The 144,179-nt window shown below is 38.7% G+C and overlaps 1 long non-coding RNA gene and 1 pseudogene across 1 annotated transcript; both read right to left on the bottom strand.

Moving 5' to 3' along the window:
- Positions 1 to 39,071: 39,071 nt before the first annotated feature.
- LOC143304419 (uncharacterized) lies at positions 39,072 to 112,786 on the bottom strand. The gene is made up of 4 exons (XR_013061110.1): positions 111,936 to 112,786; positions 111,546 to 111,578; positions 111,034 to 111,161; positions 39,072 to 40,464 (listed from the first exon to the last, which is right to left on the bottom strand). It is a non-coding gene; the product is annotated as an uncharacterized LOC143304419 (long non-coding RNA).
- Positions 112,787 to 118,859: 6,073 nt separating this feature from the next.
- Positions 118,860 to 124,644, bottom strand: LOC143304404 (uncharacterized; annotated as a pseudogene).
- Positions 124,645 to 144,179: the final 19,535 nt, after the last annotated feature.

Below are 144,179 nucleotides of genomic sequence, written 5' to 3'. Positions count from 1 at the left end.
GGGTTCGACGCTGGAGGAGCTGAGGAATAAGCTCGCGCGAATGAACCTCCCTATATCGGGTGCGAGGTCAGTGCTGATTGCAAGGCTGAATCGGGCGTGTAGGGCTGGACAATCGTATCGTAAGGGATCGACGGGCGGTGAAGAGCTAACCGGTCAACGAGATTTAGAAAATGTACAGAGAGCTGAGCGCGATTGTAACGAAGGTGAAGATGTTGAGAAAATGAATACGAAGGAGTTGAAGGAGCGCCTCGCTAGTTTGGGTTTAAAAACGACGGGAAGAAAAGTAGAATTACGCGCACGGCTACGAGCGGCCATGGATGGTAATGACATATCGTCGGAAGAAGAAAGCGACGACGAAAGTGAGGATGAAGATGACAGAAAAAACGCCAGAGGATACAAGAGAGGTACGCGAAGGGTGTATCAGGACCGTGATGAATATTGTCGAAGGGCATGCGTTGGTTCGACACTGAGTTTTAGAGACGTCGAAGATGCATTAGAGTCGTTTAGTGGCGACAAAAGTGAAAATGTCGAACGATGGTTCGAGTCGTTCGAGGAAGTCGCTGATACGTGCATGTGGTCGGATGGGCAGAAGGCAGTCTACGCGAGGAAGCTGCTGAAAGGATCAGCGAAAATATCTGCGAGCTTCGAGTGTCATGCCAGGACTTGGCATGAGTTGAAGAGGGGGCTAGTGAAAGAATTTTCGAGGAAAGTCAACAGTAGGCAAGTTCATCAGAAACTTGAAGAAACAAAAAAGGAGAGTGATGAAGCATGTTTGGCTTACATGTACCGCATGCTCGAAATAGCCAGCCATGTGGACATGGAGGAGGAAGCAAAGGTGGAATACATAGTGGATGGAATAATAGACGACGAGAACAATAAGGCTGTATTGTACGGCGCTACGTCAATCAAAGAGTTGAGGAAGAGGTTAGTGATGTACGAAGAGCAGAAGAGTCGCAGAGCAAAGTCGATCGTGAAGCCGGCTAAAACCCAGAAGAACGGGAAGCCCAGTCAATCTGTAGATGCAATGAAGAAAAGAAGATGCTTCATTTGCGGTAGTGAGGATCATCTAAGTGTTAAGTGTCCGGAGAGGGGAGAAGGTGATAGGTGTTTCAAGTGCAGCGGATTTGGACATATTGCAGCGAGGTGTACGACACGACCGAAAGAGACTTGCGTAGTGTCAAGATCCGAAAAGGGGAAGTATGTGGAAGAAGTGGCGATAGATGATTGTAGGTTTGTGGCATTAGTGGATACGGGTAGTGATCTCACGTTCATTCGATCAGACGAGTATGCGAGGTTAGGGTCACCACCGCTAGGTAAATGCAAGCTTAAGTTCGACGGTGTTGGTTCCGCTGGCAATGAGACCTGGAGTGAATTCACTAAGGTAATAACGGTTGATAGGTGTAAACTGCCAATCACTTTGCACGTTGTCTCAAACAAAATATTGACGAAGCACGGCCTGTTGTTAGGCACTGATTTTCTGGATCAGGTAGAGTTACGGGTTAAACGAGGCGAAGTGACTTTCTTGCGGCTTGACGAACAGACTAACAAAGACGTGTCGGATGTGTTTGGAGTTAACGTGGTAGAACAGACCGACGAAACAGACCTAACACATGTACAGGAACCGCATTATCGTGAAGCGATTCGAGATATCGTTAGGGGGTATAGGCCGGAGAAGAAGCGAGACGTCGGAATAACCGCAAAAGTAGTTTTGGAAAGCGACAAGCCGGTAGCGCGAAGACCGCGAAGACTGGCGCCGTCGGAAAGAAAGGAAGAAGATGATTTGATGGAAGCGTGGACAAACGAGGGTGTCATCAAATCGTCAGACTCGGAGTGTGCGAGTCCGATAGGTGTAGTTAGAAAGAAAGATTTGTGTGTGCGTGTAGCTAGATGGGCCTTGTTACTAGGCGAGTTTAAGTATCAGGTGTGTCATCGGCCGGGGAAAAGTATGCAGCATGTTGATGCTCCGAGTAGGAACCCCCTGCCGAGCACTATGTATGTAACGGAGAGTGAAGACGGGCTGATTGCACGGTTGAGAAGGGCACAGAACAAGGACTTTGAAGTCCGTAGGATTTTGGACGCCGCAACGTGCAGTCAGGCCGATGGGCAGGTAGTAAGAAACAATATTTTGTATAAGGAGTGTGAGTACGATGTGCTAATAGTAGTATCGAAGGCGATGCGGGCTCAGGTAGTCAGGCAAGCGCACGAGCGTGGGCATTTCGAGGTTACCAAAACAGAAGCTATGGTCAAGAAGGACTTCTGGTTCAAGGGGTTACGCGAAAAGGTCGAACACGTGGTATCCAACTGCCTTGACTGTAGCCTAACCCAACGAAACATAGGTAAGCTAGAAGGGAACCTGCGAAATTACAAGAAAAGAAGAAAGCGTGCGAAGCAGTACCGAAGAAAGGACCCACACACACCTCGATTTTATGAAACCTTGGGTCATAAACGCCGAAAGTGACGCATCTGATGACAGCGAGATAGAAGGCAACATCTGAGGGCAGATGTTATTGCAGGATGGCCGAATGTAGTATCGTGGACGAAAGGCCTGGGAAATATCGGACGAACTATGAACAATGTCGCGAGAGCCGAGGCACCGTCGGGCCCATCAATGTGTCATCGGTCTTTTCAAGTGCATAGTTTCGCGGAAAAGACCTACGTGACCCTGGCTACGAGCGTCTGCAGAACACGTGTGCGGTGGGCCTAGGAAAAGGACAACAGAATGGGACAACGGCCAGAGAGTGTTAGTCGAGAAACAGTGTGCGAGTCGAGAAACAGTGTGCGAGTCGAGAAACAGAGCGCGAGTCGAGCGGAGACGGAGGTTGCGAGTGGCGTTGCCGAGAGAGTGTGGATTGCGCTGTTTTCTGTACGTTTGGTATGAATAGTTCAAGTTAAGCCACAATCGTCTTTTCTGTCTGATTAACATCTCTATTGTCCACTTTTTGTAAACATATTACATCACGATATTACATCAATGTTAAAGCTACTTCGCTGTAATAAATAGAAAATGCGACTTGCCATGTTTCTCCTCCGTAGAGCATAATCGTATATGGTAATATCGTAAATGAAAGCAAAAATAAAAATATGAGCCGCCCGAAGGGCAAAATGATTATCTCCGTTTGACGAACTTTTTTTAAATCTTGGCATCGATAAAGTCCAGCGGTAATTTTAGCATCGGTAAAATTCATCAATGTACAAACGTGTCATAAAATTTTAGCGTTCTTATAATAGTTTATCGACTCTCTACAACTTTGATTTCTATAACTTCTCGTTCAAATGATACGAGTTTAACTTTCATTGTCTACCATGCTATGTGTTGAAAGAGAATCAGTGGCAGACTATACTCTGCACATTTACCCTGACATTTGTCAGTCTGTGTTTTCGTTACTTAGTTATTTATCGTTAATTTTACGCGATTCTACTCGATTTTACGGTTACGTGTTTTTCCTTTTGTATCGTTAAAAGTATATCTTACCAAGCAATTTTCATATAAAACACAAGCAATAATTAAGTATTTGAACGATCGAAAATTGAAGTAAATCTTATTCGACTATCAGAAAAGTACAAATAGACACGATAATTTCCCTCGAAAACAGCTATAATATATATAAAATATAAAACTTTATGAATATCGATAATTGCGTGAAATTGATTACAACGTGTTCGCATCTAGCATAATATTTACATAACGACTTGATCGATTTACGGGTTACTATACTTATACCGTGAAAGTTGCGGTTGGAAAATTACCGCTTGGAAAGCAACCAACTCGCATATACCATACGCGATATACGTGTGTAGGTGTTAACAACGCATTAAATGAGTTAGGAACATTTCTCTGTACCTGTCAAATTATATCGCGACTAGTTACAATAATTATTGATTGCGCGAACATTATCCGAATAGAAGAATTTCAAGTATAATTTAAATGTCTTCGAGTCAGATTTGTTTAAGTTAGGCATTTCAGACTTTTACACGAAGTGTCCCTAGCTTTAATTAAAAATATCTCACGAATTGTCCATTTTTTATAACATTTTACCTCAACATCTTTCGACGTGGAACGTTCCAAAGAATCCACATATGTAAAAAAATATATATCGTTTCGTTAAAAAGAACAAAGTTCGTCTTCGTATGTCGTCTATTCCTCTGATAAAAAAGCTAATCACGTCAAATTATGTTCTCCCTCGGAACGATCCAAATTTTATTTGAAATATATCTCGTTAAGTCATTGTTTGCGCGATAACCAAAGTGGCTGCAATTACGTGACCCACCCTGTATACGATATATACGATGGGTTCGTTCGTAGTTGCATCTGATTATTGTCAACAGCACAATAGCAATGTCGTCTTTGGTCTCGTTTTGATCAGGAAAATCGCATCGATGCGTTATTGGAATCTTTGTTCACGGAAGATTTCAAATAAAGAAGTTTCGTCGTTGCATTAATGTCGTTGTCTCGCTGATACGAAAGCGAGAGCGAAAGCGAAAGCGGAAGCGGACCCCACTGTGGGGTTACTGGGTAACTGGAAATACTTTTGAAAGAAATTTCTTTGACGAGTATGCGATGATTATTACTACGATCATCGAACGATATTATACATACTTGTACGAAAGAATATGAAAACTTAGATTTCGAAAATTCAGAACGATGATTAAATTCTCGATAATTTACGGTTCGGTGCGCGTTTACGTGCACGCTACTGTTCTTTCTGACCTACTAAACAAGAAACTTGATAATTTATTAGAACGTTTCGATTATTAGCACTGTTATTTGAAAAATGAAAAGGAATAGAGCGAAGACGGTTGAATAAAACATTAGAAAAATAATTTCACGAAATTGTAGTTTGTCACGATGAGGTAAAATTAAATAAACTGCAATAGCGGAGATGTTAGAGAGCCGCGTTGACTCGGTCGACTGGGGTTCGGATTCGTGGCCAAAGGGCTCACGGCACGGTTCAAGTTCCGGTTGATCATCGGCCGGCATTTCTGCAACTCGATTTATTCGCAATTACGTTGTACTTATTTCAGCGTGGTTCTGGTGGTTCGGAACCCATCTAAAGCTGTAGCTCCCACATGTTTAACCATTTACAAGCTCGTCTTTACTCGCTCCACGTGTGAACGTTTACATTCATACTGGCATACTTAAAGAGACTAAAACCTCCGGCAAAAATGAAAGTATGGACGTACAAGTTGCAAAAAGTAGTTACAAATAATCCTGACAGTCGATGCGACTTTAGATAATATAAAAGAAACTAAGATATTCGCGATACCGACGATGACGTCTTTGTCAATTTATATTCTATACGGTTAATGAATTGAATATCAATAAATTCCACCACTGACGAATCGGTGGTACTTTACGATCGCTCGATCAACCAGAAGAGAAAGTAAAATTTTGTTCCGTGTTCTATGACACGTAGTTGACTCGAACCAAACGTTGTTGGAACAAACAAGTAATAATTATTTATCGCCATTCGAATTACAATTATATTACTTGCTTTTGATGCTACGCACAATTACCCATCGACGATGAGAAGGCGATGTTTAATTCTCCCTGTTCCTTACAAACCAAACTAAATCTACGCGAACCGTGCAAGATCGAGCTGCGAAACTAACATTGAATCAGGAAACAGCCAAAGGGAGTCTCGTCAAAAAGTTCGATCTCGCATTCGACGATTACGCCAGTTTATTTCTTATCATACAAGTCGTACAGTTTCACGAAAAGCAGTTTGAGCGATGTACACGACATGACGTGAACGATTTCACGAGGAAGATAAAGTTCTATAAGTAGTTGGTCCGTCGTAGCCAGCACGCAGACGATCTCGTAGCTCGAATATGGCTCGCATTTCCGAAGGGGGAACCGACTAAAAGGAGGAGAGAATGAAAGAGAGAGAGAGAGAGAAAGAGAGAGAAAGAGCAGAAGACTCGTAGAATTATATTGCCGTAGATAGGATGCAAGAGACCGCCGCATCTCGAGAATACCAATTTGATTTCGCTAGAAACGCCGGAAACGCAGCCGAAAGCTCGTAAAGTATACAAGCAACGTGGTCAACGAACCTTACGTCTTGCCGCTGCAGACTACCGGAAGTACTGTCCGTTACGAAAGGGTCGAGTCGGAGGCGAAGGTACTTAAGGAACGAACGATGACGCATCCCGAGTCCTTTTTCAGGCACTGATGTGGTCGTAAGAAGGATCATGCACGTTGCTCGACTTTTTGTCCCGACTCGAGCATTTTACTAGAATTCGCTAATGAATGCTGACCTTATTACCAACTTATACAAGGTTCCCTTTGTCTACCAAGTAATAGTTTGGTCGATTTTGGAATTCAGCAACTTTTGTGCTCGTTGGTTCGATTAGTTGTAATTTGAGAGTAATTAATACAGAGTTAGTTTAGTTCCGAACTTACAAGTTTGATTATTATTGGCAAATGTTACAACATCGAATTGCTTGCGCGAGAGCCTTTCAGAAGTCAGACTATAAATTAACTTTACTTTTTGTTAATTTCGTTACACGAAAAAAGCCAATCGACGCTTATTATAGTACGAGGTGTGGAGAAACAAACGACTCGATTCCGCAAGTCCATTTATTGCACAGAAATGACACAAACAATAACAAATTTTAAGGTATAAGTTTGAACGAATAGAATCGTTCAAAATGGTCCCTGAACGGCTCATATTATAGCGATATAATGGATTTTGTAATACATAGGCTTTCGAGAATAGAAACTTTGTTTCAGAATAAATATATCTTCGTAATTGCGTAACGCTTGCTTTAGTGAATTTTTCATCGGCATATGTTTGAAACGAAATTGATATAAGAACGAATAGCTCGTCGAGTTCTTTACGTTAAACGGAAAATAAGCGTGCATGTATATTTCTGTTCGGCAACCAACCTCGGCCCCTGTTCCTCGAGAAACACGTACAACCGCAATTTCTCTCGAGCTTCGTTAACAAACGTTGAGTCGTAGTATTTGTCGAGGAGCAAATCACTCGAAATTTTTCATTTCCGTAACATTCGTATTTTTGGCTCGTAAGATGCGTGGCAAATAAATATCCTGAATTGAGTTTACCTAATCGAATCGCATCCGCCCTGGTTATGCGATCGTTCGTAAGTCTAAAAACAAATATCAAGTAATTTGGTTAAATTTCTCTCGCGTCTCGTCGTTCGTTTGAAGATAAAAATAAGAACGTTGTCGGCAAATGTTTGACCAAAAATCGTGTTACGCGTGTACGGGTCGTTAACTTTATTCGCTTTAAATATCTTGCTCTCTAGCCATAACAAAATCATTAGCGTTGCATCGTAGCCCCCTTTATGGGATAGAATTCTGCAAAATGAAAACAACCATTTAGTCAAACAATGTTCAAACGTTGATACGTCCAAGATCCTCGTTACCTATCGAGTCGTCTATTAATCCGACGGTGTTATACCCTGAGCTTCGTAAACGATAAATGTCAAATGTTCTCTCTATGTTCAGCTATAACGTTATGACATCATTCGTTACATACGGTGTACCTTAAGAACGGAAATTTCTATCTGTATAAATAACGCCGAAACGGCGCGAGCGGAGAATTTAGACGAATGATCCGAAGGAGCCATGCAAACCGGAACTTTTCGTCGCCTCCATTTTCCACCGAGAGTTCGATTTAAATCCTTCCTTAGTATACTTAAAACCACATTCGTAACGTTTCGCTGAAACTCGTTACACGCGATAGACAGAAGTAAGTCATTTACATTAGTGAAACAGAAAATCGGTTTCCACTTTAACGGGATTGATTTGCAGTTTGATGTTGGTCGAGCATTTTTAAATCGTTTCGTTTAACGCTACGAATTTAGATGTTTGCACGTTTTAAATACAAGAATTTGGTATATTCAATTTTTCCAGTCATCTTAATTTATGTGCTTCGATGATCGATCTCCGTGTTTTTCTATTTATATGAACGTCTGTTTTCACATTCGGTTAGTAGTTACTTAGAAAGATTGAAATTCGAGAAACTATAGCGTTCTCTTTATAATAAATATATGTATACAATTGCAATTGTCATTCGCAAAGTACTTTATATTTTCATTGAACAACGAAGTATCTATGTTCTACTACCTCCGTTCGTTTTTTTTTCTTTTCTTTGGTATTTTGAACATCGCATAATGTATGCCAGGTATGTAAATATGAAACCGGAATTTGTGTATAGAAAATACACGTTTATTGTATGAAAAATAATTAAAAATATTTTACTCGAAGTATTGCCCATCGCTAGCGATACATTTTTCCCACCTGTCTGGCAATTGGTGGATGCCACGCCAAAAAAACTGTCGCCCTTTTGAGGCAAACCAGTCATCCAGCCATTTTCGTATATTTTCGTAAGAAGCGAAGTGCTGGTCAGAAAGTGCGTGTCCCATCGATGCAAATAAATAGTAATCGGACGGAGCCAAGGTTGGTGAGTAAGCCGCGTGCGAAAGTATTTCCCAACTGAACGCTTCGATCGTTTCCTTGACCGGTTTTGCTGTATGTGATGGTGCATTATCACGAATGCAAAATTACTTTGTGTTGCCTTTTTTGATATTCTGGTCGTTTTTCACGCAAAGCTTCATTCAAATCGATCATTTGTTGTCGGTAGCGCTCGGTATTAACGGTTTCGCCAGGTTTTAACAGCTCATAATAGATCACACCCTTTTGAGCCCACCAAACACAGAGCATTGTCTTACGCCCATAGCGATTTGGTCTTGTAGTCGATGTCGGTGGTTCGCCTGGAGCTACCCATGATCTTTTACGCTTAGGATTCTCAAAATATATCCTTCGATATAGATCGCGACGTTGCGTCGCCTCGCGTGGTTTGTGTTTTAGAAACGCAGTCGCGCACGAGCGTCATGGCACCATTTAGCGTTGCGTGAAATGGTCGACTAAAATTGTGTCTTACGTTTCTTTCTTATCTACGTTAACATAATAATACAAACGCGATTAAAAGTAATCGATTTCTATCGAAATTATTACATTTTTATGACCAATTTCAACGGAAGAATCAACGGAAACTTAAAAATGAAAAAACTCACGATTCAATTAGGAATGGGAGGAAGTTAGCCGGTCGAAGTGAACAAAATATCGATTATGATTCGATAATTCTTTACGATCTGCCAATAGTAAGAATGGTACGTGTTTATGCCAGCAGAATTAACTGAATCGCGTTTAATTAAGGTGCGTCTCCCAACAACGTCGATAACTCGATGACTCGACGGAAAATGTTTTCAAATTCCAATTATTGGATCTCGTTGAAGTTCTGTTTACGAGCACACGCTTAACATTATGTACTCGAATTCGTGTATAATCTGCGACTTCATAGACATATCCAACCCCCGTGATTGTAATTTCCCGTAAATGCTCTTAAACCACTTAATTTGTGGCTTTTCACTTTTCGAATAGCAGTTGTAACATAGAAACGTTATTGTATTATTTTAGACAGTTTGTTCTCTATTGCGATAACTAGCGTCTATGTTATTTAAGCTGCTTTCGAACGAATTAAACTTTGAACGAATTCTCGAAATAAATCTCTATTTAGGTTCCGTTTCTCTAGGTGTATTTAGAAAAAATATAAATTTAGATAAACATCGATACGATACATTAAAAGTTCCATTGTATTTTTTACCAACACCGTTATATCTATAAACTATAGATCCATAGATAACGTCACAGTTACTTCAAAATTATAGGTAAATATTTCTACACCTGCACTCTAATCTAATCTAATAATCGAATCTAATACGTCGAGAATCCTATGTTATATCTTTTCCGTCGCTAATATATCGATTTCATTAGCGGTAATTTGAGAAGAACGTGATTCTAGAACGTGTCCCTGGATACGTTTTCGGTCGAAGGAGCTTCCGGTAGACTCGCGGTCTAGTCAGGCGAAAAAATTTGCAGCACCAAAGAAAAGTAAATATTTTGCTTGTTGGCTGCACTTTGGCGCTGGTCGGCAAAGAAACGGCGAAAAAGAAGAGAGGGGCGGGGAATGGGAACGCTAAAAAGGCTACGCGCGAGCGCATGCAGCTGCAAAAGCGTAACCGTTGGCTCGCAGTAAATCAACCTGTTAAGAAAATGTGATCTGTTTGTAAAAAAGGGCAAGATACGGGAAGACCATTCACAACGGGGACCGACACCCCGTTGAAGTTATATTCCGGCTGTGAAGGGTTGAATCGTCCGTACGCGTACCTGTATTTTCGATTCACCCCTTTGTGCTACGATTACCAACATGCAATCACGCTTATTTCCACGCTTATGTGCACACGAGCTTTACTATTGGCTCGGGCAATATTTTCGTTTACGGCGCGTTCATTCGCCTTCAAAGGCGAAGGATAATGGAATTGCTGTTTCGTCGGGTAAACATTTATCCGGCGGGATATCTCTTGGTCCTGTAATTTTTACAGCGACGTGCCTCTGACTTTGCCTATGGCACGCAACTGCCACGCTTGCCAACTCTTTCTGTTTTCCTCCGGAAATATCGCGGCTTTCTTACCTCCGGAGTAATGTTTGTTCGAGAATGAGCCGTTTCTATGGTAATTTTGCGAATATCAAATAGTCACAATTTTTTAGAAGCGGCTTAGTAACGAGTACTGTATATTCCGTGTCACGCGAGTACTTACAATCATTTAAGTATAATTTTTACAAATCCTGTTAAGTAAATATAATTATCGTTGATCGACAGATAAACAAAGAATCGAAATAAACGATAGCGTCGCACGTAAACTATTTTTTGGCTAAAACTTCGCACTACACGTTTATTGGGAATTTTACATATCGTTTCGATATATTTTGTAGCAAATGCCTATGAAAATACGTAGAATATAAAGAAAGACGTTAAACGGTAATCTGCAGCGTATATGTTCCTTGCCTTGCATTTGTAAGGTTTACAACGATCGAAATCAGAATACTTTTTAAATGAATTACCTTCAGACTCAAATACGTAATACGCACGAGCGGAAAGTTGGCTAACGAAACAGTCAACGAGAGACGTACCGTATTTGTTCCTGTTCCGTGATCTATAGATTCAGACGATCGGCGGACGATTCTGTTATACATACTATAAACCAAATAGATCCGAATTTAGCAAATTTTCGAACCTCGGTGATCAAGTACTCGCTTTAATAGTTTTTTTTAAGAAAAAAAAAAAGAAACGCATCGATCGATATTAGTATACAAACATTAGTATATAAACATAGATCGTTTTTAAATTAAGCTGCATGTATATCTCTTCGCGTACATCTCGTACACAGCTTAATTTAAACAAAGAAGAAAAATAGAGGTCACCTTTAAACGTTTCCACTGCCATAGCAACCGCATAATACCATAATACCGTACGATGCACTACTCGAAACCGCTCAATTTTGCCTCATAAAATTTTCCACCATCTATCATTTTGAAGCTATGGTTTGGCCCAGTTGTGAGAAACGCTGTATATTCGACTGCATTGAAAGGGAATTATTTATTTTAAATTTCTGCTGAATAATGGAATGCTGAATTCATTATCTGGACGATTATTGCTCTTAGTCCGACATTAATTGCAGCAATTGAATGGAACATTCGTAAATGGTCAATAAAGAAAGGTATCGTTCATCGATAAAACAGTATTAGCCCTCGTGTATCGACAAAGAGTCTGCAGACACTATTGGTCTTTAACTGAAACGTTTTGTTCCATCTGTTTCATTCAGTGGACACAGTATCGTTCAATTATCATTTCTGCTAGTACTTAACAAAATCGTTCAACACGATCATTGTTAATCGAACGTTCTCATCGTTTATTGTACGTTAATTGCTAAATAATTTTCATGCGAAATTAATTTTTATCGTGTGAATTATTACAAAAAGCCATAAAAAATTTTGCGATCCATTTAATAAATTTTCCATTTATTAGGATTTAGCGAATAAATATCTTGACTTTAAAAAATTTTTAATTATATGGATATATGAAACAGGTTACGCTTATTGATAACATTTATCCTGAAACGACATCTAATTACACAACGAATTAATAAAAAGTGGGTGATATTCATGTCGGAACGCAAGTAACTTTATTAAAAAGAATCGATAGTTTCAAGTTAGCTTCGAATAAATCGCTAATAACGTCTAATAATAATAAGATTTTTAATAAATGAAACATTTCCTTTTAGCATTGGATAAATGTGCGAGATTCGCAACGGTAATCTTAAACGTGACGAATGATACTAAACGTTCAAATAGACTATTTCGTGTCGAATATTGCGCGAATACTTTATCCCGAATATCTTTAAATACGTGTTGAAAGTTTCATCGATCGAACGAAGCAAACAAGGCGAACAAAGCAAACAAGGCGAACAAAGCAAATCGATTTTAATTTTTCATTTCATTTGTTTATATCCGTCGAAGAGCAAATTTTATTTCTATAACCAAAGTTTATATAATAGTTCGCTAATTCTTCGTGCCGACTAGAATTTCTCGTTCGTATAATAGGAGTTTGCGTTCAGATAAGTAGATTCAATTGGCAGAAGCGCAGTTAATCAAGCATTAATTAGAATTTCCTAATAAATAGAGATTAGATAAATGAAATTCTATCGTATCTCTGATGCTTTTCCTCGGTATGTTCGTTTATTATGATTCTACGTGAAGTACTTGAAATATTCATTTACGAAATTATCGTTTAAGAATTACTTTTTATTAAACCTATTGGAAATAAAACCTATTTAAAACCTTAAAAAATTGTTACGTATCTTCAAAGATAAACCGAATATAAGGATCACCGAACGATGCAAATCGTTTCTTACGCAAACGTTAATGCCAATTTTTTCTTAAAAGCGTTACATGTATATGCCATCCTCTCTACTGTATCTTAAATAATACATCTCCACCCATTGTGTCGACATTTTGTGCTTCTACATGAAATATTTAACGCTTCGATACAGGGCTCCTATTTCGTTCGATTTATGTACATTTACTTGATAACGCTTGTAATAACACGTGTCATTCGCTTAATTCGTTTCTTGACTCGTCGATGTAAAATTGAAATATCGATGTATTCGAAGTGTCGTTTCATTTTGAGAGTGAATTTGTCGTTGATTCGCTATTCGTAAAACCTGTCATTCTCGATATATACGTAAAATTTTTATAGTAACAAGCATTAAAGGTTCAAGATATCCGATAGTTGTCGCGCATATGGCGAAAATCTGTTTTGCGCGATAGCATACCTGGACGAAGAGCTATTAAACTAGCGAAACAAACATTCGGTTTCTCGTCGCTCGACTTCAACAGTGTGTGCGTTATTTGCAGGGGCGAAGCCCGCGTTGGAAAGAGGCTGCAGCAAGTGGCGAGCATTAAAAATAACAATGACGCATAGTTGTAGACGGTGGAGGACGGTGGAGGACGGTTGTCTCCGTAAATTACAGAAATTCGCAAGAGAAGCCGTAAATACTTGGTTATCATACTTGGCGGAAGCATGCAGGGGTATTATACCTACATTCGCGTACATCGTGGCCAGAGATGGCGCCAAGCGTGGATATGGCTTCACCGTTTCCATTCATCGGCCTGGATATCAAATGCAATAGTTCATGCCGCGCTTCCGACTAGGTGGTCGACCAGTCCTCGACCTCTACCTCCTAATCCAGCCACCCACCGTTTCACACCGGTCTCTGGCAGATTTACAGGCGGAGAGGTTTGATATCTGCATCCAAGAGTCCTGGACTAGTTCCACCTGTCTTGGATCTCTGTATACTTTCCGTCAACTTGCGTTTCCGTGAGGGCACCGTTCGAGATGAATCAGCCTCCACTAATCGGACGGATCTTTCGCTCCGTGTTTTCGCTTCTACAACGTAGCGTGGTACGTTTGACAAACGATGTCCTGTTCGACCTTGTCGAAGCGCGGTATCTCGACGCGTAAATAAACAAACGAGTAACGATACAGTACAACGGTACAGTTTTGAGATTACTCGTTCGAGGACAGGTTGTAACACCGAGTTATTTAATATTTCTTACTATTACTAGAAACGTACAGGTGCCGCTGGTGAAATTAATGCGTTATTAATAGTTATTTTATCGAATTTATGTGATAATATTCTCTCGTCCATATGTTTATGATACCGCTTTAATCCCAGTTCTCTATTATAGTTCTAGCAATAGCAGCGGTTTCGATAATACGCTTCCACCAGTGTTCAATTCGCTTATTATACGAATTTTCATACAAGTAAATATATTGTAAGGTGAACGCTGCTCGAAATTAATTTTACAATTGTACAACGTACGTACGACGAAGAAGAAAGAATAAAAAGAGAAAATTCTCTGTCAGAACATAGTTGGGACATACAGGACAAGTTTCTGAACTTTCGTGACGTTTACAACTTTAAGAGAATGACGTACCTTCGTTACCAGATTATAACTTAGACATTGTCTAACATCTGTTTTAATATAGATATTCAATACGTGTAGATGCCATGGTTGCATAAATTCGATTTTGCACTTAATTAATCCTTGAGAGAAACATTAATCCTTAACCTATAGAGATTCGTATTTTTAATATCGTCACGGACAATTGCGATCCTTCAAATTCCTTCATATTCTATTTATCGAATCACCGTGTCATAAAAGTTAATTGAACTGTATGATTTGCGGAGTTTATTTGTTTACCATAGAAGACACACAAATACCGAAGCTTATAATATTCTCGATTACATCGTGGCAGTGAAATAAGAATTCTGTTCACGAATGATCTCACGGATTTTTCGTAATTTTCGTTTACATCGTTACATTTGTAAAATAATTAAATATAAAATAATTTTCTCTATAATATAATACGATACGTAACATCTGTCAAGCATTGGGAAATAAATATCGTTAACACTCGACCATTTCTTGGCTTATTACACCGATGAAATATAGGGGCAATGTGTGCTTGTTATACCCCGGGACAGCCTCCGTACAGGTTCGCAACGTAAGATACCAGGTAGAATAAAATTTGTTATAGATTCGTGGTAAACGTAGCGAATAACGAGCGCTGTAATACAATGTCAATGATCGACTGTGTAGGCACTAAAATTAACCGAGATGCGCCGTTCGTTCGTATCGAAGATCTTTAATTCTGCCAGTTACATCGTTTACCATTTCAACTACTCATTTCCACGGGACACAGAAGCGTGTCGTAGCCGACGACTTCCACTCCGCGAGTCTTTCGAGCTTTCTCGGCGTCCGGAACACAGATCGCGAGACATTCGCCTCAATTTCCACTTCTCAATTTCCGTTTCTCGTTCGAACTTCTTGATTGGTCACTTGGCCGTCGATAGATAAGTAACAGCGGTGGAAGACAAGGGCCAACTTCGATCGACGGCCAGATCACAGCTTCGAATTTCTGCGCCTTCGTGATTATGCCCTTTCCCTTAACCCTCCAACATCATCAAACTAGCTTCGACCAGTAAAACTAATTTTTTGAAAACGTGGCCGACTAGTTTTAGAACTGTGGCTTCGATCGCTTCAACGCGAGTCGTATCTTTTGTTCGAAGGGAATTCGACAAATTCGTGTACCAGGGAATGAGAAATATAAAATATAGATCGAGAATGTGACGTACGTTACCGTGAGTAACCTTAAAGGCACCTCGAGTTTTCGCGTAGAATCACCCCCTTTCCGCTTGTACCACCAGTTACCAACCGCCCTGTACACTGCGTCTCGTTACTTCTCGTAAGGATTCGAACCTTCTACGACTACTTCGGTAAATGAAAAACGATACTTCCAATAACTAATTGTTTCGTTGTAAAACAGTAAAAGTTGATAAAATAATTTCAATCTCGAAGCGACTTTAGAGAGATTATTATCGTACAGTGAACTAGAAAATTATTCGCAAATTCAGGATTTTACAAAAGGTATCGTTCTAGCAAAATTAATATTCGATAGAACAGCCTTTTCGCTTTGTAACTCCAGCATAGTTTTAGTGTAATTCGTTGCTTCGTAAGTACAAATCATCGTTTTCTTTATGATATCTATGCAGGTTTCCTTTACGATTCGGTTTGTTCGGAATCTTAATTATCTCTTTCTAAATAACAACTATTAAAAAGTCCTTTGTGTCGTTTTGTTACTTAAACAATTTCTAATATATCTTCGAAAATAATTCTGCGCAAATAATTTTGTAACTCAATGTACGTATATCGCGCTGCATATCGCTATATACTGTCATAGTCATTATTCTTATCGCGTCGTAATTTTCGCTGTACGACGATTTGTTCCTTTCGTATTCTCGAGTATCGTTTCGAGTGCGAGCTATTCGTTTACATGTCCGTTCGATATGAGTAAGAAAATCGAGTTGACGTTTAAGAATGAAACGTCCTGTGCATCGAAACAGCAGTTTGAGTGGCAGAAACGAATTTTGAATCGAAGCTTTCATCAGACTAGTAAACGTTTCACTTCGTTCCGTCTGTATTGAAATAAAGATAGCAAAACCCTAACCGCCGAGCGAGCTGTCCCAGCCTTCCCGCCCTCAACTTTTCCAGGGTCGATTCGCGTTCACGGGAACCACTCTTAAGTTGTTCGATAACTATACCGAGCTACTTTGAAACTTGCCGCTGCCGTAACTTCATTAACGACAGGTAAATGCTTCGTATTGCTTGGTTACATTTTCAAATATTAAAAGGAAAACGGAGGGAAAAGGGGGGAAGAAAATATGAAATTTCTCTTCCTTAGATCCTGCGGAGATTAAAATACGTGTTTTTAATCTGTACGGTCTCTATCGGTTGAATTGACTTTAGTTCATGGAATCGATAATGGTCAAAATAACGCTGATGATAGAATAAAATTTCTGCCGGTAAGGGAAAGGCGAAGAAGGAAGTATCCGTTCTAACCTACGTGTAATTTCGCGTACTTTGAGAACTATACGTTGTAATTTAAATCAATCATTAGATCTCTCCAATAGTATATTCTAAATAAACAGATCTATATACTTCGATGGAAAGGATTGTAAATATGGTAGGAATATTAAAATACGATTCAGAGTAATCGGGAATAATTTGAAACAATTGAAACGATAGGACCATCGTCGTACAATTAAAATGTAACAACTTTGAATTTTATAGTCGAGTAAGAAAGATCGAGACAACGCTTATTTTCGCCATGTTAAGATTATGTTAAGATTTTATGATAATTCATCAAACGAAGCGTTATTGGTTCACTCGTGCAACGATACAAGGAAAATAATCCGAACGAACGTTGCTTCGGAAAGAATCGATTTTCCATGAAATTTACAGTTTCTAGAATTATTTCGTATTTCACGCGTTGATATGTTATAATGTCGATATGTTCGCTATGTCTGTGATAAACGTAGTATCTCTTACGTTACGCACGATCAGTTCGATCGCATAAACAGAATCACTAGAGATCGTAAAACACGAATGAAAATTTGAAGAGCAGTAAAAGGAAGAGTGGTGGCATTCGAAATGTTTGTCGTGCAATTAATCAGAATGGATAATACGCGAGATCCACTGTAACTTGTCATAATGACGAGCATATTAAGTTAATTATGGTCTTCAAAGTAATCTACGGCTGGCAGAGCATTAACCACGATCCCGGGGGAATCTCCCGAAATGTCAGTACGAAATGTCATACAAGTGTGGCGTTGGTAATCCTCGTCACCGCTTATCCTTTGCCTCTTCAACAAACCCCGAGTCAAAGGTTCCTTTACGTATTCCCGTTCCAGTTATGCACAAAACGATGAAGATCAAATAGAGACGATGTACCGATTCATGATCCGAACGCACGACATTTACGTTGCGCGAATCGCCGTCGAAATCGTAAGGCATTTAGAATATAAGCTGATTAAACGTATATTATAAAATTGTGATCGCTAAGTAGGTCGCCGAATAAAAGCAGCGAAATTTAACGTTTTATCGATGAATTTCGTTAGATCGATGAATTTATTAAAACGTGGTTACAGAATTTATATCTTATTTCTATCTTTATATCGTAATTATCATAGTTGTCGTAATTTTACTACCGTTAAATTCGTCTAGGTTCGATAACTATTCGGGAATTGGAAAAATTACCGATAAAATGTACAGCTTCGTTAGAATCTCCATTTAGATTCGCCATCTGCTGGTAGATTCGGCACCAAAGTTTCCTTCCCATTCTCTCGCTCCAATTGTACACGAAGGAATAGAGATCGAACTTGGTCCGTTACATAAATACTAGCATACTGAAACGTAGAATTCTAGAGGACTACGTTTCAAACAAATTTATTATTCGCGGCTGAAGATCTCCGTACCAAATGATGAACGAACGTTTACTTTGAAATTCATTTCTCGGGACGTGGTTCAAATCAAATATATTTTATGCGTGCAGCACGCTAGATATTCCAACGTACGTGGTACACAATAAATGAAGGTAATTCTTCTCCGAAAGCTAAATAAAAGAGGCAGAGAGGCAAAAATTTTCTGCGCGAACCGTTGTCTCGAAGAAGATCAATTTTTAAGATTTATAGAAGACGCCGTATTCTATCTTTAACTTTGCAGACTGTTTTTAAGCTAAGTGTACGATAGAATATCGAGTACGATAGCAACGATATTGGTTTATAAACTCCCGTCAATTTTAGCATAAGCCTTTTCGAATCTTTTCGAACTGTTTGGTAAAATTAAAAGAAAGAAAAAAAGGAAAAATAAAGAAAATTACAAAATTTACGTAGAAACATATTTACCGTATAAAAATTTACCTTACGCTTAAACAAATGTAGATATATTTAAAATATATTCAAAAAGAACGTATAAGCAAAAGCTCTTTTATTATTACCGTCTTACTATGCGTTATTATGCATAAAACAATGTACCTATATCGAGCAAAGTAATTTTTCTTCCCTCGAGACATTCGCGTTTTACTTTAAAAAAATTTCCCGTTGGTTTACTCTTTGTTCGGAAATCTGTTAAAACGTATCTTTTACGGTGTTTCTGTATTTAATTCGATCCGTAGTTGCGAATACTTTACTTTTAACACAAGATACATTTCCTGGTCTTTGCGATTGTCGGTAATCACATTTACGATCGATGATGAAACGTTCCCAGGAATGCACACTAAAAATCCAAGTAAGTAAGAAAGTGATTCAAGTGCATCGTACGAGCCAATATTCTGTCCAGTTTGTACCGTCTTATGTGCGGTAATGTGCACGGTCTTGGATCTACGGCTTAACTGCTACACGTAGAAGGAAAGTCGTAAAAAATGTTATCTCGGTAAACGAGATAGTAAAGCACTACCGTCGTGTATTTAATGTTTTTGTTATTTTACATCATCTTTATGTCCCCTCTCCCCTTAACTTTACGTCGCGTAATTGCTTCGTTTCTTTGAATAGAAAGAACAGAGAGCAAGTAATTTTCGATCGAACCGAACGAAATGACGAAACGGTCACCAGGCTCCAACACGCGACGAGACAATAAGCAAGCTGCTTCGAGTTTTGTATTAAATTTATTATCACTTTAGTGTACCATTTTTTATCATTATTATTTATCGTTATTCCCGATAACAGATTGTAATTTAACAGCGTATGACATTAGAAACAAAAATTTTGTCCTATAAAAATGAAATGTAGGGCCTGATAGTTTTTGCGATCATCGTACGCCACTTTTGTACCTTAGAAGTCGACGAGCTATGACTTCTATTACGAAAGTATGCATTCTGGACGAGCAAGAAATACGAAGTTGCTTTAGGACGCGGCCATAGATCACGGTTTGTTTGTTGTGGCGTAGTGTGGTGTCGATCGGTTTTGTCGCTGTACATGCAGCTAGGCCGTAGCTTGTACAACGAAAAACCAGTACAAAAGACAGGGTTAAATCGCAAAGATCGATAAAATTGTGAGTATACTATTGTTACTGGTATTAGATCGACGAGAGAGAGATATAGTTGAAGCGCGTTCGTCTTGATTAAATTAATAATCTTCCGTCGCGATGCGCGTACAGGTATGTGTCTGTAGGCATTGGCGTTTTACACCGTATTCGTTAAGTGGTCGCAACGATATAATATTATTTTATCTCTTTATTTGGTACTAAACTGCATCCTTGTTCAGAAGAAAAATTTGCCCCATTCTGGAGAGTTTAATTAACTCGCTTTTATTTCATGTAATAAAATACGCAGACAAGTACATATACTTCTCTTGATGAGATTATCATATTAGAGTTATTTTTCAGCCTCCTAGTGTAAAAATTTTACATCAGGTTGCTTATTTAGTTCGTATTTACTACGTACCGCTAAATATCTCTGCCAACGTAGAAATGTCGTTTAACCGTTCGTACCGTTTACGTTATTTACTATTATTTGTATATAAGCACGTATATACATATATCAGTGTAACGACATTTACGTATTTTGATTTTACTAAATTTTTCTAAATTCTATATTTTACGTAATTGCTTAGCTTTATATGCATTTTCATACAGTGCTCCGCCCCAAGGAACAAAAACGCCAGGTTTTCCATAGGTAGCTTTATAACGCTCTCGTGTGTAACGCACTAGAAGATGCTAGCTGCGAGTATACTCATCGCCTGTAACAATGCCCTTTTTATTTCCTTTATTCATCGCGTTCTCGATAAATTTATCGCGAATAAGTTACTCCGGGTTAACTCGGACGAGAACAAAGTGCAGTATAATTGCCTAACACATGGCAAACGCGTTCAGTGGATAGAAACTCGTTACGTACACGAAACATCGTGAAATCTTATCGGTACCGTAACGAGACACGATCGTCTTGATTATATTGGCAAAGTTTGAAACGAATCTGAAAATATATATTATACAAGTTATAAAATATTCATCGGAAGCATACACTTGGCAAGATCGCCAAATCATTTCAACGGACGATTATTTATTACTTATTGTCACTGACCATCGATCGTTTGCAGACACGTGTCACAGACAGTGCGCATTTGTCTTTCGTGGAAAATCTGTAGACAACGCGAGACAAAATCCGATTCCACACTCCGCGGATGAAAACCTAATTCTGCGCTGACGGAAAATTGTCCGTAGACGTATATCCGCAGTTAATGGAAAGACATCCAAGGATGGAAAATAAGAGACAACGTCTGGGGATATATGTTGGAAGAACGTAGCGATCGGACAACACACGCAGTTCGATTTAATCTTTAATCGTTTTTACGCTGACAGATTCCTTTTGCTGTGATTTTCTCTTCTTTTGCCGACCTTTCTTTCCTTTCGGCAACGATTCTCGCGTTTCTTTTCATTTTTGGGTCAATTTTTTCTAATAAAATTTCAAAATCACTTTTCACCATCCTTACAAAATTCCTAAATCCTCTTCCAGATTTATCTTAAGACTGTCTTCTAGATTTATTTCTCGTGGCATCACGGCGCACTTCCACGAGTATATACTAGACTAAACGACATTGTTTTCAGATAACCTGCGTACGTTGTCTATCGACTGTCGGCGTACAACAATATACGTAGACTGTCTGCTGATAATGTCCGTCGGCGTGGACGAGGCTCGAGGCTTTAGGTTACGGTTATACTCGATGCGTATTATCTTGGAAATTACAGCCGCACCATTGTAACGCGTATAGGTAAAAGTTGTTCGGAGTGTTAGCGACGATATGTTCAAAGTTATTGAAATCGTCGAACTGTTCTCCACTATCTGTATAATTATTGCCGAACAAATAATTACTGCTGACGAATAGCGTACTAAAATATAAGAATAACGAGTTCGTGCAACCGATATCATATATCATATCGTATTATATCATACCTTAGTACGCAGCCATAGAATGACTGTTAAGTATTTAATCTTGTTACGGGTTTTCGTTGCAAATAAATAACGTAAAAATAACTTGTACGGTCTCATACATTTTATGCCGCGATGCGCACACGCATCTTCATCTCCTAAAAACTCAGGGTAAAAAGAAAAATAGAAGAAGAAGGAAAGAACGAATTAAATAATCAAACGGAAGACGATAAAGATTTCTCGGAACGTTGTCCTATTATTGCCACGCCGTTTTTAATACAAATATTGTTATTAAACGCTGTAAAACGAATGATATTGTCATTAGCATAGCAGAAAGAAAGTGAAACTATTCGATCTTTTACCTACTTTATACGCTTCTTTCTTTATTCGCTTTCGATAAACACCTCTTCGATAAATATTCGCGTTATTCCGCTTATACGCCATTCTAGAAAGGATAAGGATCAGCTGATTTCTCCGCTAATGTTCGATCTAAATGCATATTTGTCCCACGAGACTCGAAACAAAATTCCATTGTATTCGTAATTACCGCTACTACAGAATACTACAGAATATATCCTTTTTCTGTATTTCTACGATAACTACGGTTTGGCGAACCACGCTGTACGACGACGAACGAACAAAGCGAAACGATTTTCGTCGTTTCTTCCTCTTCCCTTAATTTGCCTTTTTGCGAAAAGGGAGTAAAAAGGCAGAAAAGGGATAGAAATTGAACGATAGAAGGAATGCAACGATTTAGCTGGTTGATTCGAAGTTTTAAACGTTTTAAATTTATACGTGGTATTTTTATTCGACTAGAACTATTCCAGTAGAACTATTTCAGGGTCATTTTCCTTGTCGCTTAAACACTTTACATTTTTTAAATAATTATCTAAAAATCTAATTGCTCTAGAAGCGATTTTTATTACGATATCGTACGAATCATACGTACTTGCACAACAGCGATCCCCTAATTGTTCCGAGCAATGTGTACGCTATACTTTTTGTTGGGTAAAATTGCTCAGGACGTTCTTCTTTGTCTTTATAGCAGCTGCGCTCTGGAAAAGTTCGTCGCACATTGACTCGTTAGTTCCCTCTTCCTTCTTTCTTCTCTTTTTTCTTCTTTCTTATCGTCGTTTAATCGAAAGAAAGATTATAAATAATTTCTGTAAAAGTCGTTTTCAACGCTAGATTTGTCCCGATCCAGTTAACTACCGGTTACTCGAATACTTTCAAAAATTTCTATTTCTATGGGACGCGATCGCTTCGCAAAAACGCAGAATGCGAGATTTCCCAAGTTTCCATCAATTATTACACGAGTTTTAATTACACTAAGCGAATCGTGACACTGAGGTTCCAAGTATCTTTCGCTCGATATTCGCCAGGACGACTTTTACAGCGACGGGTAAAGGCGATATTCTGCGAGTATTAGACGTTTCAAATATTTACTTTTCTGGCCGCCAGTGGAGCGTGTCACGATTACGGTATTAATCTTCCGTTTATCGCGTGGCACGTCAAAGCGTTCAACGAATTCTCGGTAATTTTTTTGTTTCGCCTGGCTGCGCCTCAATCGCTTGGAAATTAGCGAGTTGAATTACGCGTTCACGAGGCGAACCTCTCGACGTTACGTAAAACTCGCGTTAGTCCGATGGAGCTTACTCGTCCCAAAGAAACTCGCTGCGGAGAACTTTCGAGTTCGTTAGCAACCGACTAGCCGGCATCCCGGTTACATTCTAGCAGTTTGCATAGTTTATGTCTTAACATCCCGTTAACGACCATATTATTGATACATTTTTTCTCATTTCTCGATGAAATAGTTTAAAACGCGAGAAAGTTTCGACCTCACTGTTGATGCTCGTACTTCTGAGAATCCATGTTTCACGTTGAAGTAAAAATTTACACAATTCTACGCCAACTATAGATACTCGTTCGGTTTTCTCGGAGAATGAATCTCGCGAAGAAAGACAGATACATGTACCACCAGTTGATTATACAGAATGACACATTGAAACATTCTATTAAGATCTATTTGCAAGTGTTCTTCCTTTTATAAGGAATAACAAACTTGCTACTTGATCGAATAATATATTCAAAAGATAATAATTATTCAGTCTGCCCTAGTAGATTATACAGAAATAGTTAATCGATCCGAAATACACGGTAGATCCAATAATATTTAAGTAGTAACGATAAGTAAACTGTACGACAAATACAAAGTGAAGGAACATTTTTTCTTATATAATCGACGAGATCTTTATTAGGATATTGAACGTATAAACTGTTTATACGTAGAGATCTAATCTAAGATCTTTACTTCGTTTTTCTTCGAATGTTTCATATTTACATACGAACGGAGATAGAAATAGAAAGTGTTCTGGTGATCGGCGTCACGCTTGATCCGTTAATTGTCTTTCAAACCGGGTGAAAAATTTAAGTTAATCTTCGGCTCGACGGGACCTTTCTGCCGTTTTTACCGTAACCGAATCGATTTTGCAAAACGGAAATCTTGAATCAACGAGCTCCGAGAGTGGAGACGCGTTGGATAACAAGCAGTGTTTTCTTCGATGCTTCGGGTACGTGTATGTATTGTGGCGGAGTAAGTACCGGTATTGCCAGACCAAGGAGACTTTGTTCCTACTGCGAGGTATAACGGGCAACCGGTTGGTCATAGGTTCTGCCAGGGTTTACGTTTCCGCCAGAGAGGTATCGTCGTGCTTTGAATTTTAATTGCCAAGCGTAGGGCTGTCTGTGGATCCGCACGTTCGGCGAACAGAGAGCGTTAACTACGATCTTGCTTAATTCAGGAACGTTCAGCGATTCTATTCCGTAGAAGTTGGTTCCTTGGTCGTCGTTTGCTTATCGTTTGCTAATCGTTCACCGTTCCAAGTTGTTTTGTCCCGAGACTTTCCAACGGATTCCGTTCGCTCCAACGATGCTTTCTTCCGATCATGACTATCAAGCGGATAGAAGCAATTTTTTGTTATTCTCTCTCTCTTCGGAACCCTCTCAAGTACTGATTTTTCTAATTTATGTTTTTAATATTTACTTATATTTATCTGTATTTATTCGTAGGGTATCCATTATCTATTCAGCATATTTAGCTATGATACTTTTTAAGTTATTTCAGTTGGTTTTGCGTGATTTTTGGCAGCGATTAATACAAAGATAAATAACCTATGGACGAGTATTCGACGATTGTTGGATTCATGGTAGTTATCTGTAACTCGTTTTAAAGTTTTATCCTATTTACATTTATTGTTATATGCGACGTAAATGATGAAACTGAAACGATCTACACGAAACGCTTGACCGTTATCGCAATACATCGGAGGATTTAGAGATTAAACAAGAATTTAGTTGATTTACCGCTATTTATCGTTCTTATATCGTTTCCATTATTTTATTTTTCTAATAAAGTCTAAAGAGCGAGTGTTTTTAATTGTTTCTCGTGTAACCTGCTTTAACCTGGATTAACCTTGAAGAAATTTTACCATTAAAACGACGTTTAAACTGGTGGAAAATTTATAGTTGTGGTCAATGGAAATATATCGAGCGAAACGACTAAAAATCAGTCTAATGGGAGAATCGATATTTATAACCGTAATCTAACGGTAGAAAAGTGATGTATCACTTTGTAAGTGTCATAGTTATTTTTCTCTGATATTTTGGTTACGAATCGAGCGGAAAGAAAATAAGTTGAAAAGCTTTGGTAAAATAATCGAGGCTATATTTAAAAGTTGTGCGTGCGTTTGCGATCGAAAGGAATTTGATATTTAAGATACTTCGCTTGAAATTCAACCAACTCGATAGCGACAATTTCGCGAAAACGAACGTTTCAGTAGGGAATAAATTTTCAATTATTGAAAATTAAAGTTTCAATTTAAATTCCCAAATACAATTGGCTTGTTTTTCTATTTTTATTCGGTCGAATCACTACCGTATATGCGGTCAAATTGTCAGAAGGAGTCACATTTCCTTTTACAATTGTGCGTAACGTTTGTGCAACGGTGGTAGTGTGCGGATTTTTTTTCGATGTTTGGTTAATTCGATTGTAATCGATTGAGAACTAGATTTGTACCGTAGATTCTATCGTCGGTTTACGACGCATCAGATTGCCCCAAATCAATCCCTATTTGCAAACATCGTCTTCGTTCTAGCTCACCCTGAAGGCCATTCGATTCATTGGTTTTCGGGCCACGGATTAATCCTGGCTCTCTGTAAGCAGTGATGCATCTGTTAATCCGAGACCCTCTCACTCAATTCAATCATTTCTCTAGCTCGATCCTATCGTGCCGTTATATAATGACACTCCTCCGCCTCTGCTGGATTAAACGCACAAACTGTTAAACCGGATAACCGTTTAAAATAGTTTCCGGTCAACTTGAACGCATATATCCCGATTTCGATTATAGCGTCCGTATTTGATGGAAACGGCGCACTAACGAAATAACCGACTTTCATTTTAATTGCGTTTTCGATTTTCATTTAACAATCGTTGTATTTCTGAGTTATCCTGCCTCTGTGTACATATTTATACACCTATCGTATTCTTTTCTCTGATTTTCCGTATATCAAACGTTTGAAAATAACGGGTGTATAAATAGGAGAATATCAGATTCAATTTCATCGAATTTTTAGTCATGTACCGATCGAGATAAAAATTTCGCAAGCCTGTAATCGTTAACCACCTATTTTCTAAGAGAAGCACAGCTGCAGACTCTGTTGTCGAAAGAAGACCTTGCTGTACGAAGGCGAATTAGAGAGTTTCCGGAATGACGATAACAATAACAAACAGAGCAACTCTTAGCGTACGAAAGTACACGTCACACGATGTTTGATCGCGTACGATGAAGTAAACACGCCAATTATCGTATTTCGTACATTTTGTTTTCCCACGTAATAAACATTTTCAGTACAAAATGGCATGGAAACGATTTATCGAGTGAAATGTTTTTTCGATTTGACAAAAGAGTAATCGAATTGTAGAGTTTTCATTGTCGACGGATGATATTTCCGCTGTCATTATATAGTAGTATAAAGAATTGGGAAAAATATGATTTTCGTTGATTTTCGTTGATTTCCGACGTTGGTTTTTCTGTCACTTGGTGGCTGAAACGAAGTGAATTTAATACGAAATAGTCGAAGAAGAAAATAAGCGATGGATAGATTCAAAGATATAGATATAAATCTTTACTTGATATTAGTTAATATTAGTTACTTGTAATGTTCAAAACACATATTTAATAATAATGTCAAATGCAAAGACAGTTTCGGTATGCGACTGATCGACGACCTATGGAATTTTGAAATTGTTCTTCTACAAAAGACGGGAAAGGAGACTTATCGTGTGTTTCTTACCTAGATAGTCGTTAAATCTGTAGGTATACGTACTAGGTTTTGATTTGGTATTCGTTAGTTTAAATTTCTACAATTCAAAAGGAAAGCAAAAATAAATTGTTGGAAGAAACAGTTCGATAAATACATTTATACGCTATGCAAACGTTATTGGAGCGGAATCTCTGACGACATTTACCATGTTAAATGTTTCGAAATTGAAAATGTCGGATTACGATTGAACGCGTGCCGATATTTTCCAATTTTCACACGGACGCGACTTTAAACGGACATAGTTTTTAAATTTCAGATAAAAATAGAGAACGAAATCGTGCTTGCTTGCGAACGTACACCTACAAGGAAACAAGATGCGTTAAAGTTTATTTGGACACAGCAGCTTCTTCTGCTTTTTGATTTACAGAATTCACATTTATTTGAGACAATTACGACGTTCGAATTTTCTAAATCCGACGTAGTATGAAATAACTTATTCGAATGCAAAAACGAATAACACCGAAATCGATTTCCAAATCGTTCTTCGATATATTTCGAATAATTTGAAGACTATTTGGAGAAGGACGATTACACAGCCTGCTACGAGGTTCCATCGTACACCGTGTTTCGTCGATAAATGACTGCTTATGAGCGAACCATTCGGGAACCTAGTGTTAGAGAAAAAGAGTAGTTTGGTCTGTATGCATCGAAGCTCTTTCGTTAGATGAAATAAAAATTTTTTCCATTTCAAACGCATGAATTGCGCTCGAACCACTGTGTGAATGCATTTTCACGTGATTGGGGAGAAAAATGTAGGTAGAATCCAATCTGAAACGTATTCAGCTGCATCGAAGAGTGAAAAGCTAAAAAATCACGCACCATTGACACCGAGAACATTTAAAAGCAATTATTTCTCGAATAGAGAAATTACGATGAAATAATTTGTAAAAAATGACACCCTGTCACACGAATATGTATATCGTCGTTCTCCAAATAGCGAGTCACCAAAGAGTCGAAATATTATAATTTCAGTTGAAATACTTTCGATACCGTTGATTCTGTCGGCAAATGTTCCAGTCGAATAAAAGTTGAATGGCTCGAGGGCGGGGAGGAGGGGCTGGAGTCATATTTCGATGTTGTTAGTTTTTCTGTAAGGGAGCACGTAAAGATCGCTCTTTGTCTTTTTTTAATGGAATAATATATTTTTTAATACGTCGGTCGATGCAACTTGACATCCTTTATAAAACGAAGAAGAGAATTTTAGGTCCGCGCTATTATTTGTTTCGTTCCGAAGATGATGTACAGCGATCGTTTATGAAAATCCATAAATATTAATATCGTGGATATGGGAATGTACGATTTAAAGTTTAAATACGGTTAACGCGATGTTAACTAGTTAAAATGTTATCATATTTCCAATACTTTAGTTTTTCATTTGCGTTATCGATTAGAGGCGACTGTGATCGATGTTTAATTGAAATCGCTAACATTTTCACCACGTATTGCACCTATATGTATATATGGACGAAATGATACCAGAGAGGCGTTGTTATCTGTAGATCGTGATGCTGCCAGATTTCCGGCATTATCCGGCAACCGTTATCCGTCATCTTAATGCATAACCGGAAGACCGAGGGATGCACCGGCGCGGCTTATAAACGGCGCGATTATTCCTAGCTTCCAACCTAGCTTCTCCACCCCTTTACGATGTCTCATCCCTTAGCCACGATAACCTATTCCTCTCGTCCAGAAGAATGTAACGCCGTTTGCAGGTTAGACTGCCGACCTTTCTAAATACATTCGTTTGAATTTCATGGAACACGACCCGATCGGACGAATACCCTTCGATATCTTTCCCTCTTACTATAATCTACCAAATGAAACCGACGTGCAATGACGTACGTCAAGTGGAATTAATCATTCGATGAACAAAAATCAACGATACTTTCTAGTCTAGTTTCGGAAAAGCTAACGTATATGAAACGAGTTTATTGGCGCGCTCGAATATTACGATAGAAGCTGAACTCGCTAGATGGAATAGTTTATTACGAGTTATTCGATTCAAATGCAACTATCGTTTGCGATCTGTATTGACAATTAAGCAAGTATCAGCAGCCACTGTGCAAGCACATCGAGACAGTTTCTCAAATATTCACGATAATGCAAAGATCGTACGTGATAAAACGCGATAGATAATGATGCGGAAGAGAAGGAAAATGTCGGAACTGTAGTGGAAACTTATTCGTCGCGTTCTGTGTCAGATTTTCACTTTCTTTCGATTACCGAGATACGCTATTTACACGGAAAACGCCTAAACTATTTCGAAATTGTACAAAATGGGATAAAATTGCTTTCCTATTTTTAATAATATATCGAAAAATTTATTCGAAGAGACGCGCAACGACTTCTATATACTATAGTGCTGTACGAAGGAAGATACTACATCGTTTGGAAGAATAGAAGCTGTTTTCAAAAAGCGAATTTGTGCGAGACTCGTTTCGTACCATGAATTTAACGTGTCTGCTTTAAACGTGAAAACGCGATGATGGAGCTTTCGTACAATATGCGAAACTAGTTGAAACAGCTGGAGATCGTATTAGTCGGCTTTATAGCATCTGGTGTAAAAGGCAAGTTAGTTAGTAGTGGTTGGGCTCTTACTTTGCGCGACCAAGCAAAAAAAAAAAGAAACGCGATAAAAAAAGAGGTATTCAACGGGTCAAACATTTCTTGGAACGGAGTTTTCCTTAAATTAACTGAACCTCTTTTACAGCATGCCCGGCGTGTCTGACGCTTTATAGCGTTACCAAAGGAAGCCAAGCATTTGTAATTTTCCATCCAGACTCTCCTTTCGCCGAACGAGATTCATCGCGAGGAAACTTTTTCTTGTCCCCTTTAAAATAAAGCCAATTAACGTTTTACATTGAAAGTCGATGTGATTTTTAAAAAGAAACGTTCCGACTCTTTATGAAACGTAATTGTTTCTGGAAGCGACTCCATCGGTGTCGACCGGGGAAAGGAATCGGCCAAGAGCCAAGACAAGAAATCGAGAAGACTTGGAGGTAACGGATCCTCGCCATTTCCTTCATATTTCATCTCGCTCGAATCGAAGTCCGTTACTTAAAACTGGCTACTGATATTTTCAAACGTAGTCGGCACTCGTCTGGCCAGCGGATGGTCGAGATAGGTACGAGATAGGATATTACTAAAAGTACTCGGAAGCAAAAAGCAATCTAGAGCATAGACATCCAGAAAGGTTGTTTAACCCGTTGACCTCGTTAAACGGCCACGAAAAAGTTAAGTGAATTTCTCCCTGTTTCTTCGTCGCTTTTTCCACCTTCTCCCCTCCCTTCTTTCCATTTCTTTCTCCTCTCTTGTCCTTCTATCTCCGACTATCTTTCAAGCTTCAAGGGTCTGCCTCTCGCCCACCAAAGCGAAGCAGTTAGTTAATTAATTAACAAAATTACGCGGACGAATAAAAACGAATACTCGTCGTTGTCGTCGTCGCCGTCGGTTGGAAAATTGCAGGTAGGCAGGCAGACGTCGATCTCGCTCGGTCTATATCGTATGGAATTTCGAGGGCCGATCGAATCGACTCGAACGAGCCGAAGTGGCTCGAACGAAAATGTTCGTCGGCAGTAACGGCTGCTAATTATAAGATGGGATACGAAAGGGCAAGAATACCGTCTCGATGGAAGCCGATAAGATTCGAGTGTTTGCCGTTTCGGGAACACAACTAGTCGATCTTAGTTAATCCGAGCCTGGCTGAGACTGCCAATCCGGATTAACGACCATCTATAAATTACGGATCTTCGAATATCTTTGGCAATGATAGGTTGGCGCCGCCATTAACGCGAACGGGCCGACAGTTCAACTCGACGGAGTTGCGGTTCCCGCTTAATTTCCATGGCCGCTTGAAACTTGGATTGCTCTTTGCTAGATTACGGAAGTTTAGCTGCATTGTTGCACCGTTCCTTCTTATTTTAGCTCGCGCTACAAATTTTCCGTCGAACAATACGGTATGTATAAGTTAGACACTGGCAGAAATTTAATTTTCCTAAGTAGTCGATCGAAATTCATGAAACGGCTAAAGTTTCTTTTATTATCTAAAAGAACCATGGGTTGATAACCATTACCAAAATGAAAAAACAAATGTAAAAAATTTAGATTTTTTTATTCTTAAATGGATGGTTATCAAGCTAGTTGGGTCCGTTTTGACCGTAGTGACAGTTTTTAGCCTCGTTGACAATTTTTCAAGTGGCAGTTGGTCGATAAAAGGCATTATCAGCGCCGAAACTACGCTGCCATTTAAGGTAATTTAAAACGATTTAGATATCCGTTTTCTCGAAGGACATACGCGGAGACAAAACGGCCAGCCAAAAATTTCGCGGCAATTTTTGTCGTACTTATTCGTGAGTCGTTCGCCCAAGCTTGCTATAAGATGCGCGTGCATGCAACGAGAAACAAAGCAGCATTCCGAACAAATTTTAGTAAATTTTAGTATCGATTTGCTATCAAATTCAAAAGATCGAAAAGTTGTAACGTTATGTTATAGAAAATTACGTAAATTTCCCTTCTGTTGATAATCGATATTGTTGTGAATGTGCTAGCGCTTAAAAAAACAAATTTCATCATCGACACTTTAATAACTAACATTACGATACACGCTAGAGAATAAATTTGATAAATTTCTCAAAACAATCTTCAAAACGATTGTCTTGTTTAGTACAAATTCGTTATAAAGTAATATGAGAATGCGTAGAATCAATCGTATTTAGAGACTCACTTTGTATTCTGCTAAATCTTGAACCACGCAAGATAAAATTGCTTCCCTTCCAACCGGTGCAGTTACATTGGTAATTGGTTCCTTGAAATTCGGATGTAAAAAATAAGAACATTCAAAGGATTAACGTTTCGATAAAGCAACGATTGGAATAAAATATAGATCAAAATCAACAGAAATTACTGATATATCGATACATTCTCATTCTAATAAGCTACGTATTTGTCGCATTTTGCGGCAAATTAATTATATTTTCGACTAAAAACTAAATAGATATTTAGCTGGAAAATTTGTATACAAATTGGGTTATTTAAAAATAAGGCATTTAAAAATAAGGTAATTTAAAAATAAAAAAAAATAAGGCATCTTTTATCCAAGGAAATGTAGTATGAAAACAACTGCAAAATCTTACTTACGTGTACCTGAGTTTCAAGAACAAAGCTCTTTTTCGTAAAATTTCATCTTCTGAAAATAGTAAAACCCGCTCATCTTATGAAATATTTCAGCGTTTGCGTAATTTGCATATTAGTCGAACATGACATTTTATAAAATAACTAGCGCGATAGAGAAACAGCTGTTTAATGAATTTGGCTAGTTATCAAGGTACATTAAGGGATGAATGAAAATTCCGTAAAGTAAAAGCCGCTTGCAATCGTTACTCGATATTTAAGGGGTTTCGTGTAAAATCGTGTTATACTTTCCATTTTAAATATTTATCGAGTAAATATAAGATCATCCTACGTACAGAACTTCTTCCACAAAGAAAATAAAAACGACGAAGATAAAATTGGATCGCGAGGCTTCCAGTTTTGGTGCAGAAATTCTATTCAATTTACGCAGAATCTTCATCTGGTTACGACTCCTTATTTGACACCCACAAGGTTTTCTTTAGCAAAATAAGAAAACGAATCTTCGACGTTCCACTCAACGTCTGCACTTTGATATCTGTTACGACCGTTCGCGGAGAGACGCGGTCGCGAGGAAAACGCGTCAGCGAGAGGCGTAAATTCTCGCTACGATTCGGTGAATCGACGCCGCGAAGTAGTCGTTCCCCTGTTTCGGTTAAGATAACAGAGGTGGTTGAATGAATATGACACAGTATAGTAAGTTATATTTCACCGTTTATTCCACAACTTATAACGAGGATAGTTACACTGGTGCGTATGTACGAGATGAGTGAGTGACTGATCTGCGGGAGTGTATACCCGCTCGAAGGATGTTGACCGTTCGAAGGATGTAGAATCAGTACTGTACTGGGAGACGATGATGTGTCGGAGGAAAGCTAAGGATGGGTGTGTCTAGCGCACGGGACCATCGGATTTGTTGGAGCCGATGTTATTTAGGAGAGTGAGGGAATAGGCTTCGTTTTTAATTGGTTAAACGAAGGGTCTTAACTGCCCTCGAGAGCAAGTGATTAATGGGGGGAAAGTTGCCACGTGCGTGACAAAAAAAACAACTTTCCCTTGTCCTGCCGTGATAGACAATAGTGTTTAGAAATTCCTCGGAAACAGATGTTTGTTTGAAGGACCTTAGCAGGCAAGTGACTCGGGTTTATGACGGATGCTTAAGGCTATTGAGGGGTACGCCGTACGGAAGAGCGGACATCTGGTGTCCGTCTGGCCCGCGGTGTGTGACCTGGGCCAGGCAGAGAGTCGCCCGGCGTAACAATATCTACAAAAGAAAAACAAAAAAGAAAATGTGTCGATAGTAGAGTTCGACTGTATGTCTACCATTTTCTAATATCTATGTTATAATTATAACTTATAATTCGTTCGACGATATAGGTGTAATATTCGTGGGCATTCGAATCGCCTCGAATCGTATGAAAAAAGAAATCAAAGTTACGACCTGCTATCTTCATTTATGTGAAGTGAAGTCACTGAAAAAAATAAAATTATATACGCGATCGAATAAAGGAACGTCATGGATGTGATGGAGAAAATGTATGGATCAGAAATAAGCCGGTCATCGCTGCTCGGTTAGTTTGCCATTCGATACCTACCTAAACATGCAAAGCTTTTCAGTTATGTTAGGGAAGTGATACATTTACACTGTACATGAGAGTGTGTGTGTAAGGGTTAGAGGGCGTCAAGGACTCAGTGGAGACAAAAGACTGTTGCCAGATGTTAGAAGAATCTAGGCTAGTCGGTTGGCAACCAGCGTGCGTGCAAGACGTTCTTAGAGAGGAATATAGGTGTACAACTGTTGTATGGGAAATATAGTCAATAATTTGTATTCCCAAATCCTCGAATTTCCTTAACATGGTAGCAGAGCGTGGTTACTAGCTTTGCAAGATATTTAGTGCGTGGTTACTATCTTGCGAGTGAGTTTTCAGTAAAGAAAAAAAACTTTCAGAAAAAAAATATACTTCGAGCACGTAGGAACGCTTGAGTAAGAAAAGAAAAAAAAAGGAATCAATTAAAATGGAGAGATCGGAAATCATGATACCTATATTCGATGGTGAGGATTATGGAATGTGGAAGCAAAGAATCACGATGTTTCTCAAATATAAGGAATGCGAGGTTGTTACAACTAGAATGAAGAACGAAAGAGACGATGAAGACTGGGACAAAAAGGATTTGAAGGCGATTAATATAATTTATAGTGCAATATCGAACAGACAATTGGAGTATGTTAGGGAAGGAAAAACGGCGTATGATATAATAAAAAGGTTCGATGAAATGTACTTGAAAGAGTCGACGGCACTGCAGATCGTATGCAGAAGGAGATTGGAAAACATAAGACTGGAGAACTACAGTGATTCAGCATCATTCTTTAACGATTTCGAAAAATTAATCAATGAATTAAAAAGTGCGGGCGCACAAGTAAGTGAGAGGGAAAAGCTGAATTACATGCTGAATACGTTACCCGAAGAATACAGCTACATAGCGGACATAATAGACGCATTGAAAGAAGAGGATCAAACGGTAGCGTATGTAAAAAATAAAATAGAGGTAGCAGAGAAGAAAAATAAATCCAATCGAGGAGAAAGGCAAACCAACGCCTTTTCTGCAAAAAAGGAAGGATGCTTCAGATGTGGAAGATTAGGACACTTTGCGAGAGAGTGTCAAAATGGCGTCCAAGCGGAAAGCAGTAACGGCTATTGGCATGGGCCAACACGTGGTCGAAACAGAGGAAGAGGGAACAAAGGCAATACGAGCAGAGGACGTGGAAACTTTCATCGTCGATCAACAACCGGCACGGGCGAGCATGGAAACTCAAGAGCAGGCATATGGATAGCAACGGCGCACGCAGCAAACAGCAGTGAGACGAATGAGATAAGTAAGAACGAAATAGTGTGGCTATTAGATAGCGGTTGTACTGATCACATAATTAATAATATAAATTATTTCGATAAATCTATCGACCTAAAAGAACCGGTAAATATATATTTAGGCGATAATAGACCGATAAAAGCGACAAAAGTTGGGAATGTTATAAGTTATTTTGAAGCATTCGGAAAACAAAATGAAATAAATATGAGGAAAGTATTTTACGCGAAAGAAATGTCCGCAAATTTGATTAGTTTAGGTAAACTAACAGACAATAAGAATACGGTTATTTCCAAAGGAAATATTGCGAAAGTAATAGATGAGGATAATAAACTTACAGCTGTAGCGTTCAAAGAAAATGGGACATATAGAATAAAAAGTATATTGAAAGGGAAGAAGCACTTAGTAAACAGCGCCGAACGTAGTGATATGAGTAAAAAGGAAAGATGGCATAGGATGCTAGGACACGTAAATTTTAAATATTTAGAGATTTTGGGTAAAGAGCAGCTAGTGACTGGCATACCGAATGAATTTGAAAAGGAACTTTTGAAATGTAGGGTGTGTATAGAAAGCAAAATGCATAACTTACCTTTCAAAAATAATCGAACTAACGCTAGGGAAATAATGGAAATTATTCATACGGACGTATGTGGTCCTTTTAAGACCACCGGATTCAATGGAGAAAAATATTTCATTTCATTTATCGATGATTATAGTAAAATAGCTAGGATCTATTGTATAAAATCAAAAGATGAGGTCTTTGATTCTTTCGTACAGTTCGTAAATGAAGCCGAAAATTTAACGGGCAAGAGGTTAAAAATATTAAGATGCGATAATGGTAAAAAATATTTAAATAATCGAATTTATAAGTTTGCTAGGGATAAAGGTATAAGAATAAATAATTGCCCAACATACGGACATGAATTAAACGGGACAGCGGAAAGGTATAATAGAACAGTGATGGACATGGCGCGTTGCTTGTTAGCGGAAGCGAAAGTACATAAAAGGTACTGGCCGGAAATAGTTTGTACAGCGGCATACTTGAAAAATCGAATATTAGCGAATACTATAGAAAGAAAGACACCTTTTGAAATATTCTTCGGGAGAAAACCAAGTGTTAAAAATCTACATCTATATGGAAGTAAAGTTTTTGTAAGAAGGCCAGAACAAAAAAGAGTTTCCAAATGGGACAAGAAGGCAGATATGGGAATTCTATTAGGATATAGTGAAGTAGGATACAGAGTCTTATTAGGTGGAAAAATAACAATAGCTAGACATGTAGAGGTCATTGAGACAGACACTAAATGTATCGGTTTTGAGGAAAATTCATTAGAGGCAGATAGAAATGATAGCGAAGATAACTATTCATTGGATGGTATGGATAAGGAAGAGTTAGAAGGTAGGAAAGATGAAAATAATAGTAGTATTGAAAGCTCAAACACTCCTAGGAGATCTACAGGTATTAAGAAAACTCCAGTAAGGTATCCAGAAAAGGAAAATATTTGCGAGATTCATGCAAATTATTGTAAAGTAGATATCCCTCGTACATTTGAGGAGGCGATTGGTTGCGAAAATAATGAAGTTTGGAAACAGGCTATGGATAAGGAAATAGAATGTCTCTATAAGAATAAAACTTGGAAATTGGTAGAAAGGGTAAAAGGCAAAGAAGTATTAGATGTAAAATGGGTTTACACGAAAAAATCAGAGGACAGGTATAAGGCTAGATTAGTGGTAAGGGGATTTCAACAAAGAAACGTAGCCGATGACATATATTCTCCAGTGGCGAGTAATCAGACCTTTAAGATATTGCTATCATATTGTTGTCAAAATGGATTAATAATTGAGCAAATGGATGTAGAAACTGCCTTTTTAAATGGTGAAGTAACCTCGGAGGTATATGTAAATCAACCAAAGGGATATGCGGACGGAACGAATAGAGTTTGTAAATTATCGAAAGCGCTTTATGGGTTAAAAGAAAGTCCGAGGGACTGGTATGAGTGTTTTGATAAGTATGTGACGAGATTAGGTTTTAAAAAGAACAATATAGAGCTGTGCCTATATACTTATGGAGAGGGAGAAAATGTTGTTTATTTGTTAATATACGTAGACGATTTGTTGATTTGTAGTAAAAACAAAGGGAAGATACAAAGTGTAAAAAAAATTATTAACTGATAAATTTGAAATGAAAGATTTAGGTGAAGTAAAAGAATATCTTGGAATAAATATAGAGTATGATTATTTAAAAAAATGAAATGAGATTAAGCCAAAAGAAATACATAGAATCATTAGCAAACAAATATAAATTACATAACAGCAAATTGTACTGTACACCTATGGAGACCAACTTAAAAATTGAAAAAGCTGAGATAAATAGAGAGGACATTGGTTACAAGAATTTAATTGGCGCATTGCTGTATATTAGTGTAAATACCAGACCCGATATAAGTTATAGTGTGAATTATCTGAGTAGATTTCAAGATTGTTGTAACGAGAAACATTTTAAATATGCCTTGCGAATATTGAAATATTTGTACCGGACTAGAGATTTAGGGCTACATTATAAAAGAAATGAAAAATGCAAAACGACAGATTGTTACGTGGACGCTGATTGGGCAGGAGATCATATAGATAGGAAATCGACTTCTGGGTATGTAATTAGATTGTATGGAAATGTAATTGGATGGAAGTCTAAAAAACAAAGGTGTGTGACAAAAGCCTCGACGTATGCAGAGTATGTAGCTCTATCGGAAGCGGTGAGCGAAGTAATGACTATCAGAGAACTAATGAAAATCTTCGATGTAAATGTAGACGATAACCCTGTAAAAATCTATGAGGATAACTCTGGAGTAATGAGTATAGCAAAATACTATACTCTTTTACAAAAAATTCTAAACACATCGAAGTTCATTACCACTACGTTCACGAGTACGTAAAGGAAAATAAGATAAACATAATAAAAGTAAGTACAGAAGAAAACACTGCGGATATTTTTACGAAGGCACTGTGTAGAGAGAAATTTGAAAGGTTTAGGTCATGGATGAATGTAAAATAAGAGAAATGTAAAGAAAGCGATAAATGTAAAATATTTTGTTAATTCGACAAGTATGTAAATAAAATTAAGTGTACAGTATAAATGTAAGGAGGCGTGTTAGGGAAGTGATACATTTACACTGTACATGAGAGTGTGTGTGTAAGGGTTAGAGGGCGTCAAGGACTCAGTGGAGACAAAAGACTGTTGCCAGATGTTAGAAGAATCTAGGCTAGTCGGTTGGCAACCAGCGTGCGTGCAAGACGTTCTTAGAGAGGAATATAGGTGTATAACTATTATATGGAAATATAGAAAATAATTTGTATTCCCAAATCCTCGAATTTCCTTAACAAGTTAAGTACTTTTTTTTTTCGTGGAGGAAACCTTCATAGGCGCCCCGCGCCCTCCGGGGAGAGGGCGCTGGGTAGTGCCGGATTCGTACCGGCTAAAACCTCCACGGTGGCCTGTCCTGACGCCTGAGTCGAGATGCACCCGGGATCTCTCCCGAATTACTACCGGTTACCCCCGGGCGACTATCTCTCCTTTTTTTTGTCGAAGGGAGGCGTCCTGCTCTTCTTGGACCGCTGGGGGGGGACCACGCCCCCTAGCGCCTCGCTCCTGCTGCGTCATCCTGGGGACCCCGTCCCCTGACGCCTCTTCCTGGTTCTTTCGCGCTCCTATGGTGGCCGCGGCGGCGCCGGTGGCGGCGTCGCGCCCCTGCGGCGCGTTGTGTTCCTCGGGCGCTGCGATTTCCTGGACGGATCGCGAGCTCGCTCCCGGTTTCTTTCCGCCCGCTCCTTCGCCAGCATGACCTGCTCGCAGTAGGTGCGGATGGCGGCGAACTCCTGGCGCCCTCTGAGCATGGCCGCGACGACCGCTTCGGGGGCTAAGCTCTCGCCGATTTCGAGCCATAGGACGCGTCGTGGTTCCGCCCATGCCGGACAGAACTCCAGCGTGTGTTGCGCCGTGTCCTCCTCTTCCTTGCAGTGGTGACAGACGGATGTCGCCTCTCGCCGAATCCTTAGCAGGTACTCGCCGAACACTCCGTGGCCGGTGAGCACCTGCGTCATCCTGAAGGTCAGCGGCGCTCCGCCTCGATCCCTCCAGGCCTCCCAGTTGGGAAGCACGGCGCGAACGGCCCGGTGCGGCCGCACGGCGTCCTCCTGGATCAGCTGCGAGCGCCATCGTTCCCACGTCTCCTTCTTCGCCTCCTCCCGGATGTTCGGGGCCGGCTGGCTGGCGGTCGATGGCGTCGGGCCCCTCTGGTGTTCGTACACGCGTTCGAGCGCCAGGGCTTACAGCTCGAACGGGGGGATGCCGCCAGCACGGTCGCCGACGCGTACGACGTCGTCCTGTAGCCTCTCGCTATGCGGATAGCGGTCGTCCTCTGCAGTCTCCGCAGCAAGGTCAGGCTGCGGCGACTGGCCGTCAAGCTTCTGGCCCAGACGGGTGCCCCGTAGAGGACTCGGGACCGAACCACTCCCTCGTAGAGTCGGCGGATTCTCGATCCTGCTCCGCCGATGTTCGGTAGGAGGTCGCACAGGGCGTTGGCTGCGGCCGTCGCCTTCGGGACCAGTTGCTCGAAGTGCGGTCCGAAGGTCCATCTGCTGTCGATCGTGAGACCCAGGTACTTCATCTGGCGTTTCACCGGGACCTCTTCTCCGCGGATGTTCGCCGACAGTCCGGGAGGAGGTGTTCCTCTTCGTCGCTGGTCGAAGAACCACAGTGCCTCGGATTTGGCCGGCGACACCGTCAGGCCGAGCCTTCGAATGGCGCGCACCGCGCACCGCGCACGCCACGGCGTCCTCCGTGCGATTCGCCGTGTCGTGCCACCACCGTCCCCCGGCCAGGACCAGGGTGTCGTCGGCGTAGCACACCATGCCTGCTCCCGGGGGCATCGGACATCGGAGGACGGAGTCGTAGGCCGTGATCCAGAGTATCGGTCCCAACACCGACCCCTGCGGAACGCCGCGCTCGATCCCTCTTCTTTCCTCCCCGTTCTTCCCGGCGTAAACGATGTATCTGTCTGTCAGGTACGCTCGGATGATCCCTACCAGGTACGCCGGGACCTCGAAGTGTCACAGGGCTTCCACGATCCTGGCCCAGGGGATCGAGTTGAAGGCGTTGGTGACGTCGAGTGATACCGCTACTGCCACCCCTTCTCGAGAGACCTTGTCCTCGGCCATGGTCTTCACCTTCTTCACCGCGTCCACGGTCGAGCGGCCGCGGCGGAATCCGTATTGGCTGTCGTGCCATCCGGGCGCCCTCTCGGTCATGTGAGCCTCCAGCCGGGCGGCGATGATCCGTTCGAGCATCTTTCCCACCTCGTTTCAGTTAAGTACTGCTTGGAAATCGATGGTTGTCGTCGATCTATGCGAGCATGCAACAGACGTGAAATATAATGCAAAAAAAAATCAGTGAGCAACCTTCGGTCAAAATAGAATCGTCAAAGATGCAATAAGCTTTCATAAAGTTAATGCGACTACCCGTTCTAAAGTTACTGCTGGATTGTTTCCAGAGAATATGAAATAGGACAGTCTGTCATGTTCTTCCGTCAATTAATCTTAAAGCCTTCATTAGAATTTCATGGAAACACAAATATCAGGCCGTGCGTCTACAACCTAGTTGTACAATTTGCAAATTACGTTCCACGGTATGATATTAACGATTTTTGTGGCATCAATCATATTACGGTTAGATTTAGTTTAAACCTAAGACTATATATATGTTTTAATTATAAACTCGTCAATAATACATTTCGCTACATCGCGTTCCAGCTTGAGGAAAGAAAAGGGTGAAATATCGTAATAAATTTTTGTATTCGATACTCTAACTTTAATTACAAGGAACACTCGGATCAATTAATTAAATACAACTACTATAAAATTGACATATTTTCTTCCAAATATCTACCTAGATAAAAATCGATCAAGGATCTAACTAAACTAACGACGCGTTTATCAATAAATATCGCATTGACGGTACATACTGATCCTTTTGGTTGAGAAATTGATCAAACTTGAAATATCAACGGTAGGTATATCGTAGCGACGATCCGAGGACGCCCTTAGATATCATAATATTTTTACTTATTCTTTTACGCGTTTTCTTCTTCTTACTAAGGATAAAATATCACATTTACATTGGCAAGGATCAAATTGACGTCAATTTCTTTTTCGTTGATTCGATGATCGTGAAAATTTTTACTTGACATACAGTACACTAATGATGTTGAAATTTTTCTTTAAATCGAACAACGCGCTAAAATTGGGCAAAATCGATTGAAATCCCTGTACGAAGCGAACGCTATAAAGTTCATAGAAAGTTAATAAGGGTTTGGAATAACGCTAACAAAATGGACTGTGAACTCGAGCACGCCCTACGCGATTCATTCGTATCGTGCATTAGGAGGAAATATCGTCGATCAAAGGTCATTCACTCCGTAGGCGGATACACGGTCAGATACACGGAGATTATTTGCGAAGGGCATAAAACAGCGAAGGGCGTCGTTAAGGGCATCGAAAGGAGAGCAACCACAACCATAGAACGCATAACGTAGATGGCATAGTAATGGGAACATAGGGGAACCATAATTCCATTGTACGTGCCTATCCATCCAAGCTGCTTGCGGGGGGTAACTCTCGCGGGAAATTCGAGCGTATTAAAAGTCTCGATCTAGGCCGGTTTGATAGATCGGCTGTCTCGAAATGGTTACCGACGCCAGTGTCACAGACGAAATTCGAGCAACTGTATATAACAAACCGAAATTCCGAACGCCTTATCGCGTGTAACCGTCCGGTCAGCATCTGTTCTCAGCCGCCTGAGTGGCATTCGATCACTCCAGCCGTTCTCCGAATTTTACACTAAGTATAAACAAAACCTTCTCCCACTCCAACGAATGGAAGAATATAAATGCTCCCTTCAAAATCATCCAGTCAGTCTAATAAAAAAATTCTTAACTAATCCAAGTATCGAAAGTGTATCATCGCGAACCGAAAAAATTGTATAAATTGAGTAAAAAATAAAAAGAACTTAATCTCCTTTTCGGAAATTAACAAGTTCCTTATTTTTACCTTAATTTTACACGACATTTTTGGCGATCCGTGCCAGGATCTATTCACTTCAGTGCAAACGAAATTACGATTTCGGCGTACGCGCATCATTGAAGATCGAAGGATCAACGGACCCAGTGCGAATCTTTGCTACTACGAGGCCCTGCAGCAACTTTCAACGTTCCATTACGGTGAAACTAGACGAGAGGACTACGGTCAGCGCAGAGCAAGCCTACGAATAAGATTCGGAATCTAAAACCAACCAGAGAGGAAACATCCCTGAGACTCCTCAACGGCCATAACTACTACGGTAAGCTGAAAAATCTGGATTCATTTTCACGATACCGTGTGAGAAAACCCAGTTTCTCAAGCGCTTCGAGTCCAAATAGCAACAGTAGTTCAGACTCAATAAGCTCAATTAGAATCATGCCCACATCACGAAAAGACAAAGTCGAAACTATTGAAACCGTTTCTACAAACGGAGGTACGGACAATTCGATTCGTGCCATACTCGACGTAATTCAAAAACAAATTGAAATTCTTGCGCAACGTGTAGAAGAGACACAACGGACGGCCGACAGTGAAAATAAGAAGCGTGCAGCGGAAATAGAACTATTAGGCAAAAATATCTCTAAAATAAAAATAGGACGCGACGCTACTACAGAACTAGGCTCCCTTATTACTATGGACGAATCTGTTGCCGCGAGAGATAGAACTTCCCCACCATGCGTTCCAATTCGAACAGAAGAAGACAACCATCCCTCTTACGAAGACCGTCCACCGCAATTCGCCTCTCCGAGCTTACGGGCCAAAGACGCGATAGTATGTATTCCGCAATTAAACGGCGAAGACAATATCGGAGTAGAAGAATTCATACGCGAAGTACGCGAATTACGAGCCATGTGTAGCGAACCCACGTTACTATTAAAAATGATTAAAATCGGGAAAATCACGGGTAAAGCCGCAATGGCCATCTGCAATATATCGATATACGAATACGGACACCTGTACGATGCCCTAAGACGAAACGTAGCCACCCAAGACTCTGTTAGAGAACATCAAGACCAGCTACGCGAAACGAGACAGCGTCACGACGAAAGTGTGCAAAGTTATATCATCAGGTTCCGCAGAGCACTCAATAAGTTACAATACAGTATAACGAACGAATACCGTGACGAAATTACTAGACGAGCTATGAACGACAGGATTTTAAAAGACTCCGTGATCGATTTTATCCGAGGCCTGAAAGGCGAAATAGGACAATTACTACTCGCCAATCCACCATACAATATCCTTGAAGCCGAAAAGAAAGCCACCGACATCGAGCGATTCTTCAGGGAAGATCGAAATCGACGACTAAAACCAATAGAACGATTACGACTTCCTGAGCAGCAACGACTAACAACCAATAATCCTAATCCGATCACTAAAAAACCAACTCCAACACCCAATCCAATGCCAAGAAGCTTCCGACAAACCGAACAAATACCACTTGCCCAAAGGACACAATTAAAATGCTTCAAATGCAACCAAATCGGACATGTCTCCAGTCAATGTAAAAATTTTCGAACACCCAGCCAATTTCCGAGACCACCAGCAGTCCACAATCTCGAGACACACAAGGAAGAAATAGAGGAACCAATAGACCAGACCTACGAATTAACGCCACAACAGGAAGACTACCCACAGTACTTTTACGATCCGACGGACAGCGACATAAATTCCTCATTGACAGCGGAGCAGGAATTAATATACTCAAGCGAAGATGCGTATTACGACCAAGAATAACAAAAGAACGGAAATTCTCGATGGGACACTCTAAATTTAAAACCAACGAACACGCTTTGATAAAACTATTTGGCAAAACTCTAGAATTATTTGTGGTAGAAGACAACTTTCCAATTATAGAAGACGGCATACTCGGTTTGCCAGCCCTATCTAAATTCAAATTTGAACTCTCGAATCAACAATTAAAACTTGACAATAATATACTTTTATTGCAACAGGAAAACGACGTACCTCCAAAACAAGCAGTGTCAAAAACAGTCTACCTGGAAGGAAAACCGACAACGATATGCTTTATCAATGGTGGTGAGTGCCCAGCCAAAATGACTAATTTTATCGAAAATTCAAATACGTATGATCAAGTCTCCACGTTTAAAGATTTAGTTAGACTTTCGCATATAGAGAAAACCCTCCGTGAACCAATCGAAAAGATATTGCTGTTCTACCTTGACGTATTCAATCTAGAGACCGACTTATTACCATGCACTAATCTTGCTAAACACACAATAACGTTAAAAGAAAATAAAATCATTAACACAAAATCTTACCGACCGCCTGAATGCCATAAAGAAGAAATCAAACGACAAATGGACGAAATGCTACAAAAGAACATTATAGAACCATCTGATTCTCCTTACAATTCACCAGTCTGGGTAGTACCAAAAAAGGCAGACGCCTCAGGGAAACAGAAATGGCGAATTGTAATAGACTTCAGAAAAATAAACGAACTAACTGACCAGGACGCATATCCATTACCTGACATAGACGACATACTATCTCAACTAGGCAACGCAAAATTCTTCTCAGCCCTCGATTTATCCTCCGGATTTCACCAAATCCCAATGGACATAGACTCTAAAAAGTACACAGCATTCTCCACACCACAAGGACACTATCATTACAATAGGATGCCATTCGGTTTAAAGAATGCACCTGCAACATTTCAACGCATGATGGATACCGCGCTAAGAGGACTCATAAATAAACATTGCTTCGTATATTTAGACGACATTATAATATTCGGACAGTCGATTGAAGAGCACAATAGCAACCTCGCGATAGTATTGCAACGCCTACGCGAACTCGGACTCAAAATACAGCCGGACAAGTGCGAATTTCTCAAACCAGAATTAGAATATCTTGGACATATAGTAACCGCCGAAGGTGTAAAGCCAAATCCCAAAAAATTAGAAGCCGTTAGCAATTTCAAACAGCCACGTAATCCCACAGACATCAAATCGTTCTTAGGACTAGCAGGTTATTACCGTAAGTTCATCAGAAACTTTTCTAAGATCGCGAAACCATTGACCGAACTTACAAAAAAGGAGACACCATTTCATTGGACAGATAAAACCCAGGAAGCATTCCAGACATTAAAAGACAAACTCTGTTCATCACCCGTACTAAAATTCCCAGACTTTGCGAAACCATTCACATTAACGACTGACGCCAGTAACGAAGGTATAGGTGCAATCTTATCACAGGACGGACATCCATGTTGTTATATCTCGCGAACTCTAAACCCACCGGAACGAAATTATTCCACTACAGAAAAAGAACTTTTAGCAATAGTATGGGCCGTGAAACGCCTCCGACAATATCTGTTAGGACGGAAATTCCTCATCCGAACCGATCACCAAGCACTAAAATGGTTACAGAATTGCAAAGACCCCTCATCACGCTTGATGAGATGGCGATTAAAACTAAAAGAATACGAATACGACATAGGATACACGAAAGGAAAAGATAATACTGCAGCCGACGCACTATCTAGAATACATGTTCTGACCAGACGACGCGAAAATTTGAACATAGAACTCGATAAAAAATATCACGATTGGGAAAAATCTACCGACGCGTTACCCAAAATTCTCAATATGACTCCGAACCGTAAATCTTTCTATCAATTATCCAAAACAGAGCTAGGAAAGTACGACAGAATCGAATGGTTAACTAAATTAAACGAAATTATTCATATAAACGAAAAGATAGGTATAGGCGACGACAGTTTCACAGAGACCGAAAAGAACGCGATCAAACAAATTTTACTATTCCTGAACGACACCGTAAAAGAATTAAATTTTGCATGGGAACCAATTCAAACATATAGCGACGAAGAAATAGACGAATTATTGAAAGAAAATCACGATTTAGTAGGACACCCCGGTATACAAAAGACATACGATCGCATTCGTGAACGGCACAGAGTACCAGATTTGATGAAACGTATACAACAACATATAGAATCATGCGACACCTGTCAAACATCTAAAACTACACGTATCAGACCGCGCGAAGAACCTTGTATCACCGACACACCCCTCGAACCAAACGATAAAATTGCTATGGACTTATTAGGCCCACTGAAAAAGACGAAAAAAGGCAATCAGTACATTCTATCCATACATGACGAATTGACAAAATACTTAATACTCGTACCACTAAAAACTCAGCAAACGGAAACAATTTGGAACGCACTCTTGAATCATTACATTTACATCTTTTCCGCTCCAAAAAAGATATTAACTGACCGCGGACAGAATTTTATATCTAGTTTAATGCAACAGTACGAAGACGCGTTTAAAATCAAACATATCAAAACGACATCCTTGCACCCACAAAGTAACGGATCTTTAGAACGGACACACGCAGTAATAACAGACATGTTAAAATCGATACAGCGAAATTCGGATGAAGAATGGGACGATCAACTTAACTTTGTATGCCTTGCATATAACACAATGATACACGACTCTACTGGTTACACGCCATTCGAACTCACATTCGGACACCAAGCCAATCTTCCCTCCACAATATCCAAGAATCCCCAACGCACATACGCAGACGAAGTCACGTTCCGCAAAAAGGAATGGGACTCTAGACTCCGACACGCTCGCGAAACATTGATCAAAAGTAAACAGCGATATCAGCGCGATCAAAAACGTAAAATTATAAAACCTCAATCAGTTTTCAAAGAAGGAGACTCTGTTTTAATACATAACGATCATAAAAGGCATAAACTTGATGTGGAATGGTTAGGACCGTACACGATTGATAAAGTATGTACTCCATACTATCTGATTCAAGACAAAAAGATACACGGTAATCGTTTAAAACCTTACTTTCCAGGTCGACGCTCCTCTTTGCCGGAATAGTATCCGCGCAAATAAATATTACACCATTAGAAGGAAACTCTGTATTCGTAGAAAACATAGGAAAAGGATATTTATACAGCGACACTGCCAATGTAATAGTAGGATTAGACACTAGCGACATATACGAACAGATAAGCGCAATAGAATCATATAAATTAACAATAGACTCACGTGCAATCAGCAAACAATACGTCGAAGAGTTAGGCGGATTACAAAATCGCATCAATAACCTAAAACAACTCGCAAAACACTTGAAAGCGTTAACACATACCCGGAGCACACGAGGTTTGCTTAACATCATAGGTTCCGTATCGAAAAGTCTGTTCGGGACTCTCGACGATGATGATCTTACGCTCATAAACAAAAATATGGACAAACTATTCGATGATAATAATAAAATCAAGACCATAATAGCTAATCAAACAGCACTTATTAGAAAAATTGTAAACTCAGAAAACCTAAACCACTTAGAGAGATCATATAGTGATATATTAAAATTACAACAGCAGGCAAATATCGATAGATCTATGCTTAAGATGATCATGAAAGTCGACACCGCGATGCAAACTTTACACTTCCAATTAGATGAAATACTTAACGTCATGATATTAGGCAAACAAGGAATAATTAGTCCACAAATACTTGACCCCAATGAATTCATAGAAAATTACGCCAAGGCAATAGGTAGCCAGATGTACAACACCGCGATTTCTGCCAAAACCGAACATTTTCAATTCATACTCGACATCAGTGATCTTAAAATCTTCACAATAGATGACAAAATATTTTTCAAAATCATAGTACCTTTAGTCTCTAACACAGAATGGAACATATTACAGATATATCCTATCCCGAGTAAAAGAAATGGAGTATTTTTGGCTCCAGTAGTCGAACATCAGATATATTTAATCTCAGGTCTTTCATTTATAAACGCTGATATCGAGTATTTCAACAAACTTTGTAAGAATCGAGCCGGAACCACTATATGCAAACAAACACTACCAATCCATGACAGAAATTCAAAAACCGATTGTCGCAGCGAAATAATAAATTTCAAACCACACATTGAACATTGTCAAATAACTGTACTTAAGATTCAAGACATTAGCTTTATACCGCTCAAAACTAGCAACTGTTACATTGCGATACCAGCAAATCCGATAGAAATAGACACAATTTGCCAAACGAAACATACCTTACAAAAACTTGACAAGCCTTCCATCATAAGAGCTAACACTTCTTGCGATATATTGTACAAAGACGAACACATGCGTATAGGCGAAACAAAAAACGAAGTCATATACGAAATCAAAACAAAAACCCTAGCGCTCAAAACAAACGATAGTTTCACTCATCTATTAGATAAACTCGAGCGAGCACCGAGAATAATAGATAATTTACAAGGCTATAAAACAACGATCGATAAAATAGGCGACGAGATAGAAACTCTTAATTTCGAACACAGAATTAAAAATATACAGTATTGGGGACTAACCACGCTCCAGATATTAGGGTACATAGCATTAGGCATACTAGGTATATATGGATTAAACAAAATAGGGGTATTCAAATGCATCAGGAAATGTATACAGAACAAATTATGTATCAATTTATTTTGTTGCCGAAATGAAACTGTAATCAACAGCCACAATGCGACAGCCCCACCAGTACCACTCACCCTGGGCTCAACACCCAACATCTATATTCCAACCAACACATACCACTCAGATGGAGAGGAGGAATCAGCTGTAATTTTCAAGCCACGTCAAGTCCGATTCCACAAAAGTCTTCTGAAGAAAACTTGAGGGATCAAGTTCAATCTAAGAAGGGGGGAATGTCACAGACGAAATTCGAGCAACTGTATATAACAAACCGAAATTCCGAACGCCTTATCGCGTGTGACCGTCCGGTCAGCATCTGTTCTCAGTCGCCTGAGTGGCATTCGATCACTCCAGCCGTTCTCCGAATTTTACACTAAGTATAAACAAAACCTTCTCCCACTCCAACGAATGGAAGAATATAAATGCTCCCTTCAAAATCATCCAGTCAGTCTAATAAAAAAATTCTTAACTAATCCAAGTATCGAAAGTGTATCATCGCGAACCGAAAAAATTGTATAAATTGAGTAAAAAATAAAAAGAACTTAATCTTCTTTTCGGAAATTAACAAGTTCCTTATTTTTACCTTAATTTTACACGACACCAGCGTCGTTTTAGACCGCATCCCCTAAAGAATTCGTTCATGTAGTTGGAAATCGGCTCTTTTTCTTGCTTTTCACTTATTTTTATCAATCAGGTTATTTCCTTTACAGAGACTACTTGGAATTCTGCTTTTTCTACCAGATGGAGCATGAAACACGAGTAAACGTCGAGTAATCACGTAGAATAGAGTAGACTTTACGAGTTTGCTGGTGATTCAGAAAAGTAATTTGTCAAGAACAACGTCTCGAGTTCGTTTCATACACTTTCGTTCACGAGTCGATCGATACATCGAAACATACGTTAGATAAAACAGGATAGTAATAAAATATCGCAAACGATTAATACGATTTTTCCCTATTTTCCTTACAATACAGACAATTGATAAGTATCGATATCATTTCGTACGTAAAATACACGTGAAATATACTAAAATGTGTTTATCCTAGGTGCGCTGAGAAGAAGTCTCCAATGACATATGGACAGTAGTGTAAAAAATATCAGTGATATTACCTTTAACGGTATGCGGATACTTTCTCGTAACATGACAAAGTCGTATCTCTCGAAACGATAAGAAATACAGGAAAATTTTATTTAATAAAATTCGATGGTTTCGAAGTGGCGCATCGTGTGGTATGAAAGTAGGAGGAGCGTTGTAAACATTTCACTTGTATCATTTTGCGTTCCAAACGTTCTTTTTCGTCTGTATAAATAAAAAGGTACCGAGAATCTTTTGTTAATATTTAACACGCATATATTTAACAAAAAATGTCAATGTCAATTAAGTTTTGTTTTATAAAAAAATGTCTTATTCGAAAAGTTGGATATTACTGTATTGATAAATTCAACAAAAAGATCTCGCTGGTTTTCTATAAAATAGCGAATATGACCACATCGATACGAACGAACTACCGCTACGTGTCACGCGTGTGAAGTAATTTAACATATTTTCGGTGCCGGTGATGTACAGACTTTGTTAACTGACAAGTGAATAAGTGTTCTAGTTAAAGTGCAGAAAATGTAATAAACTAGCTTCGTATATCTCACGGGAGAAACGTTTTTGCCTATATCAGAGCGAAACAATGAAAGCTTTTAACGCGTCAAAATATGCAAAATTATTGTTAAAGATACGATATCTCGTTCAAAACACACAATATTTTGTACAATAAATTTCAATTTTACACGTCACTTTATTTAAAACCAAAGAATTTCCAAAAATTAATTTTAGATTATGTTTGGCTATGCAATTTGCGATATGAAAGACATAAAGCAGAAATATATAACATAAATGACTTTTACTAAATATTTTAACAAATTTTATTTTAAAAATTACTCGATTCGTTCGTTTCTAGAACAAGAATATTTAATATAATATCGCGCAATGAAGTTTACATTCTCAATACCAATATAAATAGTTGTTGTAACATTTCTGTAATATCGTGATGTAATATGTTCACAAAGAGTGGACAATAGAGATGTTAATCAGACAGAAAAGACGATTGTGGCTTAACTTGAACTATTCATACCAAACGTACAGAAAACAGCGCAATCCACACTCTCTCGGCAACGCCACTCGCAACCTCCGTCTCCGCTCGACTCGCGCTCTGTTTCTCGACTCGCACACTGTTTCTCGACTAACACTCTCTGGCCGTTGTCCCATTCTGTTGTCCTTTTCCTAGGCCCACCGCACACGTGTTCCGCAGACGCTCGTGGCCAGGGTCACGTAGGTCTTTTCCACGAAACTATGCACTTGAAAAGACCGATGACACATTGATGGGCCCGACGGCGCCTCGGCTCTCGCGACACTGTTCATAGTTCGTCCGATATTTCCCAGGCCTTTCGTCCACGATACTACATTTCTGATATATATTTCATTGTAATTTAATAAAACATATATCGATTATGTTTATAATAACAGCCAGTTGTCATTTTTTATAGAATTTTCGTTCTCATTGAGCGAAATATCAATGAAACGCTTGTACGTTTATTGAGCGCGGAAAGAAAAAGCGGAACAAGGCGACGGTAGTGACTAATGATAAAAGTGCTATTTAAATCGCCGTCAATGCTATGAATCGTTTACATTACTTTCGAGGCGTGTATTTCGTTTTCTAATTTGTATTACATTTAAAGCGTTAATCGAATAAAAGCGGTGCAGCGTGTTCGTTGCAAATGACGTTTCTTCTCCTTCGTCGTTCTCTTCTGCAAAGTCATCAACGGTTGCTTGTTCGTACGAAAAGATTTACGTAATTTGCACACACGTTGATGCTCCCTTTGCAATTACGGAAGATGTGGTTTTCCATCCGTGTTTACGTCTCTATACATATTTCTATGTACACGTATACAGAAGAGTCGATGAATTTTTTAAGATCTAAGATTCACGGTACGTACACGGCAATCACATCTTAACATACACGAGCTGAAACAGAAAGCATCAGATTTCACGGAAACAAGGTGTTATTAACCCCTTCGGACTCTTTCGAAAGTTTCCGCAAACAGTTCACGTAACGTTAATTGCGTCAGAAACATTTCCATTGCCGATTGTGTTTAGTCAATGGCTTTTCGCTTAATTGGAAAACGTACTTCCGAGTGAAGCAATTAATGCCCGTAAATGGGAAAAGTAATCGACCGAGCGAAGGTCGACGTTAAATATTCGTCACTTATTCAATCCCATTGGCTTTCGCATTCTTGCTCGTTCTTTCCCGTTCTTGCCCGTTTTTCCCCTTCTTTCTCCTCGGTGCAATGAACTTTGCCATGTAAATCGAGAGAAACAGATATGAAATAGAAATAAACTCGCCCTTTTGTCAAAAGTATATGGAAAGATTTATGGTCGAAGGTGATTTATCTCGAGATGTACTTTAGGTGGATGGTTTTATTTTTGGTAAATTATTTTCAAGTCCATGAATCAAAGAACGATTCCATGAATCGAATAACAGAGAAAAAAAGCGACGATGAATGTTTCGTTTAATACCTAGCGTGAAAAAGAACGTGTGGTGAATTATTAATAAAACTAATCGCATAAATTACTTCGCGCCCAAAAATAAAAAATCGAACGTTAACGGTCTGACAATTTGATAAAACGTTTTCTATTCGATTTTTCACGATTAACAGTAAAAATAGCAAAAGCTAACGGAGTAAGATTAACGGAAAGAATTTCAGTTTTTTCCTAGTTAAATTAATTTGTAGAAAATTAACTTATATTTGTATTATCGATAATTATTTCATAATCACTCGATGAAATATTTAAATATTATTATCTGTATCTGATTTGAAATTTGATCGATTTTGTTTAGGGGAATTCCATACGTTAAGAAAATTAATTACAATTGCTCCAATAAGGTTGAAAAGCACGTGAAACTAAACGACAGCCTAAATTCTTGCGAAACGTTTAATAGATGTTCGTACGAATCGGTAAATATGTTGGATCTCGCGCTAACGAGCGAAATAAACCAAGAGAAGATAAGGAGAAAGCTCGGAAATTTTAGGGAAGGGAATGCAAGAAAATCAGATTTGCGTGCTTCCGCGAGATTATTTTCGTGGGAATGGGTAGAAATCAGCGGAGTGCCGACGTCGACGTCGACGTCGCGCTTCCTTCCCCTTTATAATGCCGCAAAATAATAAGAATTTCGTCTGCTTAGTCCCGTGGGTGCTTACATTCCTATTTATGACGACAGTATCTCGGCCTCTTTATGCCAGCTACTAGCAAATATGCACGGCTCGATCCCCGAGTTGTCGAGTATTTTCTTCTTCGGACTTCCTTGTCCAACCTTGCGGCAGAGCAACGATAATGGAGACAAAGTTACGCATTCTCCAGTCGATTCGCCCATTCTCGTCTTTTTCATTTTCCGCTTAGCAATGATAGAGGCGCAAACTGCGTAATCACTGTTGGAATACAACGATATCAGTCGCATGCGGATAGAGTGTCTGATCGTACAGATTCTTCCATTCGTTGCCCAGCGCCATCCCCACCAGCGTGCGTTCGTGAGATGCACCACGGCAGTTAGCACGCTTTTTCAAAAGGACGCCGGAAGAAGCGTGAGGATATGGATGGAACATTCTAGACGGGCACGTCGAGAAGCTACTAGAAGGTTCTGTGCCACATGTGACGCCACACAGACACCCACACAGGTCACACTCATTACTGCATAGAGAGTGGGGCTCTAAACCTTTTCAAGGGCCATGGGTCACTAAGCCAGTCTGTGAATAACTAGCCAACTGTCTACATTCCAGAACGCACATTTATAACTCTCGAAATAATTGTTTAATAAATATCACATTGTATTATTTCAACATAAACATTGTGTCTTCCACAGAATATTAATCCTAATTCCAAGATTAAATTCTAACAATCACTCGGGCCGATTTCCTCGGCAAATCACCGTAAAGTACCGAGTCTTTTAAACTTTCAACGGCCTTTAAGGTATTTCGAAAGCTATCCATATACATTTCGCACGCGTTGCTACATCATACACAGTTACGATATATCGCGCGCTCGCTTCGCAAATATTCATTTCTTTCGAAAAGGAAAACGGTCGTCGAGTTTTCGTTCTTCCGTTCTGAATTTATTTACGACATTATCGCGTATTCGATGGATATAGTATAAATATCATTAGTAGTAGGAGTATACTTTTACCATCGCGTATATAAATTTCCTTCAAGACTCGTAAGGTTGAATAACGTATACGTATAGTTGAAGAACTGAATGGTAAATATTGGATATTCCAAAGGCGAAGAAGCTTTCCACCAGAGAAAAAAATAAACTACATTTCCCTTAATATCAACACTTTCGTCATTTATCATTTTTAATATCATGTTCTTTCAATCGCGATCGTGTTTTGTTCGCACGCTACTTTCAACTCGTTCGATTTTATCCAATGTGTACTTCGATAAATTCCCTGTTACATCTCGTTGTCACGTGACTTGAACAGCGTTTAAAGCTTCGTTTGGTTGGCCGTATCGCAACAACAGCGTCCCTTTCATCCTCGCATTTATCTTCCTTGCTCGTAAGTTCGCCGGCGAGCTGCGCGCCTCGCCGCGTCGTCTCTCTTCACATTTCCATTACGATAAGGACCTTAGTAGCTGCGAGGACATGGCATATAGCATAATAACTAGCCATGAACAGCACAACACGCGGCCGCTTTATTTCACCGTTCCTGCAGCCTGAAATATCTCGACCCCCTGAAATCACTTCACACTCGCTTCCAGTAACTCGCGTCCCTCCGGCTTCTCTCTTCACCGGCGGTTCTCCATCCGCCTCTCTCCTATCCGTAGCGGGCTTAATGCGCGTAACGATAACTCATTCGAAACTCGTTCCGTCCGGAGAATGGCTCGCCGGATCGTACAGCCAAACATGAAAATAGAATCTCTGCTCGATTTGTTGTCAACGCGATACCCAGGACACGTGCGTGTTACCGTAAGGTAACGATCGGCGTGAGTTACGCGGCTAGCAACGGACTTACCAGCAAACTTTCACTTACCAGCTTAACAACGACAATCGTTTACACGCTGAAATATCCGCTTCAAATTTTATAAATATACGCTATATCTCAATCTCGATTAATATATGACGCTAGATGCCTTGGTAGTACGGTAAACACGAAAGCGTAAGATCGGCGTGGGACGAGCGTTTTCTTTCTCTTTTCGTATCACGTTCGCTTAACGTATGACACGCGTACTCTATCTTTGTGTTTCTATGTTTACAAACGAGCCACGTAACGATTAATCGATGTGATAGCTCGCAGTAAATACAAAATGCAACTTCTGTTTAATGATAGAAGCGGAAACGAAGCGATTCAGAATCTGATCGAATTCACCGAAGAAAGTAAAATACACGATTGACAAAGTAACACAACGCTCTTAATTAAAACGCGCGGTTGACACGCCGGTAACTTTCGTTTTAAATATAATACGTACCTTCGATTACATCGGGGCAATTATAACTTGTAAATAGTTTATGTTAGATTCTTCGTGAAAGTATTTTAAGATCTCGGCATAGATTCCATTAATGTATTTCCATTCCAGCTTAATAGTTAAGTAGAAGGTTAACGGGTCCTCGAGCCAATTGTGCTCTTCCGAGGGGAAAAGAACTAATACGGAGAAAAATAACGTGGAAGGAGATAACGCGTGGAATTAAAAATTTCTCTCTGTTGTTTCAAAAATTGGGAAATCTTCTAAAGAAACGCTGTGTCGGAAGGGACTCAAAGGTGGTGACTAGGTTAAGTGAAACACTTTGAAGCAAACCGTTTACCTTAGACTAGACCTGGCCAAACTGTGGTCTCCAAAACGATTTTTAGAAACTGGTATGCGAGCAAAATACGAATTTACAAAAATTCAACGATAATACCAAAAATAGATACCTTATTAGCGTAAATTAACTGAATATTATGATTATATCTTAAATATCGTTTTATTCGAAGCGAGACTAACGGGAAATCAGAAATTTTCTTCGATGATCCTCGTATTAAGTATAAATATTATTAATTTTTGAACAGAGAAGAAACGTTCCGTGGAAAAGAATGCCGTTGCCAAATATTTCGCCTTCTTTTTATTTTCAAGCTACGCAAATCGTAATTATGTGTTATTTCGCTTTTCGCGTTAAAAACAAAAATTAAAATCAAAAGAGATAGGATAGGCATGTTACGTGGGATAAAAAATTACTTAAACCATAAGCAACGAGAGAATTTCGTTTGATTTTAAGGAACATTATACGCACTGTTACGAGGCCAGATATATATTAGTCCAAATACGATTGTATTGTACAATTACTAGTAGGTTGAATACATTAGATAAGTAAAAAGAACGACAAGTAAAGAATGCGTAAAATTAAATCATGGAAATTCATCTAATTTTTAACATTGTTCCCTTCGTCCCTCCGCTATATGACACGAGGAATTCGTGTAAAAATTCGTCTTGCGGGATAGAATTACATCGATTTGAGTGCGTTTTGCCCCGATCCTTTTGGCAATCGTCGGGCACACATAGGTACAAGATTTCTTTCTGCCGTTAAGTACGTGAGCAGACGGAACACGCGGAACGCTACACGTGACACGTTATGTTCTCCCGCGTTTCTTCAGCGCACATTCGTACAATACGTTATATGTTCCTCGCTGGCAAATCCTGCTCGGTCGAACGATTTTCATATCGAGGGAAATCGTTTCTTTCACGAATTCCTTTCCGGCTGATGCACCTTTTACAGCTTAAGGGACGACGCGGTGCAGTTAAAGTTCACGACTGAAGCAACTATTCGAGGGTGGCTTCTGCGTGAAACCGAAATCATTAACGGTTAATCGGGCAATATTTCTCTGGACGGTGATTTTCCATCGATCGCGTTCAATTTCGTCGCAACCGATAGAATTCTTTCCTCTTTTACCACTCTTCTTCCGCTTCCCCCAAGGACAGCCCCCTCCCCCCGCCCTCTTTACTCTCTTTCAGAGTGATACACGAAGCGATTTTGGGAAGGGAGACGTGACAAAAAGTTTTAGCTCTGAAAACTGATGCTATATGTATCGGTGAAATTGGATACCGTTATAGTTTTCAATCGAATTAATCACGAGTTAATTTTGGCCATACTATATTTTCCATACATCGGTTGGTATTCTTATATTCACACAAGAGTTCTCTGCATTCGTATCTTTTAGCTGGAAAGCATTAATTCTCGGTATTACGAAATCATAATTTGCGTTCGAAAAAGATATTTCGATTGTAAGTTTTAAAAACCTATCGTACGAAAGACAAAGAAATCGTAAATAGGGCAAGCACGATAAAGTACGAGGCACGTGACATTAGGAGGATATAGATCATCGTTTTGCTAGTTTCGAAATTTGTTGAAAAATACGGAGTTGCTAAATCACGAAATCGTGAACTGTATTTATGAATTTTGATGTCACAGTTGCGTACTATTTGTCAGATTCGGTTCACTTTTGTCGTCGTTAATATTATTTCAGTACAGAAGATTTCGTTCATTCAATTTTTGTGTTTATGCGACTATTGATTTGCATTTTGTATTTGGCAAGATAAATGTTAAGACCGAATTGCTCGGATAAAATAAACAGAGGCGAAGACTTTATTGTATACGCAAACAGCATTTAATTCCAGACTGAACAAACGCTAGATACGAATATACACGTATAAATGTGAAAACACGATAAGAAAATAATGTCACTGAAGAAAAAACGTTAAGTATGATAAGAATCAATGTCTAGTTATATGTATAGGTAATTTTGACTTGAGAACTAGGCGAGATTACGCGGTGGAGTTTTGGTCTTGTAGAAATAGGTAATGGAATAGGGATATGGTATATGTATATACATGCATGCCTAGGTAGATATTACATGATCAATACAGCAGAGTGGGAACTAGTAGTAAGAGGAAAATCATGTAAGACATAGCACATTTCAGAAAAAAAGAGACGAAAATGTAAGAACCGAAGAATGTGTAACGTGATTTTAAAAATTAGAATCCGTAATAACTTACTATTGATCATCGAATGTACAATAATTATTGGCAAGATCAGGACGGTACTATTACTTTCGCTAAGAAAGAAACCAACATCTCCTAGAACATATAAATATTATAGTTGCAAGCTTTAATCGACGAAACGAATGCTGTACTCGTGTATTTGTTCGTTTCTACGGTAAAAGCACAAATGCTTTGTGTCGCTTAATGCGGACCGTTTGCTTTGAAAGTCAGCTTTTATCATTAAAAGAGAGCAAATAATTACTTGAAAATTAGCAGAACATTTCTATATAATGATATTTCAATTCCTTAAATTATCTACGAAATCTTGCAACTGTAATATGATTAATATTAAAAATATTCGAAACTTATCTTATACGCGGATAACGCTAATTATCCGGCTTACAAAGTACCACTTACAAAATATCGATAGATGTATCTAAACCACTCGAAAGTTTTCCACTCGTTCTATCAATCTTCGTATATCTTATCGGAAATCATTTCATTTCTGAATCGCATTAAAAATTCTCCGACTTTCGTGTCAGATATAAAATTCTTAAACGTTTGCGTCGGACAAGTATCTGGCGTATGAATTTTTATCTTATTCGTTCATAATTTATCCAGCAGCACGTTAATTTTTCAATGACACGGCTGCTGCTATACTCGTATGCTGATTATAGAGAAAATGCCGACAGACTGAAATTCGTTCGCTAAGTAACGAGGCTAACTCAAATTTTCCGGAAAGCTCGCAGCTCTGACACAGAGTAACAAGATCGAGTGTAACCAAGTCGAAATCTCTTCATCTGCCGTGTCGACACGCGCTGTCAGTCGTTCCGTTTCGATGCCTCGCCGCTATATATGGAACGAGAAGTTGCCAGACTATCACCAACCCCATCACCTACATCCTCTTCGCGTAGTAAGGATCCTCTTAATTGCATGCGGTAATTATTGTTTACGTGGCAAATACATCAGTGAGCCTCTATATCACAGATGTTTCGCGTAGAATCTTCCTAACTAGTTTTGCCTTTTAATCTCGCCAACAGCCATCTTTCAAATTCTAACCAATTCGATTTTCGCGTAAATCAAATTGCGAAATATGAGGAAATAATGAACGTTAAACGATCATATATATACAGGGTGGTTGGTAACTGGTGGTACAAGCGGAAAGGGGGCGATTCTATGCGAAAAAAGAAGTCGAAAATATAGAATAACAATTTTTCGTTCGAGGCTTCGTTTTCGAGAAAATCGACTTTGAATTTTCGCTCGGCACGCGTGCACTTTATCGCGTCTCGTTATAACGGATCTCACTGTAGATTTTTACAAAAATTTAAAAAAAGAAAAATTAAAAAAAAATTTTTATTCTATATTTTTGAGTTCTTTTTCGCGTAGAATCGCCCCCTTTCCGCTTGTACCACCAGATACCAACCATCCTGCATATTTCGTAAGGCTTGTTTAAATAGCGTATACGGTAGAATTTCGTTTATACCAACACCAATTTTTTCTAATTACCTATGATTCTTCGTTTACAATAGTTCAGATAAATGAACTCAGTTGACAGAAATTCGTTTAATTCTGTTAATTAATTACTAGCTAACTAATTTCGTCCAAATAAATGGAATTCGTATAGACGGAGTTGTAACGCGATAAGAAACAAAGAAAAGAGCTCCTCTGGACCAGCAAATAGCAGACTATAAAAAATGAAAAAGCTCGCTCTCTAAAATAATAATAGTTTTGAAATATCCGAGCGATGCACGTGAAAGCATCGTTTATCGGTGGACATTAAAAGGTACATAAACGCGAAAAAAAAGAAATAGCGCGATAGGTAAGGTAAGTAGCGATATGGGGATAGCTGCGTCAACGGGAAGAAAAGACACAGAGCCACGTAGAGTAATAAAACGTGCGCCGGAACGACCCCTGGGCTTTCAGCAACACATCTTTATCGGTCTCGCTGGCCGTTCGTGTTCCTTATTCCATCGGTGTTAGCTCGGTTAGCATCATTAGTGACATTAGTGTCTGTTTTGTTGACGCAGTCGGTGTTGGTATTGGCGTACACCTGACGGTTGTGTTCCGAAGCGACGAGTGACCTGTGCAGGTTCGCGGCAATGTAATGGAATAAAAGTGATAGACGAAACGAGATACGACGCGTCCAGAAAGGGAAGAAATTCCAAGCGAAACGACTGCTTTCCAACGATCTACCGACAATGTTAAAAGAGTAGCTATCCTTGACTTATGAGAACACCATTTCCTTCGTCTTACAGAGTTATCGGAGAAATTGAAAGTGCCATATTTTCATCGGTTTCTATGGCTTTTTGACGGAAAGCTTCGAGATCCGGGTATGAAAGAAATATACTTAGAATATCGAAGAATTTCTTGTATCGATCACACATTGCTAGATAAGAAACAGTCACTGTCATGGTTTGATAGTGGAGGCATTTGTTGTATCGTTCGATTTCTTTGAGAAAATTTATGCAGCCGATATTTTATGTACTCAATTCGATAAACGCACAAGTTCGGTCTATTTAATGATCGAACGGTTTAAAAAGTGTTTATTAATCGATATATGTATAGCGAAAACGTTAGATCCCTATTTTTCACATTTTTTTACATAACGGCAAACGATAAGGAAATTAAACGATTGACAGAGTAGCCATAGAAATGGTGTTGACGTTTAAGAAGACGCTCCCGATATTGTGAACGTGAAATCAACAATTTGTCTCCGTTAATAAACAAGTCTGAAGATTAACATAGAAGCGAATTACAGGCGACCGATAACGAAATAAAGCTAAAACAGCAGAAATCATATTTTCTTGGAGCACCGACAGCGAAAGTCAAAGAAAAGAAAGTCTAAGTTTCCTTAGAATCTATAATTTTGTCATCGACATACATACACATATACACAATGGCTTGAGTACAGTTTTCATAAAAAATATTTTTCTTGTGGATTTTATAAAATATTTATAGATGTATTCCGTTGTTGGCTGACTCGCAGCCTCGCGATTACAACGTAATATTTCCTAGCGATATAATTGTACGAACGACAGACGGTATCACGGACATAGAACGCTGCTCGATAACGTATAAAGTGGCACTCATCGAATTCTATAATCGGATATAATCCAAATCAATTACGTAAAATTGCATCCCATTCCTTCCAATAGATTTTATTCCAACTAAGAAATCAATCTGATTTCGAAGATAATATGTCACTGTACGATTTTCGATATGATGGATAATGTTCCATCCTACTTTGAATTCCGTCGTTCGACTGTCGCCCTATATTCCGATTTAGCGTTAATCGTCGCGTTTAAAAACAGCATTCAGATTATAGAACGATACGACATATTTATTCCTAGCTGTTCGGTAACGCCGTCTCTGGAATATAACGAGCATAATATCGAAAGCAACGATGAAAGGGTACGACGCTAAACACTTCAAACTTCGATTAGTATAGTATAAACCAAGGTACTGCTATCGCTTGTTTATACGAATCGAGCATCGTTAACGATGCCACAAATTCGTAATGCGTTAACATATGATGTATGTAAACGATTCAAACGTTCGTATTTTAAAACAGATATATCTATCGCTTATCTCGTAAATTTATGAAAATGATACAAATGCTGAGTTAATCGCTTGTAATTAGGATATATAAACGATTATAGTTTTTTAGTTTCCGACTTGAAAGTGGAAAAGCAATAGTTGCAAAATAGTTGCAGAAAGAAAGATCGTCCTAATGAATTGAAAGATCATTTGCCAGAAAAATAAATGATTTGAAATGAGAATGTAGAACAATTGTCACAAGGTCTGAATATACACTTTAATATAGGACAGATAAATAAACATCCGAGTCACGTATAATTATAGATATCGTTCAAACGTTGCAACGAAATGAATAAAGTTACGATTTCTGAAGCTTGGACGTAGAAACGCGAACAAGTTAGTTTCTCACGAATAATCAGGGAAATAAGTGTGAAAATAAGAACGGTGAGGTAGCGGAAAAAGCGCATGGAAAAAATTTGGAACGTAAGGCCATAAAGTTTTGAGACGTTATAATACGTGCGTTGAGCATTACTGTTAAAGAGCTATAAGGCAGCTCGTCCTGCACCTGCTATGTTGAACGTTATACTTTGTACCATCCTCCCAGTAGTTGACAAGTTATTACACCTACGTTGTATACAAAGTATTATCTCGTATCGTACTTGTAAAATATGGCCTTCCATTATATTAAGAATTTTCCAGCAAGCACTGCTATATACTTGTTTTCCAGTTTGCTGAAATAAAACAATTTAAGTCAGCGAAGAAGACCGAGCTATCGTAGGCTTTCGCGAAATTTATTGCGTAACCATCGACAAAATTTCGTGGAATCTCAGTGTCCTAACTGATGCTAACGATGACGGAAGACCTAAGCGATGTTAACGTTAATTTAACTATCAGAAAACGTATAAAGATTCGCTGTCCAATAATCAAGGATAGATCAAGAAATTGTAATAAATATATAGCGTTGTTGGTAGTAAAATGTCATTTTAACTTTCCAAGATCGTCTGTTCAAAGTTAATGTACGAAATTCGAACAAATTTTGCTTGTTCCAGATAACGGGTAAAATATTTGCATCTTGAAATTTCTAGTGTTTAACGAATATCTAATGACACTTTTAGTATTGCGAAGATTTAATCCTAAATAACGATGCATGAATAAAGGAAAGCTAATTCTTTATAAGGTATATGTCGTAGGAATTTATACCACGTATGTACATGCTTTCCAGACTAATTTAAATTTAGATTAGCAACGAAACTAAACAAGTTTTAGGTATGAGGAAAACGTAAGCCAAGTATACATTTCTTTGAAAATATTCTTGTACGATGTTTTTTTACGAGAAGATACAATTAAATATTCGTACGTGGTTGTAAAGATTAGATAAATATTATATGGACACCTCCACCCCTGCCCTCCCCATAATACTCTTATAGTACTCTTACGACACAAATTCACCCTCTGATACCGTTTGAGAATTCCCCATGCAAGAGAAATTTCCCATACAAGAATTTTTAGATCAGATTCAGTCATTTTTTCTACGGTCAGAAGCTCGGAGCTTAGACCGACGAGCAAAGAATTCTGAAAAAGTTTGAACAAGAAAAATAAATGGTGAAACTGTAGAAACATTGTATCCACGGATTCGATAATTTTTGCATACGTTATATGTAGAATTCGATATTTTCAACGATCTCTTCTATACACATAGAGGGTGGACTAGCTTAGTTTCCGAGATATTGGGGAGAAAGTGCCACTACAGTGTGTTTCTGCCTGTAGCTTGTGCGTGTGTGATAGCATATACGTCAGTATTAGTCGCTGGCGATAAACGAATGATAAAAACTTGAATACATTATCTTATTGTTTAATCGTCGAATTTTATATTATATAATTGATTATAAGATAGAAAGTAATTCGTATACGTTTGCTCTCTTCCATAATATCAGTTTCTGGTTGAAGCTTTATGTATTATTTCTAGACAATTTAGTTTGCCAAATTTTCGCAATTGTATCGAGACAAGACTTGTAAATTAGTATAAACTAACGTAAAGTGAAATAATATTATTTACGATATATGATTTTAATAGGAACGAAAAATAATTTCACGCGTGGCCATTATATCTTTAGAATAATCGTGACAGTTATGCTTAGCTTAATGCATTAATTTCCACTACAATTTAACAACAATAAAATATCGAGCTACGTAAAACGTAAATGTACTTTTTTTTTAAAGAGAATGATAGATATATTAGGCCCCGTATGAGTCATGGTATTTATCTATGTTATTCCAACAATTGAATGCGGATAATCGCTTAAGCACGCTGAGGAAAGGTCTATTAACTTAGACAGTTTGATCGATGGAAAGAGTTAATTGAAAAGATCCTAGAACGAATTTCATTTTAGCAAGTGATATATTTTCTAGCATATATCTTCTATTAAAACAATTGTTCCTTAATTATGTTACTTTTACTTATTACTTAATTGCTTATTGTTATTGTTACTGTTACTTATTGTTATTGTTATTGTTATTATTATTGTTACTTAATTATAGATAAAAGACACCTGTTAATAAATTTGTATATTAAACAGAAAAAACAAACACGGAAAGCGGATCGTGGGAAATTTCAATCTGATCTTCCCTATGAAAATTAAATCGTAATTTCGTAGCTTTCAAAGATAAACGAAGAAATTAGTTTTCAAGTTGGCATATTTACAGGTTAGAATTCTGTGATTGAGAGAAATGTGCCGGAAACACAAAGTGTCGTCGCGACTATCCACTGTTCATCGGATAATGGTAAACATAAAACTAATAAACATCGGCGAGTACGAGGTGGATCAGTTTACGGCTCTCAGAGATGCAATGCATAGCGCAAAAGTCATGCACACGGGATTGCTTGCGGGCTATTGTGTCATACAAGGTGACGTTAACCAGCTTCGTGATTTCCTTGAATATTCATTCGTTCCATACCAAACTAAGCTAGGTACAATGCTTTGATGAATATTGTAAGTGTTTATGCTTTCACTTCAATATTTAAATGATACTGTAACATTTTAACACTAGTATAAATTCATCGACGGTGACAAAAGTTACCTTTCAAGAGCAAGGGCATGTATCGCTTACGTATAAATTAATATTACAATAGGCTATGTATTTTTATCTCGGTGTGTGCGTGCCGAGTAATTTTCGATATTGGATACTTTGTTCTTATTCGGCCTTCGATTAGCTAAGTGTTTTATAATCGATATTTTGAAAGTAAGATAAAACTAAGATAACAGTGCAAAAATTTGTAGAAACTGCTTGCGAGGATCACAAAAAGGGAACGCGATCGATCGCGCATCTAGCCCACCACTTAATCTTCTCCCCTAACACGCATAACTCGGAATCAAGATCTGGAATTAGATAGGAGTAAATGTAATAAAAAAAAAAGAAACACTGGTATCATAATTTGTGAAAGCGATATAAATAGAACGTTGTTATACAGGAAAATAAGATAACTAAGATAACTACAATCTCTATAGGTTTCAAATCAAACGATAATTTTATAACGAAGATTTTAATAATTTCCCGATCGTTCCTCAGATTTGCCGCATTTTATATATGTCGGAGATGAAATAAAAACCGGAGCCTTCCCTATGCAATTTTGAGGAAGCCTTTTAATGCTTTAGCCCAGATTTTATCATCACTGTAATTAAGTAATTGTCATCTGTAATTGTTTGACATTTGTGAAAAGCGAAAGTGGGTTCGAGGTGACAACTGGTCGCTGAACGTAGCCACGGTCACGGGATAAACGTTTTGCCTGACGAAGGTGTGGATCGGTTGTATTGTTCTCCCTAGAAATCACATAGAATTGTACTTTAGAGATGTCGATATAATGGGACACACGTTGTATGAGGAATCAATCTCCAGACAGAAACTGCCTAGCAACGGCGTTTGGATCTTTCTCGATGTTTCCAAGGAGTATATAACAAACTTTTGACAGATATTGCCTAGCAACAACGATTGGAACCTTCTCGATGTTTCCAGCGAGAATATAACAAACAAATGCAGTCGTATTACGAAAAAGATTTTAATCAGGGAGGGATTCGTGTGATCGCCTTGGAAAGTGATACATCGAGTAATTTTTTCCGAGTGATTCAGCAAACGTATTTTTTTTGTGTTATAAAAATTGTTTAAAGTTTTCCCGTTGACCGTGGATTCGTTTGAACCCCGGATCATTGTTTATAGCGTAAATTAAATTCAATATTTGTAAATTTATCAATCGTTAATTTTCATTATTCGTTAAATTAGTAAATCGTAAGATATATTATTCGTTTCTTTTATTGTTCGATAAAACTTATTATTCTTTAATCTAATTAATAATTTAATTTATCATTTGTTAATCAATCATATCATTTACAAAATTCATTATTCATAATATTTGTAAAACCTTGTTTATTCGTGTAAATATATTCTCTGTTTTGTAAAACAATGGCTAATTCAAACGAAGAATCGTTACGCGCCTTAAATCCTAATGTTAACCCGACATCAGAAGTGGGATCAAGCCCAAGTGTCACTTTGGAACAACTCATGAAAATCATGAACCAGATGACTCAGCCTAGGGAGCAAAAGTCGAGTATGGAACCTAAGGATGTAACGTTGTCACGTTTTGATCCTGAAGGCACGGGCGCTGATCCATTCGCGTGGTGCTCGTACACAGATGTGATTTTGAAAGACTATCCGATGCAAGATAGTGTGTTACTTTCTGCTTTAAATCGTGCCCTAAAGGGATCTGCTGCACATTGGCTTTCACAAATAGTGCGCGGTGGAAAACTTTCCTGGCCAACGTTTAAGGAACAATTCCTTTCGCGTTTTGGTGGCACAGAGACAGCCGCCACGGCATTAATAAGGATGTCCAGAGAACGACCGACGGAGACCGAAACTCTAGGAGCTTACGGTAGTCGCCTCCGTTCCATGTTGCAGATAAAGATGCAAGATCTAACGATGCCCGAAGTACTCAATGCCTTAACTCTTTATATGCTAAACTTACAAGATCAACGCTTTCATCGATTAACGCTCGCAAATAATATCAAGACGGAGGAACAATTTTATGCTGAAATGAGAGCTTATCCTTACAACGATCTGCCGGCAACTTTGTTAGGAAATACATCGGAGGAACCTGAAGTTAAACGACGCAAGTTATCGCATTACCGGGTGAAGTGTCATTATTGTGGTACTCTTGGACACAAAATAACGGAGTGTCGCAAGAGGATGCGTAGTGAACAGCGGAAGGATACAAAGGATACAAAGGATACACAACACCAGGAAAGAAACCGTCCAGCTTCATCGTCCAAGGTGGTTTGCTTCAAGTGTCGTGCGGAGGGTCATATCGCACCTGATTGTCCACAACTGCAGAACAGAAAATCCGGCTTCAAGAATGAACGTCGAATCGACTCCTGTGTGGTAGAGCCTCCAGCTGGTAAATTAAGTCATCTGGGTGAGTCGTACCCATTTTATTTCGATTCCGGAGCCGAATGCTCATTAATCAAAGAATCCGTAGCTTCGAAATTTTCTGGCAAACGAACGACTGATGTAGTAATAATGCGAGGCATAGGGAATACTTGTTAACAGTACATCTCAGATTTTATCCACTGTATGTATTAACGGTTTTACATTGGAGATAACTTTTCATGCCCTTTCTGATAATTACTTAAAATACGATATCATGATTGGTCGTGAAATTTTGAGCCAAGGTTTTGACGTGAATGTTACACGAAACAGTGTCGATATTTGTAAGACAAAAATAGTTAACGCTTGTAGCAGAGTCGCGGAAGATGTGATCAACATTAATGAGGTCGACACTGATGTAGTTGGTAACGATAAAGATCGATTGATTTCTGTTCTCGAGAAATACAAAGAGTCATTTATTACGGGTTTTCCGCGGAATCGTGTAAATACGGGTCAATTAGAAATTCGTTTAATTGATCCCAACGTTACCGTGCAACGAAGTCCTTATAGACTCAGTGAGGAGGAGCGGGGAATAGTTCGAGAGAGGATAGGTGAACTGATCCGAGCAAAAATCATAAGACCGAGTAATTCACCATTCGCAAGCCCTTTATTACTTGTTAAAAAAAAGAACGGTTCAGATAGATTATGTGTAGATTACCGAGCATTAAATAAAAACACCGTCGCAGATCGGTACCCTCATCCTCTCATAGCTGATCAGATCGCGAGACTGAGAGGGGCGAAATACTTTATAAGCCTGGATATGGCCAGCGGGTTTCATCAAATTCCTATTCACCCGAATTCGACTGAATATACCGCGTTCGTTACTCCTGATGGTCAATATGAATACATGACGATGCCGTTTGGATTGAAGAATGCACCATCTGTTTTTCAGAGGGCCATTTTCAATGCCTTAGGTGATCTTGCTTATTCATATGTTGTCGTTTATTTGGATGATGTTTTAATTATTGCCGATACGATAGATCAGGCGTTAGAAAGATTAAACACCGTCCTAGATACCCTCGTAAACGCCGGATTCTCTTTCAACTTTTCTAAATGTTCTTTCTTGAAGACGTCAGTACTTTATCTGGGTTATGTGATTCATAACGGAGAAGTCCGACCAAACCCAGGTAAAGTACAAGCCTTGAGCTCTTTGCCCGCACCAACGACTGTTACACAGCTCCGGCAATTCATTGGTTTAGCTTCTTACTTTCGAAAATTTGTTCCTAAATTCTCACAATGAATATTTGTATGCTCTCACTTCCGGTAGCAAGAACATAAATTGGACGGATAAACATGAAAAAATTAGGCAAAAAGTAATTTCTATTCTGACCAATGAGCCGGTGCTAATGATTTTTGACCCCAAATATCCAATAGAACTACATACGGATGCTAGTTCCGAAGGATTTGGGGCTATCCTAATGCATAGGGTCGAAGGTAAAAATAGAGTAGTTGAGTATTAATAGCAAGCGGACTAGCCCTGCGGAATCTAGATATCATTCTTATGAGTTAGAAACGCTGGCAGTGGTAAACGCCATCAAGCATTCTCGTCACTATCTGCACGGTCGGGAATTTCTTGTTGTCACTGATTGTAATTCTCTGAAGGCATCCAGTGACAAGGTACATTTAAATGACAGGGTTTACAGATGGTGGGCTTACCTGCAAACTTTTACCTTTGACATTATGTATCGGGAAGGCAAACGAATGGCTCATGTAGATTTCTTTTCGAGAAATCCCGTAGATCTGCATCATCGTACGATCAACAAAATTGTAGAGAAAGAAATCAATCTATCTGAAATCTCCGATGATTGGTTGTTAGCAGAACAACGTCGCGACCCACAAATCTCTGAGATCGTCCGTAAGTTGCAAAATGAGGAGCTCGCGGAAGATATTGCGAATACGTATGAATTACGGTCTGGTACACTCCATCGGAAAATACAGAGAAAAGGTAGAACTCTTTGCTTGCCCATTGTCCCAAGGGGTTTCAGGTGGTCCGTCATTAATCATGTGCATCAGTCCATTATGCACTTAGGTTGGGATAAAACGCTTGAGAAACTATACGAGTATTACTGGTTTGAAGGAATGGCGAAATATGTTCGCAAATTCGTTGAGAACTGTCATGCTTGTCGAGTTTCGAAGGCTAGTTCAGGTAAAGTACAAGCTGAACTACATCCCATACCTAAGACCAGCATACCCTGGCATACGGTACACATGGATATAACGGGTAAATTAAGTGGTAAGAGTGACTCGAAAGAGTATATCATTGTTTTAGTTGATGCTTTCACGAAATTTGTATACCTGTATCATACTCGTAAATTAGATTCCTTTAATACCATTATAGCACTTAAGTCCGCTATATTTTTATTCGGCAATCCCTGCCGGGTAATTGCAGACCAAGGAAGGTGTTTTACGGGTAAAGATTTCCAAAATTTCTGCCAGAATAGACATATTAGACTTCACTTAATAGCAACTGGTGCGAGTAGGGCCAATGGACAGGTAGAGCGTGTTATGAGTACGCTGAAAAATATGTTAACGACGGTGGAAACGACCGGGCGATCTTGGCAAGACGCGATTGGGGAGATACAACTGGCCTTGAATTGCACTACCAATCGTGTAACCAAATCAAGTCCTCTGGAATTATTAATTGGGAAGGCAGCTAGGCCCTACGGTTTATTGTTGCCTGATAATATTGAGGAAAAGGAAGTAGACATCTTCAATGTAAGGCAACAAGCGATACGGAACATAGAGACTTGCGCCAGTTGTGATAAAGACCGGTTTGACAAAACGAAAGCGAAGATAGTTAGGTTTAATCTCGGTGACTTTGTGTTACGTAAGAACGAGGAGAGAAACCAAACAAAGCTAGATCCGAAATTCAAGGGTCCATTCGTGATAACGGAAGTTTTAGAGGGGGATAGATATATTTTAAAAACTCTAGATGGCAAACGGTCATATAAGGATAGACACGACAAGTTGAGGAAGAGGCCAGATGGTTGTATTCCTGCTGAGTTGGATGTCTGCGGTGATGACAGCGACGGTGATAATAACGATGCGAGCACATTGATCTCTGGGAATCATTAACGCCGCATTGTGGTCATAGTAATATACCCAGTGTAGTGTATGCGCCTTTTTATAATACTCCCAGTGTAGTGTATGCGCCTTTTATAATTCTCCCAGTGTAGTGTGTGCGCCTTTTATAATTCTCTCAGTGTAGTGTATGCGCCTTTTATAATACTCCCAGTGTAGTGCTTGTATTTTTATAATATCCTCACTGGTGCCCTGCGCTTTCTATAATATCCTCACTGGTGCCCTGCGCTTATTATAATATCCTCAATGGTGCCCTGTGCTTTCTATAATATCCTCACTGGTGTCTTGTGCTTTTTGTTATGCATCCAACGTGGTTATGTGATTCAACAAACTGAGATCTTTGTGTGGAGTCGAAAATGATCTGTCGTGTCATTGCGGTCTGACTGGTGATTTACGGAGTGCAACTGGTACTTTAAATACAAACTATAACACTAATTTGAGTTCTTTTTCATTTCCTTGCTTGTCAAATTTTTGAACAGAGCTTGTTGCTGAATTGGACCCTTGACTTATTTGGAACATCTAATCGAATGGTAAATAATATCAGTTACACCGAGTCTAATGTTAAAACTCTGTATTTTAGCTGCACACGAGGACGTGTGATAGTCAGTATGGCCGTGTCGGAGATGAAATAAAAACCGGAGCCTTCCCTATGCAATTTTGAGGAAGCCTTTTAATGCTTTAGCCCAGATTTTATCATAACTGTAATTAAGTAATTGTCATCTGTAATTGTTTGACATTTGTGAAAAGCGAAAGTGGGTTCGAGGTGACAACTGGTCGCTGAACGTAGCCACGGTCACGGGATAAACGTTTTGCCTGACGAAGGTGTGGATCGGTTGTATTGTTCTCCCTAGAAATCACATAGAATTGTACTTTAGAGATGTCGATATAATGGGACACACGTTGTATGAGGAATCAATCTCCAGACAGAAACTGCCTAGCAACGGCGTTTGGACCTTTCTCGATGTTTCCAAGGAGTATATAACAAACTTCTGACAGATATTGCCTAGCAACAACGATTGGAACCTTCTCGATGTTTCCAGCGAGAATATAACAAACAAATGCAGTCGGATTACGAAAAAGATTTTAATCAGAGAGGCATTCGTGTGATCGCCTTGGAAAGTGATACATCGAGTAATTTTTTTTCCGAGTGATTCAGCAAACGTATTTTTTTGTGTTATAAAAATTGTTTAAAGTTTTCCCGTTGACCGTGGATTCGTTTGAACCCCGGATCATTGTTTATAGCGTAAATTAAATTCAATATTTGTAAATTTATCAATCGTTAATTTTCATTATTCGTTAAAATTAGTAAATCGTAAGATATATTATTCGTTTCCTTTATTGTTCGATAAAACTTATTATTCTTTAATCTAATTAATAATTTAATTTATCATTTGTTAATCAATCATATCATTTACAAAATTCATTATTCATAATATTTGTAAAACCTTGTTTATTCGTGTAAATATATTCTCTGTTTTGTAAAACAATGGCTAATTCAAACGAAGAATCGTTACGCGCCTTAAATCCTAATGTTAACCCGACATATAGATATCCCAATACTTATAAACAGAAGTGCAATAAAAAGATAATAGCAAAGAAACGGGTATATAATAAGCAGGTGATTAGATATGTTTGAAAAAATGTAAAATTGCTTAATATCGTAAAGAAATTGCAATCTCAGCTACGACAATTTCAAACTACACAACGTAACAAATCGTTACGAATTGTTATTTTTACAACCGAGTTCGACGCTACTTTCATCAGAGATAAAAATGAATGGATTTTTATTTATTTGAAGCGTGTCTGTCATCTATGCACTTTCTAAATTTATCTGTTAAAACTGAAAATTGCCTGTAGTCATCGGCCTGTAAAACATCGCGAGATAAATTATCATACAACGTATAAATATTTTAAAAAGGCGTATTTCATAGCCATCGACTGATACGAATTTCACACAATAAATTCTCAGCCGTCGACGGCAAATATTTCATGCTACGATTAAGCACGGAGGAAGTTACTTATTTAGTTATTTGGGCGATATAGGGAGGATATTGGCGGTGGATTATAATGGCAATTGATAGCTTTGAAATCTCATTATCAACGTAATAGAATAGCTTTTCCAGGGAAGAATGGTGGATCGTAGACGCGAAGGTGAGGGAGAAAGGAATCCGGTAGAAGGATTTCCTCTATGAATATCTGTGAAAATAGATATTTCAACTATTTAACTATACTTGTTAGTAAACGATATTTTGCACATGGCGATTTTCAACGTTATATACGTTCTTGTATGTTAGAATTGAAAGAATCTATGATCAGATTGAAGATTAACCATAACAAAATAAAAGATTTCGATAAAATAATACGAGACTAAATTATTAATCGCTGCTAGTTTTACTATATCGTTATTGCAACAAGTAATTTGATCGTGTCACTTCTTTCAAATATACAAGGAACGATAACAACTCGTACTTTTCTAAAAAAATATATATATATATATATATATAAGATACATAAAATATACAAAATATAAGTAATGTATATCGTAAAATATATCGATAAGTAAAAATAGAAAGGAAGAAAACAAATACGAAATTTCTCGCATCGAGATATGTACTTACTCGGAACGAACAAGAAGTTGTTGTTGTTACGAGCACGCAGAATGAATCGTCACGAAACACAGTATGCATGCAGAAACGCAATATAACGCAGTTTTCTACCGCGACGCTCGGTAAGGGAACGCGAAGGTAAGAAATGGAGAAGATTATCTTGCGGTTGCGATTACTTTGGCTTCCTTCCGACGTATCGTGTTGTACGTACGGGACACGAAGGAGATGCGACTGTTCGTCGATCAATGCAAAACGTTCTGCGTCGTTTCAAACATTATTGCCAGTCTTTCAAAAATTAACGTCTCCCTAGGGAGAATATTCGAGTAAGAAACGCAACTTCATCCATACCAAATTATCGATCCGTTTCGTGCTTTTACATCGCCGTTTATTTAAAGGACTCGAAGAAAATATGATGCTTCAACGTGATATATTAGTAAGAATTTTTTAGCTTAAAAGAAACATTATATAATAAATATGGCGCATTCGTTATTCCGAAGCGTGTATTCTTATTAAGTCGTTTTCTAGAGACTTAGGTTCGTGTATTTTTCTCGTTGCCTCAGTTTTTACAAAACAGAGAAGAATACATCTACTGCAATTTTTCAATAAAAGAGGCGTCCCCTTTTTGCGTCAATAACATATTTCCTTCTTTAAGTAAAATTGACTACAACGAAAAATTCAAATATCGACCATGTAATAAAGTATGTAATTTACTGCAAAATAACGGAGTTTCTAAATCGTCGAATAACTTGATAGTATATATTTCGCACGACTTTGAAAATTGAAAACAGTTTTTACTTAAATCCTTTACTTTTTCGGTATACGTATATACGTATACGTTTGGCGATTTATGCAACGGTCAGAAACGTGGTTTGATGGCATTTTACGGACTTCTTAGAATTTTACCTTAGCGTCTTTTCCAGACTTTTAAGTTTCAGATATACATATGTATGCCTTTGAACCGAAATAGTCCGAGTTCCGAACTGATCCTTCCCAATCTCTTCAAGTTGCCTGTTTGTCTCAAATTCCGTATCGCGTAGGAACCGCTTTAAACGTGCAAAAAAAAGGAAACGCAAATGAAATCGCATTTTCTGTTATTTCGAGTATGCTTTTCCCATCTATTATAAATAACGAAATACGTTTCTCTGATGAACGAGAAATATTCCACTAAATAAATACCCTATCGATAACCGTGTTTCACGGTGTTATTTCGTACAATACAGAAATCACATTGCATTATCGGTACTTGTTAAAATTTCTCCTTCGAGAATATTCGACTCTTTACACTTGAAATTCTATCCACTCGAGAAAGAACGTCGTAATCGATTGTAATTTCTCAATATCAGGAATTTGAAAATCAGTAACTAACAATTCGTATAGATTATTCGCGTTACGATGAGATACGAATAAAACTATACGAATAAAAGGAGAATAAAAATGTACACGCGTAACTTTTAAATAATACAACGCAAAAGAGCGTGAAAACAGTTTTATTTCTAGCCACACTGTTGGAATACCGGATGCAAAAGTCCCATCAACTGATACGCACATACATGTACAAGCTACTAACTACTAAAAGCGTACTACGTATTCAGAGTATAAAGAGATAAACATCCGTGCTCTCGACCCGCAAACAAAACTTTTACGATAATTCCATGGAGAATTAGTGGTCAAAGAGTCGCGCTACGTTTCCAAGGCTATCGCCTTTACTTAACGTACGTATCTTTGGTAACCCTGCTGCCACATCCCGCTCCTTGGTACTTCCGCTGGCTGTACGCTACACATCCGTTTCCTCGGCGTCATACATACGGCGTCCGCCGCCCTCCCCGGAATCAATGGCAGGTAACTATAACGTTGCGTTACGATCGCGTGATTAATTGAAAATTTAATTAGATGGCGCGGCGATCGGCGATATTCGCGTGGCCGAGTATTCAAATTGAAACGTAGGTTGAAGCGCCGCCATCGAACTTATATTCGACGTTCGCCTTTTCCCAGAGCGCGAGGGATCCGCAAACACAAAGCAGCAGCGGCTGCAGAAAACGTGGAAGCGACGGCCGGTAATGCCAGAGCCGCACTTATTTGTCGGTTTAATTAAACGCACTTCTTTTTCGTTCGACGAGTATTTTCGTTTTCGTTCGACGTTCGGTCCCCTCCTCCTTCTCTCTCTCTCTCTCTCTGTCTGTCTCTCTCCATCTCTCTCCCTCTCTTGGCTTTCGCTGCCTCGTTATCCTTCCTACCCTATTTCATCTCTCCGCCTTCTTACCGTTCGACCCTCTCAAATTCTCCGCCCGTACTGGATTTATATCCCCGTCGGTCGCGGTATTCGTTAGAAGCATTAAGCTTTAATTTCGCTGAGAACTCGTGCCTTCTTTGCTCTTTCTATCTCCTTCCTTCTTTCTCCTCTGCTTTTTCTCTTCGTCATTTCTCTCACTCGTTACCACTCTAGGAATCTACTCGTACCGTATTTTCTTTCCGACGTACATAATCATTTCAGCGTCGCTGTTTACAATATATGGGACCCGTTTGACCAAACTTTGGTTTCCACCTATGTATTCCTAAGTTAACGATAAAACTCGGTTACGAGTAAAGCGTTGCGGTAGACGTTCGAAACGACATAAATTGTAATATATACGTATATCAGTATTTTTCAGGTCAGGTCTTATTATATTTTCTCGAATCTCTCGGAAACTATAGGAGATAGAGAAAGGAATGCCGTCGATGAACAAATTTCGTGCTTTTGAGCGAGAGATATAACCGTGTAACCAGATGTTAAAAAATATCACTTGTCCGAATAACGTATTAAATTCATTCGTCATCCACGAGTCATCCAGGTTTTCCGAAAGATACCTGTCATATAAATTCCATTATGCCCTTTTTCCTCTCTCCCTTTTATGTCTGATTAGAATATCAAAAACTTAATATCGTGGTGAATACAATTGTATTCGGCAAATTGTGTCTTCTTATTGGTCGACCAAAGTACACCGAGGAATAAATTTCTTTATAAAACTATCTCGTGATATATACTTTATTCGCCCTCTTACGCTGTACCGTAAGCATGCTTCATCTGCATGCAGATTAAAAACCTGAAACGAAATAACGTGGTGATGGTTCTAATTTTGTCGTCTGTAAGGACGCCGCATCAGAAAATGTTAAGTAGGAATTGGATTTGTTTCGCGAAGAGGGTGAACATTTCAAGAATGTCGAAAAGAGAGAACAAGGAAATTAAGTAACTGGGTCAAACCCGATAGCGAATGCGTCGTTAACGAGCAGCCAATCGATAACAAGGAAATGTCAAAAAGGTGAAAACGTCTGTCACCTAGTTCTGCACAGGCTGTCATTACTTTTCAGCTGGATAATCCTACGCAATTACTGGCGACGCGGCGGTTCTTCGAAAATACTCGATTCGGAGCGTATCAGTAACTAATTGCATCGAACGATATATCTGATAAAAATAGAAAGCTGACAGGCTGCAGTTTATACAAATCTGAAAAGCCAGATTTATACGTTATTTTCGTATTGGGTTAAGTGTTTTAATATTTAATTGATACAACGATGAAAGGAAAAAAATAAATAAATATTTAAATAAACCGACTAATTATTATTTATTAATTACTTGTTAAAAAATAGTTACATAAATCATTAGGATGGATTGTTGTATCACAATCGATGAAACAATTGTAACAATTGATCGACGATTAATATAGCGTAAATTATTTAATCATAAGTTGTCGATCGCTATTCTTGATATTATGATCGAACGATCGTTTATCGAACAGGTTAATTTGATTTAAACGTGTCAGAATTTGCAACTGTATTCTGTTAAGAAGGAAATCCAAGTATAATCTGTTGGCGGTGATTCGTTGGAATGCAAAATAAGTCCACGACGACTGTATCGTATTCGTGTATTCGTTGATCTAATAATTAGGCGTTGGGAGGAGAATCGGAGAAACGAACGTTGGCACATTAAAACACTGTGATTACGGTAAAGATGGAATAGGAAAAGAGGAGGGGCAGGGAAGGTAGAGAGGGAAAACGAAGAAGAGCAGGTAGGTAAGTAGTTATCACGGTTCCGTGATAAGTGGTAGTCGTCAGACTGCACGGTGCTCGCGCTTTCATAATAATCAAGTCCCTAGAAATGAAAGTACCAACTGCGTTTTCCCGATGCGTCGTACATTTTTGTCACTTTCTCACGAGATCTTCGAGAGAGCTACGGGCAGTCGTATGTCATTCCTCTTTCTCAGTTAATTTTTGGTTGATCGTATTATCTATATAACAACTCGATTTCCCTGACAAGTTTCAAATACGTAAAATGATCTGATAAATCAATTTCTGCGTAGTCCGAATATCAACAAAGATATACGCGAAGATAAATAAAAACTTATTCTCTTAACACGGTTAACCTGGTTTGGCGTTGCCGCTATTATACCTTCGAAAGAAACGCAAAGCGGAAATTTAAGAAAATTTAACACTGAAATATTCACATTTATCAGTTATTTAAAACGAAGAGTTGCTTCACTTTGACGAATAGCGAATACCGTTGAGTCGAAGATGTTCGAATGTTTTATAGATTTTATCTTATTAAATCGACTATGAGTGTCTTTGATATTTATTATATATATATATTATTATTCGATACAATACAAATTCTAAAGTAATTTTTACTTTAGCCGTTTAAACGAAGAATTAGGTATTCTCTCATGGTAGATAGTCGCACCTTTCTTGTAAATGTCAATTTCATAAGACGAAATATTTTTCTAAAAATTTATGCACGGATGCGACGCATCGAAATAACAAACGTACTTTTTTCTCAATTATTCGAATCTATAAATTAAAATGTTAAATATTATTGAATATTATAAATAGAAAATAGTACCGAAGAATGTACGATAAAATATCCAAAGCATAGTAGTAACGATGTCTAGTGATGTAAAATATATCATTATTACGTAAACACGAACTGCATATTCCGAATATTTAACATACAACTAGGGTCTTCAAAAATGTATAGCACTGCATTGTAGACAGTCTAATAAGAATAATGTAGTATCTTATTTCGCGGTGCACTCGACGTATTATATAATTATGTCGATTGCTGATTCTTATACAGATTGACCACAATTTGCAATTATCGATGGTGAAATCGATAAAGCGTGAAATTGAAATTTCAATTCGACCCGATGTTGAACCCTCCTGTACAGATCAGTGCATCGAGAAACTGCGTGAAATTATACGCAGGGTTTTTACGACGGGACCCTGACCCGGCTAGAAAGAAAAAATTAATCTTCTTCCAAGTTGTAAAAATAAAATAGCTTCGCGATCGGCCAGGCAACTAATTTGAAAATGTAACAGCGACGGTGCCAGAACTTTTGTCGGGATCGTAAGATAATTGGGCAGGTTTTCTACGCTTTGGCAAATGAAAATTTCATTCTCGTTCCATGGAAGAATAAAGGTTGACTTTAATTCCCGTAGAAGCGCGTGTGTACGGGCCGCTTAATTATAGCTTGATTAACGTAATCAAAATTGTCGAAGAAAATTCACGTTGAACGATATTTAAAGTAAAATCGAACGTCGATTAATATTTAATATTTATTAATATTATGCAATTAAAATAAAGCTATCACACGTGTGCGACATGTAATACCGTTCTTTATAATGGGCATAACGAACATCGACGATTTAAGACTCGCACGAGCACCGATTTTAGTTCACGTCATACAATTACACTGTACTTCTCCGGCAGAGTTTAAAGATACAGTTCAATTAATTAAACCAAGTCTAATTTAGCTTGATTAAGCTAACGATGTCTAATGTAGTTTAACGTAATTGCTCGAGCAACGGAGACTTCGCTGTCTTTTATTCTATCGATCTTTCATCTCGCACCTCGACCTCCTTCGTGCCAGTCTTCGAACGGTTCCCTAGTAAAATGCGAAAGCCTTATTTGAATATGTATTATCACATTAGCGACGTAGGTCTTCGAAACCCGAATATAATATGTTAATTGACGTTTAAGCGATCTCCGGAACACCACTACTTTGTTCGACTCTCCTTAAATGCTACCAGACTTCTTTCATTTGCTTCAGATGCCACAGGTCTTGGTTACAAATTACAACCTTACTTTAATTACTTTAATTACTTTAATTATCTGCTCTCGTACTCGAAGCACATGTCTACTTTTAAACATCATTTAGTTCCTTCTCAAACGTTTCTCGCGTATTCGTATGATAACGAAATGCTCGAAAACCGACTACGAAATCATTCCTATGACTGTAAACGTTGCTATACACGATTCAAAGATGAACATAGCAGTAGACGAAAGTTATGTAACAACTTTATACGTTTGATGCTGATATTTTAACGGCGGTATACATCCTATATGAGCTGGAATCCTATATGAAATAATCGGAGGTTATAATTTATCTTATCTATCTTATCCATCGAATTATGCGATCTACGAATCTAAAACGGAAGCACTTTTTGACAAGACGTGCAAGAGGCATATTAATGAGCTTGACTGAACGCAGGTCAACCTATCGCGCACCTAGACAGATATTCGTATCAATCTATATGCATAGATCGTATAAGTACTTGTTCCGTGGAAAACAGTACGCGAATACCCCACAGCTGTGCTCTTCGTATTCGAAGAATATTTTTAATCCGAACGAATTATCAAATTCGTAATGCACATGGTAATAAAACGTATATATTTTTTCTGAATTTTAACTATATACTATTTCCAGATGATTTGTGACACATCAAACGAGAAGTTTTCTTTAATTCGTAAAAACGTGATGCAACGTTAAGTGAAATGAGTTGTAATATCGAATCGAGTAACCTTGTGCTTTATTAAAAGCCGCGATGTATAACGCAGAAGATAAAGTAAAATGGCCGAGATGCGATATAAAATCTATACATAAAATTCTAGGAAATGTGACATGAATCCAGAAATAAAAAGAATTCGGAATCTGAAAAGTTGAAGAAAGGTAATGGTAGATACGCTACACGTGCTACTTACGCTTCACTAGGTTTCCGCTTTTCGACCTAATCATTTTGTAAAATGTTGCATATCGCTTGTATAGTAAACACAGAAAATGTAAAGTTCACGAGACATACGACAAAGAGATTAGAGCAAGAGATTGAAATTTGTGCTGTCTTTGGTTGGGCAAAATCATAGAACGTCTGACTCGTTTTCCATTCTCACTATCGTTATCGGTAGTTATTCGACTATCTAATTTAATTTACTTGTATTAGCGCATTTAATGCATTTGATTCAAAGGATAGCATTAATAAAATAGCGAAATCACCGAATAATATTGAATATTTAATTGAAAAAATAATTAGTTGTGTCGTATGTAATGGAAAATGTAGTTGAAAAATACAACGTTGAACGAAGATCGATTCGATGACTATATATTTTATACTTTTTCGTACTTTGAATTCATTCAGAAAACTGAAAACTTGTCTACCATCGCAAAATATACCTACCTTCCTTTAGACGAAACGATAATTTTTCATCCGCCTTGATGGCAATTATGCCGGCAAAAAGGAAAGGCCATATGTATGCGTAATAAAAATTGTACGAAAGAGTAGAGAATGGGGTGGCTGTTGTATCAATGGACTATATCGAATGTACGCCTGCAAGCTGTAGGAAATGAATGGCGAAACGCGAATACAAGATGAATTTCGAAAGATTCGGTCTTAAAAATTGATAGGTTTCAATCACGTACTGTATTTCACAGAGTGTTCTGTCGCTATTGGAGATTGCTTCGCTCGACTACACAGTAACAAAAGATACAGTTATAAAATTTTATTTCTCTGAATATTGGAGAGTGGAGCTATCGAGATAGGAAAATTCCGATGAAAATACTCGATCTTCAAAATCTAATAGATCGATAATTAAGTCGATCGAACGTCCTGTTTTATTTTTTATATTTATCCCATCCTATAAACTCTTTGACCATTTTAAATATCCTGCAACGAATCTAAATTATCGAAAGAGAATATAAACTAACGATAAGATCGGTTGTCGATAAATGCCATTAACTTTTTGGGATATAATAATAAGAGGATTCTTACGTTTCGACCGGTTCGAAACTTTTTCGTAGAACTGCTCGATGAAACCGTTTAATTAGCTTCGAATGCGCGTTTCTTTCAAGGAGAGAGCGAAGAAAATCATAATCGTTTCCTTGCTAATCAATATAGTATACTTGACACTCTCTCGCCAACTAATCGCGAGTAATTATTTTCGTTGCAATTAAAATCGCTTGCCCCGCTGAAATCCAACGTGACTGGTTCTGACAACAACTATTTCGCTGGAACAATATCGATAACTCGCTTAGATCGGTAGAGCGCGAAAGGGAAACGTATTGTTGAAATTTAATTAAAACCAATTTCGAGCACCACTCAAAGGCGAGTGGTCTTACATTGACTCTAACCATATTCGGCCAAGAGCCTCTGTTGTCCGCTAACGATGGCAAAAAACGAGATCTAGTGGCTAATTAGCAGACCTTCGGTCGTTCGGAAAAAACCGATGTATAAGCCGGATTTCTCGTGTAAACTTTAATATTTCTCCAGGTCAAGAAGAATAAAACCGATATTCTCTCTGAAAAATTATAGGGGACGTCGAATATTTCATTTAACACGATCTTCCATTTAATACGCGTCGCTTAAAATATTATTTGCTGCGCGCTACTAATTAACCGCTAACTGAATCAATCGAAATAATTTAGGGTAGGCGAAATTTCGAAGAAGTAGAATTATACCGATGCTGACACGAGAAATGCGATTAAATAGAAATAAATAGAAAAATAATAGACACGAATTCAATAGGTATAGTAATCATTTTATGCGAATTTCGTCTATAGAGCATTGTGCTTTACAGCTTTGTCTTTAAAATAATGGAGCTCGCGGCAGCTACGTAAGAAATCTTCCAATTAGTTTGAGTGGCACATGCAGGCCTAAATTCTTGACGATTAAACGTGAAAGATTAATTCGATGAAAATAAAGATAAATCTTTCCGTTGTTATTTTTTGAAAAGAGAAATTTAGCTTCCTAAAAGACTTTCCCACAAATTTCTAAATATTTTCTCCAAAGTACTGCTTTTCTCTACACATATATACTTAATGGTATATTATTAATAATTATTTCAAATAATTTATTCGAATGTGAAACACAGTGAAGTTACTTTCTCTATGTTATTGTTACAATCAGAATAATCGATTAATTGAAACGATTAATTGTTTCAAATTGCTATTTTTTTGCTTTATTTCAAATAAAATGTGCCCGAACATGGTTACATCGTATCCCGATTCATATCATTTTCAACAACGCTATGAACATCGACGTTCTCGTTAAAAATGCAGCCGATTCAACTGCAACGGTACAAATAACGTATAAAAGTTTCCATCGTTTCCACGAAGAGCGTTCTAAACTTTAGAGCCACAATGTACACGTATAATACCGCGAGAAATTAACTCGCGAAGCTCCTACAGTATTTTCAGCGAACTAACAAACAGCGAGCTTAAACCGAAATCGAAACAAATCATTCGCCAATTTGTATCGACGCTCGACCATGAAACGCCAATTTTCGTGGTTACGCAAGTAGTTACTTGCCCGCCCTTTCGCGTCTAAGCTACACGCGAATGCGTGTCATGCACCTGTACGAGAGAATTTCGGTGAACAGCGCATTTTTTTTTTTTTTTTTTTGTTGGAAAGTATTAGCAACGGCCTGTTTTTCGAACGACCATCGATCCGGGGCGTCGAAGCTGCGTCGAAGCTGCGTCGAAGCTGCGTCGAACAGAATGAGGCAGGCACAGTCTTGCGTAACGAACTGAGCCACGCCGGCACAAATAATGGAGGTTTTGTTTGGCGAACGGGGTAATTCGTTTATCTCCTTTTTCCAGCAATCCAGCGGCCGAACAACGCTGGGCTCCGGTACAGAAACAGAGCAGGGGGATTGTCCAGCTTCGAATCAAACGGAATTACGTGCATTCGTTTCATCTGATCGTAAACAGTTACGTGTTAACAACGCATGTTTGTCGGAAGCGGCGGAAGAGAAAAAGATAAAGATGAAAGGAGAGATCCGGAGAATCGATAGATAGTTGAGCCAATTGAACAAAGAAATGAACGATCGACGAAGAGAATCGTTCGCGAGAAGGGAAAAAGTAATGGATTGATAAAGCAAAGATAGGAACGTTGGAAGGAAAAATGAGGTAGAGATATATTGTATAAATTGTTGCGAGCAGCTACGCGACGATTCAATCGGGATACGATTAGTTTTATTTTAAATAAATTTTTTACGCATCGATCGTTTCAACCGGAAGTTAAATATACAGTCACGTTCGTTCAAGTCTTCGTAGACTTAAAAGAAGAGTCACTTTTTATTTAAATAAAGAATATATAACATACAATATGTTTATATATATAAACAATATATATAACAATAATATGTTTATTTCCTAACGTATGCAGGAATAATAAAGCCATTGTTAAAATGTTCCAACGTTGAAGAGAAATTTTGTAGCCTTTTATTTTAATAAAGGCAGTCTTTTGTACGCTCAAAAGTTCTACTTTTTTGTTCCATGTTTTAAAATTATAAACGACGAAAGTTAATCCTGTTTTTCTTAAATAAGAAGACTAATAGACAGAACAAAAGTGTCTGTTGACTAATAACAAAGGTTTGAAGAATCGAATAATTATTAGAATAACGTGTACGAATACTTTTGGAGAAAGAAATAATACGAAGTTTAAAATATAGAATTTAATCGTCTCTTATTTCTCTTCCTTCGAGTAAATTTATTGGAAAGAAGAAAGATACGCTTTGCGTATAGAAGAGATTCGGCGAAATAATTGTAAACTTAAGAAACAACAGGTCAATGGTAACATTTACAGATAGAAATATACCAATGACAAATACTTGGTGTACGATACTACGTTGATGAAGAAAATACTGTTATACATTTAGTTAAGTCCTACATATTTTATTTAATATCACTGCCTTTTATCTGTATATCCTATTTTATAATAAAACGATGAAAGAATAATAATACACGTTATAAAATCACTTTGTTAGACAAAATCAATGCTTTTATTTCTATTTTGTGATAGTAACAAATATATAGCGTATACTTATAATTTCGTTATACTTTAAAGTATAATCTTCGTTGTAATATATATAATTTTGTATACAACGGAAACAAACGATTATTATTTATGAATATTATAAAAAACAGATCGGCGTGCTTAACGGTACAAGTTCTTGAAAATTAAATAAAATTATTGAAAAAGAATAGTTGAAATGTAAATTTATAGCGTCGTTTAAAATAAAATTTTCCGTTAGTCCAGAAATAATTTGAAATAACATTGTAAATTAAATTTTCTATAGAAATTTCTTTGAGTCTTGTATTGTACATTAACGAGTTTTCATCTTGAATCAACAAGCGAACCTTCACGGCGTGCTACATATTAACGTGTTCGATATTATACGTAAGTGCTCCAACTATTCGCAACCATCAAAGATACTATCAAAGTTATTGGTATTCTATTATGGTCGTGACAGCAGTTTCATTACAAAGCTTACCAAACTCGAATATTTCCATTGATATTAGCGATTGTTACACAAACTAAGCTTTAAATTACATATATTTTGCATCGGTATATATCACACACATTTTCGGCGTAATTATTTCATAAAGCTAAGATTGTATTAATAAAACACAGGCTCGTGAACATGTTCGGACATTTGTTCCGAAATACCTTTAAAGAATAACCCGTATAACGTCCGATAATAAGGAAAATAGTAATTAAACGATAGAAAATCACAAAACACAGAAACATTTACTCGTTCGTTCGTTAATAAATATACGAACCTTGCTAACGATAAGACTAAGACTCGCTAACCGAAGAATCATCGCACAACATCTAAGACGTTCGCAATCGCTCGTCGCATCGTATCATCCAGCGCGTACGTCGTAATTTCATAGAAACGAAGTCCTTGACGACGACGGTTACGAAGCGATAAGAATATCGCTAATCCTTTTATTCCGGAGAAGACCGTTTTATATTATAATCTGTACGCGTTTCACTATGTAGTCGACGGTGCTTCACAAAATGTCACTCTGCAGCTGTGATTAATATGCGGTTTATTGGTGAATTGCAGTCATGTGTGCGCCCTTGGTAGCATATTCATGCACCCGTGACTGTGAGGTAGTTGCAAAGCGGTTCGAATTTCTCTCTCCATCTCTCTCCCTTTCGTTTTGTCCCTGGCTCCTTCCTCGCTCTGTCATCCGACTGTCTCTCTTTCCGTTTTCTACATACACGAGGGCACTGGTGTGTGTACGCGTACGTCGCGTCGTATCGTTTTGGACGTAGCACGGACATTTGCTGACTGGCGTTTGGTCGAGATTACCCGGTCCAAACCCACGGTTTTCCTCTCTCTCTTCTCTCTCTCTCTCTCTCTCTCTTTGAATTACAGCAAGTCCAATTTACAAGCATCGGTACGAAACGAATGCAAAAATGAATTGGACGTCATGAGCGACTGACCAGCCGAGGACCGATGCGAAAAAAGGGACACAATGCGGCGCGCGAGCAGTCCGAGAGAGAATCCTGGCCACGTACTACCCGCTAGTTTCTAGATTGGCATATGTATATCGTTAACGTCTTCTTCGCTTTAGTACTATTTGAGAGGATAATATCGTTGCTTACGCATTATTACGTCATCTTTGTTGAAGAATGTTGGAAATAATTATTATCGTTGAGATAACCAAGATATTCATGCTACATACGAAGGAAAAGATAATTGAGACACGTTGATTGCTAAAATGGTGTTAAATTCAAATCTTTAACAATGTCGTCTTGTTTCGTTGATAATGAATTATCAGGCGATACTGTGAAATTTATGAGTTCATATTGGTAAGAGTTAGTAGCGACTGTTGAGCGTTATATCCGGAAACTCAGAGGGTTTCGTTTATGCCACGGTCAAGAACAGTCGCTGTTTTTGAGAAATAAAATTTTAACTCGGACGGTACGTGAGAAATTTAACCTATTTTCAACAGTATGTTTTTTCAACTTCTTCGCCTCACTTCGTCCATAGTTTAATAGCCGAAACCTTGTCATAACAGCCCGTTTCATTAACTTTGTAAAGCTGTTTTTCCGTAGCGAGCGTGTCCTCTTATATTCATTTCAAGATAACGTCTCTGGCCGAAATCATTAAAGAAGACATTTCCTTTTTATGAATTACGGACACCGCGAAACGTGCGGAAAAGGCGGTCTGCTGTCTTATCTGCGAGACAAAATAGGTCTGTGAGCCATTCGAAAGGATGGATACGTTAGCGCGTCGCGAATTACGAGCACTATGAACAGCGTGCCGAATTCTTTCTAATTTAGAGTCAGCAGCTATTACACGAGTCTCGAGGATCGAACCTTTATAATAGTTTACTTCGATCAGTTGCATAGGAATTTGTTGCCTATTTGAATATAGATTTGTTCCTTAATTGGCAATTAGTTCTTTGTCTTGCGTTCGAAGGATTGTACGTAATTCGCACTCTATTTCAATTGTCTCAAGTTTTCAGCGAAAATAATTTAATTTTCTTTCTTTAATGAAATTTATATCCGACATTTTGTACTATGCATGAGGAAAGTTTTTCTTATACCTGCTTTTAATTAAAATTATACTTACAGTCTATCCAAGTGCGTATAATAACATAACACGCTCCTTTTTCGTATTTATATGAAATATAACATGTACATATATCCTCGCATTTATATGAAAAATAGTTCCGACTTGTTAGCGGAATTAATTCACTTTACAGAAATAGACGCGCGTTATAGCAGCCGAGCGGATCGAATTTGTTTTGACAACATAGCTAATGTTCAAGCGCTTGTAATCGTATTCGTGATCGCGATCCACTCGTGTAACAATGTTGTCGCGACCTATCAACTAAGTGGCGATCAGTCGGGTTGCAACAGTTCGGTTGAGATCGCGAACCTTGAACGATATTAACGTTCAAGAAGGAGGTAGATTAAAGATGTCTGTTAAGCTGGTGTTTAGTAGGTTTGTTTGAACTGTTTATTTGGTATAAACGGAAGATATACCGATGACACAGAAATCCTAGCTCCCGACGTCGATCCAGCGAAGCTTCGGACAAATTACAATCACGGCTTAACGAAATAGCAGTCTTGTCGAGAACATGGAAAATTGAAGTTAACGTCGTCAAGTCAGTATATATTACAATTTACAATTCGAATTAGAACTTGTCTGGCAGTTATTTGTTATTTGTATAAATTGTTATTACGTAAAACGAATGTGTCGAAACGAATCTGAACGTACGTCTGCCCTATATGGAGAATGACGCGTGACTGAAATTTAAAGATTATCGAAAAATGGCAGAACACGATAGCATGACGAATCTTAAACGCAGTCTGGTATATACCGAATCCCATACGAACTGTCTGGCAACGAACCTGATAGATCTTCCTAACGAAGACTACCAACTAGGTTTAATTAAAATAACAAATTAATATACAATAAATCTGCATCGCTTCGTGACACGCCACTGGGCGTTGCACACATTTAGTGCCACGTGTCGTATATCAAAGTTGATGATTAATATCTTCGCTCGATAGATTGCACAGGAAGGAAGTGGACGAAAAAAGAAACTTTACACAAACGTTACGAACATGTTGTTACACTCGTCAGAACGAAATTGCTTGCCCTATATCTATTATCTATTTTCTATTAATAGACATTGTTCTATTCATTCATTATTCATTCATTCATTGTTCTATTCATTATTCTTAGAATTGTTCGGATCGTTAAGTAAGGATTAACATATGCGTTACTCTATACGGACTATGTTTTTTATGAGTAACGATGATATTTCTATATCTAAATATTTTGGATCGTATGTACACGCAATAATAGATGGTAATAGTAAATGGAAACTATAAAATACATACGCGCGTATAGAATCTTAATAAACGAACGCAAATAACTCTTTCGCTGTTTTCACAGCTACGATACATGCATTATCGTACGAAACATAGAAGCAGCAATTCGGGACAATTAGTAAGGAACGAGGGCAGATGTAAATTGGATATCGTGAGTGACCGATCAATTAGAAATGGATTACGGAACGCTAAAAGAGGAAGCAATAGCGCAACTAAAATGTGGACAAAGAAAGTATTAAATTATTTAACCGTGTCTCGGAAATGACCGCTAGATTATCGAACACCTAAAATAAAAATCTAAAATGAAACGAATTAGAATAAGATCGAACAGAATAAAATCAGTACGATAGGATACAATCATCGAATAAAGACTAGAGGGAAAATTCGTGAGTCATATTGATGCATACGTATTAAATAGATGAATATAACACTAACGATAACAACAACAACAACAACATCGCCAACAACAACAACACCAACAACAACGACAACAACAATAACAATAATAACAGTAATAATAATAAGTCACATTTCCTTTACCTTTTACGAGAAAACAGTTTCAAAGTTCATTACGCTGTTAATTAGCGTCGTAACGATTATAACATTTGTTTGTATATTTGGTTTTGAAATTAAACATATTTTTTTGTTCTTTTCAAAATTTGACAAATATTTCTCGTAATAATATTATGGCATCGGAGGCACTAAAACATTGCTTGTCCTAATAATTGTATCTTTGACTTTCGTAAAATTTCGTCAATTTGTCAGCTATTTTTAAAAGAGTTATAGATCTGGTCCTAACAGGTTGTCTTTAGTTTCGATCCTATCGTACTAAAATTCTTCCGTTTAGCGGTAAAGTGAGCACACGTATCATGATTTTCTCCTCTGATCTTCAAACATAATTAAATATGATTTAAGCGACAAGTTTAAGGCAAATTTGAAACTTCCCTGTTGAAATGTTCAAATTCAAAGGTAACTGTAGTAATTATCAAGCTCACAAACGCGAAACGCGTAACATCGTTTCTCCTTTGTTGTTTCTATTTGTTACGTTGAATGAATTAATGTTGCAATGGTACACGAGTTTGGTGAAAATTTAAAGAGAATAGCGACACGAGTAGGTTAAATACAGAGGAAAAGCTGTACAACACGCAACGACGCACATACCGGGGAAACTGCACGCATTCGATATTCTAATGTTCCGTCGTGTCGACGACGCGACGATTCGAATCCGTGTATATTTTTCGCCGGCTGTACTTTCACAGGTATTTGGTATATGGAACTGGAACGATTCTGACTCGCCAAGAATCGACGCGAAACAAACGCGAAGGTAAGTTGGCGGCGGAAATGGATTTGCAACGAATTGCAATAGAAACGATCGTAATAACAACGATCGTCTGATTACCTTGTAGCACGACGAAGAAAAAATAGCGGACGGTAGATGTACATTCTCGAAGATGAAGGTGTGTTTGCGAACAAACAGAATCCGAACACGATAGCCTATTTAATTTACATATTTACGTATGTCATGCGCAGGTGGTTACAAGGATGAATCAAATTACATGGTGTCGCACTTGAAATAACGATAATCGCATTAAATAATTTCGCAGCATCAAATTAAACGGGAGGAATTCGAATTAATTATCGGCGATGGTCGCGTGTAGAGTGTCACGCGATGAATGTAATAAATAAAATGTACGCCAGTGAAATTTATAGATGATACGAAGGAATGTATCGTTATAACATTATGTAGATGGTATTAAGTGGTAACGAAATACGGTGAATATAATTATCGCGAAGAATACGATCGACGCCATGAATTGTGATTCTTCTCCATTTTTTATTATTTACAATCGCATCAAACATTGTCGTAGATTATTGGCAACTTAATAGAATGCAAAATTTACGTCGAATCGCAAGTTATTGTACATATAATCGTACATTTAACTCGTTCACAATTATTATACGATTATCAATTAACTAAACGATAAATGTATCGTTTTGGGTGAAACTGGTGTCAAATTTTGGTTCAATACCTATACATGGAAAGCGATACAGATGCAAAGTGTACGGTCTCTAAAATAATTACATAAATTTTAAATTGACGCTGTTTCCATGATATTAAAAATTATAACGAATTAAAAGTCAACGTTAAATAGTAAAATACGGAAGGTTCGAAGGAGTTCGCAAAAATGGAGATAATACATCGTATTATGTCAGTGTAAAGGGCTATTTTACCGCTGTCAGAAATACATACAACGTAGGAAATATGTTATAATGTATAAATACGATTAATTTCGACATTCGCAGAATTCAATAATCGTAAAATCACCAACAGATTTTCAAACCAAGTCAAAGGCAATACGAACAATGGAACGATGTTATAGAACGATAATACCGAATTCCAATGAAACAATGCCGAAAATTTGCCCACTAATCGTCGTTTATACCCCATATTTGTAGCCTGTGTGGTTTATGCTTTCACGTGTGTACACGTGTACGTGTATAACCCATTATTTTGCATTTCAGCAATAATTATTAGTATACGAAACGGTAGTCTGGAAATATACGTACATACACGCGGTTCTGTAACCTACGTGTTATAAAATTATAAGAACGAAGAGAACGTGATTATAAAAATAATAACGAATAACGTTGAAAAATTGAGTACAACTATGAAAATCGATAATATATCAACTATGCTCTTTCGATCAAACCTTAAAAAATAACTTCCTTATCTAAACTTTCTCAAGAACGTATAAAAAGTTTTCAATCTTAGGCTAAAAATATATCTGCAGATAATATTTAACTAATAACAGTATATAAGCACTATTACGAAATTCTCGTTTCGTTCTCTAGATTTCTTATAGACTGAATCGTTCAGTCACGAAATTAATTATTTGTTTCATTTCGTCAAGACGCAAGCTGTATCCATAAAAAATTTGTTTAAACTGTTGAAATACTCATGAGCCACTATATCGTACGTATATATACATATATATATAAATATGCATACAGATCTGTATTATCATTTCGATGCACGTGCTTTTTTAAAACCGTTTGATATGATTTAAAAACAGTTTCACGAGAACCGTGAGCACCTTTGACTCTTGTAAACCGTCTTTTCTAACACGAATATTCCAGGTTGTACTTAAGTCACGCATCGCCAGAGTTCGAGACGTGATAAGTTTGCAAAAGGGAATTTCTCCAACTGATGTGCAAGTTATGGTACTTTCCAACTGGTAAACTTGGCAGATTATACAATAACTTTATGATTACTATTACGTAGATTATTAATCAATTTCCCTGCCTCGAGTAACCAAATTCTCCTACCATTAATTTCATCCAGAAAATGTTTATCGAGGAAATACAAATATCCATTAAATTCGTAAAGTTTACAAACCACTGCTGACAATAAATTCATGTACTACTGTTTATTTTAAATACTCTTATAAATACTCTTTAACGTTATAGTTTCAAAATATTTGAGACAAAGTGCGAGGTAATACCGATTATGAGATAAACGTTCTTTATACAAGTTATACGTATAGTAGACCTTCCATTGCACGAGCTAATAGAGGGAAGAATTTTCGCGCAATGGTACAAGAAGTGTTTAGCACTGAATTTTGTATACAATAATCGAGATAGTGAAACGTGAAACGAAATATAACTGTATAAAATAAATATAAAATCGAGAACAATCTATTTTGCTCGATTCTACTTATTTTTTACGGAATATAAAAAGCATCGAAATGGATTGCAAATTTTTGTGGCAACTAAATTACAATTTTTTCAGTACCGTTAATTTCGCTATCGATTGACAAAGAATTAATCTTGGCTAATTAATTCACGAACGAGACAGTGGATGTTCCGACCGACGAACTATCAGCGATACAAAGGAACGTTCTCCGAACGATGCGAAGTTTTCCGTTTCCTGTCGCCAACAGGACAAGACTGCTGTAAGAACAAGCATTTACTATCACATGGTAATATCAGCTCGTTCCCGCATTTCGTTTTGCTTTTTCTTTTACTGTGACATTTACGGCAAAATTTGAAACATACCAGTATGATTTTTACGATACTTTGTTCATGACAGGGAAAAATATAACGAATGTTTTGTAATAATAAGCGCAGAGCACCGTTTTACGAAAACTAGCAGCGATTTGTTTTACACCATTGTGAATCTCAACCTTCCGATATTATCCCGGCAACCTTCTGGACATTCAAAGTATTAAAAAAGGACGGCAACGTAAGCGTTACAAGCTTTGCCTTTTCCGTTCTTCCCTCGTTCTCTTTCCTGCGGTACCTAAACAATTTTGTGCGACGCTTCGCAGGTCAAGGAACTCTTTATTGCAACAGGACGGTATGAAAATAGACAGGAGTGGCTGTCAATAAATCGAAATACTATATTACGCACACTGTAACGCACGTTGAAGTTTAGTCAATGACGCGTTGCAAATTTATTTGTTGACATTTAGTTAAAGAAATGGAGGAAAAGCTGTTTAGCGAGGGTTTGGTACGATGGGAGGAGCGGAGGGTGAGTGTCGGTCCAGCAGAGTCGCCGCAACGTACAACTCTCATTTGGCTTCTATTGTCCGGGTATTGCTGAGCCCGGATATCGGCTACAACACATACCGGTTGATTGTAACATCAAAATCTACACTTTTCTTCATTGCCGATATTGTTTCCACTCGAAAAAAATATAGTCGTAATGCTTTTCCATCTACGCCAGCTTATTGGGAACTTATTTTGCAAACTAGTTGGAAAAAAATGTTGCCTTCGACTTTTATCATTTTGTAGCCGATCAACGCTTCATCGAAATTCATACTTAGTACTCCGTAACATTGTTATAATTCAAAAGTTATTTCCCACGTATCTAGTTACGACAGCTACGCACTGACCATCCACTTATAACGATTATTAGTTTGTTATAAGTTTTGGATTAATATATTCGTTCGCGTACGTCCGAGATGCAAGTCGTATGAATCTCTAAAACGCAAATTAAACGTTACGAAATACTGAAAAATAAGTTTTCGATTTTTTAACTTTTAACTCTAAACGTTACGTTTCTAAGAATCGATATTCGTGTTTCGAAAGTTATTAATTTTCTCTGTGAGCTGAAATTCAGAATCAATATCGCGTCTGTTTCGAAAATACGATACGAAATAATAATCATATTTGTGAGTATCGCTAAATTATTATATTATTTGATCTTATATTAAAAAGGTATGAGGTAACACGGGGAAAAATAGACGGTATTTCAGGTAAATCAAACGCTTTTAGCAGTATATTATTTAACTGTTTAGTTTGCGTGATGTCTTAAATGCTGTCTAGCTCGCGTTCTCAAAATTCTTGTGTTCCACCTTTCCAATTTAATACGTTTCCAACGATACGCGCAGTTAAAACGGAACTCCTCTACTACATGTATTATATAAGATCATGCATGCTTATATAGCGAGACTAATATACAATGAAGCGCATCTCGTGGCTCGTAAATCAATCACTGTAGCCGAGAACTATTTTTCTTTCTACTGAAATTTCCTTACGAGATTTATGAGCACTGCCACCCGTACCAGTATTATCTACATACAAGGTCAGCCAGAGCTAGCGGGGGTTAGTTGATTTAAATCACTCTATTCGAACGTCCACTCTGCTTCATCTGCATTTAAACAGTTATGCAGAAGTTTGCATGCGTGTATTCACGTACGCCACAATTTTCATCCTATTTTACAATATGCATGGTATTTCATATTCCCCGGACCGTTTATAAAAATATTTCCAACTAATTTCCAACCACGGAACTAGAATAACGTCGAATTGAAATTCAAAGGCCAGTTTAATATTTCGCCGCGTGTTTTCAGAGGAGTTGATAAGCTGACAAATTGCGAGAAAAACGTTGGTCGATATTCTTGGCTCGTTTATCGAATCTCGTTTTGTCCGTAGTCCGAAAACGAATTAACTATGCATTATATTTTTATGAAAATTTGATCATCTAATTCTAATTGATAGGATATTTGTTAACTTTCAAAATATTCTTTTCCATTCCGGTTTACGTTATGACCACTTTTATACTCGTATCGAGAATCATATCGTTTTTTCGAATCGGACAAGTAAAATGACCGAAACATCGGAGAACTCTCTTTTTAAAAGACTATTCCAAATTGAAACGTAAATAAATGTGTGGTGTAAAAAGTGTATATCAAAAAATTTTACTTTGCATTCCGGATTACGATGTCCCTTTGATAAAAGCATCCTTTTCGACGATCACGTATTCGGCCGTGAATCGATAGCGAACAATTTTAGTACGTAAACCAATCGGTTTGTATCATCCTCAATGATGCACTAATTCCCTAGACACGTGGTTCAGCTCTGATCGAAACAGAAAGGACCGAGGCAGTATTCATCGACCGATCAACCGTTAACGATCAGATCGAATGCTCAAATTTCCAGAAGTTAACTAACCGTAAAAAGGAGGGAAACCCTACTATTAACCCTACTATTATACATTTAACCGAAATTAGTTGAAAATTTTAGATACGTCAATTTAAAGGAGCAACAGTGCTCGGTAGAATATTAATGTCTAAACTGGAAAATTTCAAGATGCAAAAACGTATAGAACGATGGTAGTAGTATATTCCTTCTTTCTCTTGTTAGGTATTTTGACGTTTTTGTCAATTTCTCTCGATTTCTTTCTATCTTCGATTATATTTTGATTTTTCTCTCTTACTGCACAGCCATTGCCTTTGTAGTTTTATTTCTCTCTTCTCGCCTATTTTACTCTCTAAAGCATCCCTTCTTCTTTCTACTTCTGTTGTTGATAGGTCATTTCATTGGTAAAATTCTCTCCTTTCTTCTTGTCACTTCGTCATCGTGCTACTCTCTCTTTCTATCTCTTTCAGACGTTCCTTTAATATTTCACTATCTGACTCTTCTACTCTAATTTTGTTTCATCTTATGACTAAAAAGAAATATTTTAATATAAAATAGTTAAAAGATGAAAGAACCTGTTAGGCATAAAGATATAATTAACGAAGTTTTATAGGAGCCAAAGATACATACTTTCTGTTAAAAGACATACTTTCCATGCTATGCGAAGGGTGTAGAAAAAACAGATAATTCTTTAATCTCAAAATCACATAAGAAAATAATTTTGGTCACATGAGATTAATTGACATCGTATTTGATTTTTTAAACGATTTCACTGTAAAAAGTGAAAGGTCCGAATTTTTGTATATCTCATTAAATTAATAATAAAAATTTATTATACCCACGAAGCCACATTTAATAGATAATCGTCGATATCGTAAGATTACGATATTTCATTTATCTGTGTTGTTATAGAGAAGTCTCTCTCTCTCTCTCTCTCTCTCTCCTGTTTTATGTTATAATATCGTTAGAAAGTCGACCCTCGACGATATCGATATCTTGCATAATCAGAAAACTGTATCGTATAAAGGTGTCAGGAGTGGGATACCAATTCGATCTTTGGTTGCAGATCCGGTACTCTAGAAATTAGCGAAGAAACTCTAGAACCCGATAGAGAAGCAGTTTGGACCCGCTGGGAAGAACAGCGTCGGTTGCAATAAGAGTGGTAGGTGGCCGTGGACGTTGCCCGTTCGGAGGCACGAACGTCGATGGATGGAAGAAAGATCGAGGACAGGAATCACGAGATTGAAACCTGTTGGACGCCTGTTGGAAGTCAAGACAGCTGCAGAAGGATTGCTGGAAAAGGGAAAAGGTTCAGGGATACGGGAAAAGGACGACGTAGCGGGTACACGTGCAATTTCGTCAACTGCTTCCTCGCTTGTCAAATTCGTTCTGAACCGCGGGACGCTCGTCGCGAATCCTTCGAAAGAAGAACTCGTTTTAATCCACGAGAGCGAAGGTCGGTTGAAAGATGTTGATGCGACGAACGCTGGCGAAGAATGGGAGAATCGTGTCATCCGAAGAGTGGTGTCAGCGAACCTCGGGAGGAGAAAGTTGGGACTCTGAAATCGGTGAATGTCGGGGCCGCTGGAACGTGGATTCGCTTCGGAGCTCCGGGGCGGCCACTCGCGAGTACGAACGAGCTCTGATTGTGGCGGTCCTATGAAGAAGCCTGAATAATACAGAAGCAAATCTCCTTCCGGGTCAGCGCGATCACGAAGAACGCGCCTGTAGAACGTTGCTCTGAGCAAGACGCGAGCAGAGTGTAAGAGTGCTTTTGGGGGAAATACACATTCTTAGACCGACTGTTGCACAGAGGGGAAGAGAGGACTCCGCAGTCTGGGCCAAGAAGAGGGCGTCTCGTTGGAAAAGGCTAGAGACTAAGCAGAGGGTGGCCGATCAGCCGGTGTTCCATAATTGCACCGCCGATGGGATTCTGGTGGCGGTTTGCGAGGGAAAGAAGGTTTCACGAAACAAAAAGTTCAAAATTGAAAAAGCAAAGTGAAGGCGAGAATGCAAATTAGTCATTCGGAGGATAGAGAAATTTCGGATACGGATACCGATGTCTCGCGGGGGACTTTTACGCGGTTTCGCCCTGGGACTTTGGACGAATTTCGAGGCGTTGGTTGTCTGTAAAAAGCGACGCAGGTAAATAGTAAAGTACCTGTTCGAGGTACAAGGAATATTCGTTGCATCTGGCCGCTGAGATGCAAAGTTGCCGATAAACAGAATAAAGTTGCCGCGATCGACTCGCCCGCCTTTTCACGAGAGGGGGCAATGACGCAAGCATGTGACAGCCACAGTGTGGAACACGAGTATTTGACAGTCGCTGTGTGGAATGCCATTGCCAACGCGAACCGCGTTCGAAAGTTCGAATTGCGCGCACGTGTTTCGATCTCGTCTTAATCAGAAAACTGCATGAACGTTAATCCATTGTATAAAGATGCAAATAAAGCAAGTTATGCCACGGGCACGCAACAATATAAATATAGTTTATGTACCATGATACGAACAATGAAAACCAATATTGCTGGTAATAAAGTTTCGTTGCTGACTACTTAATAATAAAGCTAATCCGCTTTGTGTACACAGCTGACCACCTTTATCCTAGTTAGTTACTCAGTTTTATGAATACCGCAGATTTATTATCTATTCATCGACCTTGATTTAGATTTTCTTTCATCTAATGATCAATTCGTTTTTCAATTGGAGTATTCTATTCTTACCAATTTTCGTTAATTCTCGTCGCAGCATAAAAATTGTTTTAATCCGTGTAATCGCAATTACATTGCCTAACTGCACAATCGACACACGTATTATTTTTATATTAATAATTCGATTCGTTTCGATTTGAGTAAAAGATATTAACTTTTTTCAAAGATATACAAGATTTTATAAATAATAGACGCAAGAAGTTACAAAAATAAGGATAAAAATAGAAAATCTGATACATACCGATTAAGTCGAGAGCATCGTTGGCTTATATGAATACGAGAAGACCTGTTGTTGCGATGAGATGTAAGTGGACGACGAAGCGATATCAATTAATGGTTCGGAAACACCTTAAGATCGATTGGTGGTTACTGACCAGGTAGCCTGCGCTCGGTATCAAAGAAAAATCTAACGAGAATCTATATCGATATAATTTTTCGCAGCGAATCTCGCAGTGTTAAAAATTCAGAAAGAATATCCTTTCGATCTTATCGGATATTTTTATTCTATTCATTTTCTTCTTGATCGTAATGGCAAAGTATAAATAAAGGAAGATTATATAATATAATAATGGATGAAATCAATAATTTCGAAAATGAAACTCATTTATATCTACATCTATTTTTTGATAGATTTAATTGCGTAATTAAAATCAGTCGCTTCTTTTTATACCTTTTGCCTTTTAAATAAATTTGATAATTTATAAATGGAGGTAAAATAACGGAAATTTTATATTAATTCCGGCGTAATGGTTTGTGAGTAATTTCTTACTAATAACTGGGAAATAATCCTTTCAAAGACAATTTAAAAAACGTAAATGAATATCATAAAGAGAAGAAAACGGAGAAGGTTAATTAATCATTTTTATCGCTCTTTTACAATCATTGCTTGATTCTTCTCTTATCTTGTCCTTATTCGATACTTTATCTATCCAATTTCCATAAGTAGATCTTTTCCAGAGGAAAAATGGGATCCGCATAAATTATGAAATAAAAGTAAAAAATGTACATCGATGGATTAATTCAGACTGAAATCTATTTTCGATTCAATTTGTCAACTCGATTAAATTCCTACGTTTAATTCTCGGATCACTTTATTAATACCATATTTCTCCGCGTGTATTTACTGTATAAATTCTTAGAATATATTATTAATTAAATATAACAAAACTTATTTCCCGTATGCCTGTACGAAAAGAAGATAAGAACAGTTCTACGTGAGAATCTATGGAGAAATATTCAGCGTTCGATAAATCGCTAATTGCCAATTAATTAGTTATCTATTATCCATACACTGGCACGATTGATTCTGTTTCGACGATTCGTACGAGTCGTATTCCCTTCTTTCCCAGAATCAAAGGTTAATTAACCTTTATCGTTGACAATATCGCTACTAATTCCACTCTTCGATTTCATATTGTGCCCGATATCGTCTATCTGGCATTGTTCTTAAATACGGTATCAAGCGCAGAGAGGCGTGACGGTGAATTCGATCGAGCTTTCAGGCGCAAATTGTTAAATTTTCACTCGATCATCGAGCCTATTGTCAAACATCGGCGTGCGGATGTAAGCATATAAACCGTCACGGACTGGACATTGTTTAGACACCGACGAAAACTGCCACGGCGCAAAACAGAATATCGAAAAATGTAATTCGAATGATAGCGAACAGCTTTTGTTTCTTATTTTCAAATGATATTTTCCATTCATGAAATAGTAAATCGAAAACGAATATATTATATCCTTTCTACTCAGTTTGGCGATTTATTTACTTCGGGCATTGAAATAATTGTTTCAGAAAACCGTGGAATATTTCTGCTTGTTCGATCGCACAGCATGCGTGTAATCTTTAATTAACTGCGAATAATAGTAACTGTGGCATTACTAATGGTTCCACTCTTTGATTTCGCTTGTATCGTGTACAACGTTATATCGCGTAACGTATTTTGCGAAATCAACATTTAAAGCGGCACAATTAGAACCATTATTATTATTATTATTATTATTATTGTTATTATTATTATTATTATTATTATGTAACGCGAAGTTACAGAATGAGCATTGATCGATGTAACTGTAGGAAAGATAGAGGGATTACGGTAGTATTCCCATATTAAAGATATAATTGGAGAAGTAATTGGAATTCTGCAATGTGTATTGTAACAAAGTATTTAATAAAATATGCATTATTTAAAAATTGATTTGAATGCGGATAATGATGATTTCCAGATACACGTTACCTAAATACACGTCTAAAATGCAATGAAGAAAAAATTCGCTAAATTCGCTTTATAAAGTGACTTTATTCTATGGAGCTATTCTAGAGATATTTGACGAGATTTCGACTGAAATACCCGGTCTAGTTTCTAGATAATATGCGTGTTACATTTGTACGCTTGTATAATCGATTGGGAAAGACGCCACTTCCCGAACGAAAGTACGTCTACTGTCAGCATAGAAGATACGTTGATAGCCTGGATATTTTATAGAATAAGGAATAGATTATATATTTCAAACGATATATATTTTTCTTTTTTTTAATTAGAGAGCATCGAGATTATTGCGAAAAAGATGGCCAACGTAGCGAATACGAAACAGAATTCTTTGAAGAAGAAAAACCCAGTAAAAATAATATATAAAATCCTTTACTAACGGTGAGAACTAAGTAGATACTTACAATTACGATTCGATATGAACGACGCTATAATATACGATAGTAAAACCATCCCTTCGTCAAATTCGTTTTCATTAAATTTCTTAATAACCGTTTCTCCAAATAACGACGAACGGTACTACTTAAATTTGAAAAATCCTACAAACAGAAGATCGTAGAGAAGATAATGCAAAAGAAATTGCAAAATATTAAAAATCGCAACGACGTGAAATGAAAAAATCAAGAAGATGGTTAAATTGATACTTGGTTTCTCTTTCATCGTTCCCTTTTCCAAATGGAAAGATCGATTGGCTCTATTCGAGTAGATATCCGAAAGATTTAGGACATGTTTGAAACGCAGCTCGCACAAAGTTTCCTTTTTCGCTGGGACATAACCTCGGAAGCCCAAGGGAACTTCATGGAGAAAACGCCCTGCCCTAAGTGATGGAGTGGCGCAACAGACCGGGGTCAGTAAATACTCCTATACAGATAACCCAATTGCGGCTGCTTGCTTCGAGAAAATCTATCATTATCCTTCAATAATCCTTCTTGTCGTTCACGACTCAATTAAATTGGATAAACGATGATGGGCTTGCAAGCTTTATACTTGTTTAGCATATCATCGAGCGTAATCGTACGCGATACGAACATCTTTTACATCTTATTTTTACTCTTGCGTTAACGTGTTACGGATAATATTGCCAATATCGATCATAAATTTTTTATATTGTAACTAGATTTTATGAGTTTTCTTATTGAATCAATCGAATTGACTATTACGTAGCGTAGATTATTGCCTAGGTAAACCTTGAGGAACGATCTTGTTATCAAAAACATTCTTCAGCTTCTCGAAATCGTTGATTTTTAAATTGTAAGTTAAATAATGTTCTTTCGAATCAGCGTAAATACTTCCGCCGACTTGATTCAAGCAGTGATATTTAAAATCGACGCGACGTTTTAACGAACAAAGCTAAGCCACGTGTACTTCAATTACGATATACTATAGCCAATCTTTTAATGGACCATTTGGGCATATTACAACAAATTTTGCTACTAGTCGTTCGTTTTGTCTCGTGATGTGTATACTTTGGTAAAATTCAACCGGGCCTCGGTCTTCTTCCACGGTAATTTACCTACGAATAATATTAATAAATCGACAAGTCACATGTCGTAGATTATAGACTTCTTGTTCGTAATTTCGTAATTTTTCATCAAACGAGACAATCAAATAATTTATAATTTGTAAAATTTACTTATGAAATTTCATTTATTTCGTTATTAAACTTGTGAACGCGTTATGCAGGATATTTGTCATATCGATATTAGTGACTTGTAACTTGCGATTTCGAAACTTTCCATTAACAATATTAATTCGATCGTACGGCAGGACTCTGCCGACGTATATCACAAATTCGATGCTTTTCATCGCCGCTTTTATCGTCTATGTATTATTTCATTCGCGTCATACGTGCCTTATAATAACATATAAAATTCCAAATAAAATAAAATTTGCGAAAGTTTCAGATTTTTATATCGAATTAATTATATGGCGTTGTATACGGCACTTATATCGTAACTTGCATGCCTTGTTTTTTCGCAAATTGCCTACATATGACAAACAATGGAATAGTTGATGGTTGTTGAGTTTCCAGAGGTTCGCTACTATGCAATTATGGTTTATTAATTTGAGAAACAAAGTAACAAGACTGGTTACAGAGGAAAAAGGAAGTTAAGTTCGTAAGGAGCATTAGCGCTAGAAAATAATTACTAGCCTTCGTCTATATTTTATACAAAGTGTCTCAAAGTTTCACGCAGCACTAAGGTATCGTGTTACCAATTATACTGTGCTATCATAGTTACTAATGATATCATTACCACCAACGCAGAAAAACGCAAGGAAATGTTTTTTATGGCGTTAGAACATCCTTTACGCTGCCTCGATCTACAACTTTCTTGCGAACTGCAAATTTATGTACTCGTTCCCCTTTAAGAGGTTGAAATTTTATAACTTACATGCCGCACGGTATGTATTATGCGCAACCTTATACGAGTAGACATAAATATTTCGACGAAAACAGCGAAATTGTTCGAACTCGCCTTAAACATTCAATTAAAAATAAATGTAATATCGTGATGTAATATGTTTACAAAGAGTGGACAATAGAGATGTTAATCAGACAGAAAAAGACGATTGTTGATTAACTTGAACTATTCATACCAAACGTACAGAAAACAGCGCAATCCACACTCTCTCGGCAACGCCACTAGCAAACTCTGTCTCCGCTCAACTCGCACTCGGCTTCTCGACTCGCACTCTGGCCGTTGTCGCATCCTATTGCCTTTTTCCTAGGCCCACCGCACACGTGTTCTGCAGACGCTCGTAGCCAGGGTCACGTAGGTCTTTTCCACGAAACTATGCACTTGAAAAGACCGATGGGCCCGACGGCGCCTCGGCTCTCGCGACATTGTTCATAGTTCGCCCGATATTTCTTAGGCCTTTCGTCCACGATACTACATAAATAATAATCACTAGCTATTACTCGCGAAGGACTGTGCAAATAAGTAAACGAATAGCGAAATAGATAATTTTGTATCGTGGAATAATCGTAAAAGATAAATACGATCATTTGGAATCTCAGATATCTACTCACATACATTGTACCGTGTAAAATGTATTAGTTGTATCGATCATCGAAATTGAAAATGTCAACCGAGTGTCTAAAACTTATATAACGTATTATTCGATGGCAAGAACAAGTGGAAAAATCTGTAACATTTGAGAAGTGGTATAAACATAGAAAAGATAATGAAATATTTTTATTTGTACTTGAAGTAAAAGTCGAACCTTTCGGATTAAAAGAAATTAGTCGTTCGATTATTTAATTCGTTCAACGATAAAATTCGCTACTGATAGCAATATTCTCTTAACGTACGTTCTACTTTCGATTACATAGTACGTTACTACAAACCCTTTACAATGTCCTATTCGTCGTTTGATGTATCAATTGGAAAATCGTTAACAAGGATTTTAATCCAATACAATAAATAAACAAAACATTGTTTATAAAAATTCATCGCTTGCAGAATCTGCGTACTAATAAGAAAAGCGTGTAATAGACGTGGCACGATCGATTAATTATACGAACATAATTATACTAAATACAGATAATCCAAGTAATTTCGTTGTTAACTATTGCAACAGGCAGACTGTTATCCTAGTCGTCTGAAGATTAATCTGGAAACCAAGATCCTTCTCAAAGGATTTAATTACAGATGTAACACCTAAGGATAATCGTTTAACGCGTAGTTATATTTGCAAATTTCTATACGACGGTGTTCCTTCGCATTACACTAACGTAGATACGAAACGACTCTTTATCGATCATTTACGAGATTTCATGATAAAATCGAATTAGTTACAAAAACATGTCACTCTTTACCGCGCGAAGATGAACAAAAATATAAAAATATATCAAAACTTCTAACCTTTCCGGACAATCCGATACTTTGCTACTAAGAAACGATTACCCTTGTCGTTGCATTTTTCATACCGTTTTGCGTAATAACACGCAACCCTGTTGCATTTGTCGATATCATACTAACAAAAGATTTATTACGGAAAGTTGCGCTTAAAAAACAGGGATGTTTAAAAAGCACTCGCAATTTCCTGTCCGCGTGAAAAATTCAATGTTTTATTTTCTTCTTTGTCTCTCAAGTATGGATCGATCGAAGCGGATCGGTCCCGCCAGGAAACATTACGTGGCTCGTGTCAGACAGAGAGACGCGATACGGTCCTGAGAACGCATCGGCCCCGTGCATATCTCCGTTAACCACGCTTTTCTCTTTCCGTCTTTTGTCGCGATATTCGCGAAGCGGTGTTAACAAAAATTAATGATCCGGCGTGGCGCTTAAAAATTTTTACAAACCGTAACTAAAACGAACGTGAATGCATGCGAAGAGACGTACGAACGATTCGAACGGTCGGCTATTTATTCACCGATACATGCTTCCACTTTAATTCGATATGCTGCTGCAAGCTTCAATTTCATAGATGAAGATTCTGATTAAAGAACGGAAAAGGGATGAAACTGGCGGCGGTCGCTCTTGCCTTTTGCTCGTTGCTCGATCGAGGCTAATAAAATCGAAATGTAGTTGGTTAAGGTCGTTAATTAAGCAACGAGTACCCTGTCGTTAATAGTAGGGGACATTGAAATTGATATTCGAACGAATAGCGTTCGTTATTTTTATGTTAGAACAGTGGAATTACGTGCTCGCGTGAAAAGATGAAATATCACCTGATCATACTATTGATTAAATTCTGCTGTTAAGTCTGTTAATGGAATTAAAGCACTATTCAGTGTTAAAATGTTATAAAGCATAAATTTTTAGTTTAGCTATTACCATGCTGTACTATCAATTTTTACTATTATTATATTTATATTATAGAATAGAGTTATTTGGACTTTTTAAGAATGGCACAGGAATCACGGATTTTATAATTAACAATTTCATGGATTTCTAAAACTCAAGACTTTCGCGAACTACATATGTAGGACATTAGAGCTCTCAACTCGAAGAACTCGAAGAACTGAGAAAACTTTGACATATCAGGATTGTTAGAAATTTTGTGGAATCGTTGTAAATAAAGCAACGTTGTTGCTTTTGTTAAATACGTTTTGTTATCCACGAGTAAGCAAATAAAATCAAAAAGTAAAATAAAAATCGAGCTATTAGAACTGCGTGAGAACCTCGATATTTACGAAAATGATTTTCGTAAAGTACGAGCATGCGCTGGCGGTAATACCGTGTCACACTCGAGAATAGCCAGATCCTTATAAAGTATATCAGTCGATAGAGAGACTTTTTATTCCTACGTTTTAATGCTCTTTTGATGCCGACAAGGGCGGACTTTTTTCAAAGGACGAACAAAGGAATTCGTAATTCACGTTGGCTAGCTCGCGCTATGCCACTGACTTCCGGACACTCCCACCTATCATTCAAACAGACGTTTTACGCGGGGTGTGGGCATCCGTTTTAAAAGCAACTATACTTCCGAGTTTCGTTATAAGGTATACGGTTTTATGTGCACGATAACGTGTACCAACATTCTGCATTTATACTTGTCGGGTTAACATTAGGATTTAAGGCGCGTAACGATTCTTCGTTTGAATTAGCCATTGTTTTACAAGACAGAGAATATATTTACACGAATAAACAAGGTTTTACCAATATTATGAATAATGAATTTTTATAAATGATATGATTGATTAACAAATGATAAATTAAATTATTAATTAGATTAAAGAATAATAAGTTTTATCGAACAATAAAAGAAACGAATAATATATCTTACGATTTACTAATTTAACGAATAATGAAAATTAACGATTGATAAATTTACAAATATTGAATTTAATTTACGCTACAAACAATGATCCGGGGTTCAAACGAATCCACGGTCAACGGGAAAACTTTAAACAATTTTTATAACACAAAAAAAATACGTTTGCTGAATCACTCGGAAAAAATTACTCGATGTATCACTTTCCAAGGCGATCACACGAAACCCTCCCTGATTAAAATCTTTTTCGTAATACGACTGCATTTGTTTGTTATATTCTCGCTGGAAACATCGAGAAGGTTCCAATCGTTGTTGCTAGGCAATATCTGTCAAAAGTTTGTTATATACTCCTTGGAAACATCGAGAAAGATCCAAACGCCGTTGCTAGGCAGTTTCTGTCTGGAGATTGATTCCTCATACAACGTGTGTCCCATTATATCGACATCTCTAAAGTACAATTCTATGTGATTTCTAGGGAGAACAAAACAACCAATCCACACCTTCGTCAGGCAAAACGTTTATCCCGTGACCGTGGCTACGTTCAGCGACCAGTTGTCACCTCGAACCCACTTTCGCTTTTCACAAATGTCAAACAATTACAGATGACAATTACTTAATTACAGTTATGATAAAATCTGGGCTAAAGCATTAAAAGGCCTCCTCAAAATTGCATAGGGAAGGCTCCGGTTTTCATTTCATCTCCGACATACTTATATTGGTCTTACTTAACGCTACTTTTAATGTATCTAATCGCTTCCTATGCTTCCTGATAATATTTCCTATCCGCTTTTCTTCGTTTCTTCTTCGCCATTCTTCGCAGATATAATTTTAGTCTAAATCATATTTGAGGCTATTATCGACGTTATCGTCGAAATTATAATCGACCATTCCAAATCTTTAGCAATGCGGATGTTCACGCAAATTCACACTTTTATGAACGCAATCAAGGAAACGGTACGTGAGCAGAGATTTGTTCCATTCTCTAAACCTTAAAATTTTGGATATTTTTTTTAGATCTTACGTAGACTGTAAGTCTTTATCGTAAATATAGTTGTATGGAATAAAAGTAACGACGTAAAACTTATTTCGTTCAAATGCAACATTATACATTAATGGTACACTTTAATAACGTTTTCGTGTGTTTTCACGTAATTTTTAATTATATGCGAAATATTCAAAGAGACGTAGGAGGAGGACATTCTGTACGTGTTTATCGTGTAAGGATAATAAAGGAAATTGAACGTTAGTTAGCCAGTACAAAAATAGGTATAATTAGGAAGCCGGTATAACGAGCTTAAAAACTGAAATATTTTCCATATTTTTTTAGGTAACTAACTGAAACGGGTCTTTCCTTACGGAGGCTAATTACGAGTGTAGCGTATTTATATAGTAAGGATTTAGTATCAAAAAGTTTGAAAGCTTGGAACAAGATTTTATTACTTTCTAGAAGGAAAACGTATATTCGACCAACATACATACGTGCGATTGCGTGCTGTATGTATTTACGTATAATAATTAACAAGTAGCGTTACGAACGGATTACTAGTTAATAATCGTTAAGTATAAAAGCTACTATTTTGCTATCTTTTTTCTATATATTTTCTACAATTACCTTCAGCTGTTCTACTACTATTTTGTTATTGAAAATTGTTTTTCTATAAAAACCGAGAAACGTGACTTGTGATTTTCGTTTTTCTACTCTTCGTACGTGAAAGTTCTTAGCTCACAGTGAACGTTTCATTCAAAATTCATACTTTAATTGGTAATAGCAAACGAACGATGTTCCCTCATTATTCCATACACTTCGATTCTACGTTATACGTTGAAAATGGTAACTGCTATTTATCCGATTTGGCAAAAATGAAACGGCAGTTCTGGTGGAATCGAAGTCGAGCATCCAACGTAAGATATAAATATTTTAGGCGCGAGTTGTTCCGCTAGAAAATGGCGATTGTGGATTAACAGGTCGGTAATCGAGAAAAGTCCTCGTGATATTGAGACACGACGTGCATTTAGACTCACGGCGCGGTAGCTAACGACGTTTAACGGTAAACTCGTAGTTGTACAGTTGATTTCGCGTAATGCCACGTTAGCCGCAATATGGAAATCCGCGCTGCGTGAGGATAATACCCTGTCATATTGTGAGTGCCGCATAATATCATATTGCAAAACATTACAACGCAGGTGTGTGCATGTAGGTGAAACACGTTGTCGGGCTATTCAACCAATCTCTTCGCTATCCCTCTCTCTTCTTCCCTCTTATTTCCTTCCGTCGGAATTTTTGCTTTCCCCTTATTAATCGCGGCAACCTTCTTGCCGTCGCGTTAATAATTATCACCTGGCTGACCACGTGGTTTTGTTTCGGATTCTACTTAGCTTTTCCTTTGAAACTCGAATTATGATTCGAAAAGGGAAAGAGAGAAGGTAAAACACGGAGCTGAAGAAGCGACGCTCCGGCCGGCCCGTGAAATAAAAGGATCTCTTTTGAACAATTAGCTTCCGGCAGATATAAATATTGAGACAGCATTAACCGAAGAACTTTCTTTAGCATCGCGCGAAATATAATCAAAGGAAGGGAAATTGAAGGAGACTCGCGCCAGGGATGAATACTGCTTTCTGTCGTTTCCATGTAAATAAAAGATAAATTAGCATACGATCTAGTTATAGTTATAACGTTAATTAAAGAACTTGAATGGATAACGTTCGCTTTTTTTTTTTGATATTTTACATTCGTCTCGGATCGGTCAGTACATCGTATAATGCAATACAAAATTTGCGCGGTAAAAGTAGAATTAGAATTACGAACACAATTTAATCTATTCGTTTTAAAGTTGAAAAATTTGAGAAAAGGATATGGTTGATTAAAAGAATGACGTTGTTGCAGCATACGATTTTAATTACCATTGAGATATGACTTTTAATCGCACGTATTTCTTATTGTCGTTTATTCTATTTATATCGCTATTTCATTGTTCGTCTTTATCGTTACTACTCGGTGATTGAAATTTCTAGCGCTCTAATCGATACGAACTACTATGTATTTGATTGATTTGTTGTAACAGATACAAAAGGAAGCAGTATCAGTTACGGTCCGGTTAAATTAATTCTGAGAATCCTACACATGTAACGTGCTCTAATTACTACAAATAATATTATTAGAATAGATTATTAAATCGTCCAAATTAATTAACTTATTGACAGATTTAACAATCACATTTAAACACTGCTGACGCGATTCAACGATGTAATATCACATTAATCGAGCGATTCGAACAATGAAAATTCATGGAATCGTCAAATCGTTACAGTTAGATGATACAGTTATACTGTACATGTGAATGTGTGCGTAAGCGTCAGAGGGCGTCCAGGTCTCAGTTGAGACAAAAGACGATTGGAGCCTGTTAGAAGAATCTAGAAGAGTCGGTTGACAACAAGCGTGCGTGCAAGAAGGTTATCGAGGTCTTCGGAGTGTAATATATAAGTATAGCTGTTGTGTGCGAAATAAAGTGAACTATTTGTATTTCCGAATCCTCTCTATACCTTAACAATTTCGTAAAAGTTCGTATATACGCGTGCAATTAATAACGATGAATATTGTATCGAATACTAACTATGTAATATAAATTATAGTTGAAACAATTGAATTCCCTTTTTTTAAAAAACCGAAACGATAGAACGTACAGGTCAACTCGGAACTTCTGAAACGTAATTGCATTTTACCAATATAATCAATCGAAAGTTAAACTATTTTAATCTTCGGCAGTACAATGCTGTTCGTTTTCGTCGAATGCGAACTTGGAGATTACGAAGCGATCGTGAGTACAGACAGATCGATCGTAATCTGACTACGAACTTCTGTATTCGTCGCATAAATCTAGCTTATCTACCAAGCCGCGGTACAGTCTCCACGCCTTCTTGTCCGGCTAGTTTTTGTTTTAACCCGATACGTTCATCCCTTTCTCCGACGATACATACAAACACTTGTCTTTTAACTTTTACTATCTGTTATATACATCGGCCAAAGAAAAGAAGTACTACTACTACTACAAATACTAAAAGCGAGCGTAGTGACAAAGTAGTAACAAGAATGGCTTCCCGGGCTCTGGATAGTCCAGAGGATGGGGAGTCATTGGTACTTGCCCTCTTCTATGGCAGTTTGCCGGTCCTCTTCGGCTCGTAACCTCTTCTTTCTTCGGGCGCAATGCCCGCTGAAGTTTCATGTAAGCTCGAGACTTTCAAAATCGCAAACCAAAAAATAAAGTATAAAGGTGAAATAAAAACATAAATCGCGGAAGCTGATCCGAGTGCACATGGATGAACAACGATCATATAGCGATCGTTGTCCGTTTGCATTTGCATGCTCGAGCAATATTAAAGTTCGTTTCGAAAACTACTCGCGATCACGACCGCGAAATTAAAAAAATCGACGGGCAAAGCCAGAGACGATGACATGTTTCATTGGTGCCAGCTATACCGTCGATTATTCGAATGAAATTCCCTGAAACAGGTTGGTCACTCGAAAACGCGTCTAACCGATCAGAGGTTCACCTCCACAGCGTGGTTACGCTTAATCGTGTAGCTAATATTACCACGAATTGTGATTGTATTGATACGTCTCCGCATTTTTCGTATCTTAAGTTGTAGCGAATGAGAAAAACGACGCAATTCCACAGCCTAACCACACACATACACAATATGGAAAATACGTCGTGCACGATACCCTAACACATGGTCAGCAGCTGAGAAATTTTTGCATTAATTATAGTCATCGTGCCCAATGTCTTTTTCCCATTCAAGTAACACCTGAGCACGTGAATGACATCCTGACAATGGGCACGGCAATTGTTAAATCTGAAAATCCTAATCTAAAAGCATGATTAGTTTGTCTCATTTGTATTTAACGGACTAACGTCCTTTGATTTTACATTTTATTACTTCGTTTTGGATTATAATAACTCTGCTTTATTAATTTAATAAATTACTGAAATTTTAATATTATCAAAAAAGTAACATTAATTGAAAAAAGACTAAGACTCGATGAAATAGAATAATTGTCTCTAAATGCATTACCAAGATAGAAATAATCTTCGGCAATCTCTTCGTCAAAGCACATTTCCAAAAATGCAGAAACAGTGTTACGACCGTTCGCGGAGAGACGCGGTCGCGAGAAAAACGCGTCAGCGAGAGGCGTAAATTCTCGCTACGATTCGGTGAATCGACGCCGCGAAGTAGTCGTTCCCCTGTTTCGGTTAAGATAACAGAGGTGGTTAAATGAATATGACACAGTAGTAAGTTATATTTCACCGTTTATTCCAACAACTTATAACGAAGACAGTTACGCTGATGCGTATGTACGAGATGAGTGAGTGACTGATCTGCGGGTGTGTATACCCGGTGGAAGGACGTTGACCGTTCGAAGGATGTAAAATCAGTACTGTCTTGGGAGACGATGCTGTGTCGGAGGAAAGCTAAGGATGGGTGTGTCTAGCGCACGGGACCATCGGATTTGTTCGTGACGATTTTAGTTAGGAGAGTGAGGGAGTAGGCTTCGTCGTTAATTGGTTAAACGAAGGGTCTTAACCGCCCTCGAGAGAAAGTGGTTAGTGGGAGGAAAGTTGCAGCGTACGTGAGAAAAACTAACTTTCCATTTTCAGCTGTGGTAGACAATAGTCTCTAGAAATTCCTCGGAACCAGATGTTTGTTTCGTTTGAAGGACCTTTTCTAGGAAATCTATGAGATTTATGGAAGGTACTTGAAACTATGGAGGATACGCTGCGAGTATCCGAAGACATCTGGTTGCCATATTGCCCGCGGTGTGTGGCCTGGGCTAGGTAGAGTGTTACGCGACGTAACAAACAGTGTTCAAAATTATTGCTTTGTTTCAAAAATCTGCCTGTCGCGAAGTTTCTTCTTGCACATAAAATTTCACAGATTCTTGTACGGAAAAGAAATAAATTTTAATTCATATTTTAAATTCTACTTACGTTTATAGTATCTGAAGTCAAACAAAAGAATGTGATATATTACAATTAATATTGTCACAAAATGAATGTATCGTTTATTGCATGTATCGTCATTATCATTGAGTAAAAATAGCATCTTTCATTCCAACGAAATCGGAGGGCATCCGATTTTTCCTTCGGTACCTATTATTTATACTAAAATTCATTGCTTAAGATTAAGTGTATTTATGTCATACAAGTATATTCGTCTAGATATTTGCCTTTTGCAAATATTTATACTGAATACTATTATACATATTTGTCAGTACCACGAATATATTCTCAAATTTATATGTTTAAACTAATTATTAAAAAATTAATGATTATAATCGCGATGTGTAAGAAGACCTATCCTGAACTAATAAATAAAGCTATGAAAAAAAATGTTACTACTCACGGGTGTAAAAAATACCCGCGGTCACTATGCTCGCAAAAAATTCCACATAATACAACCAGTCACCCGTGCCGATTCGGACCTTTCATCCTACGACATGATTGAGTGACCGGAGGAACAAAAACGCATGCGACTCACCATTAGAAGCGGAGAAGCGGAAAACGTTCCCATCGACACTGCATTATCTCAGCAAATATCATTTCAAGGACTAACATCAGGCAGGAACTGTCGAAAATCCAATGGTGGAAATGGAGGTTATGAAAAATCTGTTACAAAACAAAACACGATAAGTGATCGCTGATTATTTGGAATGTTGGAGATTGTGAAAAATGGAAATTTATTACACTCGTAACATTAGTAATAATAAAGATTGAAATTCTAATAAACATCCATAAATGTAAAAACTTAAACTCTAATATAAAAGTTTAAAATCTAGAAATCAGAAGTCTAACGATTTTTTAAATATATTAGTCATTTGTTTTATAATTTGGTATTAAGACTTTAACACTTTTTTTATTTTAATAGAAGAATAATCTTAGAAAACCCTAACCTATGAAATTTTGAATCAAATTGTATTTCTTAATCAATAGTATTCAAAGCAAAATATACAGAATACACATAATTCAAGTAAGATATGTGAAGTTACTTACATTCTTGGCTTTTGAGCCACCGTTGGAGTATTCCTAAAAAGACAAAGAAATTCAAGCTGTGATATGTCTATAACAAAACAGAAAATATCATTAATATTGTTAATACACAATAATAAGCATGGAAATTTAACAACAATAAAGACTAAACTCTAATAAGTATATAAATTGAAACTCTAATATAAAAGTTTGAGAATAAAACATTCACTGATTTTTGATACGTATCAGACAGTTTTATTGTACCTTAATGTTAAGATTTTAAGACTTTATTTCAATTAAAAAGGACATTTACAGCTTTCTAAATTATCAATCGTTTTATTGTATAATTAACAATATTTCAAAAAAAATATAATAAATAGAACAAATTGAAATACAATATGTAAAACTACTTACATTCTTGAGCTCCTGCAGAGGCTTTGTTTTCTTGATGCACTGACTCTAGTATCGAAAAAGAATGTTCAAAAGAATATAAAATAAGACCACATTACCACGACCGCAAAAATTATAACCGGCGAACAAGAGCTCTAATGTCGCGTGGAAAATTGTTTGATAAAATTTTACTACTTTCGCGTGTGATTATTTAATTGAATTTAATCAAAACGACCGTGATTTGAAAATATTGAAAAATACTTTTGCGGAGCAAACACTGACTCTACAAACCGCATTGCACGCGGTCACAAATATTCCCTAAAAATAAAGTTGTTTATGGGTGGGGTGGGGTGGAATGGGGAGTAGAAAAGAAGCGAAATATTGTTTCGATGTTTTTCTTCTTTTCTCTATCGAACGTTTATTTAGAAAATACTGCTACTTTTCTTTTACGTATGAAAAATATTAATTTAAAATTATAAGATATTCCTCGATATCGAACAAATGTTTTTACGAGTACCATGAATGCAATGTAAGCATTTGCAAGAATTATACTATGAATGTTCGTTACTAGAATATGAGATATACACTCCACTAATACACTATAATCCCGCGTTATAAACAGTTGAAAATATTTGCAAGAATTCGAAAGTTCACAACTAAATATACTTAAATAATACTACAGAAACGCATGCGAAATCTTGTTTTAAAGTACTTGAGTTTAGTTGCGCGTCACCTCTATCAAAGGAACATATGTTACGAAGTTAAACGATGGTAGAAAATATAGTAATGAATAATGCGAAAAATACACTAATGAAAGTAATAAAGAACCGATGCCACCAATAGGTTTTAATACGTTACAAACCTGACGCAACGTTATCCACGTTATCGGTACGAAATGAGACGACTAAATGACTCCTTGTACCTTAGTTTCGCATAGCAACTTCCAAAGTGGCGATGGAAGGGGGGACACACGAGCCGGTGGCACAAGCAGCTAAGCAGTTAACGATTACACGTTACTAGACAAAGAAATGTATACATCAACAAAAACATTCCTATTCTACGGAGAACTTCCTTTCGAATTACGCAGCAGGAATCTTTCGAATTGCGCAGCACGACTCTTTCTCTACACCGATATTTACAAACATCGTACAATAATTCGTAGCCCTACTGGCAACATCACAGACACATTTGTCTAACTTATTACCTTAGTTACTTTATAATCTTAATTTCGTTAAAGAAAGCAAGATTGAAACAACAGCATGCAGAAAATGAAAAATTACTTAAAATTACCGGTCGGAAATGACCCGCAGAAGAAGGGTTAAGCGCTTTTTAAGTGCGTATTCGCTGTTAATACTAATATAAAAATAATAAAAGAGGAAAGTTATTTATTCCTAAGCGAAAAATGTGGCAAGAGAATAATTTTCTCACGATTAAAAATTTGAAGTCCATTGATATTTTCTCTATAACATTTTTATTATCACGACATAGTATCTGAAATTTTGACCAATCCAATGATTTTTATTCTTAGAAATATCTTGAATACGGAGAATTAAGAAATGTACAGTGAAGGATGTAAATAATGAAAATAAATTATGGCGGAGGAATCAACGAAGGAAAGTTATTTCGCTAATTATTATACGAATGAATATTCAAAATGTCGCGCAACGACTACTAAACTATTTAATAAGCACTAACCTTACAGGGCTAGTCAAATGACTGGTTTAAAGATCTAATTTAAAATTGTACATTTATCGTTATTTCTTTTGTTCATCTAAGTTTAGATGAATTCTTATATTCTCCGATTAATTGATTTCTCAACTTTTAAAACCAGTTATGTGACCGGGCCTGATGACATTAGTGTCAAAAGCCAGCCTGAAATTTTATTCAATTTCTGATCTTCGGCTGATTTTCAGTATTTTGCCACCGACCTTTCACCAGCAATTAGATTTGACAAACAAAATGCAATGTAAGACTTGCCAACGTTTAGGCCATGTGGCTTCTAACTGCAACAGACTGCCGCAGCGTTAAATTCAACGATAAATTATGATCCAGAGGAACGTATTAATCCAGATTCCAGAGGATAATACAAATCAACCTTGTTGCGTGTGGTGTAAAAATTTTGATCATCCTGTTCACATCAAGATTGCTCTCAACGCTTATTATTAGTGTTAAAATGCCGATAGCAAAAGAGAATTTGGAATATTAACGAAGACCGAAACAAATAAATACGATTCGTTCGTGAAACAAGTGATTCAAAAATTACTTGCAGTCAAATTCCATCGAATAATAACTAGATAATTGTCCTAACCTCTGTATTCCCTTATTTCATCGCGATATATTTGATGGCTAAATATGAACCACAACCCTAATACTGTCCTTGGAGAAACGGCTAAATACTACAATACAAAGCTCAAACTCTAAACTTATAGGGGAAATCTTCACGTTTATACCGCAGCAACATAGCTCAATAGTGAACCGGCTCCTCTCACTTCACTAAATAATAGGGCGACGGTCCCCTAGACGAGTCAAGTAACTCGGCGGTAAGAACAGAGCATCGCTTGCAGCATTCAAGATTTTCAAGAAGCCAATATGAAGCTAAATCTGTATATCCATTATTAAGAGGGGGGGGGGTTAAAGTTTATTCGTACAAAAAAAGGCGTGTTTTGTGAATTTTTTCTGACGATACAGTTAAAATTTCTTTTTTAAAAGCAATAGTACATTAAAGTATGACATTCGAAGAATATTGCATAAAATTTTCGTTTGGGTCTGCAATTTTATCAAGATAAAGAGACCAAAGAGATAAAAGTATGTCAAGAGTAATATATTACAGATATGGTGAGGAAATTCGGTCTTGAGGATGCGGAAATTGCAACTACCCCATTGAAAGCAAAGTTGTTTTGATAACAACCCGAAGGAAAGTCATTGGTTATTCGCCAAAAGGGGCTGACGTTACTGTTACGCCATGCGGCTTACCATAGGTCATATTCTTAACTGTCGATCGCAGCACTATAATGTCGCAGACGGATCGTCGCGTCTGCCCGGCAAACAAACATTGTAGTGGCAAGCGCATGGTTCATTAAGCAGGGCGACTTCCAGAAACGTCGACTCGTGGCCGTTATTTTACCTCGCGTAAAAGAATGTGGCGTGATCCGAACGTAGTGGGGGTCGCCTTCCAGAAAAAACGAAAAAAAATCGAAAGGCGTTCAGAACTTTTCGAGAAGTCGAACCGTCAACACATCTCATATGTCGCGCATTATTTATCAACCAAACGCAGTTACATTTTTTTTTGTTCCATTTATATCTTTCTAGTTAATAAGTTGTTGAAATAAACATTATTTGTGTTAATTCCGTGGAATTTCATTGAACTACCCTTATTATCATAATCGAAATAAGGGGATCGATCAGTTCGTGGCGTCGATTATTTAATCGTAACGGGAACTTACAACTCTCGTTGACGTGCTATCTCGCGATCGCGTCTCTCCGCGAACGGTCGAAACAGTTACCTTAAGGGAACGTCTAACATTGGTCTGTGTTTCAGGGATATTGGTGATGATATAACAGGATATGTCGACTCCGACTGGCGGGGGGGGGGGGTGTGATGTTGATGATAGAAAATCCAGAACTGGCTTCATATTCAAACTATCGAATGGTGCTATATCATGGGAATCTAGAAAGCAAAAAAGTGTAGCAATTTCCAGCACCAAAGCAGAATACATGGCGCTAACAGAAGCCACTAGAGAAGCCGTATACTTGCGACGATTTCTATGCAAGTTTGATATGATGGCTGAAGAAAGAGCAACCGAAATATATTGTGACAACCTGAGTACAGCCAAATTAGTCCAAAATCCAGTATTCCATGGTCGCACGAAACATATAGACATCCGCCATCAATATATTCGTAAGATTTTCCAAAAAGGAATCATTGGAATTCACTATATGTTAATTTACTAACGAAAAGCTTGGGCAAGCCAAGTGCTCATATAATGACCATTGGTTTGACGAGCATTCGAATTCCGATGAGAGGGGGTGTTGAAAATTACAACGTGAGTTCGTGCTCGCCATCCATATGCAGATGCGTTAATTATAAGAAATAGTAACTAAAGGGTGATCCTAGTTACATTCGATTAATTTAATCGATATGCTTAAGATGCCTTTTTGTTTTTATCCCTAGTTTTTGTAAGCGCGTGCAATAACGGTTTTTTGGCTCAGAACAGTGTGATAGATTTATCCATTCAATAAAATAATAACTATTGTCATCTTACCTCTGAGTATAGAAATAACGACAAAAAGTCATGTCTTCGATTTTGTAAACAGCAAATTTACAAATATCTATCTTTCTGCAAAAGTTGATGATTTCTGACGCACAATGGTGAATGGATTTCTTATCGTGTATGGCTTGTGTTTGTTTGCACATTGTAATTCCTATTTTTATATTGGACTTTTGATCGAGGTATTCATTATCAACGCTCATGTATGTATATTGTTGTGTAAAAAATATTGGATGTTCAACTACTGGTGCCAGAAATGCATGGCTTCTTTTGGTTGGTATGAGGTATACTCGCACTATATCCCATGCCGAATCTGTTAGCAAAGGTACAATTATTTTAAAGAAAACATTACTTGTGACAGCGAATACAGTTAGCCTTGATATATCTAGAATGAATTAATAATTTTTGTATTTCGTTTCTATTGCTGTGTTATACAGGTGATGTCATAATGCTTTCTTATAATTTTCGATAAACAGTACATATTTATAGCGTTGAATATTTCATCGAATGGAATCTGTTAGTAGTCTCTCTTTAGTGGTATTCATCATATATTCGTCAAGTTCTACTCTTACTTCATCGGTTAATTTAATACTGTCGTATTTTATAATTTTGCGTATGAGCGCGATTTGATTTGCAACTATAGTTTTTAATTCGCTTCGTCTCTTCTTCGATCATTTTCATTCGATCATTCAATTATCATTGTTAATTTAACGCTAGCTATCGCCACTATAATACGAATGGCCTGTATACATATTAAATAAATTATAATAAATAACTTATTATTTTTAAATACACCTTGTCTTATTTATTTACACTTTCCTTTGTCTTACGACCTACATCCGCCTTGACTTACGCATTGTTACGTAAAATTCGTGATATAAAAGGAGAAGCTGAGCAATAGCTTAACTTGACTGTCCTTGAAATAAAGTAAAACTCGAGCGAGAACGTAAAATATTTATTGCGGGCGATCGCAACCGCGGGTTCGACCTTTTCGCAATCTACTAGTGATAAAAAGTTCGCGTACAACGCAAATAGCGTGCAAAAGAACGGTATAGAGCATAGAGCGTAGGGTATAGCAGCGTCGCAGAAAAAGAAAAATCAACAGCTTACGAACAACGATACAAATGATCATGGAAGTGCGTTTCTGCTCCCCGGTGTGTTCGGACTATGACGATTTGTCTTTCTGATCTTTCCGACTCGACTGTCGCACCGTTGACTCGACCGTCGGCCTTAAATTGTTTCGCATTTTCTAGAGAACGGACGCTTGAAACTACGTGCTTGCGGTACATTCGATAGCCAGGACAGAGGGATTATTCGTGAGCCTGTTTTCGCCCTGCGAGACGAGAAAATTATTCCCTGATGCAATTGTACGCGGTTTTATGTAACTTTGATTCTATGCGTGAACGATATTTAGCACAGAGGAGACGGATTAAGATAGGTTCCCATAGGTTCCCACGTAGCTAAAATAAAGCAAAAGTGCGCGAAATTAACGGATGACAATGGACAAATTTCTTGGACGATCTACGTTTATTACGGAATGGTTGGCTGCGAGAACCGATATCTATAACATTTAAGTTGTCCGAGAGAGTTTCACGATAAAGGAACAGATCTCTGCCGATACTCTCTATCTAACTATCGTAGCAGATCTGCGTACTTTTGCAAGGTTCTCCCAATTAATACAAATTTCTAACTACCGTAAAATCGAGATATTATACGTCGTAAAGCAAAGATGAGGACAGTGGCGATGACCTCGGAAACGCGAAAAATATCTCAGAAGATAGAATTTTGATGACGCAAACAACAAATGTTCGTGATGGTTTTCCCAATAGCGATTCTGATTCCCCCTTGACGTGTCTGCTCAACGCTACTTCCGGCATCGTGATAACCACCGTAAGACCTAGGACGCCATTACAGCCTCCATTACATCGTATATGTCCTTCTCGCTGTTGATGAAAATCCTATTTGTTAAATTAGACGTTTTCTCGCTTTTAGACAAAGTAAACCGCGTTTCTCACAGGTGTTCGGCAGATGGCGATGATGAGATATATAGTGCAACAAAGTGAAATTTTACGCGCGTAAATCTAACAGGATTATAATGTAACAGAAGCACAACAAAGAGGAAACTTGTGATGAAAAAGGAAGAATATATTACCAACGAAACTCTTTTTCTCCATTTTCTTTCGTGGAATTATATTTCACTTGCGAGTATTATAGCATGTCTGCCTTTGATACAAAAGTCATAAAAGGTTTACGTATCTACACGTATATTTACACTGTATGAACGAGCATTACAAGCATGCATTATCGACAAATAGATCCACGTTCGAGATAAGAGTTCCTCGTTGATTCTTTCTCATGGTATAAATAACGAGAAATTATCAGGAAGTATGTAATAACGTTACAGTAAAACTACTCGTATTTGTTAATTTTACACGCATGTATAACAGCTACAACGATAATCTTCGTTAAATCTCTCGTCGTTCGTCCAGTCGTATAATGACCGTCGGGTCGAGCCTGGGACGCTACTCCAGTCGCCGACGGGGCCTGGGGGCTCCGAAACCCCTGTGTCGTAATTTTCTTTCCTTTATTAACTTTATCCTTATTTTTAACTTAAGAATGCCCTTTTTCGTAGCCGGTCGTCATAATATCTCACAGTAAACCTTCCAAATATATCTCCTCATAAACCAACAAGACTCGCCAAGTCGTCAACAATCGACGTCCTTATTCTGTTTTGCTAATAGAATTTTTTTGGTTTTTGCAAGCGACTATCGTGCTAATTTATGAGCAATCGCTTTCTCCGCAATGTTTGCATTTTCCGAAGCTTCTGTTTGTGCAGCAGCTCTAGTGTTTTGTTCTCATGTTTTTGTTCGAGTTATTCTAGTTGGTGCATCAATATCAACAGCAAGTTTTGGACTGTTCATGCCTGCCTGTTCAAATGCCTCAATTCTTTTTTTTACAGATACCTTGATATATTGATCCAATAGAGAATTCGATTTATACGTGTTTCTTATTTCCTGGAATCCTGTAATTGTATTCTTTTCCCTCGGAGATGGTTTTGTTGGAGTATTAAGTATCGAATCTTCGCTCGATGTCATAGATCTGTTCTGCCGTTTTTGTCGTTTTTTAATTCCTTGTTTCTTAATATTTGCTTTAGACTTTTTCGCTTCAGGGGATGACTCATCTTCTGTGAGTAATTCATCAAACTCTTTGTTTGTCATCGTTTCTTTTATCTGCTGCATCTTATCCTGCAATGTTATTGACGACGATGATGTAAATTTAGGTTCATTATTTTTTCCTATACTACTAGTCAAGTTTTTATTAATTACTACAGTTTCGTTTAATTTTATTGGTGATAAAGATTCTAATCTAATCTTCTGCGTACAAGTAGAATTGATGTCCATCGTGGAATTCATAAGAGAAGTAAATATCTCAAGTGCATTCTCGCACATTGAAAGTTCTTCAATATCATTTCCTGTTGGTGCGATTACTGTATCATCAATAGTATTAGAATTTTTACTCTCCGTGTTTTCACTCTGTGAAAAAATTCTCTTTATATTACTATTTCTTGTTGTCATTGAAGACTTTAATGGTTCCATCTTTTCTGGCTGTATTGCATCTTCCACTATAAAAAGATGATCCTGTGAATGTATCTGTGAAGTACCAGCGATCCTCCTTGAAATTGTTTCGCTTAAAACATTCTTTTCTGTTTTACTATGTTTTGTAGGACCTTGTGTGTTTTTTTCATCTGAACTACTTCTACCCCTTTCATTTTTTTTAGATCGGTTTCCACATTTCCTCTAAAAATTTAGAATGTATTTAACAACGTTATAATAGTATCTATATGTCGGATTTGCACTGGGAGTAGGGTTGTGGGCGTCAAATGAATCTTCTCGAGAATTAGCCATTGGTACAGTACACACAGGTGTAGTTTATTGCAATGATAGAATAATTACAGTCTTGACAATTGATCACGGCGGTTCGGCACTCGCGACACTAGTGACGATGGTCTCAGGCACAATAACGAATCCGCGGCCAACGGGATGACAAAAGAACGTACTCACAAAGTCTAAGTCTGGTTCTTTGTTAGTAAAACGTGAAATAACCACTGATCGCGAAGATGTTACTCTTTAATCGATGAGATCGCGAGCGAGAATGCCTTTCCCGTTCCGATGATGCCGCAGAGGAAAACTATCACGGGGTGTGTCTAAGGACACGAGATCATCGGATCCGTCGGGTATAGCCCTCGTTCCGAAAGTAAGGGAAATTGGCGTCGCTGTCAATTGGTCAGTTTGGGACAAAGACTGTCTGTCCGTTTGGAAAATCTTAATTGCCGGCAAAACCCAGGTTTTATAGCGGGCCCTCGGGCTAACTGGACCTGTGCTGTGTACGTGCCTCAACATCAGGTATTCATTCTCCGAAGGAACCGTTGGAATGTTTTACTGTCAAGTACCTCTGTTGGTATTTCTTTTAATGAGGGTCATACTATAATTCCACACCTCTGTTAGGCGAAGCGCCCGTCCCGTTGACCGCGGCTACGTTCGGCGACGGATGGTCGCCTTGAGCCCAAGTTTATTATCACAAATCGCAAACAAGTACAATTGGGCAGGATGACGGCAAATTGTTTAATTACGACTGTAAACTTCAATTACAGTTTTACGGATTTTCCCGAAGTTCCAAAGGGAAGGCTCTGGTGTCCTTTCATCTCCGACATGTATATTCGATATATCTTTGGTAATCATTGCTTTAATCTCATTCTTTGATCTAGTACTCATATTTAAAATCTACAAATAAATTCTTTATAAGTATTTAATATATATGTCGGAGAAGCGTCAGGAGTAGGGTTGTGGACGTTTGATAAATCTTCATTGGAATTGGCCATCGTTGGGTTATAACGAAGGTACGGTCTGTTAATACGAGTATGGATACTACCGACTTGACAATCAACCGTGGCGGTTGGACACTCGCGATACTAGTGATGTTGGTCTTTGGTTCAATAACGAATCCGCGGTCAACGGGATGATAGATGTACGTGCTCACAAAAATCTAAGTTGGACTCTTTGCGAAAACGTGGAATATCCACCGAGCGTACAGACTCTAAGTAACTCGCTAATACGACCTCACGAGAGAATGACTCTCCGTCGCGATGATGCTGCAGAGGAAAGCTATGATGGGGCGTGTCCGAGGACACAAGATCATCGGATTCGTCGAGGATAGCCTTCGTTCAGAAGGTGAGGGAATTTGGCGTTGCTACTAATTGGTCAATTTCCATATCGGTGGTTAGAAAAAGATGCTAGCCGCCCTCGAGGGAAAGTTGCTAGTGGGAGACGCCGTTTGTTGAAAAATAGGGCTCTCCTATCTTCCCGTAGCTGGGACAAAGACTGTTTGTTTGAAGGACTTTAGTCAACTAAATTCTAAGATTTATGACGGGCCCTCAGCCTAGCTGAACATGTACTGCGGAAACGCATCTACATCTGGCAATCATCTTACTCGAAGAATAGGGTCTGCGTGTGGCGAGCTACGGGACAGAAACCGTTTACTGTCGCGTGCCGCCACAAATATTTCTTTTAAGGAGAGCTATGGATTTACTCCATATCTTTGTTAGACAAAGGATTCATCCCCTGAGCGCGGCTACGCTCGGCGACTGGCTGTCGCCTCGAGCCCAAGCTCACTATCACAACTCGCGAACAACTACAATCGGATTGAGTAACTACAATTGTTTAATCACAGCTATAGTGAACTCTAGATTACAATGTTGCGGGATTATCCAAAATTCCAAAGGCTCCGGTGTTCTTTTCATCTCCGACATATACATTAAACTACACTTTTTAATAATACATACCATAATTTAATATTGTGGTTGAAATTATGACATATATAAAATTAATACAAACACTTAACTTAGAAACATATGTAAATTATATAAAAAAAAATATTTATATGGAACAATAGTAAAATAATGGAGTAACGTTGAGAATAAAATCTAGTTTAATTATACATATATACCCTTTTAACAATTCCGTTCTTATCAATTTTATTAAATTTACAGTGAAGCTTACAATTACACTGATGTCAATGAATATTAACGTATATGTTTATTATTACACCAAATAAAAATGAAAGTAGTCTAATGAAAAATACAATATACTTTAATGGACATAAAACTAGTAAATAGCGAAGCATTTATTAATATTATTATACAGTACTATATTATATTATTATAATATTTATTAATATTTACTTACCTTTTACGTTTGCACAAAAACTATGAAATTTTAAATATAAACATTTATGACAGAGATAAAGCAAGTCACAGAAATTAGCGTCTTTCAATGGCAAAATGCGTTCAAGGAAGTGAAATGATAATCTCCGTTTCGCGTCACAAGCGGAATTGTGCCAGTTTTGGTCCTTGAAAGTACATGTAGCGGCACATGAGCTAGAGGACAATTCAAATCATGTTGTTGTTTTTTTGCCTTGGAGTATCAATATCGTTAGGACATACATAATGTAATAGTAAATAAACTCCAGGCAAAACAATGTCGCCGTTACGTGCTACTGTCGAATGAAGACGAATTTGAATTTTCCGACTCTCCCCCGACCAGTTTAACTACAGTTTAACTACACCAGTTTAAACGGATTCAAATATATTTAGAATAAATAAAATAAATAAGAATAAACATAAATACCGTCGAGAGGCGCGCGTACAAATATATTCGCGAAGCTAGGGTATGATCACTCGCGAAAAACTCGATAACTATAACTCGGATAATGTCTCGGATAATAACTCGTAGATATTGATCGATAATTCGTATATACTCTGTATATACTAACTCTCTCCTGATCGCGTCCGTTTATTTATATTGGGGGAGGGGGGGGAGTCAGAAAATTTGAATTCATCTTAGATCGACGGTTGCCCATAACGGTGACTTTGCTTTGTTCGGAGTTTACCTATCGATATTTTTCGCCACGTCCTATGACTCATGTGCCGCTGCATCACCCCCTACCAGTGATAACGTGATTATTAGGTCATATTCGTAAAAAAATTATTTACACTATTCTCGCAAGTCGTCGCAATTTTAAAAGTTGAACATATACAATATATTTTGTGTCCGACAATTTACGGTTCTTACACGAAACCTGCCTGAAACCAATCGCGAAAACGTACTCTTCGCGCAGACCGCGTAACGTACTCATTCCTGGTGTTTTCTTCCGCTATTCGATTGTTCTTGTTTGCATCGCTTTCGTCGCGGGCGTTCGCTTAACCTACCGGAATCAGTACGTTACGAGATTCGGCGGTTTTTTCCTCTAAATCGTCCGGTACTACAAACGCGGGTTTTAATCGGTCTATGGGCACGTCGCGATTACTTATTTTAATAATATAATTTTTTTCATCCCTTTTTACAACTTTAAACGGCCCGTTGTGCCGCGGCTGTAAAGAGCCTTGCGTTATAGCGCAAGAAAACATACAGCGATGATTCTAGTTCTTTAAAAATGAAAATATTCTTTTCGCCATGACGCGTCACTGGGTATGGCCTGACCTTCTCCATCCGTTCTTTTAGCCGGTTCGCGTATTCCGAGTTGGCCCGCTGCTTGGTTGCTAAGAAACATTCCGCCGACAATCGTATGCCGGTGCCGTAAGTCATGTCGGCTGCCGTTGCATTTAGGCCCTCCTTTATCTCGGTTTGAATGCCTAATAGTACTATCGGCAGAATTTCGACCCAGTTGTTCGTATCGTGTCACTCGATTGCCGCTTTCAGTTGTCTGTGTAGGCGCGGGATGATAGGCCGTCGTGCCTAAGTGCTTGACACCGAGCAACCGGCATAACTCCTCAAACAGTCGCGATTCAAATTGTGGTCTTTGGTCGGTCGTTATTTTTAAGGGGACGCCGAAACGAGCTATGCAAGTCGAAAGGAGGGCCGAGGCAACGGGTGGCGCTTCCATATCAGCAATGGAAACGGCTTCGGGCCAACACGAAAAACGATCGATACTCGTTAGACAATATCGACAACCTCGCGAATATTGCATGACGATAATGTCTAAGTATATGTGTTCGAACCGGTCTGCTAACGTTCTTAACGTTCCGACGTGTGAGGATACATGCCTGGTGACTTTGCACCTTTGACACGGTATACATTGTCGCGTCCACGTTCGACAATCATTATTGATGGACGGCCAGACGAAACGCGTCGTCACCAATTTTTTCGTAGCTCGTATCCCCGGATGGGAAAGCCCATGCAGCGACTGAAATACAGTACGTCGTAACGATTCCGGTACGTATGGTCGCAGGATTTCGCACGTACCTTATTGCGCGGATAAACACATATGTCGGCACCAGTGCCCACTAAAACCGAAATGTTTGTCAGCTTTTCCTTGACGCAGATGCGGCGGATTTCCAAGCCGTCGTCGTATGCCGCGTTTACGGACGGCTGGTCGCATTTCCCTATTTCCAATTGCACGGGGATCGACATTTTCGCGCGCGTTCTCGTAATGTCTGGTTATAATAGCACAGGCCGGAATCGTACGTTCTTTCTCGCGACCTCGATCTACTCCGACTTTTCAATCTCGATCGCCGACGCGAATAATGGTTGATACTCGTCGCACACATCTGAGCCATCAGTTGGTTCATCTGATCGCTTAACGTGTTGAAAACGGCGAGCCATGCTTGCTTCGATGCTTCATTTTGCGCTGGTGGATCGGTTATTATTGCGACTTTCTTTTGTTCGGAGTTTACCTATCGATATGTTTCGTTCATCAAGGCGGAGTCCGTGTTGCAAGGCACAACAACAACATGAGTCGCTCTCGATCCGCCTCGTCCTATGACTCTACCGACTATCTACCGAGTATTGATCAGTTACTCACAAGTTATCAGCGAGCGATTATACACTGTCTGAGCGAATCCGTTAGTGCGAGTGTCTTTGCGAACATTATCTGTTCTTATTTATTTAATCATTTTAAAATATACTTGACGGTTTCTACAACGGGCAATCTCGTCTAATAAATCTCACGATCAACCATCCTCTACACACAAGTCCTCTAAATACATAACGACTTTTCAGTTCAATTTGGATCATTGCATTTAACGCCATCTATTCTCCCGGGCGCGTCATTTTTCTCTAGAATTTAAATTGCATCCGATGTAATTTGATTAGTCGAACAATTATCAATTTCCATAATTGTATCTTCACGTAAAATAATTTTCTGTTAGCGTCCGCGGTTGTAAAAATAACGATCAGGTATTGAGATATTTATACAATGGTATACTAACTGTTACGTCGCCTAAAACATTTGCACTCCAGCCCTCGCGACCGGACAACGTCCATTCGACTAAGGTAAACTCGTTCCTATTATTAAAATCAAATATGGTCCAAGCTGAACCGATCAGCACATCGCGGCGGAGACGAAGCGCCTTAGTCAGCCGATTTGCAACCACGAAGCGTCAACTCGACGAATATGAAGCGTCTGGACGGGTAGACAAGAACTTTTTAATAGCTTGCCGTAAATCGTTCGACGAGAATGGGAGGAAGATCAGCGCGGTTAAAGATGAATTAGAAGCGTTAGATGAGGGGGAAATTGCTCGTGCAGATTCTTTATCGCAAGATCGTCTGGAGATTGAAATACGGATCCTAAATCTCTTTGACCAAATACCAGCAATAACCGCTTCGCCAACAAAAACACGCGATACATGCGGAAAACCGGAGCCGACACCAATCACTTTACCAGAGGTCCGCTTGCCCCAATTTGACGGTGCCTATTTCTACGACACGTTCTCATCCACAGTGGACCGCAATGAAAATTTAACAAAGGTCCAAAAGTCCCAACATCTACGCTCATCTATAACTGGACGGACCGCACGAAGTATCCAATCATGGGAACTCACAGAGGCCAATTACTCCATCGCGCTTAACACCTTGAAGGAGAAATTTAATTGTTCCCTCAGGATCTGTATGCGTCATTGGGAATTGATGCGCAGTTATCCCGAAATCAAAAAGGAAACTCCAGAAGCCATAGAGAATTTGCTAGAAACCGTCAACGTTAATCTCAAAGCGCTCGAAAAATTAAGACAACCTGTAACATCAGATGTAGTGTTTATCGAGTTGCTCGCGTCGAAATTACCTTCGGCCAGCATGCATAAATGGCAACGCACGTTTCAAAACCAACAAGTGCCATCCTATCAACATCTGATGGATTTTCTCAAAACGGAAATCAACTCCTCTCTAAAGCAAAGGAAACAAAAGGGTCAACCCACAAACATCATCGTCACCGACAAAACACACCGCATGGGCGAACCTTTACCACAACCAGCAGGACGCTGGTGTGTCCGACCTGCAACGGACTCCACGAACTCAGATATTATAAGGTCTTCAAAGCCAAATCGGCTACAAAACGTTTTCAATTCATAAAAGAAGGCATCGCTATGTACAAACTGTCTAGGCAGAGGACACTCGAGGACACAGTGTACAGCGAGTTCGTGTCATATCTGCGGGCAACGACACCATACTGACCTAAACCGACAACAAACACAGGCAGTTTCACGGTCGTCGAGCGGTTAGTCGTCGGGCAGCCGTTCATCGAGCGGTCGGTCGTCGGGCAGTCGTTCATCGCACAAACGATCCTCTAATGGACAATCGCCATCTGGATCATCGAAGTCGAGTTCGTTCCACCATGCGTGACGGACATCCGAATCTTCACAGAAACGTACACCTTCGGCTCCAAGAGATACGAAAGTTCATGCTTCGTATGAGTCACGCCCATCACGGACCAAGGGCACCGTCTCAAACTCCTCGTCTAAATCCCAACCGGAGCAAAACTGACTAAAGAAGCAGACCACAAAAAGGGGGGCCGAGTTGACAAACACATCTCCAAACGTCACACTGCATCATGATCTGCTGGTCACAGCACAGATCGATGTGCTAGACAAAAGAGCATTACCAATCCGAGCCGAGCTAGACATTGGATATAGTATGAATTTCATGACTGAGAAATTCGCAAACTCCCTCGGCATGAAACGAAGGAGATGTTCGTGTTGGGTAGATGATACATTTATACTGTACATGTGAATGTGTGTGTAAGCATTAGAGGGTGTCCAGGTCTTAATAGAGACAAAAGACTGTTGCCAGATGTTAGAAGAATCTGGAAGAGTCGGTTGAGAACAAGCGTGCGTGCAACAAGGTTGTCGAGGTCTTCAGAGTGTAAGATATGTGCATAGCTGCTGTGTGTGAAATAAAGTAAACTATTTGTATTTCCGAATCCTTTCTTTACCTTAACAGTTCGGTCCCAATCGGCGCCCTCGACGACTTGACTACAGTCGCTAGGAGCCAGATAACGGCAACCATTGTTTCTATGGATGGCAAATATGAATGTACAGCAACGTTCTTAATAATCCCAACAATATCGTCGTTAGTCCCAGACCAATCGATCGGTCCGCCATCCAGATACCCAAAAATCTAAGATTAGCCGACCCAGCATTCTACATACCAAGCCCAATCGAAATATTATTAAGTTCGAGACCAACTTTAGCATCATTATGTGTCGGGCAGAGCAAAATATCCCACTCCATGGATACTGAGTTGTGTTTGCAAAAGGTTCGATTCGGTTGGGTTATCGGGGGGAGCCCACCCGCTCAATCGATGTACACACTCGTTTCACGCTACCACAACCGACATATAAGCGGATCTCGCACGATTTTGGGAAATCGATGAAGGACCATCCACCATACATTTATCGGAATCGAAATTGCAATGTGAAGAGCATTTCCGCAACCATGTCCAACGCAACAAGGAAGGGCGATACATCGTCGCCCTGCCATTCAACGAGAAGCTTCCCACGCTTGGGACGTTAAGGTCCGTTGCAATGAGTAGACTCGCCTCTCTTTATCGCCGATTCCAACGCGACAAGCAATTCGAAGCCGTGTATAGTATGGTGATCCAAGAGTATGCAGACTTGGATCACATGACGAAGATTACGCACAACCGTCCCTCAAACAATTGTTATTATTTGCCGCATCACTTCAACAACGCCCCCCCCCCCCATTTTATGTGATCAACCGCCGTGGAGGTCGTTGGCGGCCCTTCATATTCGCTTTCTCGTTGTACCATTCCGCAAGACTTTCACTACGCGGTACGGCTCAAGGAACTTTGACTGCAACTTCAGCCCAGGACCACCCTACGTCCTCTCGACCTTCACTAGATCCCCTGTCTTGTATGTTGTCGCCTTCTTGCGCCTCTTGTTAAACGTCCTTCGCCAACAAGAGGCCAGATTGATATCTCGTATTCGCACTACCTCAAATTTGCTCGTAGCCGCCTTATTCTCGCTTTTCCTTCGCGTCTTAGAACTAGGCCTTGTCTGTTCGACTCTATAGTTTGCACGATACTCTGTACATTCTACGAAAACTTCATCGCAACCATCCGTGTTGTTTCCACCCGACGTTACCGCGATTATGTTCATCGCAACCGGCTCATCTCCCTCTGCCTATCGAAGATCGAGGGCCGAGGATGCCGAGAGCCCGTAAAAGGCCTGAGGCCATTCTTATCAAAGTAGGAGAGGGTAAGGAATGGCTGCAAGTTTACAAAGAGTTAATGGTAGCGAAGGACATCCTAAAGGAAAGATCTGGTATACGAAAAACAAGAGTTGATGATATTTTGATAGAGATGAGGACTGACAGCGATGTGGAAATTGCTGCCAATAAGCTAAATGAGCTCATAGGCGATAAGGTGCGAGCGACGCCTTTACAGGATAAGGTGTCGACCGAGATCAAGGAGGTGAATCCCCTGGTGAGTAGGGAGGAACTTGTTGAGGCCCTGATAAAGGAGCTCAAAATTAAAGATGGTGGAGAGGTGGAAGTGCAGATGATACGAAGGGCGCCATGGACACGCAATCGGCGATTATCGTCCTGCCAAAAGCGTATATCGACAATAGTGGCAATAACATCAAGATCAGGGTCAAGAATTGCCACACTCGAGGTAGAACTCTGGAAAAATACATTAGAAACAACAACCTCAATATATTATCCACAGGAAGACCGACATATTGGCCGACAGACCTGAGCAAAATCCCTGACCTACTCAGTTTTGCAGTTACAAGGAGACTAAACGCAAATAAACTAAAAATAACACCCAGTCTCGAGCTTAGCTCCGATCATACACGCATAATAATTGCATACAGATACAAACCAATACTTTATAGCAATCCAGAGACACCACGCAACAAAACCACCAAATGGCAAACTTTTAAAGAAATAATCGAGAGCAAAACCAACTGCAACATCCCATTGGAAACACCCGAACGCATCGAACAGGCAGTGACAACATTGACAGAAACTATCCAAGAAGCAGCATGGGCAACCACTATACCTGAAGCAACCAACAGACAAACAAAAATAATTCCAGCAGACATACTTGAAAAAATTAGAGAAAAAAGAAAAGCGAAAGCAAAATGGCAAAAACACAGAACAAAAGAAAAAAAACACCTAAACAAACTCACAAAAGAAACAAAAAACAAAATAAAAGAGCACAACAACAACGAGTTCACAAAGTTCATCGAGTCACTATCTGCTCACGAGAACTACAACTACTAGCTATGGAAAGCCACAAAAAGAATAAAGAAGACAACAAAAATGGTACCAGCAATCAGAAGAGCAGACAACACATGGGCAAGAAGCAACGAAGAGCAAGCTGAAGAATTTTCCAACTACCTGTACAACACATTTACACCACATAATATCAACAACAGCAACACTCCACTATACAGCAAATGCACAGGCTCATTAACGAAATAATACTAGCATTAGAAAACAAACAATACTGTACAGCCCTCTTATATGGACATAGAGAAAGCATTTGACAAAATAAACCACGAAAGCCTATTACAAACAATCAGGAAACAATTCCCGGAGCAAATATACCAGTTAAGAAAATCTTACTTAAGCAGCAGGACCTTCGTAATAAAAATCAAGGACACATACTCGGAAGTTAAAGACATCAAGGCAGGGATTCCGGACGGAAGCGTCTTAGGACCAATACTATACACACTATACACGGCCAACATACCAACAACTACCAATAGCAAAATACTGCCAATAACAAATTACTACAAGAACATGTCACAAAAATAGAAAAGTGGCTGCAAGATAAACAAATAACAGCAAACCCCGATAAATGCAACCATATTACATTCACACTGCGAAAACAGGAACCACCAAACATCCTACTGAAGGGCACGCACATACCGCAAACAAGGCAAGTCAAATACCTAGGACTCCACCTAGAAACACAACTCACATGGAAACAGCATACAAAATCAATAATAGACAAAATACAGACAACAAGGAGACAAATGCATTGGCTAACAAGTCGAAAATCCAAATTAAGCATAAAAAATAAATTAAAAATATACAAAACGATCATAAAACCAATCTGGACGTAAGGAATACCACTATGGGGGACAGCAGCAATGAGCCATATAAACAAAATAGAGACAGTACAAGCTAAAATTCTTAGAACAATAGTATAAAACGCCCCGTGGTACGTTAGAAACGAGGATATACGGAAGGACCTGGGAATACCAACGGACAAAGAGGAAATTAACAGACACGCAGGAAAATATAAAGAAAGAATAGGAAACCAAACCGACTAGCTGTGGAAATGATCAACACATGGATAGAAGATTGAAAAGGAAACACCCAGCAGACCTCATAAAGGACACAACCTAACAAACACGAAGATGGTATCCCACTGGGGGTAGCCACCCACATGATAATCTAACAGCTAAAAAGTTCTACCAAATGTCCAAACTGGAAAAATTGTGAATGTAATCAATAAAATAAAAAAAACCTGTGATCTGAGTTTAGCCATACATCTCCTAAAAGGATTAAGAGATTTTTTAACAAATTCCCAAAATAACAGTGAATTTTAAAATAAGGATAACGGAAATACATAAACATCTTGTTAATAACGACGTGGGTATACAGATAGAAACTAATATCTGGAGAATATATGTGACGGGATGATAGATCTACTTGCGCGATACACTAACTCAAGCGTGTAACACTCACGAACCGTAAGGCGTTACTCCCCGTCGATGAGATCGCAAAAAGAATGCATCTCCGTCCCGATGATGCCACCGAGGAAAACTATGATGGGGTGTGTCTAAGGACGCGAGATCATCGGATTCGTAGAGGGCAACCTTCGTTTAGAAAGTAAGGGAAATTGGCGTTGCTGCTAATTGGTCAATTTCTATATCGGTGGTTAGAAAGAGATGCTAGCTGCCCTCGAGAGAAAGTTTCTAGTGGGAGACGTCGTTCGTTGAAAAATAGGTATCCTGTATCTTCTCGTAGTTGGGACAAAGACTGTTTGTCTGTTTGAAGGACTTTAGTTGACTAAATCTTAGGATTTATAACGGGCCCTCGAGCTAGCCGAACATGTACTGCGGAGACGCATCGACATCTGGCAGTCATCTTACTCGAAGAATAGGGTCTGCGTGTGGCGAGCCACGGGACAGAAACCGTTGGAATGTTTACTGTCGCGTGTCGCCACGAATATTTCCTTTAAGGAGAGCTATAGAATTACTCCATACCTTTGTTAGACCCCGTTTGTTCATCCCGTGACCGCGGCTACGTTCGGCGACTGACTGTCGCCTCGAGCCCAAGCTCATTATCACAACTCTCGAACAATTACAATCGGATTGAATAACTACAATTGTCTAGATTACAATGTTGCGGGATTATCCAAAATTCCAAAGGCTCTGGTGTTCTTTCATCTCCGTCAAATATATATTTTTTATGTATCTTCAAACACAAAGTAGAATATCGAGCATTTTTCTGTGGATTGTAAAATGATCAACTGTGGTTGATAAATTAATAAATTGTAAAAATTTGTCGATTTGTACTACGATGTGCGGAGTGTGAATAGTAACGATAGTGAACACACAATTGAATACCCAAACGACGTACTCCTGAGCTTTATACTTATTTTTATGTGGGTCCAATCTTTATCGATTCCATACGGGCATCGACCGCTCTGGGATATTTGAAATATAGGTAGTGTCTGTGATGAGCACCTGTGTGGAGCAGTCGTAGAGAGGACGAAGCTGTCAGCGTGGTCGAAATCTCCGGGAAAACCGGAGAATTCGGTCAAGGAAGTTAGCCAATGAAGGGATAGTGCCTGTAAAAGATAGTGGGTGTAAAAGTAGCGGAATTCGGTCCTGAAAGGACGTGACAAGTGAAATAAAATCACGTGTGAGTTTGTGATGGTGTGAAAGCCATATTGGAACACGTGACAACAGTGCCTCAGCACGAGCTACCAGGGGAACTACACGGACACAACCATACTGGTATGCGCGCCGAAAATGCGTCCTGCCGGCCATATGAAAGTGATAGTGACTGGTGGCAGTGGCAGGCGCGGGTATGAGTGTTCATTTTGCGCGCCTAGTGGGAACAAAGGACACAATTTTAGAGGAGGAGAAAGAGGCGGATGAAACCATGAGAAGAGGGGACGAAGCGAAGTTGGCTGCTGAGCCTATACACGTTAGCTCCAGACGTACGAGGAAGACGGTGGGGTTTGAGGAGGGGTCCTTCCGCTCCTCACTGAACACGGGGAGCCTACGGACCGAGCAAATTTCGGAGGAAGAAGAGACCTGCTCTGTCGGAGCGCCCCGCGCGAAGAAGAGAAAGGCCAACGGATCTCCATATCTTTCCACGGAACTGGCCGTCGAGATGAGGACATTTACTACGGCGGACAGGCGAGCGGAACTGCTCCGTCCCGCTTCCGAGGTAACCAAGGTTGTCGAAACATCTCGCAACCTCAACGACACACACGTGGAGATGCTGAGAGAAGCGGCGAGGTCAATCGCCGCTGGCGCAACAGAGATTGTGAAAAAGATGGACACCGCACCTGGCGCCTTCCCGATCATGGAAGGGCGCATAGCGGCATTAGAGGCGGAGAACGAGGCGCTCCGAAAAGTGCTGGCCTCGCGCTCCACGGAAGAGCAGAACGGCGGGACAGCGCGTCTCGCCGCGATCGAACGCAAAATGGAGGAGCTAGGCCCATTGCTGATCCAGCTGATGGAGGAACGCCTCCAAAACATGGAAAGAAGAAGGGAAATGGAGGTCGTCTCCGAGGAGACCACGAGAAGGGTGGAGCCTGGCGTTCCGCACACTCCGGCGTCCAAGGAAGGACAAGCGGTTGCTATGGAATGGCAGACCGTTGAAAGAGGAAGAGACAAAAAGAAGGAGCTGGCAGGGAAACAACCGACAAAGAGAACTCCGGGGACAGGGGCGAAGAGCACGAGGAAAGCCCCGGAGAGAGAATTGGAGAACGTACAAGGAGCGGGAGACAAGCTGCCTCCCCCAAACACACCGCGATCATCGGCGGTAACGAGCACGCTGAAGGACAATCAGGCCAATCTTACGCGGAAGTGTCGACCGCGGCCCAGGACAAGGTCCCTGTGGCCGAGGTCGGCATCAGAGTGGCAAGGATACGTAAAACTATGACCGAAGACGTCGTTCTGGAGGTCTCCGAGGACCAGAAGTGGGAGAAGGCCGGTCGCCTTCTGTCGCAGACCCTGGATCCGAGCAAGGTCCTCGTGGCGTCACCCTTGCGACACGCGGAAGCAAGCGTGATCTGCGGTGGCACGTGACAACGAAAAGGGCTCGCCGCTGCAGGGAATGCCCCACTCAAAGCCCGCGAGGAAGGAGGCTGGCACGGAGGAAGCCATGGAAACTTTAGGTGATTGAGAAAATGCGCATTCTTCAGACCAACTTGGAACTGTCCAGACGATCGCAAGACCTGCTCTACCAAACCATTCCGGAAAGCACTGTAGCGGCACGTGAGCAGGACAAGTCAAATCCTGTTGTTGTTTTGCTTCGGAGTATCAAGACCGTTAGGTCACAAGTATTGTAAGGAGTAATGAACTCCGCTACTTACAACCGTCAAACGCAGTCGAGTTCAAATTTTCCGGCTGTCCCCTGACCAGTATAAATAAGCAGACGCAATCACGAGCGTGAGAGTTCATCGAACAGAGTCGAAGCATTTTGACGCTTAAACAGGCATCGCACAGATCTACGAAGTTTCTCTGAGTGTTTCACGGGTATTTATTCCGTGACACAAAATTATACCAGCGGACTCGTAATTTGTCTGTAATTAACTATTTGATTGAAGATATATTTAACGGATTGCGACGGCAATAATTCGTCTACGTTATTTCGCTACATCAAAACAGATCTATCCTCCACATTGGTGACCCCGAGGTGATCTGAGTGATAGAAATAATCGGGAGAGTGCCGACAAGACTTCGAACTACGCGAGTATTAGAGTGTTCGAGATGACGACTACCGACAAGAACGAGCTCGCTAACGTGGACGCGGTAAACGCTCAGCTCCGCATACCACCGTCCTGGGCGGACGATGTAGAGCTATGGTTTAATGTGTTGGAGGCACAGTTCAAAGACGCCCAGATTACGAGCGAGGAGGCCAAATATAATGCTGCCATCTCGAATATCGATAAACCTCATGTCCGACTCATCCGCGACATCTTAGTCAATCCACCGGAGAGCGAGCAGTACGAATTCCTCAAAAAGGAACTCATTAAGAGCTGGGCGAGTCAGACGCCCGACGCCTACGCAAAATAATAGAGAACGAACTACTAGGCGACAGGACGCCTTCTCAATTTTATCGGGACCAGAAAAGCCTCGCCACCCCTGCAACATCGGACGAACTCATCCTAACTCTCTGGGAAGGCCGACTCCCGGTGCACGTGCAGCGCGCGCGCACGCTGACTTCTTTCTCTCGCAACGCGCTGTATATGGACGTTTCGTGTTCTAAGTGAATCCGTCAAGCCAAGAAGACGAGTTATCGAGCTCCAGTTCGACCTCTAACTCGTCTACGAAACTACTATGTTGACTCGTCGACGCTCGACACCTTTATGTGTTTAAAGATCGATATGGAAATTGGAATTCACCATCTCATGATGCAATTTGGTGACTTCTGTATGTGAAACGGAGCTATCGAATTCCAGCCCGTGCTTGTCTACGCATCCACTTTGTTATTATGTCGTTATAGATGTTTAACGTCTTTATGCGTTTAAACAACTACAGAAAAATTCGAATTACGAACGTTGGAAAAATTCGAACGTTGGAGATTCTAGTATGTGGAAAGAAGGATCGTCGTGGAATAAGTAACGAATAAAAATGTGCAGAAATCATTTAATTGAAATCATTTTCATTTAAATTTTTGGTTGTAGTAATGCAGAGAAAAAAAGTAAATATTGTTTTAATATAGGGGGAAAGTATTTGTAGAGTGCTAGCAATATTTTTAGTAGTTTTAGTTTTATCTATTTGTGGAACGCTTTTATTAGTACTAGTATGTCGTGTTTCGTTTTTCTTTTAATAAGGATATCACTTTTCACGTGTATGAAATCTTATGTGAGTCGGTTTAATCGCTCCGCGTGAGGTGATAAATGCATTCTCATCGAAATGTTATCCTAACGTTATCAAATCGAAGGTCGAACGCGAAATCTAGCGCGTAGTCAAGTTATCTTCGATCAAGGAACTTGAAACGAAAGTCTGACATTCTATGATCGTATTGGATTTTAATTAATGTTCGCTAATGGAATTTCTGTATTTATTACCAAATCGTATTTTGATATACCAGAATTATGAAAACTATATAGAACGATGCAAGAATTACACTGTTATGTAGACTAAAAATTATGTAAGAATAATTAGCTGTCCTGTTTAGGTTATACGATTCTTTCATCTCAATATCGATCTTTTTTACTTTCCTCCGACCTAAACTATAGTACTTCTCATTCCCCCCTTTCACGATGAAGTTTTTATAATGGGAAGTTACTCGAATTAATAAAACACTCCATTTACAAGAATTATTTCGAAAATGTAAACTATCGTTGAATCGAATCGATTTAATATATAGTGTATAGCGTACAATAATCTTGTTATGCCAGAGTTTATAGTTTCTTGCTAGTTCATATATATATATTTATTTATTTATTTGAGTTCGTGACAAGAGAGTATAGGCAATTAGAGGGATCAGTAATAGCATATATAGATATTTAGTATAGGAGAGATAAAGAACAAAGGAGTAAAAATAGGGCTGTAGACTGATGAAGAAATTGGAAAAGAAGAAGAAGGACAGTGCGAAGATAAAGTGCGTAGCTAATTAACTAGGTAAATTAGATAAAAAGGTAAAGATTTGTGCAATAAATAATAGATAGACGTATACACATAATGGTTAGTAGTTGGATAACGTTCGAATACGTTAGATTGAATAGACAATAGCAAAATAATAAAATAGCAAAATAGCAAAATAGCAAAATAAATGTAATAGCAAGATAAGGGTAAAATAAGGTTGTGCATTAAGATAAGCAGTAAAGAAAATAATTAGAAAACGAGTTCATCTTACGACATATGGTGTACAATCAAAGTTATACAACTTTCTCAAACAATTTAATAATGCTTTCTGTTCTACAAAATGTATGTTACTAATAATTCTTTACTGAAATTGTATCGTATCGCATCGCATCGTATCGCATCGCATCGCATCGTATCGTATCGTATCGTATCGTATCGTATCGTATCGTATCGTATCGTATCGTATTGTATAGTATTTCCTTATTACATCGAGGCTTGCGCATATTACAATCAATCATTTTTGAGTATGTACACGAGCACGCTGGATGTATTTTGTTTCTGCTTTAATTTATTCCTTGAAGCTAAATCAATCTTCGTATAATAAATTAAGAAGAATTCGTACAGTAAATTCATTCTTCTTATATTCTTTATCGAAATAATGAACTAAATTGAGAAAGACAAAGGAAAACGGTTGAGAGAATAGGGAGAAGAAGTAGAAGAACACGAGAAAATCACTGACTCGAGGCTGGCTGTTACAGAAAAAAGGAAACGGGATCGAATGAATGGGGCGTTAGCCTATAGCGGTATACGTGAGAATAGCGAACACAATCAGTAATGACGTTATTGATACAAATTTTAGCACCGACATACTTTCTTCTATATCTATCATGTCGCTTGTCATTTTTCAAAAATAATACAAGGTCGTTAACCTGAGTAAAGCATTGCGAAGATTTCAATTAGATGTCGCCGTTTGTTAAAAAGTTATTGTCACATTGAAAAGTTTATATTACAATTATTTGATATTTCGATACAGTAGGATCAATATACATATATACATATATACATTGATTATTATAATTGAATATAATAATATTATACTTTATCATATATATGATAACAGTGATGCAAATCGAATTTTAAGTTAATCAAGAATCAGCTTGTATTTCAATGTAAATAATGTGCGAAAAATGATGTACTTTCGTTTAAACATTTTTTAAATAATAAGTTTTTAACGAACGGCGACACTCGAACAAAAGCTTTGTAACACTGCTCGGGTTGATGACCTTGACGACATGTCAAAGAATCATGGACATGTTTTGCGAACATTTACCAATAATAATGATAAAAATTCGCTGCATTTATTTATATATCTATTATATATTTATATCTACCTAAGGTAGATAATTGCTTTACTAAGATTACAGGAATTACGGTTGTTTACGTACTACTGCCCATTTCGGAATTAGCCACGTTCGAGCATAGAATCATTGACAAATTTTCAAAGCCGATTTTCTCGAGAACGAAGCGTCACATAAGAAAACTTGTATTCTATATGTCCTTCTTATTTCTGCATAAAGAATCGCCTCGTGTTATTATCAATTATTATTAATCACGTTATTCGGCCGAATCCTCTGTCGTATATACATGTCGGAGATGAAAGAACAGCGGAGCCTTTGGAATTTTGGATAATCCCGCAACATTGTAACCTAGAGTCTACTATAGCTGTAATTGAACAATTGTAGTTATTCAACCCGATTGTAATTGCTCGAGAGTCGTGATAATGAGCTTGGGCTCGAGGCGACAGTCAGTCGCCGAACGTAGCCGCGGTCACGGGATGAACGTTTTGCCTAACAAGGTATGGAGTAATTCTATAGCTCTCCTTAAAAGAAATATTCGGGGCGACACGAGACAATAAACATTCCAACGGTTTCTGTCCCGTGGCTCGCCACGTGCAGACCCTATTCTTCGAGTAAGATGATTGCCAGATGTCGATGCGTCTCCGCAGGACATGTTCGGCTAGCCCGAGAGCCCGTTATAAATCTTAAGGTTTAGTTAACTAAAGTCCTTCAAACAGACAAACAGTCTTTGTCCCAACTACGGGAAGATAGGGGAGACATATTTTTCAACTAGTGGCGTCTCCCACTAGCAACTTTCCCTCGAGGGCGGCTAACATCCTTTTCTAACCACCGATATGGAGATTGACCAATTAGCAGCAACGCCAATTTCCCTTACTTTCTGAACGAAGGCTTTTCTCGACGAATCCGATGATCTCGTGTCCTTAGACACACCCCATTATAGTTTTCCTCTGTGGCATCATCGGGACAGGAAAGGCATTCTCGCTCGCGATCTCATCGATGAAAGGAGTAACCCTTTACGACCAGTGAATATTACGCGTCCGACTTAGATTTTGTGAGCACGTTCATCTATCATCCCGTCGACCGCGGATTCGTTATTGAACCTAGGATCATTGTCATTAGTTTCTCGAGCACCTAACTACCGCGGTTACTTGTCCGGTTCTATAATAATCGTATTTGCACTAGTCAATGTCTTCTCCATTGCATAACGACAACGTGTAACCCAAACGAAGATTCGTTTCACGCCCCTAACCCTAATTCTAATGTGCGCTCCGACATCAGAAGTGGGATCAGTGCCGGTTATAACAGTGCAAGAGCTTACGACCATCGTGCGCGAGTTAATTCCGTCGCTAGTGCAAGAATCGAGTGTGGAACCTAACAATTTTTCGACTCCGCTGCATGGTGCGCAGCTACCAATCTGATTATGGAGGAAAATCCTTTACAAAGCAGTTTCCTGAATATAATTTCAATACCGAGTGTCGAATCGACTTCCACGTAGTGGAGGCGCCAACTGGTAGATCAAGCCATCCGGGTGAGTCGTTTCCATTTTACCCCGATTTCGGAGCCGAGTGTTCGCTAATTAAAGAATCCGTAGTCTTGAGAATTTCTGGCAAAAGAACGATTGATATAGTAGTAATGCGAGGAATAAGAGATATTGGTACTAAACGTATCGCTCAAATCTTGCCCGTTGCAGGTGTTAGTGGTTAGAGATAAATTTTTCATGTCCTGGCTGATAGTTATTTAAAAATACGATATCGCGATTGCTCGTCAAATTTTAAGCCAAGATCTTGACGTAATATTACACAAACTAGCCTCGCTATGTGTAAAACAAAAATAATTCATGCCCGTAATAAAACCGCTGAAAACGAGATCGATGTCAATGCAGTTGACAATGAGGTACGTGGTAGTGATAAAAGTCGATTAATCTTTCTTTTCGAAAATTCAGAGATTCATCCGTTACGGGTTCCCTACGTACTCGTACAAAAAATACAGGACAGTTAGAAGTACAATTAATTGATCCTAACATCGCCGTACAAGGAGTCCTAATAGACTTCGCGAGCGCAGAGTAGTACGTGATAGAACAAGCGACTTAATTACAGCCAAAAATCATAAAGCCTAGTAATTCACCGTTCGCGAGCCCCGTGTTACTCGTGAAGACGAACAATGGTACAGATATATGATAGACAGATTTTCGAGAACTAAATAAACATACGGTCGCGGGTCGGTAGCCTTTACCCCTCATTGCGGATCGAGTCGCGAGATTGCAAAAGCGAGATATTTTATTATTCTGGACATGGCCGGTGGGTTTCTCCAAACCCCTATTCATCCTAATTCTAGGAAGTATACAGCATTGATTACCCTCGATGAACAATTTGGATAATAAGTTGTTGTTTTCTTCGAATTCTTTTGTGCCTTTGTTCGATCCATTCGATGTCCTTTATTTGCATAACATAAGTGCGTGCGCGTTTAATGTTTCTTCCGGAAGTCATTTTCGGGACGGCGATACTATGCTGACTCCGTCGAAAATGGGGATTCTTATATCTTTGGACAACCCTAATAATTTTGCAACTCATACTTGTCTAAATATTCTAATATTTATGTTCTTCCTTGCTACAATTTTGTAAACCATCAAAGCGTTTACTACGGAAACCCTCAGGAGTAGTCGCGTGCCAGGTCTTCTGTAGCATTTGACCCTTTTTAATTGTGGTAACATGGGAAATCATTTGGTCGGAGTGATCTGTACTACACTTTCCTTCATTGTATTCAGCAGCGGCTGCTGATTTCGATGTTGCGAACAAACGAAACGAGAGATCGTTCTTGAGATTCCTTTGAAAACACGTATAACAGCCAACGTGCCATTCGTACGTTGTCGTCTATTTGGATGATGTCCTAATTATTGCCGACTCGATAGATCAAGCTCTAAAAGTATTGCACACCGTACTAGATACCCTTGTAAAAGCCGGATCCTCCTTTAACTTTTCAAAATGTTCTTTTCTAAAGGCATCGGTACTCTATTTGGAATATGTAATTTACGTCGGAGAAGTTCGTCCCAATCCGGGTAAAATGCACGCCTTGAGTTCTTTACCTGCGTCAACGACCGTCACACAGCTCAGGCAGTTCATAGGTTTAGCCCTTTATTTCCGAAAATTCGTCCCTAAATTTTCACGGGTAATGAAACCCTTGTATGCGCTTACTTCCGATAATAAAAACATGACTTGGACAGATAGGCATGGAAAAATAAGGCAAAAGTTAATTTCCGCCCTGACCGACGCGCCGGTGTTAATGGTATTTGACCCGAACTACCCGATAGAACTTCGTATCGACGCTAGTTCGGATGGATATGAGGTCATTTTAATGCACAGGGTTGAAGGTAAAAATCAAGTAGTGGAATATTACAGCAAAAGAACTAGCCCTGCAGAATCTAGGTATCATTCCTACGAATTAGAAACGCTAGCAGTTGTAAATGCCGTCAAGCACTTCCGTCATTATCTCCACGGACGAGAATTTCTTGTCGTCTCCGATTGTAATCCTTTGAAGGCTCCCAGTAGTAAGGTAAATTTAAATGACAGGGTTTACAGGTGGTGGGCTTACTTACAAACTTTTACTCTTGACATTCTGTACCGGGAAGGTAAACGAATGGCCCACGTAAATTTTGTCTCGCGAAATCCCGTAGACTTGGATCACCTTACGATCAACGAAGTCATAGAGAAGGAAATCAATCTGACCGAAACCTCCGAAGACTAGCTATTAGTGGAATAACGTCGCGACTCCCAAATTTCTGGGATCGTCAATAAATTACAGAACGAAGAGCTCGCGGAAGACGTCGCGAATACGTATGAGTCACGGTCCGGTACCCTTCATCGTAAAATACAGAGAAAAGGCAGAACTCTCTGCTTGTCCATTGTCCCCAGAGGTTTTAGATGATCTGTTATTAACCATGTGCAACAGTCAATTATGCACTTAGGTTGGGATAAAACGCTTGAGAAACTGTGCGAGTGTCACTGGTTCGAAGGAATGGCGGAGTATGTTCGCCAATTCGTAGAGAACTGTCACGCTTGTCAAGTTTCAAAGGCCAGTTCAGGTAAAATACAAGCTGAATTACATCCTATACCTAAGACCAGCATACCTTGGCCTACAGTTCACGTGGACATAACGGGCAAACTAAGCGGTAAAAGTGGTTCGAAAGAGTATGTCATTGTTTTGGTCGACGTCTTCACTAAATTCACATATCTGCATCATACTCGCAAAGTAGATTTCCTTAGTACCGGTAAAGCACTTAAGTACTATATTTGTATTCGGCAGTCCTTGCCGGATAATAGCGGACCAAGAGAGGTGTCCTAACGGGTAAAGAATTCCAAGATTTCTGGCAAGGTGAAAACTAAAACTCCACTTAATCTCAACCGGTGCGAGTAGGGCCAACGGTCAGGTAGAGCGTATTACGGTACGTTGAAAATTATGTTCACGATCATAGAAACGACCGGGCGATCGTGGCTAGACGCGGTTGGCAAAATACAGCTGGCTTCGAATTGCACCACCAACCGCGTGACTAAATCGTGTCCATTGGAACTATTAATTGGTGGAACAGCAAAGACCTTACGACTCGTTGATACCCGATAATATCGAAGAAAAAGAAGTAGATATCTCTAATGTAAGACAGCGGGCAATAGAGGATATAGAAATTGGTGCTAGGTACGATAAAGGTGGAGTTGACAAAACTAAAGCTAAGGTAGTTAGGTTTAACCTTGGTGATTTTGTATTATGCAAAAACGAGGAAAGAAACCAGACGAAGTTAGATCCGAAATTCAGAGGTCCATTCGAGATAGCAAAGATTTTGGAAGGAGATAGATATACTTTAAAAACCTTAGACGGCAAACAATCATATAAGGACAGACATGACAGACTGAGAAAGATGCTAGAAAGTTGCGCCCCTGCTGAGATTGACGTCTGCGGTGATGATAACGATGGTGATAATAACGATGCAAGTGCACTGACCTCAGAGGATCATTAACACCACGTTGTGGTCGTAGTGTATACCCACAGTGACGTTTTGCGTATCTGCAATATATCCACTGTGATGTCTCATATATCTGTAATATACCCACAGTGACGTTTTGCGTATCTGCAATATATCCACTGTGATGTCTCATATATCTGTAATATACCCACAGTGACGTTTTGCGTATCTGCAATATATCCACTGTGATGTCTCATACATCTGTGATATACCCACAGTGACGTTTTGCGTGTCTGCAATATATCCACTGTGATGTCTCATACATCTGTAATATACCCACAGTGACGTTTGCGTATCTGCAATATATCCACTGTGATGTCTCATACATCTGTGATATACCCACAGTGACGTTTGCGTATTTGCAATATATCCACTGTGATGTCTCATGTATCTGTAATATACCCACAGTGACGTTTTGCGTATCTGCAATATATCCACTGTGATGTCTCATACATCTGTAATATACCCACAGTGACGTTTTGCGTGTCTGCAATATATCCACTGTGATGTTTCATACATCTGCAATATACCCATAGTGATACACCCAACGTAGCAATATGATCCAACCAACTGAGATTCATCAGTGTACGAAATCGAACATGATCTGTCGTGTCATTACGGTCTGGCGACTCACAGAACGCAACTAGCACTTTGAATACAAATTATAACGCTACAAATTCTTGTTCTCTTTTAGTTTTGTGTTGTCAAGCCTCCGAACGAAATTTTGTTATTGCACTGGACCCTTGACTTGCTTGGACATTTAGTTAAATCGTAAATAATGTCAGTTGAATCTAATGAAAGAAAACACGATATTTTAGTTACACACGAGGACGTGTGATAGTCAGGAAGGCCGTGTCGGAGATGAAAGAACAGCGGAGCCTTTGGAATTTTGGATAATCCCGCAACATTGTAACCTAGAGTCTACTATAGCTGTAATTGAACAATTGTAGTTATTCAACCCGATTGTAATTGCTCGAGAGTCGTGATAATGAGCTTGGGCTCGAGGCGACAGTCAGTCGCCGAACGTAGCCGCGGTCACGGGATGAACGTTTTGCCTAACAAGGTATGGAGTAATTCTATAGCTCTCCTTAAAAGAAATATTCGGGGCGACACGAGACAATAAACATTCCAACGGTTTCTGTCCCGTGGCTCGCCACGTGCAGACCCTATTCTTCGAGTAAGATGATTGCCAGATGTCGATGCGTCTCCGCAGGACATGTTCGGCTAGCCCGAGAGCCCGTTATAAATCTTAAGGTTTAGTTAACTAAAGTCCTTCAAACAGACAAACAGTCTTTGTCCCAACTACGGGAAGATAGGGGAGACATATTTTTCAACTAGTGGCGTCTCCCACTAGCAACTTTCCCTCGAGGGCGGCTAACATCCTTTTCTAACCACCGATATGGAGATTGACCAATTAGCAGCAACGCCAATTTCCCTTACTTTCTGAACGAAGGCTTTTCTCGACGAATCCGATGATCTCGTGTCCTTAGACACA

The sequence above is a fragment of the Bombus vancouverensis genome, unplaced genomic scaffold, assembly GCF_051014615.1.
Source record: "Bombus vancouverensis nearcticus unplaced genomic scaffold, iyBomVanc1_principal scaffold0034, whole genome shotgun sequence".
Classification (NCBI taxonomy): Eukaryota; Metazoa; Arthropoda; class Insecta; order Hymenoptera; family Apidae; genus Bombus; species Bombus vancouverensis.
The sequence above is the reverse complement of the archived record's forward strand: the minus strand, read 5'-3'. Positions and strand labels throughout refer to the sequence as shown.